The following is a 144,179-nucleotide window of genomic DNA, read 5'->3' on the forward strand; positions in this document are numbered from 1 at the left end:
GGAAAGAGAGAAAATTAGAAAAAAAAAAAAAAAAGACACAAATAAAACAGATGCAAAATAACTCCAAGAGTGCAGCAGCATAGTTATTACTGAGACAATCGGTAGCCTTAGTTATCATTGGAGTCAGCACGGGAGATCCTGAAATTAACTGGGATATAGGACTTTTTATGGAAAGCTAGCTGAGTTCTTGTTCCTGTCCACTTGAATTTGTGATCTGAGATTCAAACTCACAGTAAGTCCCAATCTGAATTGGGATTCCCATCTTCCACCTAATTTGTTTCTCTGCCTTGATTTCATAACTCAGAAAATGCCACCAGCATCAACATGGATGACCAGATTAGAAACTAGTGTTTTCTTGTCTTATCTTCACAAATATTTAAGCATAACATTTTCTGTATCCACTTTTGAATCTGTTCAAATGTTTCCCTGTTCATTCACCTACTCCACTCACTCAATTCCTCAAGAAATCTCGAGTCCACTGGGCCAGGTATATATCAAACGAATAACCATAAAAATAACTTTAATTTATAGTTACCATCAGTGCTATAAGGGTGAGTACAAGGGGAACAAGGAGCTCCGGGATGACTACCGAAGGAAGTGACATTTAAATTGAAACTTGAAAGCTTGTAAGAACTGGCAGAAAGTGGGAGATCACCTGTGTTCCAGGCAAAAGGAAGTTTGTATGATGACCATTTACACAGTTGTGATGTGTTAGAAGGATTGTGGAGGAGAATTACAGGGTGTAGGAGAACCTGAAAAATGGCTGCAATCTCAAGACATCATCGTCTTTCACCTGGATTACTGCCATAGCATTTTAGCTTTTCTCTTCGTGGACTTTCATTTTCCTAATCTCTTTTTCAGAGGATCACAAGGAAGCTCTTTGTAAAGCATGAATCCAACATGTTTCTTTCTTACTTAAAGGCTCTCCAAAGCCTTGGGGATAAACACCTAATCTCTCTAGCCCAGAGTCAAGGCCCTTGGGATTTGTTCTCCTGTGTTTTTCTCCACTCCTCCCATGGTTCCTAGCGGCCTATGTGGTGGCAGTTACTTCATTTGCATCTTTGGAAATGACTTGTGAGTGTGTGTGTGTGTGTGTGTGTGTGAGACTTAGTCGCTCAGTCTATCTGACTCTTTGTAACCCCATTGCTCTGGCTTATTTTCATCCATGTATCTCTGACTGTGCAACAGATTCTAACTGGAAGGCCCTTCCTTCCTGGAATTATATTCAACTCATCAGACTCAGTTTTTTAAAGGTTTCTTCTTGGAAAGCCACCTCACAGCACTCTGCATGCCTCTAACATAACACTTGGCACAAAGTCTTGAAATCCATTCATTTGACAAATATTGAGTGGTTACTATTGCTAGCACTGTTTTAGGCACTGGAGGATACAGTAGTGAACAAAATAAATATTAGGTCAGCTTTACCCCTCAGGTTGCGAGAATCTGGAGCACTGATCATGTCTTAATCATTTCTGTATCCTCAACAGATGTACAATAGTGCCAAATATAATTAAATCTGAATTGAATTGAGCTAGTATTCAAGCCCAGGTCTGCCTAATTTCAAAGTCCATGATCTTTCCACTACTATGTGGAATCCAGATGAATCTGAGTCTATTAAAGTAAAAATAGGAACACTATTAAAGAAAAATGGCAGCATGGATCATAAGTAACCAGGACCTGGTTCATTTTAAATGCTTAATAAATAATGTTATTTTGCCAAATCTTCCTCTTAAACTACCATCTTTGGCTCAATGAGTCACCCTATGGCATATTACCTTAATTTTCCAACACTTCTCTCTCCTTCCTCTCCAGACACACTCTCTAAATTCAGAAACATTTATCACTATACAGTTTAATAGAAGAAAAAATTAGATACAATCTAAATGTTCTTCTATAAGATACTGGTTAAATAAGGTAAATTCTTCCAAAGGATTATTATACAATTCTTAAGTGAGCACTAAGTGCAACTGACAAAGAAAGATGACCATTTATTACTAAGTTGGAAAAACAAGCTGCAGAATAATGTGTATAGACCAATTTTATTAAAATATATATAGACATGATACATACATGAATAAGAAAAACTCTACAAGGATCACAACAAACTGTTCATAAGAGCTTTATTCTGGAGATACAGTAGGATCTTCTAATTTATATATACTTTTTCAAAACAACTTTTTACTAAAGTATAACTGATTTACAATGTTGTGTTAGTTTTAGGTATACAGCAAAATGATTCAGTTATACGTACGTGTATACATGTTCTTTTTCAGATTCTTTTCCATTATAGGTTATTATAAGATATTGAATATAGTTCCTTGTACCATGCATTAGGTCCTATTGCTTATATGTTTTATATATTGTAGGGTGTATATGTTAATTCCAAACTCCTAACTTATCCCTCCCCTGTCCTTTCCCGTTTGGTAACTACAAGTTTGTTTTCTATGCCGATAAGTAGGACTGAGATTCTTAGAGACACCCCTGACTCTCCTAGAGCTTTGTCAGCTGGGCTACAGGGGACTGACTATGCACCCTCTGACAGAGCATATACATTTTGCATGTATGTAGAAATGTGCTTTTCCCCCCCCGGGGATGGTGTACATTATTATCATTAGATTCTAACAATGATCTTTGACCTAAGATACATTGAACCATCTATGCAGAAGACAGATGCTTAGGAAGTCCTCCATGAATGTCCTTTATCTCCAGTAGGTTTTTAAAAATTTTAAATGTTTTATTGCAGTATGGTTGATTTTCAGTTTTTTTTTTAAGTCTTTGGTACGTAGCAAAGTGATTCAGTTGGTATGTATATGTATTTTCAGATGTTTTTCCATTATAGTTTATTATGCAGGAGACTCAGCTTTGATCCCTGGGTGGAGAAGATCCCCTGGGGGAGGAAACGGCAACTGGCTCCATATTCTTGCCTGGAGAATCCCACGGACAGAGGAGCCTGATGGGCTACAACAAAGAGTCGGACACGACTGAGTGACTAAGCACAAAATAGTGAACATAGTTTTCTGTGTTATATAGTAGGACATGGTTGTTCAATTAAATACTTTTGTACTGCTTGATTTTAGAATAAACTTGTATCATTTTCATAATTAAAAAGGAAGATAAGGGTGAAAATATAAAAGATGCTCTGATAACATAAACTATTACCATATTAATTCATATGTGAATTAATTAATTCATATTAATTCCTATGATTTTGTTTTAAAAGCTGGTTAGCTTGAGCACAGTTTCTAGTCTTAGTAAAGTTGAAGTGATCTAGTATTACTTAATTCTGAAACTTACAGGCTTAATACTAGGTATCAAAATGAGAAATCTTTAGTTTTACTTCCAGATCTGTTTGACTGACTTGACCAGGCCATTCAGCCGCCAGTCTGTATCCCTATATGCTTCGGCAATTAGACTTAGTGTTACAAGTGGCATAAATGCATTTAAGTAGAATTATTTGCCGGGGTGGGGTGGGGTTGGGGGGCGGTGTTGCCACTCAGTTTTACTGGGAAGCTATTGATTCAGTAAACCTTCTAAAGTACCTGATGGATTTCCTTTCACTGAATGAATATTCAGAGCCAAAAGAGGATGGAGCTACCCCAAGATGAACTTGGAAACCTAAGAGGAAAAACACAAAGGAAATTCCATCATGGAGAATATTCCTAAGCAGTTTCCCACATGTTTATTGTACCTAGAGTCAGGGCCCAGCTCTTGACTCAGTTTCTCTCAAGTCACTCAGTAACAAGGTGCAGGGGATGGTGGCTATTGTGCCTCCAGGGCTCCTCATATTTCATTTTCAGAGATCATAGAGGAAACAACATGTTGAAATAGATTCCAAGACTTTTAAAAACTCTACAAAGTGTTTTCACTTTATCTTCAGTGATTTACATGCATTTACATGCTATAGCTTTAAAATTATAGATACCATGCAAGAAGAGTCTGTTTTGAAAGTCACATATTGGAGAGAACATTTAAAAATTTTGTTGACAATTGTGCTCATGCTAATAGTGTTCCTCCATATCTCCTAGAACAAAGAGAGGAACACAGACGTGTAAGTGCCAATTAGCAAAACTGGGCCACCCATAACTGGAGTCCAGAGAATATTTGTCAATTCACATATATGCTTTGAGTAAGGAGTAAGTGGTCAATTCTCCAGCAATTAGTTCTATGCTCAGACAGTAAAGAATCTGCCTGCAAAGCAGGAGACCTGGGTTTGATCCCTGGGTCAGGAAGATCCCCTGGAGAAGGAAATGTCTATCCACTCCAGTATTCTTGCCTGGAGAGTTCCATGGACAGAGGAGCCTGGAAGGCTACAGTCCATGCAATAGCAAAAGGTTGGACATGACTGAATGACTAACACTGTCACAACTAAAAAACTCATCAAAAGGAGAAAATACTTGGTAAATTTAAATTTATAATCATGAATTGGGGCTTCCCTGGTGGCTCAGATGGTAAAGCGTCTGCCTGCAGTGCGGGAGACCTGGGTTTGATCCTTGGGTAGGGAAGATCCCCTGGAGAAGGAAATGGTAACCCACTCCAGTACTCGTGCCTGGAAAATCCCATTGGCAATTGAGTGAAACTTAACAGGATCAGGAACCTTTTCTAAGGAAAGGTACATTAGAAAAGTGGCTCAAAAATAATGACCATCCTTATTGTTAAAATAAACAGATCATAAAGACTAGATATCAAATGTTATGCTAATCCTTAAAATGAACCATAGACAAAAGGAAGAATTTTTTAAATGTGGGAAGTTTTGAATATACGGAATAAAAAAGGGATATAAAGGTTAGCTTAACATATATGATGACACAAAGACATACTAAGAACAAATCCTTGAAAGGAATACATTAATAAAACTTAAGAACCGGGGTACTCTTTTGCCCCCTTCTGATGCCTATGTCAGAAGCTTTCTCTATCTCCTTTATACTTTAATAAAACTTTATTACACAAAAGCTCTGAGCGATCCAGCCTCGTCTCTGGCCCCGGATTGAATTCATCTCCTCCGGAGGCCAAGAATCCCGCGTCTCATCTTTCAGCAACAACTTTTCATCTTGGGGGCTCGTCCAGGATCCTTCAGGACAAGGTGGGAGCTAACAATTCCAGCCTCACTCTTTGAACTGTATCCTGAAAAACTGGGATAGATTTGATCCCCAGGGCTTAAAGAAGACACACCTGGTCTTCCTATGTGATACTGCATGGCCGCAGTACCCACTGGAGTACGGCGAACGGTGGCCAGTTGGAGGGCATTAACAGAACTCTGGGAGACGACTCCTGACCCAGCCTCTGAATCCAGCAAGCCTCTATTTGAGCCAGGAACCGAGGTCCTCATAAAAACATTGGGATCTGGGGGCCCATCCCTCGAGCCACTCTGGGAAGGCCCTTACCAGATGGGCCTGATAATCTATGTGAGCCTACTTCTGCTGACTCCAGAAATCCTGAGTCTGCCGTTTGATCCTCAAGACAATGCCTTCCTGTCCTGGGCTCACTCCTATGCTGCATTCCACAATTGGTCTAACTGCTGGGTCTGCGGAGCACTCCCCTCTTCATCAGTGGAAGGCTTCCCGTGGTGGACATCTCCACTTCAAGGAAAAGACTTTCTCCAAGTCTGCGAATACCTTCGGCAACAATCACATGTGATGCCTCTTCTTAAACTGATGACATCTAACAACCTTAAGATGGACTGATGTAACTATGGACATAGTGTGACTTTTCATTTTGATTTTAACTTGGTTTAATCACTATTTGCCTTACATCTGTAACTGTATAACGGGGTTTTCTAACTGTCTAAAAGCTTTTAATTTACAAATAGTTGTCCGAGCTCCTATGAGTGCCACAGCCTCCTCCAACTATTACTTGGAGCCCCTGGATCAGACATCCTCACTATGAGGATTAGGAGAATATGTTGCCTCACCAATTTAGGGACAACACCCCTTGTCAGCTCAGAAGCTGTTATGGAATGAGAACGATGCCCCCTTTCCCTAGGCAACATAATTCTCCTAAAAGAAAAGGCGGGAATGAGAGAGTCATTTCCTAGGCAGGTTGATAAGAAGTCTAGGGGTCCCCAAGGTAAGAGAGGTCTGGAATATTCAAGGAGGGAGAAAGGACAAACTTTTTTACTTTTTTTCCTCTACATTCCTTAGGATTGTATAACAATAATGTATCCTGCCTGAGGATAGTCTTTGGATTAAACCCTCCGGCTAATCCTGTTATCTTAAAATGTAAATTATGGGAGTGGGTCTGGTCTTTACAAGGATGTATCCTGCCTGAGGACAGTTTCTGGATTAAACCTTCTAGCCAACTCTGTTATCTTAAAATGTAAATTATGGGAGTGGGTCTGGTGAGGTCTTTGCAACCTCCAGACATTCTTTGGATTCATTGGAGAGTATATAACTCCATTGCTAACACTAGCAAGGGGGTACTCTTTTGCCCCCTTCTGATGCCTATGTCAGAAACTTTCTCTATCTCCTTTATACTTTAATAAAACTTTATTACACACACACACACACACACACACACACACACACACAATAAAACTTAAGAACCATTATTTCTGGGTGGTGGACTATAGGTAATTTTTATTTGTTTATACTCTTCTGTATCTGTCAAATGTTCTACATGTACAACTTTTGTACTTAAAAATTGTTATTGGTGGTGGTTTAGATGCTATGTCGTGTCCGACTCTATGACCCCATGGACTGTAGCCTACAAGGCTCCTCTGTCCATGGGATTCTCCAGGAAAGAATACTGGAGTGGGTTATCATTTCCTTCTCCAGAGGATATTCCCAATGCAGGGACTGAATCCAGGTCTCCTGCATTGCAGGCAGATTCTTTACCAACTTAGTTACAAGGAAAGCCCACAAGTATAATAGTATGTGGCAAAAACAAAGATTAAGGTGGGGAAGCCATGCATTTAACAAATATTTATGCCGTGGCCAAAACTATACTAGTTGCTATGAATAAATATGAAAAACATAATTGCTGCTTTCAGGGGCCTTTGAATTCCATGGTAGAGACAAGTAAGGAAATCAGCTACTGTAATTACATGTAGAGGGATGATAAGGAAGTTCCTAGACACTTTCCAGGATCAAGGTAGAGGTAAGAATGGGTAATCATAGATATGAACACAGGATTGCATAATGGGAACACAGAAAAGGAACACTGGATATAGTTTGGAAAGATTCAAGGTTTCCTACAGAAATATTTTGCTTCCCTACTGCTTTAGATTTTTGGCAATTAAGTTTTAAACATCAAATTATTATAAAATAGTATATTCAAATAGCACAGAAGTGAATTAAACAAAAAAATCTTGATCTGATGAATATTAAAGTTATTCTTTCATTATTGTTATATAAATATACATACTTTAAAAAACAGATTCTGATGCTCTCTCTCTCTCTCTCTATATATATATATATATATATATATATATAGTTTTGTCACATAATTTTACCTCTTAACATATTGAATATCTTTGCATATATTGGCCTACCTCATTCTTAACAGCTGTATAGTATTCTACTATATGGATACACATTAATTTTTTAACCAGTACTTGACTGGTAGGGGCTTCCCAGGTGGCACAGTAGTAAAGAATCCTTCTGCCAGTGCAGGAGATGCAAGAGGGGCAGGTTCATCCCTGAGTTGGGAAGATACCCTGAAGTAGGAAATGGCAACCCGCTCCAATATTCTTGCCTAGAAAATCCCATGAACAAAGGAGCCTGGTAGGCTCCAGTCCCTGGGGTCGCAGAGTTGGACTCCACTCAGCATGCATTCACACACACTTGGTTGGCAGACATTTAGGTTTTCTGGTTTTCACTATTATACATAAGTTGGAAATGAATACCTTCATTTACACATCATGTATACTCGAGCTAACATTATTTTGAAGCAAGTTACTTAATCTCTTTATGACTAATATTTATAAAATCACTGAAAGAGTTGTCAAATTTGTCAATATTTCTTATATAAAGTGAAGAGTGTGTGCATGCTCAGTTGTGTCCAACTCTTTGCGATGCCATGGACTATATCCTGGCAGGCTCCTCTGTCCATGGAATTTTTCAGGAAGAGTATTAGAATGGGTTAACATTTCCTACTCTAGGGTAACCTTCCCTACCCAAGGATTGAACCTGCATCACTTTCCTCTCCTGCATAGGCAGGCAGATTCTTTACCATTGAGTTACCTGGGAAGCCCTTATTTCTTATACAGGACTTGGTTAAAAAAGCATTTTTCAAACTATTATAATGTTATGCTAACTAATAAAATAAACTGTTATGTGATAAATCCTTTGTTTACATTTCACTAAATGAATAAAATAATAGAAACCATATTACTGGTTGAAGACAGATTCTTGTATTTTTTTTAGTTAGCTTGTTTTTTAATGATTAGGAAAATAACACAGGCCCTTAACAAGTATAAAGATTCTCTACCTGGAAATAAACATTGATAACATTTTGATATCTATTTAGTCAGACTTAATCTTTTGATATAAAGTTTTTCTAGATGACAGAAAATGGACAGTCCTGTAACTGACATTTTTCAGTAATGTCTGCTGTGATCATCTTTTCATGTTATCATTTTTTAGAAAAAAGTATATCATCATTTTAAATGACTTTTGTAATTATAAGCAACTTATCAATGGATATCTTTATAAAATTGTTGGACACCTTTCTTATTATTTTACTAATAAAAATTCTGATGTAGAATAGGTGTTGATACACAAATGCCTATTCCTTATACCTTCATCTAGTTTTTCTTTTTAAATCTTTGTCAGTCTGCTAGGTGAAATGAAGTACAGTATGCCACTATTAGTTTTATTTTCATTTTTTCTGATTTTTAGTGAGGTAGAACATCTTTTCATATAATTACTGACACATACATGACTGGGTTTCTTCATGTCCTTTGACCTTTTAAAAGAGTTAGTATGGTTGCCTGTTCCTTAATAATTTGTAAGAGCTCTTAATGTATTTATTATGTAAATTGAACATTATTAGATATTACGGATAGTAACCAACTGTATATAATTAAATATTAACATTTTTGTCATCCATGTTACAACTGTTTCTCCATTCACTATTGGGTTTTCAGCTTTATATCTTTTGCCATATGAAAGGTACAATTCGTGTTTTCAAAGCATCAATATTTTCCTTTGTTTGTTGAATTGACACCATGCTTAGAAATAGAAGCAGCAGCAGGTCTTGTCCCAATATGTACGTTATTTCTATGGAAGCAATGTGGTGTAGTGTAAAGAACGTGAATTAAGACCCAAACACACTTGAGTTAAAGTACGGTACAGCCAAGTGGTGGCACCCACATCCTATGTTGTGTAATCTGAACCAGTTTCCTCATCTGCAAAAGGAGGAAAACAATATCACTTCAGAGACTAGTGTAAGGATTAAGTACTTGGCACAGACAAGGAATCCAGCAAGTGTTAATTCTCATTTCTTTGCACTCAGCGAGGCATTATTAATTGCCAAGTGTCCATCTTCCCTACGAAAACGAAAAGATTGGGAGGTGTAATTTTTGGTGAGTTTATATTCAAACATTCTTTCAGGTAGCTTTTTTTTTTTTTTTTTCCAGGTAGCTTTTAGAAGCAGTTCATTAAACTACAAACCCCATAATGCACATAAAAGAACCATAAAATTTCCGTGTATGAAATCCTCAAGGCTTGGAGGAGGGCAAAGAGTCAAGAAATTTTTCTTCTCCGGTTTTTCCCTCGTTAAGACACCCTTCCCCTACATACTTGCTAAAGAAATACGGTTACTTTTCTTACTTTGCGATACCCCTTGACAGGCTGATTTCACAGGTTTCAACGTGAGCCTTCAGTTTCAAAGCAAAAAGGCATCGCAATTAGAAAACGGTGACGCCCACAAAATTTATTATACCGAACCTTACGAGCTGTGAGGGACCGAGACACTGTTGAAATAATCCTCCCCTGCTGTAGATTTCATAAAGAGAAAAACGATAATTTGCACGGTTATATCCAGTAGCTACTTTTATCCCTGACAATCTGGGCTTCGTTCCCAACCAGCGAGTCTCGTCTCCTTAGTCACCGGCCTCGCGATTATTATTTATGTTCGACACTCTCGTATTTGCATACGACAGTGGATCCACTGCTTCAAGGCGCCGGATTAGTCCTGCGCCAACTCCGTCGGCGCTCCGCTCGCGCAGGTCTGTGTAACGGCGAGCATGTGATCTCTCAGCCTCCCAGGCCTGAGCGAGGTATCCGGCGCATCGCGCGCGCCGCCGCTCCTCAGCGCATCCAGCCAGGGTAGACGCCGCGGCGCGAGCCACTCGAGCCGGCGCGGCCGCCTGCCGAATCGGCGTTCTCCTCTCGTCCTCCCGTAGCCCCACCATCCCAGGCTCCGGAGCGGGCGCGGACGGGGGGAAGGGCGGGAGGAGGGGCTCCTCAGGGAGCAATGGGGAATTCCCCCTTCCACCGAACATTCCCGATTGTTCACCATCCTCACGTCAGCAGCAGGGGGTAATCCCCGACTCCAGCTGCTCCTGACGTCACCGCGCGGAGCCACCGCCCCCCGCGCGCTCCGGCCTCCGGGACCTCCTCGAAGCCCCTCCCCTAGGCATAACCACGCCCTCTTCCCCTCCCCCAGCCGCTCGACGTAGTGGGCGGGGTTTCTTTGGCCGGGGCGTGAGCGGTTGCTTAGGCCAGAAGGTTCTCTGGTGGAGACGCTCCTCCTGCTGCCCCGCCCAGTAGGTTCGTTCGCACCGCTTCTTCCACACCCTATCTCCCTCCTCCTTTTCCTCGCCCCGCCTTTCCCCTCCCTTCTCCTCAGCCCCTTTAGTTTCTTCCCCGCCTCGCCACCTTCCACGATCTCGCGAGACTTGGCCCAGAACATTGCGGATCGGGTCGGCGCCATTTTGGGACTGAGACTGGTTGTGGGGGAGGGAAAAGCGGCAAAAGGGGATTATTCAAAGTACCGAAAACCTCCTCCCGGGATCGAGCGCAGCGGCACCCCTAGGCCAGGGGCACCTCTGGTGTGGCAGAAGGTAATAGCGTCCTCTGCCCTCGGCGCCAGGGTCTAGGGATGGGAGGGGGTACCCGTGTCGGCGTTGAGGTTTGAGGGGTCGGGAGCGGCGTTGGCGGCGCGAGGTGTGAGGCTGCCCGAGGACTGGGGGGTGAGTGGCGGGAGAGCGAGGACAGAGAGGGAAGGACGGCGCGGCGAGGCCCCTCTAGGTATTGACTTGGTCCGGGTGGAGCGGAGGTGGCGGTTGTGGGAGGGGGGTGGGTGGCTTAGCCCGGGCGACTTGGGCGGGGGGGTGTTGTTTGGCGGAGGCTGGGAATGGGTCCGACGCCTTTCGTGCTCGGTCTTCCTCCCTTCGGCCTCTCGCAGGCGCCCGCCTCCTTTTGCACCGCTGCCGCTGTCTGAGGGTTGAGAGAGTCGAGGCCGAGTTGTGGCCTTTGGTTGTTTCTCAGCGCACCCGCTCAGCCCGCCTCTCCAGGTCCGTGACTGTGGACCGAGGCGAGCGCAGCCTTGCCCTGAGTCCTGTAGGGTCTGAGGGAACTCGGTCTGGTTGGGGAGAAAAGCACTCTTAACGTGGTATACGAGAAGGACTCAGTACCTTCCACCCCCTCAGTGTTGAGAGAAACCTGTTTTCTTAATTCAAGGAAATGGGAACCCTCACATCTTGTGGCTGCCGGGTAAGTCTCACCCTCGGGCGGATTTAAGGAATGTTCTTGTCCCACTTCCCGGCCACTTACCTTCCTACTCTGAATGGGGAAAATGTGCCCCTTTCCTTTGGACATTCTGATTTGGAGGGAGCGTCTTTCTCTTTATATCCCTCATTCGCTAAGTTGCATTTAGTAATGCTGCGTGGCAGCACACCTGTCTTTGCGTTTTCTTTTGGTAGATTTGAATAGAAAATACGGAAGATCTCTTAGAAGATTGTTTGCTCGTTTGTAACATTTACTCAAAGTATAAGGAGGTTTGCTTATATAATTCCTCTACCTTATATCCGCACACCCTTCCCAGTTGGAATCAGCACTTGTCTACCATAATACCATCTCCCACCTTTTTTTCTCCCCCTCTACATATTTTGAAGTCCTTTTCATACAGTAGACCTTTTTTGGGTGCGGAAGTGCCTTTCTCTCCAGAGGTTGACTGTTGAGGATGGGGATTAATTTTTAGTTCAAAATTAAAATTGTGTGTAATTAAAAAAATTTTTTTATAACTTTTACAGGTGATTGAATTACTCAGATATGAAGATCATCTTCTAGGTTTTGTGTAAAAGGCCCCGGATATTTCAAGTGGCCATTTTGGAATTACAATGTTTTTGGATAATTTTACCCCAGAAGTTTATTAAAATTGGCAAGAATCATCTCTGAAGTGAATTGATAGTAGTGAACAATTCTACAAGTTACTTAAAAAGAGATCCAGGCATTTCTTCAGTATTTTGGTTCAAACGGATTATATAACTGGTTTAAAGTGTTTCAGCTGGTGGTATTTTTGCCTCCCCCCCCCCCTCCCCTCTTGTTGGTGTTCTTCAGCCAAAACTGTAAGATATGTTTGATTTGTGTACTGAGTAGTTTCGGCAGTTTTCAAATTACTGTTTAAATATTGCTGAAGTTTTTCATGGCAGTTTATTTTTACCTTTATTAAAAGTTTTAGGAATTTTTGACCTCAGCCCTTTTCATGTCACAATGGGACAGCTTTTCTAAATGAAGACATTGAATGAATACAGAGTTTTTTTGCTTTTATCTTTTATTTACGTGGAAATTTAAGATGTGGCAGTTTCCCAGCAGCATGGTAGTATTGAGATAGTCTCTGTTTATGCTGATGTTTAGGAATGCTCTTCAGATGTGAAATTTTCTTTTTGTTTTTTGACTCATAAATTGGATTATTTCATCTGGAGTGGATAAGTGCAACAGTGACAAGTACATGGAATAATAAAGAAGACTTTAAAATCTTAAAATTCAAGGAACTTGGCTAATTCTGGCGATAGCCATATGAAAACTTTAAAACAGAAGTATGGGTAGCTGACTGAAGTAACTCTATGTCAAATAGCCATAGGTTAAGTGTCTTCAAAGAACTTGGATATTATTTCAGAGGATACAAAATAAAAAAACAAACTGGAAAACATAAAGATTACAGAGACAAACCCAACACCTTCCTGTGCAGTCCTGTTGGAATTTGTAAGTACTATATGGTGAGCAAATCAAATGTTCATTTGTAAACTGTAATGAGTCAACTTTATCCTATGTTATTCTTTGGAAGCGTTTCAGTTTCTTGCAGTCAGATTCCTTGGCTTCAGTTTCCTGGGCAGTCTGTAAAGAACTGTTAAGTAAATTGAAATGCAGAAAGAATTGTTAAGAATATTTCAGATGAAACTGTTCACATTTGAAGTTTTTGTGCTTCTGAAGAGACAAATCCATATGGTCAGTATGGCTTTATGGATTAATAGAAAGGTAGGAAAAAACTCAACAAATAGCCAATTTACTTCCTAAATATGAGTTTAGATTACATTCTGAACGCAGTTTAGTGTTCCAGTGTAGAATTAGGTAGTTGTTTAAACAAATTACAGGGCTTGACTTTTAATATGGTCTTTCATGAAGTAAATTGTTTTAAGGGGTAACAATTCCTAACTTTTTAATCCATTACAGAAATTTTTTGAAACAAATTTTGAAGTAGCTTTGTATTTCAGATTGTTCATTAAGTTCCAAAAAGTTTCAAAAAGTCATTACTGAAACTGAGAGGAAGAGAAGGTACACTAAGAACCTTTAACTTAAAAAAAAAAAAAAATGAGTATATATTTTCTGCCTCCAGAAGGTAATGTTGCCTTAAGTTTATAAACAAATCTTGGTTAAAAAAAAAAGTTGTGAATATTAATTGCTGTAATAAAAATCCTTTGACAAAAGAGTATCATCTTTTAATTGTTTATTTGAGGATTGACTGGTATTATGATTTGTTACTGCATTTAGTTTATTTTAGTCATAGGCATTCAGTAGAAGTGTTTTTAAAAAATTGGCTGAAATTTATTTTTGAAGCGGTTTATGTTAACAGACGAATGTAGCTAAAGTTAAGAGGGTTATTTTTTTCACTTAATTATCTCTCTGAGATCAAAAAATACCGTAATAGTTGCACACTGCCAGGATAGCCTAATAACTGGTCATTTGACTCATTTATTGTTTTGTTGTTGTTATGCTGTTGAATTCTGTTAGCTCCCTTAGAGCAGGAGAGGTAGGAAGAGTCCAAAAGATTGTAGGTATTTAGACATACGTGGTATTTTATTTTCTGATGTAAAATTGAGATTAGAGTTAAATAAATCTGTCAGAAAAGAATAGGAGATTTGTTGTTTTCTCTGTCAGAGCTTTGTGTAGTACTTCTAACTTAGTTTCCACCTTTATTTATATAAACCTGTGATGAGAACAACCCCCCTTCTGCCCTTTTCTTTGCTTCAGAAGCCTGTATTTTACGTATTGCTCAAACTTAGTGGGTTTTCAAGTTACTTATCTAAGAACATGCATTTTGAATGTGATTAGGGATTTGAACTGGAAGTGAATGCTTCTTTTATAGAAAAGAACCACATAAGATTTACTGTTTGTGATTATTTTTCTTTAAATTTCTCCTGTTACTCCAAGCAGTAATATCAGGATAAAGATGACTCTAGTGACCAGGGTTTTTAACAATTAACTTTAATCCTTGAATTTGCTTACAGTAGTTGTTCAAGGGCAGCTTTATTCAACTTGAGTGTTTTGATAAATATTTCATTATTTTCTTGGCATTGAGATACACAGTACCAGAGTAATTGAAGTAATGGTTGGGTTCTTCCCCCCATAAATACCTCTATCTCCCTTTCTCCCATTTTTCCCCCCACTTTTGTGCCTGAACAATATATAGGTCTGAAATAACAACTACAATGATTAACATTTGTAGGTGATGATTGTGTAGTACATAGTAGTATATCGTAGAGAAAACTACTACTAGTTGTATAGGTGAGAAATTAAAATTTTTAGGGAGACTGAGACTGGTGTAGGAGTCTTGACCAAGTCTCCAAGTCGGAGTAAAGAGACCCAAACTGGCCATGTTTAATACTGTCTTCATGTGGATTTTACTTTTATTAATTCTGTTTGAACATTATCACTGATATTTTTGTTTTTCTTCTCATTTACTGCTTTTCTTTGGTTAATAATGATTACTAGTGGAGCTTGGAGACCAGTTAAAAGAAGAAAAACCACTGTTTTACAATTTGTTAGTAGCTATTTGAGTGCTAACTTTTGGTTAGCTAAAAGTTAAAGTATGGTTTCAGATTATGAAATGAACAGAGAGAAGAAAGTAAAATTCAACAAAGGAAGGGAATAAGGATGGGAATCTCTAATCTGAAAGTAAAATTACAAGTGAGGCTAGAACCTAAACAGGCCAGATTATCTAATTGTCTTTGACTCAACCACTTTTTAATAAAAGTGTTTAGATAACAATTTAGATCCAGTTAGGGGTAGTGAGGTAGGAAAAGGGTAGTTTTGGGGAGTTAGGACTAGTATTTGGAATATTATAAAAGGGTCTTTGTGAACTTGTATATTTACTTAAGGGCTTCCCAGGTGGTGCTAGTGGTAAAGAACCTGCCTGTCAGTGCAGGAGACCTAAGAGATGGGGTTCGATCCTTAGGCGGGAAAGATTCCCTAGAGGAGGGGATGACGATCCATCCACTCCAGTGTTCTTGCCTGGAGAATCCCATGGACAGAGGAGCCTGGCAGGCTATAGTCCTTTGGGTTGCAAAGAGTCAGACGCGACTGAAGCGACTTAACATGCATGCACGTATTTACTTAACCTCTTTTGGCTTTACTTTTTTCATAAAAATGATGGAAATAATGTATGTGAAGGCTTTTTTGTTAATTGTGAGGTGTAGTATATAGGTAAAGTTTTATTCTATGTGTAACATTTTAAAATTCTGTTTAATATGTTTTATATGTTAAGTTAATATTACAGTCTCTGAAATTATTTCTGTCTCTTGTTTCTGTTAACGGCATTACTTGCATCCTAGTCACGCTTTCCTTCTCATTTCCAGTTTAATCTATCGTCCTAGCTTGATCTTTGGCTAAGGAAATACCCTACTTTAGTTGAGTTTGTGTGTGTGTGCTTAGTCGCTCAGTTGTGTCCATCTATTTTCAACCTCATGGACTGTAGCCCGCAAGGCTCCTTTGTCCATGGGGATTATCCAAGCAAGAATACTGGAGTGGGTTGCCATGCCCTCCTCCAGAGAAACTTCCCAACCGAGTGGTTGAATCCAGGTCTCCCCCATTGCAGACAGATTCTTTACTGTCTGAGCCACCAAGGAGGTCCTTAGTTGAGTTTACGTCTCTACAAAGTCTTTTACTGTGGCCAGAGAAATCTGCCTAAATTACAGTTCTTGGTTTTGTTACTTTAGCAGCCTTTTGGGTCATGTCTGGAATATTTCGGAAAGAGCAAGTTGCAAAGAGATGTATCCTATGTCCTCCCCCCTTTTAATGTTTCATGTGAGGGGCTCCTAACATGAGTTCTTTTTGGCTGTGTGGATGGGAGACTGATTTGAGAAGTCTCTGAAATAGATGTATTTGAAGGTGCTTCCATGTATTTTTTTGGAGAGCAGGTTCAACAGCAGGATCACGAGACACAAAATGTTATAATTACTGATAAGACCTTTATGATTGGATCTCCTTTTCAGTTTTACCTGCCTGCTTTCCCCCTTTTTGTTAGCTGTCCCACCCAGCATAATGCTTACAAGCTTTTGTGCTGTATCTCTTCAAGTAATTGCTGTTTTCTGCATCTTTTTATATAAAAGATCATACTCAGTTTCTTTAAAAAAAAAGTTGTTATTTATTTATATTTGGCTGTGCTGGACTTAGTTGCTGTGTGCATTTTTTCTAGTTGTGTTGCTTGGACTCCAGAACACTGGTTCAGTAGCTGCGCTCTTGCTGTGAGGCATGTGGGATCGTCCCAGGCCAGGGATCAAACCCACGTCCCCTGCATTGGCAGGTGGACTCCCAACCACTGGACCACCAGGGAAGGCCCAGTTTTCTTTAGTCACCTTTGTGTTCACAATTTGGGGAGTGTATTGTTTTCATCTTCATTTCCTACCCGTTAATTCAGTTTCCAGGTTATGTATTTTTAAAACTGTATTTAGAAGTTGTTCCGTACTTGTGTTTTTTTTTTTTTTTTTGAAGCAAGGATCTTAAAAATTCTAGTTAAATGGATTGTTTAGGTTGCACCTCGCAGATACCTTTAAAAAATTATTTAGCTGAAAAATTGTCATTTTTTTGTCTTTACGTATGTGTGTATACTATTAAAAACAAGTTAGCTTTCAGTGAACATAAATAACACAGTTGACTCTTGAATGACATGGGGATTATGGGCACTCACCTTTGAATTGGATAATTTGCATATAGAAGGCCAGACGTCTATATCTGAGGATTCTCGGTATCTGCAGTTTTGCATCCACAAATTCAACCTGTTTTGGATAGTGTAGTAGTCTAGTATTTAATATTGATAAAAATCCACATGTAAGTGGGCCTGCACAGTTCTAATGACTATGTTGTTTAAGGGTCAACTGTATGTTCTTGTTTTTTTCTTTCTAATGGCAAACTTTCTTTTTTCTTTTTCTTTTTACTTAAAACTGTATATTCTTTAAACAGGGGCATTAAAAGAATACTACTGCACATGGATTTTCTGTGGGCCAGAAATTTGGTAGCAGTTTAGCTGAGTGGTTCTGGCTTCTTCTATGTCTTTCATAAAAATCTCAAAGGTTGCTGTCATTTGAAGGCTTGACTGGTGCCTAGAGGATCTCCTTCTAAGAAGGTGTCATCTTGGGTTAGCAGGTTGCTGCTGGCTGTTGTCTAGAGGACTCAATTTCCTTTGCATATGTAGATCTCCAGCTGTTTGCATGGCAGCTGCATTTCCAGAGAAAGTGATCTGAGAAAAAGGTAGAAGTGTGCAGTGCCTTTTATGACCTAGTCTCAGAAGTCACTTCTGCCACATTCTTTTCATTAGAAGCAAGCTGTTAAGTCTAGCCCACAGTCAAGGAGTAAGAAGTACGGCTCCACCTTTTGTCAAAAGATTTTGTGGACATAATTTAAAAAACTAGGGGGTAATTCTTTTACAACCTGTTGTTGTCAGTATGGGGGCTTCCCAGGAGGCTCAGTGGTAAAGAATCTGCCTGCCAGTGCAAGAGGCGGGGGTGGGTTGGTTGTCTCTGGGTTGGGAAGATTCCCCTGGAGTAGGAAATGGCATTCCACTCTAGCATTCTTGCCTGGAAAATTCCATGAACCCAGAAGTCTGCAGCCCATGGGGTTGCAAAGAGTTGGACACTACTGAGTGACCGAGGACACCCACACGTTGTCAATATAATTAGGTAAAGTCTTCATCCCCACAAATAGGTTGTTTTAAGTTTAGAGAAGAAAATAGATTCTGAGTTTGTATCAGTTTAGCAGATATAAGTCTTTTCTGCCTTTTGAGCCACTGTATGAGATAGAGAAGTAAAATCTTCAGCCCCATTTGCACTAGTCTCCCAATCTGTGTAATGAGAAACTTTTCTATTATGGTACAATAAATGTAAAATTTGCCATTTTAGTCTTTTTTGAGTGTACACTTCCGTGACCTTGAGTACCTTCACATCGTGCAGTTATCACCACTGTCCATCTCCATAACGTTTTTTTATCTTCTCAAATTGAATGCTACCCATTAACTCTCCATTTTCCCTTCTCCCAGGTCCCTGGCAGTCACTGTTGTATCTTCTATGAATTTAACTACTCTGGGTAGCTCTTACCTATTGATATTGTACTCTTTGAAACACTTATTAAATATTTTGAAGGATATCTTCAAGGAAATTAGATATGTTTATAATAAAGTAGACTTTTTGGTTCTAATTAATAATTTGTGGCAAAATTACCCATAACAAAAATAACTGAAATGCTGAATTTTAAGTGTATAGTTCTGTGGCATTTAGGTACATTCATGTTGTACACAGCCATTACCAGCACTTACCTCCAGAGCTCTTTTCATTTTGTAAAACTGAACCTCTGTACCTGTTAAACCATAACTATTCCTTGCTCCTCCCAGCCTTTGGAAATCACCACTCTCCTTATGTCTCTATGAACTTAACTACTTTAGTGGAATCATGCAAATTTGTCCTTTAGTGACTGGCTTATTTCCTTTGAGCGTCTTTGAGGTTCATCCATGTTGTACCATGGGTCAATCAGAATACCCTTTTTTTAAGACTCTAATCCATTATATGTGCATGTACCACATTTTGTTTATCCATTCATGCATTAATGGACACTTGGGCTTCCACCTTTTGACTATTGTAAATAATGCTGCTGTGAACATGGGAGTACAAATATTTGTTTGCATCTTTGCTTTCGATTCTTTTGGATAGATACCCGGAAATGGAGTTGCTGATCATATGGTAATTCTATTTTTAATTGAGGAACCACCATATTGTTTTCCATAGAGGCTGCACCGTTTCTTATTTCTACCAGCGATGCACAGGGGTCCCAGTTTCTTCAAATTTTTCTCAGCATTTGTTGTTTTCTGTGTGTTGTGTTCTAATGGTTGTGAAGTGGTATTGTTATGGTTTTGGTTTGGATTTCCCTAGTGATTAGTAATGTGATAAGTTTGCTTTTTAGTCATCTGTATGCTTTGGAGAAACACCTTTAGCCCATTTTTATACCAGATTGTTTATGTTGTTGAGTTATAGGAATTCTTTATTCTTGATATCAACATCTATCATAATGAGTGGGTTAATCCATATTAATGCTTACCATGTTTCAAGCAGTATTCAAACCTTTTTAACTGTATTAACTAATTTGATCCTCATAGGTGCAGCTTATGGGAAGGTTCTAGTCTCGTTTTATAGGTAAGAAAATGAAGTCAGAGGTTTTAAATTGCTTATTTAAGGTTACACAGCCAATAAGCGGGATTTCTGAGTCCATACATTCTGTATCCAGAACCTAGAACTTCCAACCATTATGGCTCATAGTTAGTTTTAGGATGATAGTAAGTAGGAAGAAAGTCAAATTCTATTCTGTTTCAGGAATTTAAAAACTTTATTCTTAGCCAGCAACTAAATTTTATTTTCCTTAATGTGATACAGTTGTAACTTGTTAATAAAATGCTCACATAAGTTCTTTTTCAGGAATATTTTCCTTTAGAATCACCTCATGACTAATGTTTATATAGCAATTTAATTTAGAAAGTGTTTCCCCCAATTATCATGTAAAATAAATGCTATTTCTGTTCAGTGGTTTAAGAAAGTCAGTCTGAAATTAAATAATTTATGCAAACTTCTCAGTAAGTGAGGGAACCCTAATTTGGATTATTTGCATTTTTCTGTTACAATTAGCTTCCTTAGCATTCCAAGGTTCTAAGTAGTAGGTCTTATTCTAAGAGCAGTGCTATCCAACAGAACTTTGTGAAAAGGTGTAAGATTATGTGTCTATTCTTTCAGTATAATAATCACTATCTATATGTCATTGGAGAAGGAAATGGCAACCCACTCCAGTAATCCTTGTCTGGAAAGGAACCTGGTGGGCTGCAGTCCATAGGATCACAAAGAGTGGGACATGACTGAGCGACTAATACTTCAAGACTTCATATGTCATTATGGATATTTGAAATGCATCTAGTGCAGATGTGGATTTGAATTTTAAGATTTGTTTAATTTTTGTTTAAATTTAATTTACAGCCTATGACCACTAGCTGCCATATTGGACAGCACAGCTCTAGAGCGGTGGTACAGAATTCTGTCATATTCCTAACCTTTTGTGACAAATACTTTTTAAAGTGCTCTATACTATCCTGAAATAAAATAGCCTATGCATATAGTAAGATCACAATGTTATACAGCCGTAATGAGAAAATAGACATTTATGATAATGTATTTCAATATATAATAGCAAAGTATGATCAGATACTCTCCTCTCTGCCCCCTAATTTCCAGACCATACTCTACAGGTTATTTGCCCTTCTTAAAAAGAAGCAGGTGATCTAATAAATAATTTTTCCTTTAATATTATTTACTGCTAGGGTAGTTGAGTGGGCAGTTAGCCACATTAAAGCTATCATACAATGTAGTGACATGATAAGCATCTTTTAATATGCTTTGGTGAAGTGTCTATTCAAGTCTTTGGTCCATTAAAAGATTAGCTTGTTTTATTGAATTGTAAGGATTCTTTATTTTGGCTATAAGTGTATTAGATAACGTATTTTGCAAATTTCTCCCATCTGTGGTTTTCATTTCTAACTGTGTTTTGGAGATCAGACATTTTAAAACTTGTAGTAAAATTGGTTGTTTTTCTTTCATGATTTGTGCTTTTTTTGTGTCATAAGAAATTTTTTACTTAACCCGAATTCATAGGATTTTCTCCTGCTTTTTAGCTTTCTTCTGGAAGTTTTGTAGTTTATATTTTTAGATCTGTGATCCATTTGGAGTGAATTCTTTTTTTTTGCATGTGAAAGGATTGAGGTTCATTTTTTTCTTTTTTTAAATATAGATGTCCTACTCTCCTGTTTGTTGAAAAGACTTTGTTTCCCATTGAATGATGTTGAAATACCTCTGTTGAATGTCAATTAACCATATATATGTGGAACTATTTGTGTCTTCTTTGATATATGTCAGTTCCACAAAGCAGTAGTCAATAAATACAAATGGTAGCTTTTGACTTTTTCTTTCTGCTTTATTTTAAAACCTGACTGACATCTTTTATAGGAAATTTGGGTTAAAGGGGGAAATTGTTTTTATGGGGATATGAAATACGACCTGTTGCAAAATAATGCCATCTTGAATTCATGGAGCAATTGTCTTTTGAATGGCTTGCGATGTTAGATATTATCTAATTTATACGTAAGCATACTTGGAAAATAAATGACAACATTTTTATGTCGCAAATGAGAAAGTAAGATACAAGCATATCTTATTTATGGTAAAATATTGACTCAACAGTGGATCTGGGATTTTTATTTCTTGAGTATTAGTCTGTGCTAGAGATGTTTATTGCCTGGTAGATGTTATGTGCCTATACTTTGATTGGTGCTGGGCATTTAGTAGCAAACAAGGTAATAATACAAGATTCCTAAACTCATGTAGTTTGTCTTCTCTGAAGTTCTGTGAACATAGAGTAAACACCCTTAAATTTGAATGCTGGTTTCATATCATCTAGTAAATAAAAGCTATTTAATGTTGGCCAGGCCAGCCTTTTTAAGATTTTATTTTCTGCTCTGGTAAAACTAGTTTTTTTCCTGCTTCACAAAGTTATCATTACAGAAATAATGAATGTTAAATGCTTTGAAATTGTAAAATGATGGCAACAGTAGTAGTAGTATTGTTACGGCTGGGCCATATAGATAGTGTTTGAGGAGCATGTGATCAGTCAGGAGGGAGACTGTAGATAAGGGAAGGTAGGGAACTGAGCAGAAACTAGGTGTATTTAGATTGCATTTATGACCTGTTTTAAAATTGTTGAACCATAGTCGTTACACTCTTCTGAGGTAATTGCTTAACCTGCAATATGGTACCAAATTTTAAATGGCATCTTTATGCAAAAGATCTCAAATTTAAATCTCTAGTCCAGGCCGCCTCCCCATATTCTAGGCTTGTAACTTAATCGACCTTGACTTCTTTATTTCATTTACAAATTTAACATATCCAAAACTGAATTTGTCTTTGAGTCTTTCCCAGCTGCTTTGTCCGTGCTTCCGTAACTCAATAAACGGATACGGTATCCGCCTATTCAGGCTAAATAATCAGGTCTCATCTTAGTAAATCTCTTTGCTCTCTCAAATATATCCATTTCTGTTCCACCATCACTGTGCTTTTACAAGCCTTGATCTTCTCTTACTTGAACTGCTTGTAGCCTCGTAACTTTGTAACTGTGCCATTCTTGGATTATTATAATTCATTATTCCCAGAGCATGGTCTTTCCATTGGACCTAAGAATAACATGCAGACTCTGTAGCCTACAAGCAACTTCATTGTCCCTTCTTTTTCTCTGCAGCCTTGGTTACTGTCATCCTAGACCATTGACTTGGCCTTTTCTTCCTTAAATACACCAGGCATTTTCCTTCCTGTCTTTGGGCCTTTATGCTCTGCCTCTTTTCTTCTTTAGCTCAGTTTTGGCTCATATGTTACATTCTGAATGACTTTCTCTAATCATTCTGTGTGAAGTAGGCAACCCCCTTTGTGTAACATTTGATTTCTCTTGTTACTGTATTACATTCAGATCAGTCTCTTAATTATCTTCTCTCACCTATCTTTATTGCATAAACTTCTGAGGACAGGTACCTTGTCTCATTTGTTTATTGTTATTTGCTCCGTGCGTTTAGGTAGAGCAAAGACATCTTAGATAATGTAATCCATCCCCCACCTACACCACCACCCTCAGTATTTTATTGTAGAACTTCTATTTAACTGCCTGGGGGCTAGGTAAGATTCGTTAGGGGATTATATATAGCTGAATTTCTTTGTTGTCTGATCATTTAGAAGCAGTTTTATCTGCCTGAGAGTAAGTGTTAGTTGCTTAATGGTGTCTGACTCTGCAACCCTATGGACTATATATAGCCTGCCAGGCTACTCTGTCCCTGGAATTCTCCAGGTAAGAATACTGGAGTGGGTTGCCATTTCCTTCTCCAGGGGATCTTCTGGACCCATGAGTCAAACTCAGGTCTCCTGCATTGTAGGCAGATTCTTTATGGTCTAAGCCACCAGGAAAGTTCTTTATCTGCCTAGACTTAAATAATTGTTACATGAACTTCTAGTCTGTTTGCTAGATTCAAGGCTAACTTTGGGTTTGCTGTAACCTTTCTGAATGGACTGCTTGATAAAGACTTCTGTTTATTACAACCCTGGCCTTTTAAAAAATTTCCATAGTTTTGAAATGTTCAGTCAGAGGGATTGAAATCTAGTGTAACTGGTCTCAGGCTTAAAAAGATAAAACACTTTACATTTCAAGGAGTGATCTTGAAATATGTGAGTGGCCAATTTTAGGCTCATTTTCGGAAATCAGGAAGGCCATGACAATTCATTTATATTAACTGATATCTTTATTTAAGGAGGAAACATGTTTCCTCCTCAGAGATGGCAAATGCAGATTTATGTCCATAGAGCTTTAATTATTTTTGGTATTGCAGATTTTCTCAGTTTGCTTTTGGCTTTGAATCTTTTAGATCCCTTCCAAGGGGGCTTATTTAATAAAACTCTGGTAGGATGGTAAACTTAAGGCTACTGTAGCAAGTATCATTAGGTGAGTGATGAAATCATTGCTTCATGAACACTAGCTAGGTTGAAAACTACTTGATTATCAAGATGTCTTAAGGACTTTTCCTATGCAAGCCTAGTTGCCTTAGGGTTTTTTTTTTTTTTTAATTCATAGTTTAGATCTTTCACATTATGTACTCTTTGATCTCCATTTAAAATGAGTTCTTTTTTTTTTTTTTTTTAAATGAGTTCCTTTTATAGGCACTTTGTGGAAATGGGAAAAAGTGAGTAAAAATGTTTTCACCTTAGTACTTTAAATTAGGGCCTTCCAAGGATTGAATTTGATGAGAGAACAAGTCTTATTTGGAGATAAAGTTGGCTAGGTTAGTGGAAGGCATGTTGTGACTGTTGTGGAAGTTCAGACTACTTGTCTTCTTTTTACCACCTAAAAGACTTTTTGTCTAGGAGATTGAGATTGAGGTCTGTATTTTCTATGGTTTGATACAAAGCTATAAACCCAAGATGGTGCCTGACAGGTAAGGCAGAAACTTAAAACTCAGAACATAGAGACTGACTTACATACTTATTAAACTTAAAGCTCATATTTTATATAACACACGGTCTCTACCTAATGTACCTTGGGTTATTTACAGTATGTGTAGGTGTATATAGAGGTTAAGAATTTGAGCTACCACTGATTAGTACTGTGACCCTGGGAACTTTAAAATGTACTTCACATCTAAAAACCTGTTATTCTTTTTTGAAGAAAAGATAATATCAACCTCCTGGGGATAGTGAGAACTAAATGAGATAATACTGTAAAATCCTAAGCAGATTGCCTAACAAATAGCATGTGTGCGTGTGAATACACATATTCATTGTATATTTTGTCTTCATAATCAGGTCCTTTAAAAAGTTCCCTGAATTATTTTCTAAAAAATTAATTTTTTTACTTTTAGCCATGTTGTGTGGCTTGAGGGATCTTGGTTCCCTGAGATTGTCCCCTGTAGTGGAAGCACAGAATCCTAACCACTAGACTGCCAGGGAATTCCCCAAATCTTTAAATTTCATATCAAGGATCCTGAATCTGTTAGCACTTTGTGAACTGACTTATTCATAGGGTTAGGTTTACTTATTCATTTGTTGAAACTTGGTTGATGTTCTTAGGATCCTACCCTTCAGTGTAATTTGACTTTAGAAAAAGATGGATTATATTAAAATGTTTGAGGATTCAAGAACTCGTAAAGCTGAGTCAGACTTAAGAGGATTTAAAATTATTTTGAATACATGCACCTAGTGCAAATTACAAATAGTACACTGGTTTGTTTTTTTTTTTAATAGAAAAGTCACCTCCTTTTGTCCAGCTATAGTTCTTGTCTGAATAAACTGTTTTCTATGAATTTTTCTAGAGATCTTATGGATATATAAGCACGTGATATTTTTCTTTCTAATACAAGTAGAAGCATGATGTCCACTTTGCCCTTTTTTTTTTTTTTTTTTTTTTTTGGTCTAAGTTGGGTTTCATTGTGGTGTGCATGTTTAGTTGTGCTGCAGCATGTGGGATCCTAGTTCCTAGACTAGGGATTGAACCTGTGTCCCCTGCATTGCAAGATGGATTCTTAACCATTGGATCACTAGGGAAACTCTCTCCATCTTGCTATCTAACCTTCTTTACTTAAGGAATTATCTTGGAAGATTATTCCATATTAATACCAGTAGACCATCAGGAAACACCTGAGAATGAAAATTTTATATATAAGATCTTTTTCTGTGAACTCTTTATATCCTTTTCTCATTTTTCTCTCTTTTCTGTGAGTTCTTTTTCTGTTGATTTATAGGAACATTTGTGTATGAAGGCAAAATACCTTTATATATGCTTTGTGTGACAAGTATACCCTGCCCTCCCCCAGTATAATGATGTTTTATTTGACATTGATTATGATTTTCATCAAATAGAATGTTTTTTGAGTTTATATGTAAATACATTTTTATTCTCTCTTCTTGTGTCATATGTAGAAAGGCCTTCCTTCTCACCTGTATTTTATGCTTTATGAAAGTGTATCAGTGTTATTGGGATCATAAATATTAGAATTACCTTGTTATTGTATATTTCAGTTATAAAGTCTGTCTTTGTCTACTTTAATGCTTTCTAGTTTGAATGCTATCCTGTTAGTACACTTACGGATCATTTTCTTGTGCATTGTCTAATCGACTGTTAATCCTGTCCAGTGTTTTTCACTTCAGATATTACATTTTTTATTTCTAGAAGTATTTTTCAGTGTTCTCTATTTTTCTTTATGTTCCTATTTTCCGTGTCCTTAAACATATTTTTAATAGTTGGTTTAATGTTCTTGTCTGCTAGTGCTGTCATATCCATCATATCTGGCTATCTCTTTAAGTAGATTCTTCCTCTTGTTATTTGTAGTATTTTCCTGTGGGGGAGCCCCCCCTCTTTTGCATGACAGATAATTATAATTATTTTTGTTTTGTTTATTTGGCTTCACTGGGTCTTCGTTGCTGCAAGCAGGCTTCTAGTTGTGGAGAGCTGAGGCTAGTCTAGTTGCAGTGCGTTGGCTTTTCATCACGGTGGCTTCTCTTGTTGCAGAACACAGGCTGTAGGTGTGCAGGTTTCAGTAGCTGCAGCATGTGGGCTCCAGAGTGCAGTCTCAGTAGTTGTGGCGCACAGGTTCAGTTGCCCCATGGCGTATGAAATCTCAGACCAGGGAGCAAACCTGTGTCCCGTGCTTTGGCAGGCAGATTCTTACTACTCGACCACCAGGGAAGTCTTGCGTGAGTGGAAATTTTTGACTGAATGCTAAAGATTATGAATTTCATATTGTTAAGTGTTAGGTTTTGTCATTGGACTTTGCTTTGGGAAACAAGCTGGAATTAGTTGGGTCCTTTCAAGAAAAGTTCTATGAGGAAATTTATACAAGTGAAACATTCAGTTTCATAAAAATCCTGTAATAGTAAAATTGAGTTGGCGTGCAGTTTTTAAATTCTGGCTATGACAGAGTAACAGGCAATCAGATAACCAGATTTACGTACTCATCTTAGAAATCTAAAAAGCCAGACAAAATGTATGATACAGGCTTTTAGACATTGGATAACAGGAGGTGGTGGGTCTTATGAAAGCCCTCATTGCTTGAAGAAAAGTTAATAGGTTACAGCACCGGGCGGAGAGTGGTGGGGTGAATTCAGACAGTCTGGTGGTCTTACTAAACGTTGAGGAGACAGCTGAAAATTTGGAAAGGTCAAAGTCGATAGAATTTGTGGGGCAAAGTAATAGGGAAACTATTGAGTGCAGAGAGGACTCAGAAGAATCTACTCAAGGCTTGTGACTTACAACTGGACTTGCATGTGCATGTTTGGAAGTGACTGAAGCCAGGGAATAGAACTACCAGAAAGGAGTAGGTGAAACAATTCCAGAGATTTACATAGGGTCAGGAAAAGTTTATGTTTACATCAGCTTCAGTGGAAAAACCCACCTAAGAGTTGAAGCATAGGCTGTAAGTAGAACATAGGCAAAATCTTCAAAAGGATTAGCTCCAGTTAGGGGGGCAAAATTAACTCTAGACTACAAGCTTTTTTGGACCCACCCTAACAAAGAGTTTTGTAAGTTTGGTAGCTGAGTTCCAGTATTTATTTAATTTATATTTTTTGAGTTCCAGGATTTTAATTTGTTATGAAAATAGCTGAACATCTTTTTCCTGTCTAATAGTTTTTTTCTTTTTTAATTTGTCTCGGGTTTTTAGTTGCAACATGCAGGATCTTTGTTGCATTGTATGCGATTTTTTTTTTTTTTTGTGGTGGTGGTGGTGGTGGTACCTGGATTTTCTAGTTGTACGTGGCTCAAGGCTTCCAGGATGCTCAGTCTTTAGAAGTTTTGGCACTTGGCCACTCTAGTTGTGGCACACGGGCTCCATAGTGGACTGGCTGAGTAGTAGTGGTGTCTGGGAGCTTAGTTGCTCCACAGTATGTGGGATCTTAGTTTCCTGACCAGGGATTGAACCTGCATCCCCTGCATTGCCAGACAAATTTCTTAACCACTGTACCACCAGAGAAGCCCCTAATGGTTAATTTTTTTTATAAACTGCCCATAAAGTGACTAGAAAATGTTGGTCACTGGTCATTTTTTCTTTTGACTGCACCACACTGCATGTGGGATCTCAGTTCCTCTATCAGGGATCAAACTTGAACCCCCTGCAGTTGGAACCCTGGAGTCTTAACCGCTGGATAGGCAGGGAAGTCCCTCTCTTCTTTCTCTTTCCTCCTGGTTGTTAGGAATTGCTTGTCTAAGAATGTATTTATCTGCTTCACTTTTGATACTTTGAGTATAGCTTTCATGATTCAAAATACTTTTTCCCTCAGCACCTTGACTGCTATTTTGTTGTCTTACAATAAGCATGAGATGTTTAAGAAGTTTGATGCAGTCTGATTTTTTTTCCCTTTCATGTGGAGATGTTTTGTTTTTATCTCAAGAAGTTCCATATTATTGGGGTTCTGAAAATTCCATTTTGCTAGTTATTTCTTGAATTAGGTATTTCCTTTGTGTTCATGGTTTTTAGTGGTCTCTTTACTGTTGCCACTTTCCTTAAAATGTTTGGTTATTACTTCACATTTAAAAATGATTAAAAAGCTCTTTGGGACTTTATGTGTGTGAGCGGTGCTTTTTGAATGTCTGTTAATGTTGAAGGACTCTGAAAAGTCAATATCTTTGTGGTGTTAGTGCTCATTTTAGCTCTTTATTTGGAGAATCTACCCCAACTCCGTTCTTTTCAAGTACTGCTAGATACTCTGTGTACTTTCATATACCAAGCAGCAAACAGTTCTCCAATTTTTTTGTGGATACTCAATTGGGTTTTCTACAATTAAATTCAGTTTGGATTTTCTGACACTTACTACCTGGAGTTAGTTTAGACTGTACAGGTTAAGGGCTCAGTCCCATAGGATTGCCCTTCTGGTCCCACTTCAGATATGAATATCAAGTAGTAGATTTTCAGGTTACCCACACTTCTGTGTAATTTGGCTTTAAATTAGAGATGCCTATGGACACCCCTCCCACCACCACCAGATCCCCCCTGCCACCCCCCAGGTTCCATATTTTTCTGTAACGGTTTACAGAATGCAAGAACACACTACTGTTACTGGTTTATTGTAAAGGATATTCTAGAAGACACAACTGAACAGCCAAATGAAGCAGTACATAGGGTGCTGTCTGGAATAGTCCCTTTGGAGTTTGGGGTATACCACTGCCTCAGCAAGTAGGCACATTCAGCAACCTGGAAGCCCTGCAAACCCGTTCTTTTAGGATTTTTACAGAGGTTCTAGTACCTAGGAGTAGTGATTAAATCACTGGCCCTTAGTGATTTGTTGCAAGTTGCCCAGTAGTTCTTGAAAATTTTGTTTCTGGTTTTCTGTCAGTAAAAAGTTTTCATTTGTAACACACATGCACTAATGGACACTGCACACAAATTTTAAGTTTGCAGTGTGAACACCCCATATTAGCACCATTTACTAGGAACCCCCAAATGTTTCTGTCCTTATTTTCTAACTTTGATATGTTTTTCATCTTCCGGTTCTCAAGTCTCCTTACCTCTTCACAACCAGTCCTTTGCAGTCGTCCTCTGTCTCCCTCCCTCCACATCATTTCCATTGTTACTACACCCTTATTTTCTTTTTTCTGTTTTGTTTTTTTCTTTAATTGAAGTATAGTTAGTTTACATCTTTATTGTTTATTTTATATATGGTGGTGTGCATCTTTTAATACCATAATCCCAGGTTATGCCTCTCATTCACCTTTGATCACTGTAATGTTTTTCTATGAGTCTATTTCGTAGTAAATTCATTTGTACTGCTGTTTTTTAGATTCTACATATAAATGATATATAATATTTGTCTTTCTCTGACTTATGTCACTTAGTTAGATAATCTCTGGGTCCATCCATATTGCTGCAAATGATATTTCATTCTTATGGTTGAGTAATATTCCTGTATGTGTGTGTACATGTTCTTTATCCTTTCATCTGTATGGATAAATGTCCATGGTTGCTTCCATGTCTTGGCTATTGTAAATAATCCTTCTATGAACATTAGAGTGCATGTATCTTTTCGAATTACAGTTTTTGTGTTTTCCAGATGCATGCCCAGGAGAGGGATTTGCTGGTCATACAGTAACTCTCTTTTAGTTTTTAAAGAAGCGTCCATTCTGTTTTCCACAGTGGCTGCACCAATTTGTATTCCCAGCAAGAGTGTAGGAAGGTTTAGTTTTCTCCACAACCTCTCCAGCATTTGTTATTTCTAGACTCTCCGATGATGGCCATTCTGACCAAGTGAGGTTGATAACTTGTTGTTTTGATTTGCAGTTCCCTAAGAATTATTGATATTGGGCATCTCTTGATGTGCTTTTTGGCCATTTGTATATCTTCTTTGGAGACGAATATCTCCAAATATGGAGGACAAATATCTATTTAGGTCTTCTGCCCATTTTTTGTTTGGGTTTGTTTTATGTTATTGAGTTGTATAAGATGTTTGTGTATTTTGGAAATTAAGCTCTTGTTGCTCACATTGTTTGCAGTTATTTTCTTCCAGTCTGTAGGTTGTCTTTATGGTTTCCTTTGCTGTGTAGAAGCTTATAGGTTTTATCAGGTCCCTTTTGTTTATTTTTGTTTTTATTTCTATTGTCTTGGGAGACTGGTCTAGGAAAACACTGGTACAACTTATGTCAGAATGTTTTGTTTATGATCTTTTCTAGGAGTTTTATGATGTCATGTATATTTGTCTATAAGCTATTTTGAGTTTGTTTTTGTGTGTGGTATGATAGTGTTCTGACTTCATTTATTTGCATGTACTGTCTCCTTATTCTTACTCTCTTTACTTCCATTCTTTATAAGAGACCTTTGAGTTTGGCTTTTATATTACAGTTTTTAGAAAATTGAAGGAAGCTACTAGCTCTTTTCCACTGAAATTGAACTCATGAACAGTTCTTTATAAAGTTTTTTAAGTAACACAACTTTTGAAAACTTCTGTTATGAGCGAGTTGGTAATGGGAACCAATACCTTTACTCGCAGGGTGATTGTCTGAATCCTCCCTGCCCCCTTTATTTTACAACAAACTATACCAGATTTATTTTTTTCTAAGCACGTTTCCAGACGTACAGTTGTAACTTTAAAACTTCTGAGTGCTTCCCTTGCCTGCTGAATTTAGTTCCGATTTCTCATTCCTGTGAGCTGTTCAAGGCAGTACTTAGTGTCCCCAGAGTACGTTCTCTACTTAGTTTTAGGTATACTGGCATGTTGAATGGTGTTGGTTGACATGTTCATTACTGGGTTGATGTGTTGAGAGTCTGTTGACTAGATTCATTAGTTCAAATAAGTTTGTAACAGAATGACTTAGTACCATTGAGAAAGGAAACCCCCAGTAGTAGTATTTGTTTTTTAAATTACTTATTTTTGGTTGTGCTGGTCTTCGTTGCTGCTCATGAGCTTTTGCTAGTTGTGGCGAGCAGGGGCAACTCTCTCTCTCGTACTGCTCAGGTGTCTCATGGTAGATTCTCCTGAGAAGCACAGACTCTGGCATGTGGGCTTCAGTAGTTTCAGCCCTCAGTCTCAGTGATTGTGGCCCACAGGGTTAAATGCCTGCATCACGTGGAATCTTCCTGGACTGGGGCTCAAACCCATGTCCCCTGCATTGGCAGGTAGATTCCTATCCACTGGATCACCAGGGAAGTCCCTCAGTGTTTTAAGAGACCTGTTCATAAATATTGTGTGCTTACTCTAAATTATTCACACAAAATGATTCATTCAGGTTTTTTATTTTTTTGGATTATGTTACTGGCCAAAGTGTGGGGACAGACATGGAGAAACAGTGATAAATTCCATTTCCTCTCTGTGTCCGTGCCAGAGAGTGTAATTTTGTTTTCTGCTTAATTGAAACAAGACATTAAACATTATGGTTTTGTGTCTTGGGCTAAATATTGAACATTTTAAATAACAAGATCTTTAAATCTTAAGGGATGGTAATTTAGAAGCTTCTTGGTAATTCTAATTTATAATACCGTTTTTTTTTTTAAAACATTCTACATTATATGAAACATTGTCAGTTGTATCTAAGAAATTATATATATATATTAAACCATAGTCATACATCATTCTGTTTTTTTTCTCATGTTGATATTCCAGTTGAACTAAGTCATTTCTGGGATTTTATGATGTTATAGCAGTGTTTTAAGAAACCTTAAGGGTAAAACCAATCACCTCTGATCCAAGGTTATTTTACTTGAATAAGTAACTTAAATTTTTTTATATTGAAACATATAGATACAGTGCAGAAATTTCATGAGTTTGTACAATAGGACTTGAGGACAAGTTGTTTTGGTTGCTTTCTGAAAATACATTTTGTAGGGGGCAGGTTTGTTAACTTTGTAAGTAATTTCTGTGGGAAAAAGTTTGAGAAATATACTGATAAGGAACAGTGAGCATGGTTTTGAGGCAGGAAGATTTGAGTTCATATTGTAATGTAACAGGCTCTATAGTTTTGTTGTTATTCAGTTGCTAAATTGTGTCTGACTCTGACCCCATGGACTGTAGCCTGCCAGATTCCTCTGTCCGTGGGATTTCCCAGGCAAGAATACTGGAGTGGGTTGCCATTTCTTTCTCCAGTGGTTCTTCCTGACCCCCAGGGATCAAACCTGCTTTCTCCTGCATTGGCAAACGGATTCTTTACCACTGAACCACCTGGGAAGGACCTAGTCTGGGGGTAAATTATTTATCTCTTCCTATTTTGCCCCCTCCCCCCCTTTCAGAGAACATATATAAGCTGATGCCACATATATTTTTAAAAAGTTTATCTGTTTACTTTATTTGAACTCTGATAATATTGGCATTTTTTTTTTAATGGCAGAACGTCAATTTTTTCCCTTAACTGCATTTTCTTTTGACAAGGGAGTTAAAATACTTTTGCACGTGGATTTTCTGTGGGCCAGAAATTTGGTAGCAGTTTAGCTGAGTGGTTCTGGCTTCTTCTATGTCTTTCATAAAAATCTCAAAGGTTGCTGTCATTTGAAGGCTTGACTGGTGCCTAGAGGATCTCCTTCTAAGAAGGTGTCATCTTGGGTTAGCAGGTTGCTGCTGGCTGTTGTCTAGAGGACTCAATTTCCTTTGCATATGTAGATCTCCAGCTGTTTGCATGGCAGCTGCATTTCCAGAGGAAGTGATCTGAGAAGAAAGGTAGGTAGAAGTGTGCAGTGCCTTTTATGACCTAGTCTCAGAAGTCACTTCTGCCACATTCTTTTCATTAGAAGCAAGCTGTTAAGTCTAGTCCACAGTCCAGGGATGACCTGAGTTGGGAAGATTCCCCTGGAGTAGAAAAGGGTAACCCATTCCAGTATTCTTGCCTGGAAAATTCCATGGACAGAGGATCCTGGCGGGGTACAGTCCATGGGGTTGCAAAGAGTTGGATGGGGCTGAGTGATGGAGTGCGTGTGCACATGTGCGTGCACACACACACACACACACGCGCGCACACACACACACACACAGTTTGCACTTTTATCTGGTTAAATACTTAAGATGGATAATTTGCTTATACCTTAACTTTTGAAGGATATGAGGCAGCAACTTTGTTTCCATTTGTTAGCTTGTTAGCTGTTAAAGAGGGAAGACTGCCCTTTTGAATCTAGTATCTTCAGCAGTGTTTAGTGCTTGTTTTTGCTTACATTGGCTGTTTAGTAAATGAGCTGATTTGAATTAAATTTTATTCTATGTAGACCATATTGTTTGCAGTATAGTTCTAAATTAAATTTATCAGCCCTTAAAAAAAAATCTCATTCAGGGATGGCTTAAACTGTTCAGTATTGTGAGTTTGAAAGAGAAGCTCAGTGAGTAAAATTTTGTTTATAGAGTGAGGATTTTTTTGTAGTGGTACATTTTGTATGAAAATTGTTAGCTCGTTATAAGTTTTGGAGTACTTCAGTTATGTTTTGTGTATTAAGCCTTTAGTAATCCAAAATCTGGAGAATTGAAAGCATGCTGTTGCCAGTAATTTTTTTTTTCCCTTAAATAGAATTCTTTTTGTAGGGGTGAAAGTAGCAATTTTCACACGTAGCAATTTAAGAAATAACAATTCTCATAAAATTCCTGTTCTGTTTTAATTTTTTTTAATTTTTATATGTAAGTAAAACAGGTTCTGAACAACTTAATAAGAGAGAAGCTGAGGGGGATAGGGGACTTAACAAAAAAAGGTTAAAGCAAGCCAATAATATGGAACTTTTTAAAGAATGGAAATTTCTAATACTCTAGATTTCTTGTGAAATTTGCTAATGTTGTTTTATATTTGAGAGTCTAATCTGTAATTGAGAGTTTGATAACTAAGAAAAGATATTAGACACTGTTTCATAACTGAAACTGCAAAAAACAGTAGAGCAGTAGATTATTTTCCTATGTGTAGAGGTCATGTTCCTTAGGCAAGAGTTCTTTTGTTACTAAATATTACAGTATTTACTATCTTTTCCTGATTATCATTACTTTTAAGTACTCATTTAAGAATAGTACTCAGCCTTAAGACCCGTTGAATCAGAATCTGTAGGGGAAGGACCTTATACTTTTTATTAGGGAAATCTGGAAATCACCTAGCGATTACTAAATATTAATCAGACTTCATTAGTGGTATTGCAGTAGTGAAGCAGACACAACAGTGGAATAAGATGTCAGAGTATACTTTTCAAAAGTTATAAATATGAAACTTCCCTGGTGGTCCAGTGGTTAAGACTTCACCTTCCAAAGAAGGGGGTTCAGGTTCCATTCCTGGTTGGGGAGCTAAGATCCCACATGCCTTAGGGCCAAAAAAGCCAAAACATAAAACAGAAACAATATTGTGACAGATTCAATAAAGATTTTAAGAATGGTTCACATCAAAAAAAAAAAAAAACTTTAAAAAATGTCAAAAACATGACTTAAAAATATAGAATAAACATCACAGCCTCATCATTTTTAAAAAATGATTTTTTAAAAAAATAACCTAATTCTTGAAGATTTTGAGCTAGTTGTTAGAGTACATATAATGTGTCTCATATAATGTCACCATCTCCAGGAGTTGGTGATGGACAGGGAAGCGTGGCACGCTGCAGTCCGTGGGGTCTCAAAGAGTCGGACATGACTGAGCAACTGAACTGAACTGAATGTCTCTCAAGTTAGTGTCGCTCCTATTGAAGACAGGCTGTGCTTTGCTTAGGATAATATAGAAGTGAAATGGTGCCCTGTCTTTCTTATTGGCACACAATTTCAGTTTGTTCTTTACTGATGATACTCACTTTGATCTGTTGATTAAGGATTTCCCAGGCTATGTGCCAGGCCATTTCATTGCAAAACTAGTGGTCCTTAGAAATTGTATAAATAACCTCTTCCTTCTAAAATTTTTCAGTTGTATATGTATTTATCTGGATTCATAGTGTTTCATTCAAGGGGTTATAATATAGCACATTTATTTATTTTTATGAGGTGAAAGCCACATTACATGAAATTAACCATTTTAAAATGTATGATTCAGTGTCATTTAGTACATTCACAATGATGTGAAACCAAGTTCCAAAACATTTTCATTACCCTCTAAGAAAAATCTGAATCCATTTAGCAGGCAGTCCCATTCCTCCTTCCCAGCAATCCCTGGTTAGGTCTCTGCTTTTCATCTCTGTGGATTTGTCTGTTCTGGATATTTCATAGAAATTGGGATTGTACAGCATGTGATCTGGCTTCTGGATGTGTTTGGCAGCTTAGCATATTTTCATGGTTAATCATAATAGAATATGTCTTCTATTGAATACATACACGATTTTTTATTCATTTATCTATAAGTGGACATTGAGATGTTTCCACCTCTTGGCTGTTGTGAATAGATCTTCTGTGGACATCAGCATTCAAGTATTTTAGTATCCATTTTCAATTCTTTTGAATGCAGTGGTATTGCTGAGTCATATGCTATGTGTTTTTAGCTTTCTGAGGAGATATCAAACTGTTTTCCCCAGCATTTGCATCAGTTTACCTTCCCATTAGCAATGCACCAGGGTACCAGTTTCTTCATATATTTGACAACACTTGTTATTTTTTATATACTTTTAAATTTCATTTTTATATTATTTATATATATATTTAAGTTTATTTATTTTAATTGGAGGCTAATTACAATATTATAGTGGTTTTTGCCATACATTGACATGAATCAGCCATGGGTGTACAGACACTTGTTATTTTTTAAAAACTAATTTTTGGCTGTGCTGGGTCTTTTCTGCTCTTGGGCTTTCCATAGTTGCTGCGAGGTGGGGCTGCTCTTGTTGCAGTGGGCAGGCTTCTCATTGCAGTGACTTCTCTTGTGCTGTGGGGCACAGGCTCTAGGCATGCAGGCTTCAGTATTTGTGGCGCGTAGCTTCGTTGTCCTGTGGCATGTGAATCCTGAACCAGGGAGCAAACCCATGTCTCCTGCATTGGCAAGAGGATTCTTAACCACTGGACCACCAGGGTTGTCTAACACTTACTCTTTTACTATTTCTTTTTCTTTCGCCTTTCTTGGAGGGAGGCTGAGAAACGTCTGTTCAAGTCCTTTGCCCATTTTTAAATTGTCTTCAAGAACTCTATATATTCTGAACACTGGACACCTGTTAGATAAAATTTGCAAATATTTTCTTCCATTCTGTTGTCTTTCCACTTTCTAGATGATAACCTTTGTATAGAAGTTTTAAATTTTAGTGAAATCCAAAGGTGCTGTATCTGAAATTCCATTGCCAGATCCAAATTAGTGAAACTTTACCTCTGTTTTCTTCTGCTAGTTTATAATTTTAGCTTTTGTAGGTCTTCGATCCATTTTGAGTTAGATAGATATCAATAGGAGTTTATTGGGTATCCACTTGTGGAAGTCCATTTGTTGTGGTCTTAGCAGTTTGGTTTAAAAAAAAAGTCAGTTGGCCATACATGTGTGACTCTTTCTGGATTCCCAGTTCTGTTCCATTGGTTTATTTATCTATCCCTTACTCTATACCAATAAAACATTGTTTTGATCATTACAGCTTTGTAGTAAGTTTCAAAATAGGGATATGTGAGTCCTGTAACTGTGTTCTCCTTTTCCAGTAGTGTTTTGGCTATTTGGGGCTCCTTGCAGTTCCAAATGAATTGAGAATGGCTTTTCTGTTCCCTCAAAAAGGGTTGTTGGAATTTTAATAGAGGTTATGTTGACTCTGTTATTGCTATCTTAACAATACTTAAGTTTCCCAATCCTTGAACAAAGCATGTCTTTATATTTAGATCTTAATTTTCCTGTAGCAGTGGTTTGTAGTTTTTAGTGAACAAATCTTAAAACTTCTTGGTTAAGTGTATTTCTGGTTATTTTTTGAATAGACTTGTTTGTTCATTTCCTTTTGGATTGTTATTGCTAATGTATAGAAATGCTACTGAATTTTCTGTGTTGATCTTGTATCCTGCAATATTGCTGAATTTATTAACTCTAATAGTTTTCCCCACAGATACAGAAATCAGGGTTGATTTCCTTTAGGATGGACTGGTTGGATCTCCCTGCAGATCTCCCTGCAGACTCTCAAGAGTTCTCCAACACCACAGTTCAAAAGCATCAATTCTTCCGCGCTCAGCTTGCTTTATAGTCCAGCTCTCACATCCATACATGACTACTGGAAAAACCATAGCTTTGACTAGGTGGTTATGTGTCTTGGTGTGAATCTTTTTGTGTTTATCTTTCTTGGAGTTCAGTTAACTTCTTGGTTATGTATATTTTGTATCTTTAGCTAATTTGCTAAGTGTTTAGCCATTATTTCTTGATTTCTTTTTCTGCCCCCCTTCTTTTCTCTCCTTCTGAAACTTTTGTTATGTGTATGTTGGTATGCTCTATGATGTCCCACAGGTCTTTATTCAGTTTTGTTTTGTTTTGTTTTCTTCTAGCTCCTTAATCTGGTAATTTTAATTGACCTCTTCACTCGTCAGGTTCTCTGATTCTTCTTTCTGTTGGCTCAAATCTGCTATTAAACTGACTAGTGAAATTTTCATTTCAGTTAACGTACTTTCTAGCTCCAGAATTTGTTTGGTTCTTTTCTGTAATTCTTATCTCTTTATAGATTCTCTGCTTGTTGAGACATTGTTCTGGTTTCCTTTAGCCCTTTGTATTTAAGACAATTGATGTCTGTTTCTCATCAGTGGCAGTTTCTGCTAATGTCACATCCTCCCCCCACCCCCCTCCATGGGCTGTACTGTATTGTTTCTTTGCATGTTTTGTAATGTTTGTTAGAAAATCAAGCATTTTGAATACTGAATCAATAAGTTGGAGACTCTAGGAGTCAAATATTTTTTTCTTCCCATCGTTGGAGTTGCTTACTCTTGGGTTGTGGTTGTGTGTACATTTAGTAACTTTTCTAAACTATTTCTGAAAGTCTGTATTCTTTGTTTTGGGTAGTTTCTGAAGTCTCTGTCCCTCAGATTGTAATCACCTAGTGTTTTGTTGTTGTTTGAGAGAAATAATATTTTAATAAAGTTTAATGTAAAAAAATCCATAGTGAATAAAAAGTTATCAGGCTCAGTATATTGTCTAAAGGTTGCAAATTTTTTACACATAGGCAAACAAGAAATCAACTTAGTGCTCGTAGCATAGCTGAGACAGGTTGAAGCCTTTAATAAGACTTTACTAAAGGTTTAGTGGTTATAGAAAGTAGTTTCAAGGCAATATAATAGTTTTGTTTCAGCTGTCCATGGATATGGCTATTCTCAGAGCTCTTCAAACAAGAGCCATCGTTACCTTGTCCATCTTGTGTTTTGTTGCAGATATGTGTCTGGAGCCTAAAGGGAATAAAAAGGAAAGAAAAGAAATAAGAACTCTCCCAGTCTTTGTTTGATTGGATCTGTGTTAGGGCATTCTGTCTTTCCTTTAAATATTTATTTTTGGCCGCATTGGGTCTTAGTGTGGCAGGCAGCATCTTTGTGGTGCCTGGGCTCTTGTGGTATGTGGACTCAGTAGTTGTGACTGTAGGCTTAGTTGCCCTGCAGCATGTGGCATCTTAGTTCCTCTGTTGTTCAGTTGCTAAGTCGTGTCTGACTCTTTGCGACCCTACAGACTGTAGCCTGCCAGACTCCTCTCTCCATGGGATTTTCTGGGAAAGAGTACTGGAGTGGGTTGCTGAGCCTGCCACCAAGGGATCTTCCCTGACCCAGAGATCAAACCCATGTCTCTTGCATCTTCTGCACTGCAGGCGGATTCTTTTACCTTTCAGCCACCAGGGGAAAATTTCTTTTCTCCGTTCCTGTGTTCTCTGGCTGGGGCTCTGTAAATTAAACTGAGGAAAGACATTAACAAGAGAAAATAAACAAGTTTATTAGCACCCGGTCACCTGGCAGTACCTCTCTCTGTCAGTAACTCAAAGAGGATGAGTAGAATCTGGGATCTGTATACCTAACTTCACGGGGGAAAAGAATATTTAGTAGAAAAAAGCAAATGATATTTGAGACAAAATGGATAACTCGGTCCTTAGGCGTTTGTGGCAGTGTTTGAGTGTGGTGCTGAATTTTTTTTTTCCTTTTTTGTTCTCCAAAAAAGAGAAGATGAGTTGCTCCAGGAGAGGGGATTAACAAATTCTTTCGGCAGGCTCTGCATTTAGGTTGATAAGGAATTTTAGGAACTCACATGCCTTCAGCTCAGTTTTTCTGAAATCAAAGTGACTTGGGGATGGCACATCCTGATCTTGTCACACACTTCTGTAAATGTTGTGATATTGACTAGTATTGCTCTTTACCTTTTTTCAGAACAGGAAAATTTATGCTATTAGCTGTCCATGCTTTATTCTCTATGAATTGATTTAAATTAGAATTCATAAAGACAGAAACAAAGAGATAATGGTGGTGGTTTGTCTCTTAGGAATAAGTTGTAGTGTGTAACTTACCATTTAGCCTTTGGTTTTCTATGATTCCTGGGGCTACTCTCTAGTTGCTGTGTGTAGGCTTGGTATTGTGGTGGCTTCTCTGTTGCATAACGCAGGCTGTAAGGTGTGCAGGCTCAGTAGTTGCAGCATACAGGCTTAGTTGCCTTGTGTCATATGGGATCTTTGAGGACCAGGGATCAAATCAGTGTCCCCTGCATTGACAGGCGAGTTCTTAACTACTGGACCACCAGTGAAGCCCTGATCATTTAATTGAGTATGTAAACATTTTCATTACCTTAGTGAGTTAACCAGTTGTTTCTGTTTCTTGTATCTGACGTTTGTTGGTCTGTTTCTTGTATCTGACGTTTGTTGACCTTCCTTCTGCCCCTTCCCCTTTCCAGTACACTGGATAGTAGAATTGGAGTTTTTGTGTAGTATCTTGAGAATTTTTATTTTAGGAAATACTTTGGTATGACTTAAATTCTGCCGTAGCACTTATATTTGAAAGAATTTTGAAAAAGGATGACTAGCAGCGGTATTGATAATTTTGCTTTTTAAAATTTCCCTTTTGAGGTTATTCTGCAGTTGTAAATATTAGATATTAGTAAATTTAGACGTTAATGTTCAGAAAATTTGATTTCTTCATTGACTAATTTCTGAGGTCTATATTGAAATGAGTACAGTTGCCCAGTTGGCTTCTTCCCCATTTAAAAAAAACCTGTGAATTTACTGTGTTTAGATTGGGCTGGTGACTTGAAATTTTTGATGCAATTGAGAGAGGCTTCCAGAAAGTTAAGTTTAGAATGTAGAAGAATAGTGGATGCCCATTGTGATGATTGTAATTTTAAAAATCCTTTTAATTGTGGAAATTTTCAAATATACATGTAAGTAGAGAGACTACTTAGGTACCTCCCGGTATTAACATTTATAAACACACGGACAGCCTTGTTTCAGTGACACTCATATTCCTTGTTTTTTCCCCCTAAAGCAAGTTCCAGATACATGGATTTAATTGCAAAGACTTCAGTATATGTCCTTTTATATACAGTTGACCCTTGAATAGCATAGAGGTTGGGGTACTGTCCATCCACGCAGTTCAAAAGTCTCACTTGAGAAGTCAAAAAATCTTTACAGTTGGCTCTCCCCACTTGCTGCTCCACATCTTTGGATCCAACCAGCCTCAGGTCATGTGGTGCTGTATTATATATTTAGTGAAAAAAAATCTGTATGTAAGTATCTCAGACCATCACAGTTTGAGACCTTACTGTGGAAGGGTCCACCATACCATCATTGCACTAACAGTTACATCTACAGTGACTAATAATTTCTTAAAGTCATTTAATATTCAGCTCATGTTCAAATTTTGGACTGTTTCATAATTTTCACTTTTTGAATTTGGTTGGAATAAGAATCTATTTAAGGTCCACATGTATTTGATTGATCTGTCTGTGAAGTCCATGTATTTGTTGAAGAAGCCAGATCATTTGACCTGTAGACTATCTTTTGATCTCCATTTGATGGGATTACTTCCCTCAGTTGTCCTTTAATTTATTATCTGTGTTGAATTTCCTGTAAATTGGTAATTAGATCAGAATTCAAATTCTGTATGGGGCAGGGGGGGAAGAATATGTGCTGTGTACATAGGTAATGCTGTGTGCATCATATTGTGTCACAGCAGGAGACACTTTATAACTAGTCTGTGATAAGACTATTGTAATTTCAAAACTAAGCTTCATTGAGGTAGTTTATAATAAAATTACCCAGTTTTAAGTGCATAATTTGGTGAGTTTTAACAAATGTCTACATTTGTATAATAACCTTCACCACAATTAAGATAAATACCCAGTTACCCTTGAAAATTTCTTTCTTCCCTTTGTAGTCATTTCCCTTCTCTCCAGGCCCTTTACCCTCCACTGTGCTGATCTGGTTTGTCACTGTATTTTTGCCTTTTCTAGAATTATAATTAATCTTATAGTAGTCAGAACACTGTAATTTAAAGGAGGTATAAGATAACTTTGGCCAGGAACTATATAGATCTAATGCTTTCCACTTTTGTATGACAGGGACTTGCCATGAGGTGTTGAAACCTTGTTTCGCTGAGTTGGAGAGACTGGACCTAAATGGCGCAGCATGACTTTGCTCCAGCCTGGCTTAATTTTCCTACCCCACCATCATCAACAAAGGTATTCTTTCTTCATCTCTCTTTTCTTTTTGTCTTTCTGTCTGCTTTTATTTAGTTCATGTACTACACAGATGTAGTTAAACTAAATGTTTAACTTAATGTAGTTAAACTTAATGTTTTGCAGAGAAACACCTAAACTTTCTTATTTCATATTTAATGTGTTGGTTTATCTATATATGTCAATTTTCAGTATACCATCAACATTCTAAACCATTTACTTCAAAAGTTGTCTGTGCTAAAGTTCTGCATTTTAAAATTCAAACCAGTTAAATACATCACACATTACTTTTGTGGTTTACCTCTCTCTGTACTATTCTTCTGATAACTAACTTTGCTTACTTTCCTATAGATAACGTTAAAAAATCAGAAGTTTTTTAAAGTTTTTCCTTACAATTGGAAGACTTCTTTTTCAAATAAATGAGACTATGGCATATTACTCAATTTTAGGAGTTATGAGAACTTTGCAGTGTTGCTACTTATCAGATGACTCACTGATTTTAAAATGTTCATTTTATATAACCAAAACAGAACTTAGTGTATAAGACATGCTTGACATTGAAATTGTCATCCGCTTATAAGCCTTCCTGAGAGGGATGTTGAAACTGATTAGAATCAATCTATCTGGCTCCATACTATCTTCCACTTTGTTTTTTCCAGAGTGCAAAGAAATCAAGAGGGAGGTCTTAATCATCTGGTTACCTGTTAGTCTCTACCATGCTAAGGCATTCATCTAAGACCTTTTGGGGGTCCAAGCAGTTCTTGTAGAACAGTTTGCTGAAACAGGTTTTAGGGGAACAGTTTTATACTTTGCAGAGTTGTTCCCCAGTAAGGACTTGTCAGATCATAATATATTGGAAAAGTTGCATTGGGGGAGACACAGCATGTGAACTGACTTTATTTTATGCAGATGGATTCTCTGGAAGGCTCATTGACTTGCCTGTTTTCATATAGTGTGAGCCTAGACCCACTCCGGTACTCTGGCCTGGAGAATCCCGTGGATGGATGAGCCTGGCAGGCTACAGTCCATGGGGTCATTAAGAGTCTGACACGACTGAGCGACTTCACTTTCACTTTTCACTTTCATGCATTGGAGAAGGAAATGGCAACCCACTCCAGTGTTCTTGCCTGGAGAATCCCAGGGACGGGAGCCTGGTGACCTGCCGTCTATGGGGTTGCACAGAGTTGGACACGAGTGAAGCGACTTAGCAGCAGCAGCAGCAGACTAGAATCTAGGATGCATTTTCTATTTTGTAGTATTTTCATTTGTGAATTTTGTAAAATAATCAAACATTTTATTTCGTAGATTATAAAATGGGATCCCAGTTGTTAGGAAATGGGAAAACCATTTCTTAGTTGCAGACTGTTCGCCCGCCTTTCCTCTTCTATTTAGGTCTCTGAAATTTGCTTTGCTCTTGTTGTTTTTGTGTATCCCACCCCACTAGTTGCTGTCAGCTATGCTTTTCCTGGATTCAGTTTTTTCCAAACCTACTTCAGAGCCTGGAAGCACATGAATTTCTTGCTCTTCCATTTCCTTTTTCTCTTTGAAATTAGTTAAGATTTGTTTTCATTTTTAAACATATCAGTAAAAATTATCAGCACCTGGAAAGTTAGTTACAAACATCATTGAGAATAATTTTTGTCTTCATTGAAGTGTTGATTAAGGTTGATTAAGATTGACTTTGTTATGTATGGTGGAATTCTTAAAGCTTTCTAGAACCAGACATTTGATCTGGATATAGGCCCTCATGAAACGAAGCCTTGATTTTGCCAATTCTAAATTTTCAATTAATTCTAATTTATTTTAGATTACCTACAGAAAATAATGTCAGTTTAAACTCTTAACTAGCAATATTTGAAATTATCTTCTTAGACCTTTCGCAAAGTGTTCTTAACAAACACAAATAAATACACACATCGTTTGGTATAACAACTTATACTGTGTCTGTATCACTCAAAATCACTATTCCTGGGTTTTCAGTTATCATTCTTGTTTTCTGACAGAGCCCTTTTAATCTTATCCTGAATAAATGGGATAGTCATAAATAAATGTTGGGTTCTCTTTTTCAACTTTGTGTTAAGTCTTTTCTTTATTATTTGAAGAGATGATAGGAGTACTTGAATTAAGGGTTAACAGTGTTTTCAACACTGCATCTGAGCAGTTTTCTAAGGTATGCAGAATTTTAGCCCCATCATGTGGTGAAGTTTTAAACTGCATGTGGTGGTTTCTGTCTATGAGACAGACAGACTGGCATTTGAACTGTTCACTAAGACCCAATGAGAAATTTTACATTGTGTTTTCATATGCACATAGCTGTAACTAAAAAGTCATTTATCTGTGTTCTTCTTTCTCTTGGGGTCTTTTTATTCCAGTCAAAAAAAAAAGCTAAAAAAAAATACAAATTGCTACTAATTATGTGTCTTTTATAATGAGACCTCACCTGCAGTTTGAAAAAATAGAATTGTAATTACTTTCCTTCAATAATATAAGTAGTATCAGTTTGCATTGAAACTGTGTGCTTTTAAAACTTTAGGCTAAGAGAGGATGAGAAAATTTAGTCAGACTGGTAGCTGAATTCATTGAAACTTTTTTTGTTTACTAAGTAGATTTGTTAACTGTTGATTCACATATTCTGGGAATCAGAAAATTATGCTATTATTTTTAAAAATTCAGAAAAATATTTAAAATGTGGTAACTAATACTTCCTCGAGTCATTACTACATACCAGTCACTGTGTAAAGCGCTTTATAAGAAGGCAAACAAAAGCATAAAAGGTAAAATACTGTTCCCCTCTTCCACCACCCCCCCCAACCCATGTAAACAGATGGGGAACTGAGGTTGACAGAGACAAGTAACTTGACCCGAAGTGCTTGAGTTAGCATAGGAACATATGTGTGCTTGACTTTAAATAATTATGTTTAATAGCTTTCTTTTTTTGATTATTAAGAAGTAGACTAATTTTCAGAAGTGAAATACTGGGATGTTTTAATGTATATATCAGAATATAATTTTATCCTGGTTTGGGTAAGCAAATGAAATTGCTTTTTTTTCCCTTCAAGGATAGCATCTCCAATGATCTATTTCTGTAGTTAGTACATGGGTGTCTTCACTCTGCAGTGACTGTGTACGGTTGACTCTTGGGCAATATGGGTTTAGGTTATTTGTGTCCACTTATGTGGATTTTTTCTCCCCAATAAATATGTACTGTAGAACTGTGTGATCTGTGGATACTGATTTTGACCATGCATAGAGTTGGCACCTCTAACTCCCTGCATTTTTCAACTGTCAACCTTAATCTTTTATTGAGTGAATCTGCATAGATTAATTGGACCTATTAATGGACTAAGCTGCTATTAATGGACTAAGTTGCAGGAATGCTTGGGCATCTCTTGAATGTATTTTTAGGGGAAATTCCTAGCAGCAGAATCTGTGAATTAGGAAGTTTATACCTTTTGATAGATAGTGCCTAATTGCTGTCTAGAAATGTTGTATCAGTTTATAATCCTATAAAAATTTCATGGAGGGGGGGGCAGTTTTTTCACTATTGGCAATGCTGGCTGTTGTCCCATTTTTTCATATTTGTGAAATTCAGTGAAAAATGACGCTTCATTGTTTTGATTTGCATTATGATGGCAGCATATTTTTGTCTTAGGAAGTGTTATTCATGTAACTTATTTCTTAGTGATTTATTTGTAATAGCTCTTTTCATATTGAGGAGTTTGTTGTGTATTCTGCATATATTTTCCTACAGTATATTTGTCTTAATAATTCTAAAAGAACCATGTGGATAGTTCTAAAGAAATATTTAAACATACAGAGAACCATGGAGAATAAGTCACATCATAACATTTTGCAATTTTATCTTTGTGTCTCTTCTGGAAATAAACAATTGAAGTCTGCTGTTGACTTCTTCACAGTCCTTTTTCTGTCTTCATTTTTTTCCCAGAGATATTCTCAGTACATGTTCTTACATTGTTGCTAGCTATGTGAATATCAAAAGGAGTTTTCTGTATATATAGAACATTAAATGATTAACATTTATATTCTGAACCTTGTTTTTATATTTGTTATTTATAACTTTTAGAATTCCCCCCATGTTGATATCTGCAGATTTGCTGTAATTACCTTAAAAACTCTGTTCCCGAGTCTCTTGCATTTCAGGTGGATTCTTCAGTCTGAACCACCAGGGGACCCCCAAAACTCTGTATTCTATTTTTTTGCCTCTGTATCACACTGTGTTTGTCTCATTAAGTTGAGATTGTTTATATTGCTGGGAAAGATTGAGGGCAGGAGGAGAAGGGGACGACAGAGGATAAGATGGTTGGATGGCATCACTGACTCAATGGACATGGGTTTGGGTGGACTCCAGGAGTTGGTGATGAGCAGGGAGGTCTGGTGTGCTGTGGTTCATGGGGTCGCAAAGAGTCGGACACGACTGAACTGAACTGAACTGAACTGTATAATGAATACTGTATTGACTGTTTTCTTAATGTCTCCTTGCATGCGTGGATAAGAATTCTTTAGACTCCTGCTTCTCAGACTTTAATGGCTATGAAAATAACCTGGGACTTTTGTTAAAATGCAAATTCTAATTTCAGTAAATCTAATGGGGTCCTAGTCCTGACAGTCTTCAAAGTACTGTTGATTGCTTGTCTCTGGACCACATTTTGCATAGCAAGGCTCTGACCTCTAGTTAAAAGAAAAATTGCTGGAATTCAGTTCCATACTGCCAAATTTCTTTTCCATCTGGTATACTGATTTATACTTCTGTATGTTGTACATAACTATTCTTTTTACTTTGTACTCTTGCCCTCTTGCCAAGACTTTGTCAGATTATCAGAGTTAACATTTTTGCCAGTCTTTATTATGAAATGTATTTTTACTGTTTCTTGGACATTGGGTTATATTTCTGTGAATTGCCTATTCACATTCTTTGTTTATTATTTCTTCTGGACTGCCTTTCTGGGGGGAGTACTGGTTTGGCAGGGGAGAGAAAAAAAGTGTGTGTGTGTGTGTGTGTGTATGTCTGTATGTGATCTTTAACTGTTTTACGTAAAGTTGCATAGTTCTTTTTCAGTCACCCAAGTTATTTCTCTCTCTCTCTCTCTACACACACATACACTCACCCACACCCACACATATTCAATTGCTTTATAGTAGTTCCTATCTTTTTTTTTCTTTCTGTAAAAGTCTTATTTATTTAGCTGTGCTGGCTCTAAGTTGTGGAATGCAGGATTTTTGATCTTAGTTGTGGCATGTGTGATCTAGTTCCCTGACCAAGAATGAAGCCTGGGTGCTCTGCTTTGGGAGCATGGAGTATTAGCCACTGGACCACCAGGGAGGTTCCTATTTGTTGCTACCTTAAATGCTATTTTAAAAAGCTTTCTTGGGACTTGGCTGGTGGTCCAGTGGCTAAGACTCCACGCTCCCAATGCACGGGGCCAGGGTTCGATCCCTGGTCAGGGAACTAGGTTCCACATGCCACAACTAAAGATCCTGCATGCACCAACTAAGACCTGGCTCAGCCAAATAAGTAAATATTAAAAAAAAAAAAAAAAAAGCTTTCTTATTAAGTCTTGCTAGCATATATATTGTTTCTTGTATTAGTGTTGTTTCTAGCAACATTGATTAATTTTTACTTTAATGTCTTGGAATTTTTAATGTGGAAAATCATTCATTCACAAATAATATCAGTTTTCTTTCTATATTTTCAATCCTGTTATTTGTGTTTCTTATTCATATTTTACTATGCTAGCTATATGTCAGAGTCTGAAAGGTCTGAAATTTTATCCTACTTTAAAGATAACTGTAACACGCTAGTTTGTTACAGAAGATGAGACTCCCGGGTCTCATGAGACAAAGTGCATTGTATTATTAGCACAGCAGGCGGCATAAGCATGATTTTGGCACTGGTTCTTCCTGTCCCTTAAAACCTCTGGGAGTTGACATGGAGCAGCCCAGGTATATGCCTCCCTTGTATATCTGCCACATTTATAAGAATACTGCTCTTTGTCCCAGAGTAGGACATTACCTGACCCTCGATATTCTCTGAGAACATAACCCTGAGAAAAGGGCCATAGAAAGAGCTGTCAAGGCCTTGTGTTCTTGGCATACAAATAAGAACAAGGAGGGATGCTCAGTGTCACATCTTTTTGCCTTTTCATACTGTTCATGGGGCTCTCAAGGGAAGAATACTGAAGTGGTTGGCCATTCCCTTTTCCAGTAGACCACGTTTTGTCAGAACTCTCCACCATGACCCATCCGTCTTGGGTGGCCCTACACAGCATGGCCCATAGTTTCATTGAGTTAGTCAAGGCTGTGGTCCCTGTGATCGGTTTGATTAGTTTTCTGTGATTGTGGTTTTTATGCTCTCTGCCTTCTGATAAGGATAAGAAACTTGCTGACTGACTGGGGGGGGGGGGAAACTGGGGCTTGTTCTGATGGGCGGGGCCATACTCGGTAAACCTTTAATCTAATTTTTTGTTGATGAGTGGGGCTGTGTTTCAAATCCTAAAAGATGATGCTGTTAAAGTGCTGCACTCAATATGCCAGCAAATGTGGAAGACTCAGCAGTGGCCATAGGACTGGAAAAGGCCAGTTTTCATTCCAGTCCTAAAGAAAGGCAATGCCAAAGAAGGTTCAAACTACTGCACAACTGCACTCATCTCACACACTAGCAAAGTAATGCTCAAAATTCTTCAAGCAAGGCTACAATAGTACATGAATTGAGAACTTCCAGATGTTCAAGCTGGTTTTAGAAAAGGCAGAGGAACCAGAAATCAAGCTGCCAACATCCATTGGATCATAGAAAAAGCAAGAGAGTTCCAGAGAAACATCTACTTCTGCTTTATTGACTATACCAAAGCCTTTGATTGTGTGGATCACAACAAACTGTGGAAATTCTTCAAGAGATGGGAATATCAGACCACCTTACCTGCCTCCTAAGAAATCTGTTTGCAGGTCAAGAAGCAACAGTTAGAACTGGACAGGGAACAACAGACTGGTTCCAAATTGGGAAAGGAGTACGTCAAAGCTGTATATTGTCACCCTGCTTATTTAACTTATATGCAGAGTACATCATGTGAAATGCCAGGCTGGATGAAGCACAAGCTGGAATCAAGATTGCCAGGAGAAACATCAATAACCTTAGATATGCAGATGACAACACCTTTATGGCAGAAAATGAAGAACTAAAGAGCCTCTTGATGAAAGTGAAAGAGGAGAGTGAAAAAATTGGCTTAAAACTCAACATTCAAAAAACGAAGATAGATCATGGCGTCTGGTGCCATCACTTCATGGCAGATAGATGGGGAAACAATGGAAACAGTGGCAAACTTTCCTTTGTAGCTCCAAAATCAGATGGTGACTGCAGCCATGAAATTAAAAGATGCTTGCTCCTTGAAGAAAAGCTATGAACTTAGATAGCATATTAAAAAGCAGAGACATTACTTTGCCGACAAAGGAAGTGTGGTGTTGGAGAAGACTCTTGAGAGTCCCTTGGACTGCAAGAAGATCAAACCAGTCAATCCTAAAGGAAATCAGTCCTGAATAGTCATTGGAAGGCCTGGTGCTGAAGCTGAAACTCCAATATTTTGGCCACTGGATGTGAAAAACTGACTTACTGGAAAAGACTCGGATGCTGGGAAAAGATTGAGGGCAGGAGGAGAAGGGGACAACAGAGGATAAGATGGTTGGATGGCATCACCAACTCAGTGGAATGAGTTTGAGCAAGCTCCAGGAGTTGGTGATGGACAAGGAAACTTGGTGTGCTGTAGTCCATGGGGTTGCAGAGTTGGACTGAGCAGCTAAACTGAACTGAGGGATGCTCAGGGTCCATGATGATTGCCTGTCCCAATAGTCCATACATGTTGCAACCAAACTTGAATTTCACGTGATTGTAGCACTCTCAGCTACTCTGATTAATTTGACAGAGACTAGAACCAAATCCATTTAATTGTCTTACACAGCAGTTAAGGCTACTACTACCAGTGTCCCAAGCAACAGTGAGTGAGACCAGGATTTAGCTAGTTGTGAATAACTTAAGGGGTACTTGTAAATGATTTTTTTCAGCCAACCAATATATGATCTAAAGCCACTCTGTTATCCTTTAAAATCCACTTAAGGGAGGGACTTCCCTGGTGGTTCAGAGGTTAAAACTGCACACTTCCACCACAGGGGGCATGGGTTTGATCCCTGGTCAGGGAACTAAGATCCCTTAGGACCGCCCCCCCCTCCCCCCGCAAAAAAAAAAAAACACTCAAGGGAAACTGACTTGAGATTTGGTATTATTATTACTTACAATTATAGAGACAATACAGTGGGTCAAAAAGCAACCCTGATCCTCAATAGAAAACATTCTGTGGCTTATTCCTGCCCGCCCCCCCCAACCCACCTACAAAATGATTGATTCAATTTTCGTGGTATGTAACTATTCAGAGATTTGAATAGTTCTGCACCTGTGGTGTTGGTTGGCAACTTCAGTGTACATAACATATCCTCATGCACATCCTCGTGAAAAACAGATCGCACAAAACCAAGCATTGTTGCCTTGTTCATGTCAGTAGACTCTCGTCAACCTGGATTGCTTACTGTGGTGACTCTCTAACCCTAACAACTGTGTCTCAGTATCTTCTGGTGTTCCATCAGTTCATCTAGTTATGGTGCTAGCTGAAAGAGGAACACATGCCACCTTTTGGGCTGCAGCCTTTCCTGAAAGTCCAAGACAGTTGTCCTTAGCAGCAGGCAGAGTCAACTCATCATTAATAACAAAGACCTTAACTTCAGCAATTTTTAGTGAATGATGCTCGGTGCAGACACGTTTGATGAAGTGGAGGCCTTCAATAATTGCTTCTGTTCTTCATTATGTCTTTTTGTTTTGAAAAACTCCAAAGGCTTGTCTTTTAACGCAGGGTGCTTGGGCTCCATGTGGTGAAGCGGTTTTGAAGGTTTCATGGCTTCTTTGGGTAGCCAGTCAGCACATATTATACAAGGTAGACTTGGAGAATGTGAATCACCTGTTGCAGTGTACTTGTAATTTAAGTAGGATTCTTAAGTGCAGCTTTCTTTTTTGTTGGCAGTCTTAAGAGTCTTCTGCTGTTTCACCTGGGTCTTTCCCCACTTTTCAAAGTGCTCCAGCAGTGTTTGTTTTCTTACTCATTTTGGCTAGGGTTATCTTTTGTGGGGCTTCCCTGGTAGCTCAGCTGGTAAAGAATCTGCCTGCAATGCCGGAGACCCTGATTCGATGCCTGAGTTGGGAAGATCCCCTGGAGGAGGGCATGGCCACCCACTGCAGTATTCTTGTGTGGAGAATCTCCAAGGACAGAGAAATCTGGCTGTCTGTAGTCCATAGGGTCACAAAGAGTCGGACACAATTGAGCAACTAAACAGCACAGCTTTTGTGGGCCTACCAAAAAAACTGTGACCCAGACAAATGTGCGGGGTGGGAAGGAGGGATGAATGGAAGTGGTAAATAAAATAATGGGCAGGCCACACACAGACTAAAATAAGTGTTGGATTCTAACTTAAAGGTTTTCACCAGATGCAGCTGTACAGTTGAAGGACATCAACTCATTTGCCACTATCAAGCCTGCCACCAGATGTGGCCCAGTTGTGACTTGACATTCACTGATAGGGTTTTGATGATAATCTGCAGTCAGGAGTCCATACCTTGTGGCTCAGCTGGCAAAGAATCTGCCTGCAATGCGAAGACCTGGGTTCAATCCCTGGGTTGGGAAGATTCCCTGGAGAAGGGAAAGGCTACTCACTCCAGTATTCTGGCCTGGAGAATTCCATGGACTGTATAGTCCATGGGGTCACAAAAGAGTTGGACAGGACTGAGCAACTTTGACTTTCACTGTGCAGTCAGACTTCTGCTAATGGTAATCTGTATTTGCAGCTGCTCCCCAGTGCTACTAGCATCACCATCTCAGTTCCACCTCAGATCATCAGGCATTAGATTCTCATAAGGAGTTGAAACTTAGGTCCATTCTGTGCATGGTTCATGGTAGAGTTTGCAATCCTATGAGAATTTAATGCTTTCACTGATCTGACAGGAGGTGAAGCTCAGGCGGTAATGTGAATGATGGGGAGCAGCTGTAAATACACTTGAAGCTTCTCTCACTCACCCACTGCTCACCTGCTTGCAGCTTGGTTCCTAACAGGCCACGGACCTGTATTGGTCCATGGCCTGGGGTGTTGGGGACCCATGTTCCAGGGGATAGGGAGATCATTAATTGTTCTCCTTTGTACATGTGCCTTCTGGTGTTAAAGATGTTTATTCTCCCAATTGCTAGGTTTTTTGCTCTCCCTCTGCATACAGCCATGAAATCTGTATGCAGTGTGTCCCATTCCCATAGCTCTAACTTCACTTAAAAACTCTTGTACTTAGATATTTTAATCTAGAGGAACTGGATGTGAGTGGAACAGGGCATTTTTAAATAATTTTCAGAGACCCCATTTTAAAGATACCTCACCCTCACCTTGGTCTACTTTGGTGGGGACTCTGTGAGAAGTGTACACAAGCAAATGGCTGTTGTCTACATGTCTAGGACCGTGCCAGTTCAACAGGAGAATCCAGGTGGCCAAACTAGATTTGTTTGAATTCCTTTTTGGTTAGCCATCACCCTGGGGGGTTGCCTGGCCTGTTGTTCTTAGGGAAAAGAAAGAAACATTATATCTGGGGATAATCAGAGCAGAATTTTTAGTGTAAGTCTGTTTACTGTCATAACTCTCCACTGTGTCATCCTGATTACTACACAATAAGTGGCCAAGAGGAGATGATTCCCTTTTGGTTATGCTGCATTCATTCATCTTACTAAGATGTGGGAAGAGATGAGGGGTATAGAGGTGTAGTATAAGTGGTTCTGAGTTGAATTTTGAGGAGACTGTTAAAATGCTTGTCTATACTTGTGAATAATAGTATGAAACGTCCATTGAGTATTTTGAATATTGCTTCATTGCAAGATGACTTTTTGACAAAAGATGTACTGTTAATGAACTGTTCCTCGTCTGGAATATACCCAACACATTTCATGAATTAATTTCAGGAGACACAATAGTGTGACCAGAGTTAGCCCATCAGACTGCAGCAATAATAATGTAACCTGAAAAAGTTTCAATAGTGGTACAACTCCGTTGAGGACTCCATGAAGAAGTCAAATCTTTGATGTAGTTCTGTGTGATGTGGTGTTCTTTACAGTGAGACAAATGGACCAACTTTTGGCAGGAGTCACAAGCTGGCATGCAGTAGAGGTTTCTGCATCAGAAAGATAAAGTCCTTTCTTTTGTAACCCGTCTGTGATAGTGGGTGTGTTCCATGTCTGGTGTGATGATGGGTCTAGGTGGTATGCTGAAGATTTGATCAGCATTCTGGTTTCAGTCACTCTCAATGCCATTTACTCTCATCAGATAGCAAGCCTTACTGAATCAACATGAGTGACTCTGATTGTCTCAGCAGCAGCTGCAATTTCCCATCATGTGTGACTCCAAGAGATGTTTTTAATTGGCCAGTCTATAGTTTTTCCGTGGTAGATGAGATGACGAGGCCATTGGCAACAATACAAGAATTAGAAAAATACAAAATGTCTTGTCTTTAAGAATGTCTAAGACAGGGATCATAGCTTTTATTCCATTGAGGTGATTGGCACTTACCCATTTGGTTTTCCAGAGTTTGTTGGGGCTGGGTGGCTACTGTGTGTACCATCATCTTTTAATTTGGCTGAACTATCAATGAACCAGGCTCAATCATTTAGAGGAACTTTTCTGATTTGAGAACCTTATTGAAACACTGGCTTGTCATGGTGGCAGGAGGGAGAATAAAGTATACTGCAAATTTATGTTTGGCACTTCAAGGGCGAGGCCAGCTGTGGTGTTGAACACATAATTTCCATTTGATCAAGAGCCCTCTTGGGTTCTTAATTGGTTAGTCCTTAGTTTAAGTTTGCTTTCAGTAAGAGCGCAGCATTATGGCAGGAGCCACATTCTTTTTTTGGCTGACTAGGGATTGAACAGTGAACCTTGGCCATGGCAGTGAACGCCTGGAATCCTAACCACTAGGCTACCAGGGGAACTCAGTTTTTAAAAGGAGTGTGTACTTGGTGTGTGTGTCAGGCAGATGGCATTGCAGTACTGGAAAATAGTCTTTCTGAATACTGCAGAGCCAAGTCTTCGGCCACATACGATTTTCTTTTTTTTCCTTCTGGAAGGTGTACTTTTTATTAGACCATTTTTGAAGGGGATGGGAATCATCTGTCAACCTGTGACATTTCCTGAATGGGAGAATCTAGAGCATTTTTAGTACAAGCATGTAACGTTAACATCAACTATGAAACTCACTGGTACATTGAATTGACCTAGTGGCCCCACCTGCAGGATTGCTTTAATTTCCTACTCTTACTGCTGAGATTTTTCCAAATTCTTATCAGCCATGTTCGGATACTAGGGTCCATTCCCACCATGGACACACAGACTGAGGAGTTTGTTTATTTTATTTATTTTTTAAAATTTATTTAATTGGAGGCTCATTACAATATTGTAGTGGCTTTGGCCATACATTGACATGAATCAGCCATGGGTGTACATGCGTTCCTCAAACTGAACCCACCTTCCTCCCATCCCATCACTCAACGTCATCCCAGTGCTCCGGCCCTGAGCACTGTGTCTCGTGCATCAAACTTGGACCTGCGATCTATTTCACATGTGGTAATATACATGTTTCAATGCTGTTCTTTCAAATCATCCCACCCTCGCCTTCTCCCACAGAATCGAAAAGTCTGTTCTTTACAGCTGTGTCCCTTTTGCTGTCTCGCATATAGGGTCATCGTTGCCATCTTTCTAAATTGCATGTATGCATTAATATACTGTATTGGTGATTTTCTTTCTGACTGACTTCATTCTGTATAATAGGCCCCAGTTTCACCCACCTCATTAGAACTGATTCAAATGCATTCTTTTTAATGACTGAGTAATATTCCATTGTGTATATGTACCACAGCTTTCTTATCCATTCATCTGCTGATGGGCATCTAGGTTGCTTCCGTGACCTGGATATTGTAAACAGTGCTGCAATGAACATTGGGGTGCACGTGTCTCTTTCAGATCTGGTTTCCTCGGTGTGTATGCCCAGCAGTAGGTCTGCTGGGTCATATGGCAGTTCTATTTCCAGTTTTTTAAGGAATCTCCACACTGTTCTCCATAGTGGCTGTACTAGTTTGCATTCCCACCAACAGTGTAAGAGGGTTCCTTTTTCTCCGCACCCTCTCCAGCATTTATTGCTTGTAGACTTTTGGATAGCGGCCATTCTGACCGGCGTGAGATGGTACCTCATTGAGGTTTTGATTTGCATTTCTCTGATAATGAGTGATGTTGAGCATCTTTTCATGTGTTTGTTAGCGATCCATAGGTCTTCTTTGGAGAAGTGTTTGTTTAGTTCTTTGGCCCATTTTTTTTATTGGGTTGTTTATTTTTCTGGAATTGAGAGCTGCAGGAGTTGCTTGTTTATTTTTGAGATTAATTGTTTGTCAGTTGCTTCATTTGCTGTTATTTTCTCCCATTCTGAAGGCTGTCTTTTCACTTTGCTTATGGTTTCCTTCATTGTGCAAAAGCTTTTACGTTTAATTAGGTCCCATTTGTTTATTTTTGCTTTTATTTCCATTACTCTGGGAGGTGGGTCGTAGAGGATCTTGCTGTGATTTATGTCAGAGAGTGTTTTGCCTATGTTTTCCTCTAGGCGTTTTATAGTTTCTGGTCTTACATTTAGATCTTTAATCCATTTTGAGCTTATTTTTGTGTATGGTGTTAGAAAGTGTTCTAGTTTTATTCTTTTACAAGTGGTTGACCAGTTTTCCCAGCACCACTTGTTAAAGAGATTGTCTTTTCTCTGTTGTATATTCTTGCCTAGACTAAGGGGTTTAGTATGTATGTGTATATCAGAGTTACAATCTAAGCTTTCAGGACCTCTCATGATTTCTTTAGCATGGAATGTGGGAAAGTTCAGGGAGGAGGGGAAGACTGTTCCTTTTGGGGGTTGCATGGGTGGCCTGGAGGCTTTTTCTCTTCTGGCTTCTCAAGCCAGGATTGGTGTTGATTTCTCTTTTATGTACCTCCTGGCCCCAGGAAACACTCCAGCCTGGGACATTTCATGCCTCCATGTACCACAGTGCCATGGCTTTGCCCTATACGGAAAAGGTTGAGTCACTCTTGTGCTTAATACTGTCTCCCCTCCATGGGGCTGGGAAGGATGGTAACTTGGGTACCTGTGTGCAACAGAACTATGAGAGTTTGTTTCTTGCCTTAAGTTCTGGCGCACGCTTTCTTGTTAAAAAGCAGCTGAGTTTGATGTGGGGAAGGAGTCAAAGTACAAAGAGCACAGAATAAATCCACTCCAGGAAACTAGGCTTTGCAGTTTTCTTTGTTTCCAGTGTCAGTAGCAGTTTGGCCTTAACAAATTTACTTCTAATGTTTTCAGTCTTTCCCAAACTCTATTCTCATTGCTGTTCAGCTTTGGTGACCTCTTGACTTCAGTAGCTACAGCCATACTGCTTTTCAGATGGGACCCCATCTTTCATGATAATACATCACTTCCTTCTACTCAGAGGAGAGTTTCAACATTAAAGCACTGTTTGGACATCTTGCTTCAGTCCTGCCCCTTGCCACTTACTTGGTCGCTAAATAGTGAGGAACCTTTACTTTCACCCATCATTTGGATGAGAACAATTGTTGCCAGGTCCTGAAGAATCTTATCCTGTGCCCCTGTCTGGCCTTGTTTTTCTAGAAAGTTTTAGCTTTGAGAGCATGGTATCTTCATCACCATAACTGGTAGGATTGTGAAGTGTTTGGGTTTTTACTCTACTTAAAAGGTTAGCAAGCCAGGCTGTCACTGTTGTTTCATGGATGCTAGTGGAAGACAGATGAAGGGCTTTGTCTTTCATGCATAGAAGCAGCATGAGGATGAAGCCAGGAGCAATAGGGGAACTTGCACCAGTAAGTCCCACCGTGGCCATGAGGAGGAGCCTACTTAAATAATGAGTGTGTGCAGTGTGTTTGTATTAAAACTGAGGAGCTTTTCTGTTTGTCCTGGAGAGAATTATAAAGCTTTTACAACATTCTTTCTTTGACAGATTTTTTAAAACGCTTGTTTTGGGGAAGAGGAGTTTAGAAGTAAATCTATAGAGAACTTAAAATAGAATTATAGCTTGATTCGCCATAATTTTCTGATCTTGAAGAAAACCTTGAGCTATTTAAATCAAAGAATGTGAAATACACGATACTATGTTTTATTTTAAAAGAAGTGTACTATATTTGCCTTGATGCCTTTACAGTGTCTTTACCTTTAAAGTTTTCGGGTGAATATAGTTGTTAAACTCTTTCAAAATGGTGCTCTGGTTTATCTTAGGTAGAAAAAATAGATGAACAGTGGAATCCCTCTTACAAGTTTTTGGTTACCAAACAATTGAAATAATTATAAAATATTCTATTTAAACATTTAAAATTCTTGGGAATAAATAAAGCCAGTGTATTACTAGTTTCTAAAGTTAGTCAGATTTTATATGTGTGTTTATCTTATAATTTGTTTCAGTCGTCACTGAATTTTGAAAAGCATTCTGAAAACTTTTCATGGACAGAAAATCGTTACGATGTGAACCGCCGACGACACAACTCTTCAGATGGCTTTGATTCTGGTATTGGACGTCCTAATGGAGGTAAAGTTGCCGAGGAATAGTAGAGTTTAAGAAGAATTTTCTTCACATTCTTGCAGGAATTGTTTTGATTGTGATTGAGTCTTTAAGCATAACCATCTTTGAATTTGTAATACTTTGCCATTATTTTAAAAAGGTAACTTTGGAAGAAAAGAAAAAAATGGATGGCGTACACATGGAAGAAATGGTACTGAAAACATAAATCATCGAGGGGGATACCATGGTGGAAGTTCCCGTTCTCGTAGCAGTATTTTCCATTCTGGAAAAAGCCAAGGACTACATGAAAACAACATACCTGACAGTGAAACAGGGAGGAAAGAAGACAAGAGAGAACGCAAGCAGTTTGAGGCTGAGGATTTTGTAAGTTGCTTGTAATTTTATTACGAATGAGGTTTCTACAAGTGCTCAGGAGATTTTATCAGTACAAATCATTTTCTCCAGAGATCACACTTGACAGGTTCAATTATTTTTTAATTTTTATTTATTTATTTTGGTTCAGTTATCTTTAGTCTTTACATTTCGTTAGGCTTTCTGTACGTAACCCTTTCCTTCCCCAATCTTCTTCGTTCCTTATGTTTACTTATTCCTGTGTCTCACCATGTGGTTTTTTAAAACTTTGGATAAATTTATGTCGTTTTATTCTTCATAGAAGTTAAAAAATTTTCCTTTTCTAAAGAACAAACATCTACTAAGCTAAGCTTTAGAGTACACATTCAGTGTTCAACTTAGTTTTCGTTTTAATAACCTGAGCATCACTATTTGAAGTAATAAACCTGTACTTTGCTTTGAGTGTGAGCTTGTTAACTAAAGCATTCAGGGATGCAAACGTAAGAAGAATTAAGGATTGGTCTGATTTCCTCTTGTCTACTCTTAACCTTATGCTAAGAGAGGATGATTTCTCATTTTGATGCAAAGACTGCATTCTCCTGCATTTGCTTTCTTCTTTTTTTTTTAAACACTTTTTCTTCATGTAGTTGAGGATGAGGAGAGTATTTAAAGACACTTGTTTTCTTCAACTTATCGTGAGTATAGATATTAACCATTTTAATTGTTACAATAAGCAGAAAGTAAGATTTATGAATAATTAGTGTTGTTAAGAGTTCATTATGTCAAATTTGTCAGTATATTCTTGAGATTACTTTTAAAAGGAATTTTTTTTCTTAAATATGAGCAGTTTAAACATTTGTTCTTTTTATTCCACCTTTTTTTCCCAGCCATCTCTAAATCCTGAATATGAGAGAGAACCAAATCAGAATAAATCTTTAGCTGCAGGTGTATGGGGTAAGTAATTTTTGATTTATCGTTGACGGGTATAAAATGTTATTTTTAGGTTTCACATTTGTGTTTTTTAAAATAGTAGGCTAGAATTAAACTTTATCTTTTAAATACCTGTTTTTGACGTGCTAAGCTATAAAGAAAAAGGTAGCATTTTAATAAAACAAGATATTGGGGACAGAAGAAAAGCTTGATTTGGATAATTATTTACACATATTAGTACCATTAAGTATATTCAGATATGAATTTTTTAAAAAGTAAGTTAAATGTAATGAATTGATATCATTTGGAGAGCAGCTCGATAATCTGTTGAAACAAAAAATTTAGTTTAACTCAACTTACAGTTTTTCAAAGTTGAAAACTTAACTGGAAAGATTTTAATCATAGTGTGCTATAAAAATAATTTTTTACTTAATGAAAATGGTTCTACACAGACAGTATTAAAAGTAATTGTATAAACTTTGCCTAGAACTAGTCTATGTTTGAGATTATTTGCCTTTTTGGTTGTCAAATCTTGACAATTTTTCTGGTAATGACTCCCTTTTTAAAACTGCTGAAAGTTTAATTTGATAGCATCTACAGAAGATTAAACTGCACTTAGAGTAACTTAATTAGCTTTTTAGAGATTTAAGTGAAGTTTAAAATAATGGAATAATTTAAAATATGAAGATTTGATATCTGAAAAATAAATTTAATTATTTGATACCAAATTCAGAGGCGATGCATCTGCTTTGGAACTTGTACACACGTTCTTGTGTTTTTCTATTGAAAATAAGCAATTTACCAAAACAAAAGGATCGTGGCTTATGACAGCATAATAGTCCTGATGATAAAGGCATTATTTTAAACTTTGCCACTTCCTGTGCTGTTCTTTATTGTATTTGGGGGTGATACGCTGGGGGAATTATTTTGTTACTTTTGATCTCCCAATTTATTTAAGGGCTTCTTGAGGGTGGGGGTGGGGGTTGTCAGACACTTTTGTTAGAACCATGTGAATGGCATTGTTTTTTCTGTATTGCAAATTAGTATTTCTACCACTCTCCCCAGGCCTACACGCCCAGACACACACATACCCAACCAAAAAAATCTCCCAAGCTCCTCTCTTAGGTATGTTTCCTTATTATTCAGTTTTTCTGGGAACAGCTGATTGCATAAGAATATAGAACCACCTGCAAGGTGTTAAATAAAATCTCTTAAGAAATTAGGAATAATTTGGATTTGATTAAAATGAAAGTAAATAAAATCAAGAATGTTAGTGAGCGTTTGTCATATAAAACTACCTATAGATACTACTGGTACTGATCCTTGGTTAATAATTTTAGAAATGATTTAGAAATACATTTTTGAAAATATTGAGAATAAAATGTATTAATATAAAGATTTTGGTTCTACTGTTTCAGGGTTGGTCTAAGGATTTTGAGCAGTAGTTGAAAAGATGTTTAAAAGGAAGATGTACTCTTTACTGTGTCTTAGGTAAACTAAAAAGTGTGTCTGCATTAGAAAAAAAAACTGTGACTTGATTAATTGTTAAATTCCCAGTACTTCCCATAGGAATACAATGAAACTTTCATTGTATTACACTTCACTATTCCTTTCTTAATTTATGCCCTGGGTTCCCAAATATTGTTTTCCCCATTGCAACATTTAAAATAGCTATGTTCCTGAGGAAGCCAGAGAATTTTCAGTAGAACTTATCTAGTGCTACTTCCTTCCAGGTAAGTCAAAATTTAATAATGGAAATGTAATATATATTAAAAAATACCACTGGTTTGTCCCTGTAACTGTCCTTTTGTAAATCAAAAATTGCAAGAGTCTAAACATAATATCCCAACTTTAAAAAATAGTTTGAATGAAGTATTAATAGCTAAGCTATTTAAACCTGTTGTTAAATATGTTTAACTCTACCTCGAACTTAGTTTTATTGGAAACTCCTTGTAGTTTGTAACTGACTTTTGTAGTGTTTTTATCTTAACCAGGATTACTGTTGAGCTTGATTCATACTAAATTTATCTCCTATATCTAGCAATTTAAATATAAAACAAAAAATCAAGGCACTTCAGTGTTCCTGTGAGAATTTTAAAATAATTTAGCTGGGTGATTGATTGATTCGAGTAGTTTGAGACATTAGTAACTATCAAATTGACTTGTGTTTTTAGAAGTCCTACTGGCTATTCTGTGTTGACATAATATGTCAGCAACATAGTATTAACAGAGCCTAACATTTTGTGCTAAGATACTAAATAATGAAAACTCTTTAGTCACTATTAATTAGTTTTGTTTCAACTCAGCATTTACATTTGTGTTTATCCTTTGATAATTTGATGAACTTCCTAATTTTTGCTCATATTTGATACAGTACTATGAATTTTATTTGTTTAGCCTTCTAAATTAAAGCAAATTGGTGACCAGTTCTTAAAGATGGATTGTCTTCTAGAGAATTCTAATGATACTAGCCACTAGCATACAGGTTGAGTGACATGATAACACTAAATGAGGTTTAGGTCATGAAAACAAGTGAAAGTGTTTAAGGTGACTTTGTAAAGGGATTAAGAGAAGGGAATAATCTTTATCAGATTGCTTTGTATAAAGTTCATATATTGGTATGATTCTACATTCTTCAATGTCTGTGAAAACAGTTGTTAACATAACAATAAGAAAAAGGTAATATAACACATGTTCACAGTTGAGAAGGGAAAATTAAGAGTTTTGATTAGATGACATAAGTAAGAGAGTTAGAGATAGTGTTCATCAGTTAAGTTGTTTTTGTTTTAGAAAGCCTGCTCTTTTTCATGAGTAATGTGGGTACCTTGTTAAAGGAAAGAATATCATGCCTCTTCTTTGACATATGTCAGTGAAACTCATGTGACTAAAAGTCTCATACTACTGTGAAACAAGATTTGTACATTACATAAAATATCAAAAATAGCAATATTCAAATAATACCAATCTATAGAAAAATAATCTTTAAAGTATTTTTGTCCTTTAAAATTAGTGTTCAGATGGCTTTATTGCTATGGTACCGATTCTTTGCTTCTGATACTCGTATGTTATTATGTCTTATGTGATTGAGTTTCCTCTTCAGATTAGTGTGAAAGCAATTAAAATACTATTTATCCTTCACTTGACTATTATTCACACAGTTAAATTGCCTCTTATATCACGATGAGGAAACTAAACTAGTAACTGTCATCACTGTGATGATGAGGGGAAGGGTGGACCCTGACTTGGTAGTGTACACTTACAAGACTCTTGTTTTGACCATTCGGTATAGGCTTACTAGTAGTATTTTAGTTGAAAATGGTATACATTTTGAACTGTCTGACCTAGCCAATACTCTAATCCATTTTCTCCAGTAATATAATACAGTGGTTAAGTGCATTATCAGATAGTTCTGGGTGCTAACATTAGGTCTTTTACCTGTTAGTTACTTAGACTTTGGGAAGGTTACTTAATCTCAGTGAATTTTCTTGTCTGTGAGATGAGGATGGAGCACTATGCTAATACTAATAAGAAAAGCATTGTTAATATTAAATTATCTGTTAAATTGGTATCCTTGATCATGTTGCAGCTGTTTAATATGAGTTAGCTAATTATGTTCAAATCCAGTAAGTCAGGAAGATTCTGATAGATTTACAAAAAGACAAAAAGTGATAGATTCAAAAATAAAAGTGAAAACTGATTGAATCAGAATATAAGGCAACTGTCTGGAGAGCATGAAAACAGAAGAGAATAAGGAATTGAGATGTCAGCTCGGACTTATGCGTGTGGCCAACTTACTTTGTATTATACGTGGCAGTGTTTTAATTCTAATTTTTCTTCAAAAGATTGAGCCTCTCCCCTCCACTATTGCCTTTGTATTTAAGGAACAAAACTTACTACAACATTCAAAGATATTGGGAGAGCATGAAATAACAAGATGATAAAACAATATTTAAAGCCAGGTATCATCAGATTACAGTTGTTTGTAAGGATAGAAGGAAATAATGATATGAAAATCCACAACTCATATTTGCCTTCAGGTATTTTGAAGGCAGTTTGAACATCTGCTTATATGAGCTTGATAATAAGCATATATGATTTATAGAAGGAAGTCACCGAAGTCACTAATTCTTCTTTATAAGTGTTAGCATCTTTCATCAATGCATAAATTTTCTCTTTAAAAAGATGAGCAATTTGAATCTTTTTCATGAAGTTTACCAGTTGATAAAGTGGAGAAAGTACAGGAGTCATTGGATACTGTTTGAATCTAACAGATTCAGCACCTAGCTCAGAAGGTTCATGTCAGGAGAATTTGCACAGATAATCTGTGCATAGATAAGCTAGTTTATAAGTAATAGAAATCATGCAGATTTAAGTTACTAGTGCTGCCATCACCTTTTCCATTGCTTAGATGTGATTATTACCATCAAGAATCAGTTTTCCCACCCTTCCTCTTTCCCTTCTCCCTCCCCTCCCCCCCTTCCTCAGACCTCTCCCCCACTTATCTTTTTGGCTTCTGTGTTCTTGTATTGATGTTTAACACATTAATTTGAGTGCTTAGCTAGAATGTCTCTTATCAAAAAGTAGGGGCTCTGAAGTCCAAGTTCTCAATTTTGGTCAGCCGGTCTCATGATACCAGCAGTTCAATAACCAGCATCTGCTGCTCTTGGAGAGTCTTCCAGAGCATCGGGGAAGGGTGGCGGGAATTGCCTGCAGTTCACCCTGAGGACACAGACACTAGTGGCACACACACCTGGGAACACGTCACCAGGTGCACACCTCTGCTGTCGGCTGCCGTGCCATCCAGGCCCATTAGACTAAGAACACATTTCTTGTTAAACAGGCAGGTTTATGTACTGTGTTCAGCATAGATGTATATGATATAGGTTAGTCTTTATTTTGTTTATTTCTGTTGTAATTTTTCTCATCTTCTATACTCTTGTGGTTGTTCAGTTTAAATTTTAGGTTTAAAATTCTTCAAAAAGACACCTTTAATTTGAAATACAGTTGCCTATTACAGTGAAGATTGTATATGACTTTTCTGGACATTTTTCTTTAAAGAGAACGTTTCACAGTAACTCTGAGACAAGAACTGGTTTTCATTTTATAGATGAGAGTAGTGATGTTGGAGCAAGTATCAAAATTCTGTAAATCTGGTACAAAAGCACATGGTCTTAATTTCTGTACTATTTGAATATGAATGCTTAGTAAGTAAATCAGCACTGTGTCCGACTTTCTTTTTCCTCCCAGTCCCTTTCATTATCTTTTAGGTACCTTTATTATCTTTTACTTTACTACCTCTTGTCTGTGACTGATTTCTTAGGCTTCATCTTTCTTTGTAGGATTTTCTTTCATTCTTTGCATCAAAGACCTCTTTGAGGAGACTGTGAGAGTATTTCTTAGGTATCTAGAAATCCAGTTTTAGGAAAGGTGAACTTTGTAGTCAGAAATTATATTGAGGCTTAATCATACCTTCATGCTTATCTGTTCTCCTCTTCTGTCTTCTAGTTTTGATGAGTGATGACTTAAGTACAAAACTATTCTTTTTCATCTTGTACCCTCAGCCTTCAGTGTGAAATCATTTACTTCTGCCTTAAGTACATTGTTTAGGATTTATTTTAGTAAAGATTTTACTTTAGTAGATTTATGTTACTTTTCTTGGCGATTGATTTTTGTCTGAAAAGATTTCATTTCTGTATTCTGCTTTATATGGCGTTTCCAAGTCCCACTCTGCAATCCAAGATTCTACAGCGGAAATTAGTCCCCTCCTCAGCTGTTGGGTTTCTTTGTGCACACACTCTAAGCTGAAGTTTCTTTACTTTATTTATTCTCTTGAAATATGGGTTGATATCATTCATTGCTGAGGAACCTCTTCCTGTTCTTTATTGCTGTATTTGTTTACCTCCCTCATTATAGTTTGGGGGGCTTCCTGGTAGCTCAGATGGTAAAGAACCTGCCTGCATGCAATGCAGGACACTTGGGTTAAATCTCTGGGTTGGGAACATTCCCTGGAGAAGGGAATGGCAACTCACTGCAGTATTCTTGCCTGGAGAATCCCATGGACAGACGAGCCTGGCGGGCTACAGTCCTTGGGGTTGCAAAGAGTCAGATGGGACTGAGCGAATAACACTCATTATGGTAATTTTAACATAAGGATCTAAAAGGGAAGGAAGATAAACTTGTGTGCTTAATTGACGATATTGGAATAGAAGTCTTTGCCAGTCATGTATGAACTTATTGTGATGCACAGATAAAACCGCCTCCTACTTCAGCACTTGGATTTTTCTGAGGTTAGACCTTACAGACTCTTAAGACTTTTTGCATTTCCCAGCATCAGTCAGTCATCCCTCAGATTCCTGATGTTCATTAACTTAGATTTTGAGTGCCAGACTGTTAAGATTTTCTCTTATATTGTAATTTAAACAATTGGTAATTTCAGGAGTCTTTTTACTATTTTATTTATGCTGTCACCTTCTGTTTACCAGAAGTAATTGTAAAACTTAAAATTGTTTAGCAGTATTTCTAATGTTCTTCATTGGCCTCTGTGTAAGATCATTATTCTTCATTTTCGTTTTGACTTCAGTGTGTTAGTTCTTCAGAAAAACTATATATTGGTAATGTAATTAGTGTCCTTGTGTGCCTGAAAATAATTTTCTTAGGTTTCATATCTTGGGCCTTTGTAGGTAGCTGAGAAGTTGGAATGTTTGCCCTAGTAAACTTTCAATGTTTAACTTTCAGAAAGATGAATCTTTTCTCAATTTGCTTTAGGTTCTTGGGTGGTGTGTTGTTCGTTTGTTTGCTTGTTTTTGCTACACCACAGGGCTTGTGCAGTGAATGCACTGAGTCCTAACCACTGGACCACCATGGAATTCTCAGGTTCTTGTTCTTTTATTTTTTTAGCATTGCAATAAATGAACTACTTTATCAGCTCTGTAGTTTGAAGAGTTGAGTTTCAGAGGGACTTTGAGAATGCCTCTGTATCACTAGTAGTCATTGTTTAGTTTTTGAGATAAACCAGTAGAAAATTTGGTTTGTTTGATGCAGGCCATCATTATATACATATGTACTACTCACTCTCTCATAGGATCATATCTTAAACTAATTTTAATTTACATTTTCTGCAGTTTTGTTTCCAGTTAATTCTTTTCTTCGAAACTCTTCAGTGGTGAAACTGATGGCTTTCAGAGTTTTTCTATAGGAAGAAAGACATGTCACTGCCATTATTGGGAACGTGCTCATTGTAACACCTGTTTAATTACACATTACCTGTTTGGTTACACATTAACTGATTAAACTCTACAAGTTATATTTCATATTTTAGCAAATTTAGTTGTCTTGAGAAAAGCTTTCTAGTACTGTCTTCAGAAGCATGGATTGAGTTGGATCCCCTACAGCTTGCACAATGTCTTCAGTGTAGTTTGGATGGCCAGTAAATATTTGAATGAACTGGTATATGAAAACATAGTTCCCCTTTTCATTAGTCATAAATTGAGCAGGAATTAAGAAATAGAGGGACTGTAGATCCTTTCTTATTGGTAATAACTATGAATGAAATAAAAAGAATTAGGAAGACTCTTTTCAGAATGGAAAAGAGGAAAATGTATCTTGTATTTCACGTCTAAAGAGCTGTTAGGATGAAATTTATAATTGAAAAATATACTCAAATGTAATTAATTTTGGCTTGGTCATAGTTACCATTCTAGGTCACTGTCTAACTGAATTCATCTCTGAATGTTAGTTGACATTGCTCAGTTCCTTGCTATGGTCTGGTGATTGTTGAAACTATTTCTCAAGCAAGAATATAATTCATAGTTACATAGCTTAGTTATTTTATCAAAGAAGCAGCTGTTATTTTTAAATACAGTAAAGTTTGGAATATACTATTCTTTGGTGATTTAATTTTATGCTAAAATTTAAACTGTATAACTGTTGCTCGTGCTTTATTTATACAGAATATCCCCCGAATCCTAAATCTAGAACTCAAAGGATGCTGGTCATTAAGAAAGGTAATACAAAAGACTTACAACTATCTGGATTCCCAGTAGTAGGAAATCTTCAGTCACAGCCAGTTAAGAATGGGACTGGTCCAAGTGTTTATAAAGGCTTAGTTCCTAAACCTGCTGCTCCACCTACAAAAGTAAGTTCTAAATTGTTAAATATGCAAGTTATAAGTTGATATCAACTGAGTTACTTTGTCCAAAAAAATGTTGAAAAATTCACATCAGGGTGGGGAGGGTATTGGTGGGCTGCTGATTTCTAAGTGGAAAGTGTTGGGCCATTGTGTATCCTTAATTACCCTTTAAGTGGTTTGTGTGTTTGTGTATGTTTTCTTGTTTTAGTAGTAAATGAAATCTGTAAGTATTTGTTTGCCAGATGCATCTGTGATATATTTGCTTAATAATGGTTTAAAATGCTGTCCTTCATCTTCAGTTTTAGGCTTTTGGAACTCTCACTTGTGTTTTCTTGGTATTAGGCAAGAGAAACCTAACTTAAGGTTTATAAAAAACTTGGGAAAAAAAGCAAGGTAGTTAAATGTTTCATCTGATATCAGATTTTGATTTTATTTGTTAAAAAAAAGAGAAGAACCATGTAGAAATGATTAAGATATAGTAAAAAAATAATTTTTTAAAGTCACATTTAGTCATCTTTATTTTATAGTATTCACTTTGTTCTCTCTCTCCTCTATGTAATCTGTTTAGATACACATTAATTAATGTTTGTGTGTTTTTTCTTTAGCCTACACAATGGAAAAGCCAAACTAAAGAAAATAAAGTTGGGACTTCTTTCCCTCATGAGTCTACATATGGTGTTGGCAACTTTAATGCTTTTAAATCAACTGCCAAGAATTTTAGTCCATCAACAACTTCAGTGAAAGAGGTATGGCATTTAATAAAAGTACTCCTGAGGAGCCAAATTATCTCAGTCATGATAATTTATTATCTCAGTCATGATAATTTAATTAACAGTGAACAAAAGGCATAGATTCAGTGAACAGATTCATTAAAGTAAGAGACTGTAGTTCTTCCAGAATTCAGATACTTCTTTCTGTTTGCTAACTAATTTTGCAATTTAAGGAGGGATAATTTTAAAATTTCTAACAAAATGTCCAAATAACCTAAAGTGTAGAAAATTCTGTGGCAAAATAAACATGTGTAACCCATGAACCAGAAAGAGTGGCTTAAAAAAAAATTATTTATTTTTGATTCTGCTGGGCCTTCATTGCTGTGCAGGCTTTTCTTGAGTTTTGGCAAGCGGGGGCTACTCTCTAGTTGCAGTGCCCGGGTTTCCCTTGTGGAGCACGGGCTCTAGGGTGCTTAGGCATCAGTGGTTGCTGCATGTGGGCTCAGTAGTTGGAACTCCTGGGCTCTTGAACACAGGCTCGGTAGTTGTGGTGCACAAGTTTAGTTGCTCCTTGGCATGTGGAATCTTGTGGATCAGGAGTGGAACCCGTGTCTCCTGCTAAGTCGTGTCCAACTCTTTGTGACCCCATAGATGTAGCCCACCAGACTCCTCTGTCCATGGGATTTCCCAGGCAAGGATACCGGAGTGGGTTGCCATTTCCTTTTCCAGGGGATCTACCCGACCCGGAGATCGAACCCACGTCTCCTGCTTGGCAGGCGGGTTCTTTACCACTGAGCCACCAGGGAAGTCCCAGAAAGAGTAATTTTTAAGAAAAGAATTATGAAATCAGATGTTTTTACTTTTGTCATAAAGTTATGTTATGATGTAGGATTAAACCTTGACTTAAAAATGAGGATTTATATACTCTTTTGGGGATGATGGACATTTTATTAGTATTAACACTTGGGGCAGAGAAGAGGGAGAGAAAGATGCATATTTACTGACTTTGAATACTTAGTAGCTTACACATTTCTTTCTCATTTGGCCAGCTTTCTGAAACTTCTAGATCAGGGACTTCCTGACCAGTTTAGGGACAAAAGACACTTGTGACTATATTGTAATAACTCAGATTGTTCTGGGTACTATATTGGAGTATTATAACCCCTCATTGACTAGTTCTCAGTCATAGAATTTTAGAGCTGTGCTAGAAGGACCAGCATTCCCAGCTGGTTAATTGTGGCTTCAATTCATTATAGTCTGCAGATGTTATTGCTAAGTTAAGCATTTTGATTTATTCCCAAGGCTTAAAATTCCTGTGACATAGAATTCCAGCATTCTCTTTCCTTCTGTGTTCCACTCTCAGTATATGAAAAATAAAAGGACTCTAGTACATGTGCCTTTCCCACCCTCCTCTGCTCTTCCCACAAAACTTCTCTTGTGAAATCCTATGTGATAAACTCTTAGTGTACCTGTGCATAAATAGTTATACTAGTTCGCTTTAGAAGCTTTTATTAGAACCTTCAAACTCTGTGGAACATAAATTTAAAAACTGCTTTTTAAAAAATATATATAAAAATATTTAAACAATTTCAGGATCCATTTTATAAAATAATATTTAAATCTCCTAATTTAGAATGACAGGTCTAGTATTATCATACTTTGTTTCTCGGATAAGAAAAATTTTATATTTAGTCATTCAGTGAGATAGATAAAAATAACAAGGATAGTGGAAAATAGAATTTAAAGTCAATCTTGTATATTGTGAAGAAAGTGAAATAGCCATTATAGTTGTGAACTTTATGTTGATATTAGTTGTGAACTTTATGTTGATATTAGTTCTCTATGTATTTATCAACATTCTAAATTTTTTTCTTTTTTTTCTTAGTGTAATCGCTCAAATTCTTCTTCACCTGTTGACAAACTTAATCAGCAGCCTCGTCTAACCAAACTGACACGAATGCGCACAGATAAGAAGAGTGAGTTTTTGAAAGCATTGAAAAGGGACAGAGTGGAAGAGGAGCACGAAGATGAAAGCCATGTGGGCTCAGAAAAGGTAATTGAAGGTGTATGTAATTCTTGGCTTGACGTTAGCATGTCATTGGAGTAGTTGGGCAGATATTTTCATATTTCTGAAAGCAAGGCTAGTTAGCTATTTGTATAAATAATGATTTCCTTTCTGAATAGATTTTTCTTATTCTAGTTGCTGTGCAAAAATGAAATTTAAAAACATTCCTGTTCATATTTGTACTTTTAGTTTTCCCCATCTTGCCTACCTTTATCCTTTTAATTTTGTTTTTGTCGAATAGATGTGAATACTTGGAAGTTAGGAAATTGCCTTCACAACTTAGTTTTACATCTTCTGAAACTGTTTTCTTCATGATTATATAAGCATTACAGTTATGTTTTATCCATGAAAATCTAACCAGGATCTATTAACGTTGCCTTTTTTAATAACTATCTCTAATTTTTTTTTAACTCTTCAAAAATCAGGATGACGACTCATTTAATTTGCATAACAGCAATAGTACTCACCAAGAAAGGGATATAAATCGAAACTTCGATGAAAATGAAATTCCACAAGAGAATGGCAATGCCTCGGTAATTTCCCAACAGATCATTCGGTCTTCAACCTTCCCACAGACTGATGTTCTTTCTAGTTCACTTGAAGCAGAACACAGGTCGGTGTTTTTACTTTTTTCTCTACCCAAAATTTTGATTTTATATGGAAAATTGATTTTTTTAACAACTTCATTGAGATATAATGTATATACTCTTTAATTTCTTTACTCAGTTTGTTAATTTGGGGTATATTTGAAGTTGTATAGCTGTCACCGCAGTCTAATTTCAGAACATTTCTTTACTTCATAAAGAAACCCCATGCTCATTTACAGTTACTCCTCATTGTTACTGTCTTTCCTGGGTAACCACCAGTCTATTTTCAGTAATACTTTCAAGGTTCATCCATATTGTAGCATGTGTTTCTCTGAAAATTGAGTGCTATTTATTTTCCATGGCTTTAGATTTTCTGTAAATCTCTTTTGGGAGGGGGCAGGGGCAGAGAGGAGGGAGAGGCTTGTGGGATCTCAGTTTCCAAACCAGGGATGGAACCCAACTCACAATAGTGAAAGCCTTAATCCTAACCACTAGACCACTAGGGACCTCCCTGTAAACTTTCTTAAGTTACATACATCTTTAAGTACTCATGTTGCTTGATTTAAAAAGGTATCAGTGATACAGTTCTCAGGATTACTTTTTTGGTTCAAATGTGTAAATTAAAATTTAAAATGAAATAATTTCACACATACATTACTAGTTATTATCAAGTTTCAGTATACCATCACAGTATTGAGGATAGTTTCAACATCAGAGAGGTAATTGTTACCTTGTTTAAGCACCAAATGAATTAATAGAAATGAGTGCCAGAAAAATGCAAAGGAATTTGGGGTTAGATAGCATTATGGCTTGAATACCAGTTTGAAGATTTTAGTTGGAACCTAAATTAAATCTTAAAGGGTGAGACAATACAGGCAAGGGTGCTGGGTAGTCATTCTGAAATGGGGGTGTGAAAGGATGTTTAGAGTAGAATATATTCATGGTTTGTTTTAGGGGTGATGTATAGCATATCTTGACAAGAGTGAGTCCTAAATGGAGTTAGAGATACATTGCAAAGGCAAGGCTTTAGAGATCTAGTCAAACTCTTTGAGTGCTTTAGATGAAGAAGGAGCTCTGTCTTATATGTGGTTTTTGATAGAGTAGGATTGGTGACCCAGGTCTTCCACTTCTAGTTCTATGCTTTTTCTAATGTAAGGAATTTGAATTTGTGGTCGTTGTGTGTTACGGAGTTTGTTCTTTTAGGCGTTGGGAAGCTGTTGAATTTGGCAGAGGGTGATAATTGTGAAAGTGATATTAGAGTGATTTGATAATAGTTTGAAAGAGAATGAAAAGAAATGCTAATGGAAAGGCAAAGTGCAGATCACTGTTATGATCTATTCCTAATTGTGGGGTTTAGTCCAGAGACTACAGAGTTTGGCGCAGTGTATATTAACTTGGGAGGCAGAAAACCAGAATTCTGCTTCTTTGCTATCAAGTAGGCAAAATTTTTTACTTATGTGATCATGGTTGTTCATCTGTAAAATGCGGGTATACTGTGTTGTTGTTCAGTTGCCAAGTCATGTCCGAGTTCACAACCCCATGGACTGCAGCACGCTAGGCTTCCTTGTCCTTCACTGTCTCCTGGAGTTTGCTCAAACTCATGTCCATTGAGTCAGTGATGCCATCCAACCATCTCATCGTCTGGCGCCCCCTTCTCCTGCCCTCAATCTTTCCCAGCATCAGGCAGGGTCTTTTCTAATGAGTTGGCTGTTCACATCAGGTAGCCAAAGTATTGGAGCTTTAGCAGTAGTCCTTCCAATGAGTATTCAGGGTTGATTTCCTTTAAGATTGACTGGCTTGATCTCCTTTCTGTCCAAGGGACTCTCAAGAGCTTTATCTAGCATCACAATTTGAAGGCATCAGTTCTTCACCACTCTGTCTTTATGGTCCAGCTCTCACATCCATGCATGACTACTGGAAAGACCATAATCTTGACTCTATGGACCTTTATCAGCAACGGGATGTCTTTGCTTTTTACTGTACTATCTAGGTTTGTCACAGCTTTCCTGCCAAGAAGCAATCGCCTTTTAACTTCATGGCTGCAGTCACCATCCACAGTGATTTTACAGCCCAAGAAGAGGAAATCTGTTATTGCTTCCACCTTTTTCCCTTCTATTTGTCATGAAGTGATGGGACCAGATGCCATGATCTTAATTCTTGTAATACCGAGTTTTAAGCTGGCTTTTTCACTCTCCTTTACCCTCATCAAGAGTTTCTTTAGTTCTTCTTCGCTTTCTGCCGTTAGACTGGTATCATTTGCATACCTGAGGTTGTTGCTATTTCTCCTGGCAATCTTGATTCCAGCTTGTAACTCATCCAGCCTGCCATTTCGCATGATGGTCTCTGTGTATAAGTTAAATAAACAGGATGACAGTAAATAGCCTTGTTGTACTCCTTTCTTAATCCTGAACCAGTCAGGTGTTCGATAAAAGGTTCTAACTGTTGCTTCTTGATCTGCATACAGGTTTCTCAAGAAACAGGTAAGATGGTTTGGTGTTCCCATCTCTTTAAGAGTTTTCTACAGTTTGTGATGCTCCATACAGTCAAAGGCTTTAGGTAAAATTATGGGTATATTTCAAGTCTCTGAGCACTGATTTTTTGATGAGATTGTTTGACAGTATATAAAAATCTACAGAGTAGTCAATTTGTGACAGGTTCAGTTTGAAAAATGAGTTAGGAATAAAAAGGAGTAACAAGTGCTTAAGGGATGTAGTTATTTAAAAAACAAAAACAGAAGTAGAAAACCTAATGAATAACTAAGAACATGATGAACTGTAGTGGCCCTAAAGAAATGGGGAGGTAGTATAAGAATTTAGCAAATTTTCTTCAGTTTTTAGCCTAAAAGGACCTTTTGCAGGTTTCCAGCCTTAGAGAACCCCTTACACCAAAGATAAAGTAATTAGGCATTTCATTCTGATCTTATTATTTAAAACAGTTTATTTGGCATAATCTTACCTATTCACTTTCAGACAGATATTTAAAGCATAAACCCTAACATCTTTTGTGCGGATTTTGTATAATGGATCATGTTTTCTTGCACATAATATAAAAGGACTTAATTTGGGTAAAATTCTAAATTAAATTTATTCATTTCCATTCCTTTCCAGATTGTTAAAGGAGATGGGTTGGCAAGAAGACAGTGAAAATGATGAAACTTGTGCACCCTTAACTGAGGATGAAATGAGAGAATTCCAAGTTATTAGTGAACAGGTAAGAACTGAATCATGTAAGCTCACTTTAAAAATAGCCCTTCCTTAATCAAAACAACATATAACTAAGCATTTTTAAGGGGTGAGACATTTTATTTAGGGATTTGTTGAGCATCACATTATAGGTCAGATTTGCCTTTGTTTTAAATAGGTCTGCAAGGCTGACTTCTTTAAATCCATGGATCTGCAGTGCTTAGTAATTAGTGTAAAGAGTGTATCTGATTTGTCATTTACCAGGCATTTAAAAAATGACTTGGTGATAAGAAGTAGAAAACAACAGTAGCTTTCTCAGATGTAGTTTCATTTTTTATCCTTTTCTTGGCACAGGAATTTTGATATCCTAAACGTCTTTCTTCTTTTTTTTTTTTTTTTAAATTTCTGCATAGTTGCTTTTTTGAAAGAGTTATTGTTTAGTCACTAAGTCGTGTCTGACTCTTTTGACCCAGTGAACTGTAGCCCTTCTGGCTCCTCTGTCCATGGGATTTCCCACGCAAGAATATAGGAGTGGGTTGCCATTTCCTTCTCCAGGTCATCTTCCTGACCCAGGGATCAAACCTGATCTCCTGTGTTGGCAGATGAATGCCACTGAGCAGCCAAGGAGTATTCCTTAGAAGATGTATGGTAGAGTTGAGGGAAATCTCAGGGAGTTTTTCAAATTTTCTTTCAAATCCATTGTACTTTTTGAAACTAGTTCTGGTCATATAAAAGCGATTTTCTATATAGAAGTATTACCAATGTTAATAATCTTCAAAACACTTTTCACATGCTTTGAATGAAATTTTTGAGGAAATTAGTTATATTTACTTAATAGATTCGTCATCCTAATTAAAAATTTGTGCCAAAATGCAAATAGCATAAAATTTACCATTTAAATCATTTTTAAGCATACAGTTCTGTGGCATTTAGGTACATTCATATTGTTATGCAGATGTTACCACCACTCACCTCCAGAGCTCTTTTCATTGTTAAAACTGAACCTCTGTACCTATTAAACTATGACTGTATTCCTTGTTCCTCCCAACTCTTGGAAACCACCGTTCTGCTTTCTGTCTCTATGAATTTGACTGCCTTAGCCCCTTATGTAAGTGAAATCATGCAGTATTTGTCCTTTTGTGACTGGTTTATTTCACTTAGCAGAATGTCTTCGAGTTTCATCCATGTTGTAGCACGGGTCAATCAGAATATCTTTTTTCAGAGACACAATAATCCATTATATGTGTATGTACCACATTTTGTTTATCCATTTGTCCATTGATGGACACTTGGGTTGCTTCCACCTTTTGACTGTTGTAAATAATGCTGTGTGAATATGGGTGTATAGATATCTATATCTATCTGTCTATATGGTTATAGATCAGTAAGTAGTGTCTCTTTCTCTCTCTCTCTCTCTGTGTATACACACACACACACACACACCACCCCCCCCCCCAAAATATTAGAATATATATGTGTATATATATAAATGGTTTGGTATGCTGTAAACGCAGCTCTCCCAAGAGTAGTGATTTATTACTAGGAAATATTTTGTTATATTGGTTTGATCTATAATTACCTATATAACTAGTTTTTCAGAAATGATACCATAATCTGTGGAGTTTTATTTACCTTTATTGTATTCTTGGTTACATTTAATTATTAGAGCATTCTTAGTTTGTAGTAACTCTTGGAAGATGATTTATTTATTCAGCTTATTTCTGTTGATATTTTAGTTACAGAAGAATGGTCTGAGGAAAAATGGTATTTTGAAAAATGGCCTGATCTGTGACTTCAAGTTTGGACCCTGGAAAAACAGCACTTTCAAACCCACTATTGAGAATGAGGACACAGAGACAAGTAGCAGTGACACATCGGATGACGACGATGTGTGAAGGATTTCCTAACAGCTTTAGAATTATAGTGTGATACATCTCTCATACAGTTTGGGGTGAATTGTAAAAATGAAGAACTATAATTTATGTAGTAAAATACCCCATTAGAAGATGATTTTTTTTGGGGACTTCAATATGAAGAAAACCAAGAATGTTGTGTTGGGCTGTGTTGAACATTATTTCTTTGTAAATGAATGTTGTAGAAATGAGGACTTTGGTTGATCCAACATTGACTTTCTTCATCACTGCAGCATTTCTCTGACTAGCAATGTGACGATGTAACAAATGAGAGTTTCTCATTTAATAATAAAAAAATTGTGTAATGTTTTGCAAAGCTTCTGTCTTAAAATGTCCAGGTCTTAAGAAAAAAGGCAGCTTACACTGTTCTGCTTGCAGAGTCATATCTTTTCGTACAATGGAATCCTCAAGTCCACGTTGAGTGGCGCTGTCCCCAGCCTCCCCCGCCCCAGAAAAGGACAATGTAGCATGTTGGCTAAACTGGAGCAAGTGCACTAAAACTAAACCTAATTCCCGAACTCGGCTGTTGTGCTAGTCACGTTTGGAAACATAAACTGCTCTTTAGCCATTTGTAGTTCAGTAAATATAGCAGGAGAGACTTGCCACACTTTCTTCCAAATTTAAGGAGGTGATTTTCAAGAGCTTTATTTGGGTATGTTGTAAGACCAGGATTTTCAGAGTTGATGGGAAAGAGTCTTGCGGGAAAACTTATTTTGATAAATTATTACACATGCAGAAAACTGATCACACTGACTGGATCTGTCCACATGGAAAATAAACTGGATTTTCAGAATATTGTCGTTCTTTGTAATGTTCAAGATATTGGTCTCTAAACACGTGGTTTATTCACTTTTTAAAACAAAGTTACACTTTATTTCTTTATGGTGATTACTTTTGAGTTTAGAAAAAGAAAACTAGTTAAAATAGCCCTTTTATTATCAACTACTTAAGTTTATTGAATGAATGGTAAAGAAACCACTTTATTTTTCATTTGCACGTTAATAATAGAGTTATTTCTCTTTACTGCTCACTGTAAATTTGCTCTCTCTTTAGTATTTTTGATTGTTCTGATTTTGTTTACCCACATTTGCTTTTAGCTTCTTCCATCCCACTTCCGTGTTTAAATATATTCTGATTGTAAAGAGCATAATCTTAAAGCAAAAATGTTTAAAGTTAACATCCTCAACATGTTTTCTCAGAAAGCTGCAGTGCTTTTGCTGTTTCCATTTCAGTAATCCTGTAGGTTCCCCAGCTTTCACCAGAAGTCAGATTTTTTGGTTCATACCGAGATTGCTGGTGATGGGGAAGTTTAAACAAAACACAGGTTTCACCCCCCACAAAACTTATGAGGATGGGTTCAAGTGGATATAGTATTAAATATATCTTAAAATTTATCTTTTATAATAGGCTTTTATTATATAATATGCCACAAATCAGTCTAATTACTTAAAGTGAAAGGTGGCATTAGCCACAAGTAAACTGAAACAAAGCTCTGTCAGTAGCATATTGAATGTTTTTGGAACTCTTAGATTGCACTGGTTGGTTTATGGCTTAATGAAATCTATCAGATGCAAATTGTACTTGCTAACACAAGGTCGAAGGGATCTGAAAAATGTGGTTTACGTTTGAAATTAATTTACTGTGTTTTCTAAATAGCTTTTAGATTCTATAATTTTCATTTTTGGTCATTTTCTGTTTTCTATTCAGATATTTTTGCCTTAAGTCTCATTTTCCAGCAGCTACTGTTTGTTGTGTGTTCACACATTGTGATATCGAGTGTTTCCATTGTGGTAAGATACAATGGTATGGTTATTCTATGTATTTAATGATAGCATTAACTAGTTTGGCTACTGAGTTGATGGAGCCATATGGATGTATTTTGATAGAATGTTTAAAGCGTAGCATGATTTTAACTTGTTCTTGAAATATGGGCAGCTGGTAGAGTTTAGACTGTATTGTTTGAAAGGGAGCCCATGAGTATTATGGAAACTAGTTAAATTGTACATCTAGTGTGAAATTGTCAAACCCAGGATGTGGAGACCTGGGGGAAAAGTTCCTGCTTTTAATTGCTTTAGACTGTTTCTCTGCAGCAAGTTCTTTTTTACAACCACTTTATTGTGGTATAAATTGGCATAAACTACATATTTAAAGCATATAGTTTGATTATCTTTGCCTTGTGAAACCATTGCTGGAGTCAGGGTAGTGAATATATATGTCACGCTGAGAAGTTTTATGTTTCCTCCTTTGTAATCTTCCCCTTTTACTACTACTAATACCCCCTCTCCCCAGCTGTTTTTAATGAGCAGAATTCTTATGGTAATGGGTTTAAAAGAGCATTTCCAAAATTATATCTTGTCTTATATTCAGGATTATGGTAACTTTTATTTCCATAAATATATTTTTATTAAAGTTGAAATAAACATAGAAATGTTAATCTAAAAAAATCAGATTTGATATCAGATCAGATTCAGGTTGACCTTATTAAAATTCAGTGTGTTGAAGAGCTTGGTATCTATAAACAATTTAAATTTCTTTGCTAGTGTTTGTACTGTTGTTAGAATATTATTACGTAAGCATTTTAAACTTACTTAGGGATAAGTTTAAATACTAATAATGTCCTAAATAACTTCTGTTCAGTCACTCAGTCGTGTCCGACTCTTTGCGACCCCATGAACCACAGCATGCCAGGCCTCCCTGTCCATCACTAACTCCCGGAGTTTACTCAAACTCATGTCTGTTGAGTCAGTGATGCCATCCAACCATCTCGTCCTCTCGTCCCCTTCCCCGCCTGCCCTCAATCTTTCCCAACATCAGGGTCTTTCCAAATGAGTCAGCTCTTCGCATCAGGTGGCCAAAGTGTTGGAGTTTCAGCTTCAGCATCAGTCCTTTCAGTGAACACCCAGGACTGGTTTTCTTAAGGATGGACTGGTTGGATCTCCTTGCAGTCCAAGGGACTCTCAAGAGTCTTCTCCAACACCACAGTTCAAAAGCATCAATTCTTTGGCACTCAGCTTTCTTTATAGTCCAACTCACATCCATACATGACTACTGGAAAAACCATAGCCTTGACTAGACGGACCTTTGTTAGTAAAGTAATGTCTCTGTTTTTTAATATACTGTCTAGGTTGGTCATAACTTTTCTTCCAAGGAGTAAGCGTCTTAATCTCATGGCTGTAATCACCATCTGCAGTGATTTTGGAGCCCAAAATAATAAAGTCAGCCACTGTTTGCACTGTTTCCCCATCTATTTGCCATGAAGTTATGGGACTGGATGTCATGATCTTAGTTTTCTGAATGTTGAGCTTTAAGCCAACTTTTTCACTCTCGTCTTTCACTTTCATCAAGAGGCTCTTTAGTTCTTCACTTTCTGCCATAAGGGTGGTGTCATCTGCATGTATGAGGTTATTGATATTTCTCCTGGCTATTTTGATTCCAGCTTGTGCTTCCTCCAGCCCAGCATTTCTCATGATGTACTCTGCATATAAGTTAAATAAGCAGGGTGACGATATACAGCATTGACGTACTCCTTTTCCTATTTGGAACCAGTGTGTTGTTCCATGTCCAGTTCTAACTGTTGCTTCCTGACCTGCATACAGGTTTCTCAAGAGGCAGGTCAGGTGTCTGGTATTCCCATCTTTGAAGAATTTTCCACAGTTTATTGTGATGCACACAGTCAAAGGCTTTGACATAGTCAATAAAGCAGAAATAGATGTTTTTCTGGAACTCTCTTGCTTTTTTGATGATCCAGCACATGTTGGCAATTTGATCTCTGGTTCTGCCTTTTCTAAAACCAGCTTGAACATCTGGAAGTTCATGATTCACGTATTGTTGAAGCCTGGCTTGGAGAATTTTGAGCATTACTTTACTAGCGTGTGAGATGAGTGCAATTGTGCGGTAGTTTGAGTATTCTTTGGCATTGCCTTTCTTTGGGATTGAAATGAAAACTGACCTTTTCCAGTCCTTTGGCCACTGCGGAGTTTTCCAAATTTGCTGACATATTAAGTGCAGCACTTTCACAGCATCATCTTTCAGGATTTGAAATAGCTCCACTGGAATTCCATCACCTCTACTAGCTTTGTTCATAGTGATGCTTCCTAAGGCCCACTTGACTTCACATTCCAGGATGTCTGGCTCTAGATGAGTGATCACAGCATCATGATTATCTGGGTTGTGAAGATCTTTTTTGTACAGTTCTGTGTATTCTTGCCACCTCTTAGTGTCTTCTGCTTCTGTTAGGTCCATACCAGTTCTGTTCTTTATTGAGCCCATCTTTGCATGAAATGTTCCCCTGGTGTGTATGATTGTCTTGAAGAGATCTCTAGTCTTTCCTATTCTATTGTTTTCCTCTATTTCTTTGCATCATCACTGAGGAAGGCTTTCTTATCTCTCCATGCTGTTCTTTGGAACTCTGCATTCAAATGGGTATATCTTTCCTTTTCTCATTTGCTTTTTGCTTCTCTTTTCACGGCTATTTGTAAGGCCTCTTCAGACAGCCATTTTGCTTTTTTGCATTTCTTTTTCCTGGGGATGGTCTTGCTCCCTGTTTCCTGTACAGTGTCACGAACCTCCGTCCATAGTTCACCAGGCACTCTGTCTATCAGATCTAGTCCCTTAAATTTATTTCTGACTTCCACTGTATAATCATAAGGGGTTTGATTTATCCCTTATGATTGTACAGTGGAAGTATATATTACTGACTCCCAAAACATAACTAACCGTGACCTGACTTCAGATTCTACCTGAATGATTCATAATCCCTTACTCTAAAACTGTAAAAGATGTTTTATCAAATGTGTTCTATTAGAATTCAGCTACCTGGATTAGAAAAGATACTTGTGAAATTTTTCTTTAAAGTGAGGTTTTTATTTTGCCATATAAATTTAGGAATATATTGCTTCTGCTGCTAAGTTGCCTCAGTCACGTCCAACTCTTTGCAGCCCTGTGGACTGTAGCCTGCCAGACTTCTTCGTCCATAGATCCTCCAGGCAAGAATACTGGAGTGGGTTGCCATGCCCTCCTCCAGGGGATCTTCCCAATTGGATTGAATCCGTGTCTCTTATGTCTCCTGCATTGGCAGGCAGGTTATGACCACTTGCGCCACCTGTCCATGGGATTCTCCAGGCAAGAATACTGGTTGCCATGCCCTCCTCTAGGGGATCTACCTGACCTGATTGAACCCACGTCTCTTATGTCTCCTGCATTGGCAGGCGGGTTCTTTACCGCTCTTACCGCCTGGGAAGGCCTAGGAATATATTGATAGGCTTTTAAATAAGAATATCACTAATTGCGAGAGGTGGATATTATGACTTTTGAAAACAGTTGCATTTCTGGAGGTTATAATCATTACTTTGCTCTTCAGAAGGGAGTGAGCAGGACATTTCAAGCAATAGCAAAATCCATAAAAATCTCCGAGGGCTGTAGAGACGTTTCCATTGTTCTATTTTGCTACTTAATGTAAATTTGCTTTAGGGCTGAATGCTAGAATTTAGAAAAATGATGGGTCTCCCAAGAGAACTGATTATTTTTGTAGATAATTTGTTTGCTGACACATGGACCCAAAGTGTTATTACTTAAGGAGTTGAGAATATGTGTAATTCAGTTATCTACTTTAAAAGATTTTCTAATTGAAATTCTCTCCTTGTGAGATATAACGTGCAGTTAATCACTACTTGTGCAGTTCATCACTTGCTGACATTTAATTTATCCTGTAGATTTCACTCTACCTGTCCATTTATAATCTTTGTTTTGTAGAAACCTAATCTGAAACTAATTGAAATTTATAATGTTAAATCATGTTAGAAGGATATTACTGTAGCATGTTTAATGGCAGCAGTGTCCCAACCCTTGGTATACATAAGACCCCATGTAGTAGTTCCCAAACTTGTCTACACATTAGTGTTACTAGAGAACTTAAAAGATTCTAACGTATTGACATGCAGTATGGTAGAGTAGCCACACTTGGATTTGAAACCTGGCTTTAACGCTTTATGTGAGCTTTGATCTTAATCTAGATAGTTAACTTCTTGAAATGTTAATATCTCTTGTAGAATTACTGTAAGGATGAAGATAATCATTAACACCTGGTGTAAATCCTGGGCACAGTAGGTGTTCATAAATTTTAGCTGTTAATCACTACTGTTAAAACCATGTAATTCAACAGGAACTCCCAGTAACATGTAGTTCGGTCACTCAGTCATGTCCAACTCTGCAACCCCATGGGCTGCAGCATGCAGGGCTTCCGTGTCCATCACCAAACCCCCAGAACTTGTTCAAACTCTTGTCCATCGAGTCGGTGATGCCATCCAACCATCTCATCCTCTGTCGTCCCGTTTTCCTCCTGCCTTCAATCTTTCCCAGCATCAGGGTCTTTTCAAATGAGTAAGTTCTTCACATCAGGTAGCCAAAGTATTCGAGTTTCAGGTTCAGCATCAGTTCTTCAATGAATATTCAGGACTGATCTCCGGATGGACTGGTTTGATCCCCTTGCAGTCCAAGGGACTCTGAAGAGTCTTCTCCAACACCACAGTTCAAAAGCATCAATTCTTCGGCGCTCAGCTTTCTTTATAGTCCAACTCTCACATCCATACATGACCACTGGAAAAACCATAGCTTTGACTAGACGGACCTTTGTTGACAAAGTAATGTCTCTGCTTTTTAATGTGCTGTCTAGGTTGGTCATAGCTTTGCTTCGAAGGAGCAAGGATCTTTTAATTTCATGGCTGCAGTCACCATCTGCAGTGATTTTGAAGCATGTATTACAGGTATTTTTATAAGTTACATGTTAAACAAACTATTCTAAATGGCTATATGTGGTGTAAAACAACTGGTTGAGTTCTCACTAAACTGACTTGTTTCTTTTCCACTTCATTTATTTGACATTATGCTCAGTTATGAACTAAACTTCATTGTTTTTTTTTTTTTTCACTCTAAGGAGTTTACCAGTTTTCTGAAATGTAATCATTAAACTTCAGTGGTAAATCATATTCTTGTCAACTAATTACAAAGGTGGGCTTCAGTGCTTTCAAATTTTTTAAAATAGAATTGCGTTTAATAGTGACATTTTTTTTGTAGAAATAATTCTAAGCTCGAGTTTATTTCTCTTTAAGGTTTAATCCTTTTTCTAGGATGCTAAAGATCAGAGATAATGAGGTGGAGGATTTTGATGAGAGGAATATGACTTTTTTAAAAGCTGTTTATCCTTAAATGGACACTAGATCATGGGACAAGCTTACTAGGTCTGGGTCACAAGAAAATTAGATTATAGGTATCAACTTTTGTTTTAAAAGGTTTATGATTTTGTTTATATTTAAAATTTTTTATTGGAGTGTAGTTGATTTACAATGTGTTTCTGCTGAATAGCAAAGTGAATCAGTTACACATATATTCACTTTTTTTTAGATTCTGTTCCCATATAAGTCATTACAGAGCATTGAGTAGAGTATCCTGTGCTACACAATAGGTTCTAATTATCTATTTTATTATAGCGTTGTGTATATATCAACCCCAACCTTACAATTTATCATTCCCAACTCTCCTGCCTTCCCCCTTGGTAACCATAAAATTTTTTTTCTACATCTGTGACTTTCTGTTTTGTAAATAGGTTTATTTGTACCATTTTCTTAGATTCCACATATAAGCGATATATTTCTTTTCTCTGCACTCGGTATGACAATCTGTAGGTCCATCCATGTCACTGCAAATGCCATTATTTCATTCTTTTTTTAATGACTGATTTTCCATTGTATGTGTATGTATATGTCTATATATATATCTATATATTTAGATCTAAATTTGTATGTAAATATATAGATATCTATCTAGACTGAGGGCAGGAAGAGAAGGGGCCGACAGGATGAGATAATTAGATGGCATCATTGACACAATGAACATGAATCAGAGCAAACTGTGGGAGTTCATGAAGGATAGGGAAGACTGGTGTGCTACAGTCCATGGGGTTGCAAAGAGTTGGACACGCACACGCGCACACACTCTGGTTCCAGTCTCACAGAGTGTCTTCCTGAATCTGGGTCTGCTGCAGGCAGATTCTTCATTGTCTCAGCTACAGGGAAGACCTATGTATATGTACATACCATATCTTTTTTAATCCATTCTTTTGCCAATGGGCATTTAGTTTGCTTCCTGGCTATTGTAAATAGTGCTGCAGTGAAGCTTGGGGTACATGTATCTTTTTGAGTTATGGTATTCTACAAATACCTGCCCACGAGTGGAATTGCTGGATCATATGGTAGCTCTTGTGTTTAGTTTCTTAAGGGACCTCCATACTGTTCTCCATAGTGGCTGTACCAATTGGCATTCCCACTAACAGTGTAGTAAGGTTCCCTTGTAATGACATTTTAGATATTAGAGTCTTTTTTCAGTAAGGAATTTACTTTTGTTGTTACAACTTTAATGGAGCTTTAACGTGGTTGTCTTTAAAGATAGGAGAAATTTGCAGACTGGCAATTAACTTGGTGTTTTTCCTGGTGGTTCATATGGTGAAGAGTCAGTCCACCTGCAATGCAGAAGACCCAGGTTTGATTCCTGGGTTGGGAAGATACCCTGGAGAAGGAAATAGCAACCCACTCCAGTTTTCTTTCATGGAGAATCCCATGGACAGTGGAGTCTGGTGGGCTATATAGTCCACAGGGTTGCAAAGAATTCAACACAAGTGAGCGGCTAAACACACTTTAAACGCCTCTGTCAGTTAGTCTAGGTACTGAAATAGTAGTTACTTTATAAGAAGTTGATTTGGTGAGGTGAAAAAGTGTTTTATTTGGAGTAAGTATTTTCTCCTTAAAATTGAGCTTAAATATCCTGACAATGGCAGAATAGATAAAACCTGGGTGCTGAGAAGTAAGGCATATAGGGCCCATCTTTATGCCCAAATAGAACCCATTAAGATGTCTATAATTTCCTTCTGGGGGATTTTTTTTTTAAGTTGGGTGTTGGCAGACTTTCTACAAAACAGCAGATGGTAAATATTTTAGGCCATATAATCTGTTGAAAAAGTGTCAAGTCGCTCAGTCATGTCCGACTTTTTGTGATCCCATGGACTGTAGCCTGCCAGCCTCCTCTGTCCATGGTATTCTCCAGGGAAGAATACTGGAGTGGGTAGCCATTCCCTTCTCCAGGGGTTCCTCTTGACCCAGGGATTCATTCTGTGTCTCCTACATTGTAAGTGGATTCTTTACCATCTGAGCCACCAGGGAAGCCCCATATAGTCTGTTGCAGCTACTCAAATTTGCCATTATAGCATGAAAGCAGTCAGAAAATAGCTGAATGAATGGATGTGTCCTGTGTTCCAATAAAACTAGATATCTAGGGGCAGTAGTTTGCTAGATTGAGGGCAGAAGGAGAAGGGGGTGACAGGATGGGATGGTTGGATGGCATTACTGACTGAATGGATACAAGTTTGAGCAAACTCCAGGAAACAGTGAAGGACAAGGAATCCATCTGGCGTGCTGCAGTCCTTGGGGCCGCAAAGAGTTGGATATTACTTAGTGACTGCACAACAACTTCCCAGTCTTAAGGACCAGACCTTTGGAAATGAGTAAAAGTTGGATTGTGGTATTTGATCTTTGCATCATTACCTGAATGATTTTTGGTCTTATTAAAAAAAACCTTTAAAATATTTTTCCTGTTTTTGTAAAGATGATTATAGTAATGTATCTACACAGGGTAAAATACATTGCATCCTGAATCACATCAAAAGAAATGCAGATTTATCAATACCATACAAGTAGACACTACTAAGAAAATGGAAAAACCTTAGTAACACATGGAGAGTTTTAGAAGTACAAACTTTTTTCTCCCCTAAAAGTGCAGTAATTTATTTCCTGACTTCTGTTACTCTGCCAGCATTCTGGACTTAATGTGTTTATAAACATAAAAAGAAATGTTTTTTTTTTTCCATTTTTTGTCAACAGTAATATGAACCATGTATTTTAAAGGAAAAGCCTTTAGGCAAAGCCTTTGGTAGAAATTAGAATTTTTCTCTGAAGCGACACAGTTTATGGTGAATAGTTTATCTGTTAAACATGAGAGAAGCAACTCTGGTACTGGAAGTTACTATTACAACACATCAGGTTCCCATCAGATTTTTGGTCCCTTCTCTTGAAGTATGGTGGCTACTTAGATGACTGCCCAGATAGTAACTCGGATAATCTCTCAGTAGTACATGTTCAGATCAGCAATTTGGCACAGAGAAGAGGACAAAATTACTCCTCAAGTTGGAGTGAGGGAAAGATCTCCGGTCTCTAACAGGGAAAAAGGTAAAACCAGTGTATTGAATCTGAACACAGAAACTCATGATAGGAAACAGCTTCCTCAGCTAGTAAAGCTGCAAAACAACACAGTTAAGCCGCTGCACAGATACCGCATGGGGTCTAAATCCATAGAAAAGAAAGTAAGTCCCTGCAGCAATGACTGAACCCAAACAGGACTGAACAGTCTTTACCTGACTCCAGGTTTAAACACTCTGTCATCCAACCTAGATAAGAAGGGATTTGATCTAAAATGGAGAATGAAAAAATGTGGAGATATAAACTCTTGTTAGCTTACATTTAAATTTGATCAGTGACTTATTCAGCAGTAAATACTTCTTATATCTGGAACTTTGCAAGTTAACACAAATAGAGAAGTCAGTAAAAGGAGGGCCTGCTAGGCCAGGCCCTGTGCTGAAAGTACAAAGAATAAAGATAACCCCTGTGCTGAAATTGATCACGGGCTTCGTAGGATAAATTAATGTAAGTGAGTTTTCAAAGCATTTGCACTGTGTAGAGTTAGGGGTAGGGTAAGAGGTCTCAGGGGAGGCATTCCAGAAGATGTCTTAGCTTGGTTTTAAGGAATAATAATTTATAAGGCACACAGAGGACAAAAGGGAATTTTAGGTGAATTATGGGAATTGGCTCGTACTGAGTTCAGGAAACCTTACGGGGTTCAGTGTAAGCTTGAGCTTTAAAAGTCTTTTTACGTCAAGGTCCATATGTATGATTTCTTAAAACTCAGTGACAGGTAGGAGGGAAAACTTGCCAATGTCTCATGCAGGTTTGAGTACATAAATTTAGTCTTCTAAGTTGAGGGGTACATGTTAACAATAGAAGGGGCAAACTAAAACTGGCACATTGGGGGAAAGGTTGAACAAGGGTTTCACCTGCACAAGAGAAGTTCCCCAAGGCAGCCCATCAACAATGTCTTGTTAGGTAATGACCCCACAAAATGAGGTTCTAATGAGTGATTTTTCTCTTTCAATAAGTAAACTTCTTCTCTCTCCCTTGGACAAAGTCAGTTCAGTTCAGTCACTGAGTCGTGTCCGACTCTTTGCGACCCCATGAACTGCAGCACACCAGGCCTCCCTGTCCATGACCAACTCCCGGAGTTTACTCAAACTCATGTCCATTGCGTCAGTGATGCCATCCAGCCATCTCATCCTCTGTCGTCCCCTTCTCCCTCCTTCAATCTTTCCCAGCATCAGAGTATGTTCAAATGAGTCAGTTCTTCTCATCAGGTGGCCAAAGTACTGGAGCTTCAGCTTCAACATCAGTCCTTCCAATGAACACCCAGGACCGATCTCCTTCAGGATGGACTGGTTGGATCTCCTTGCAGTCCAAGGGACTCTCAAGAGTCTTCTCCAATACTACAGTTCAAAAGCATCAATTCTTTGGCACTCAGCTTTCTTTATAGTCCAACTCTCACATCCATACATGACTACTGGAAAAACCATAGCCTTGACTAGACAGACCTTTGTTGGCAAAGTAGTGTCTCTGCTTTTTAATATGCTGTCTAGGTTGGTCATAAATTTCCTTCCAAGGAGTAATCGTCTTTTAATTTAATGGCTGCAGTCACCATCTGCAGTGATTTTGGATCCCCCCCCAAAAAGTCTGCCACTGTTTCCACTGTTTCCTCCATCTATTTGCCATGAAGTGATGGGACCAGATGCCATGATTTTTGTTTTCTGAATGTTGATCTTTAAGCCAACTTTTTCACTCTCCTCTTTCACTTTCATCAAGAGGCTCTTTGGTTCTTCTTCACTTTCTGCCATAAGGGTGGTGTCATCTGCATATATGAGGTTATTGATATTTCTCCTGGCAATCTTGATACCAGCTTGTGCTTCATCCAGCCCAGTGTTTCTCATGATATACTCTGCATATAAATTAAATAAGCACAGTGATAATATTCAGCCTTGATGCACTCCTTTTCCTATTTGGAACCAGTGTATTGTTCCATGTCCAGTACTAACTGTTGCTTCTTAACCTGCATCACATTTCTCAAGAGGCAGGTCAGGTGGTCTGGTATTCCCATCTTTGAAGAATTTTCCACAGTTTATTGTGATGCACACAGTCAAAGGCTTTGACATAGTTAATAAAGCAGAAATAGATGTTTTTCTGGAACTCTCTTGCTTTTTTGATGTTCCAGCACATGTTGGCAATTTGATCTCTGGTTCCTCTGCCTTTTCTAAAACCAGCTTGAACATCTGGAAGTTCATGGTTCACGTATTGTTGAAGCCTGACTTGGAGAATTTTGAGCATTACTTTACTAGCGTGTGAGATGAGTGCAATTGTACAGTAATTTGAACATTCTTTGGCATTGCCTTTCTTTGGGATTGAAATGAAAACTGACCTTTTCCAGTCCTTTGGCCACTGTGGAGTTTTCCAAATTTGCTGGCATATTGAGTGTAGCACTTTCACAGCATCATCTTTCAGGATTTGAAGTAGTTCAACTGGAATTCCATCACCTCCACTATCTTTGTAGTGATGCTTCCTAAGGCCCACTTGACTTCACATTCTAGGATGTCTGGCTTAGTGAGTGATCACAGCATCATGATTATCTGGGTCATGAAGATCTCTTTCATACAGTTCTTCTGTGTATTCTTGTCACCTCTTCTTAATATCTTCTGCTTCTGCTAGGCCCATACCACTTCTGTCCTTTATTGAGCCCATCTTTGCGTGAAATGTTCTCTTGGTATCTTTAATTTTCTTGAAGAGATCTCTAGTCTTTTCTATTCTTTTGTTTTCCTCTATTTCTTTGCATTGATCACTGAGGAAGGCTTTCTTATCTCTCCTTGTTATTCTTTGGAACTCTGCATTCTAATGGGTATATCTTTCCTTTTCTCCTTTGCTTCACTTCTTTTCACAGCTATTTTTAAGGGCTCCTCAGATAGCCATTTTCCTTTTTTACATTTCTTTTTCTTGCATTTCTTGATCTTGCTCCCTGTCTCCTGTACAATGTCACAAACTTCCGTCCATAGTTCATCAGGCACGCTGTCCTTCAAATCTAGTCCCTTAAATCTATTTCTCACTTTCACTGTATAATTGTTAGGGATTTGATTTAGGACATACCTGAATGGTCTAGTGGTTTTCCCTACTTTCTTCAGTTTAAGTCTGTATTTGGCATTAAGGAGTTCATGATCTGAGCCACAGTCAGCTCCCAGTAGTCCAAAGTAACTCATACTAAAAAGCAAATAATTGAAAATTATTTCACAATTACCATAAACAAAATGTAGTATTAGTGAATGAGGAGACTCAACATATAAAGACATGGTCCTTCCTCGAGAGACATGCTCTTTTTACCTAAATATCTGTATTTTTTTGACTAGGGAAGATAAGTCTGATTCTTTGTACAGCTTACCTAGATACATTCTTAGTATCTGAAAGTTTGTTCTAAAAAAATCTCTTTGAATAGGTATTTTTGTTATTTCCAAAAATAAATCGAATTTACACTTAAAGCTTGTTCAAATTCTTCACATGTTGTATGTAATTTTCTGTGGTTTATTTCACAATTGAGAGGAAGGAAGAACTTCACAATGTGTTAAGCAGTATCCTCTAAGGTCAAGAAGTGCTCCTATCAAAGATTATTTAAAATAAATACATGTCTTGACTTTGGAGGACAGAACCAAAAGAATTCCAAAAATGATCTAAGTAATGGCAATATCACCAAAATTATTTGCACATCTAAGCAACTTTGTGTGCCCAGCTCCTCTCCTGAGTCTTTGGAATTGTACAGCCTACCAATGTGATTACTCTGAAACAATAGTCATTTGGATGGTCCAGTTCCAGTGTGCTTGTTAAAAAAAAAAAAATCACATGTTTTATAAGATGTAACGTTAATGAAAAATTCCTAGAGTATTACTTGTCGTTTGCCTTGAATTTTAGCTACTGATTTGGTTGATAGGAGTTTTGCTGAAATTGCAGTTGCTAACTTTGGCAAATTTCCAAGCTGTCCTTTTTGACTTGGAGATAATTATGAAGAGAGGTTAGATTTTCCTAGCATCTCAATGTAGGTTGGGTGACTCTTCATGGGCATTCATTCATCTTGTTGAATCTAATTAGCACAGGCATTCTTGGGTCTCAGAAGTTCCATCTATCAATTGCTTAGACTTCAGACTATTTTGAGCAAAAGATAAATGTGTGTGCAAGGATCCCCCAAAGATGAGGCAAGTAGAGAGCAAGTAAGAAGACTGGCTTTAAGAGTTTGCAGGACTCTTAGAAAAAGAGGGATTAATTAGATAGTTTTTGTGTGACGTTGGTTCAGTTACCTAACTTGTGTGTACCTCAGTTTCCTTAGGTATAAAATTGGATACTATTTGGAGCTGTCTCATAAAATTTGGGGGAAGACTAACAAAACCTCTCAAACATGTAAAGCCCTTTTAAGAGCTTGGCAGGTAGTTGAACCAGCAATATTAGCTTTTGCTATTGTTTTTCTTCTATGTAGCTTATTGAAGAGAAATCTAGCAAATATTTTTCTAAATAAATGTGTCATATGAATAAACATTATTTTTATGTTTAACAAGTAGTTTTAAACATATTCTTCACTGGTCCTTACAGCAGTTGCTGGAGTGTAGTTGAAAAGACTAAGTACTCTTATTTTTACAAACTGAAATCCAAGGAGATTAGTAATTTGCCTAAAGTCACACTCTTAGCGCATGGGTGCACTGGAAATTATGAATGGGGCCTTCTAAGCACACTCCTAATTCAGTGCGCTTTCTACTATGTCAAGCTACCTTAAGGGCCAGTCTGAGAATGTTGGATGCGGGATGGAGGTTTCAGCTCATTGAACGAAAAATCTTCCTATTAGAGTTCTTACAAAGTAGTTTCCTTGAGAGGGTATGAGCAATGACAGTAGTCAAGCAGGAGCAGGGTGACCAATTTTGATAGATATTATTAAGGGCTTTTTGTATTTGGGAAAATCTTGACCTAGATAACTGAAATGGCCTTTTTGACTTTGTTTGGTCTCATGTAGGGGGAATTTGTTAACTCATGCTTTTCAAATTGTCATTTTTCATCCATCTCATTAGAACTGATTCAAATGAATTCTTTTTAACGGCTGAGTAATATTCCATGGTGTATATGTACCACAGCTTCCTTATCCATTCATCTGTTGATGGGCATCTGGGTTGCTTCCATGTCCTGGCTATTATAAACAGTACTGCGATGAACATTGGGGTGCACGTGTCTCTTTCAGATCTGGAGCCCATTATACAGAGTGAAGTAAGCCAGAAAGATAAAGAACATTACAGTATACTAACACATATATACGGAATTTAGATAGATGGTGGCGATAACCCTATATGCTAAACAGAAAAAGAGACACAGAAGTACAGAACAGACTTTTGAACTCTGGGGGAGAACGTGAGGGTGGGATGTTTTGAAAGAAAAGCATGTATACTATCTATGGTGAAACGGACCACCAGCCCAGGTGGGATGCATGAATCAGGTGCTCTTGCCTGGTGCACTGGGAGGACCCTGAGGAGTCGGGTGGGGAGGGAGGTGGGAGGGGGGATTGGGATGGGGAATACGTGTAACTATATGGCTGATTCATGTCAATGTATGATAAAACCCACTGAAATGTTGTAAAGTGATTGGCCTCCAACTAATAAAATAATATTTAAAAAAAAAAAAACAAAATTTATGCTGCTAAAAAAAAAAAAAAAAAACCAAATTGTCATTTTTCATTGTGACTCATTACAAGGTCATAAATAGCTTCAGCTGCTTCTCCCTTGGATGTTCTGTGTAATTCATCTGCCTCATGCTTTCTAATAGCACTATATGACTAATGTGACCTGGAATATTTAGCCTTAGGTATGTGTCCCTTTGTATCACACAGAATATGAAAAAGACATGTTTTCAAGAGTTGAAATCCAGTAAAAATAACTTATTGTTTTATGCAGAACATTTTTAAATGAAGCTGGTGTTTTGTTTTCCTTTACTGTTAGTACCTGGGAGTGAAAAGATACAATGATTACTAATATTGTTTGGTGCCTCCACCTCAATTCATGCTAAAGTATCACCAGTGTACACATTCAATACAATTGTTCCAGTATGAACTATGTATTTTAAAGAAATTATTCAGTGCTTTGACTGTTTAAGCACTGAATGACTTGTTTGTTGGCAAGCATTTACATAAAAGAAGAAGCTATTCTTTGGTAATTAATTGAATTGATACCAGGTGAATATAAGCAAAACAACAAATCCCAAATTCAGTCATTTATGTGTCAAGTACAATTTTAAAGATAAGCTATTAATTCAGCCTCCATGTTTGCAGCTAAAATTTTAATTCAACAAATTACCATATCATTGGAAAATGGCACTCTTGTGATTTCTTTACTGAATTTTCAGGCATTCCATAGTGTCAGTTCTATCAGGGCTTTGAATTAAATGCCTCTCAGCTAATGTGTGGGTTTCTGTAGTTAGTAGAATACAAAAACCTGTAAGATGCTTCAATGACCTTTTCATTTCCAGTTTGGAAATGCTAAAACCATTTTGGCTTTTAAAGAGTTCATCATGTCTGTTAAAAATAATAGGGCGGCTATAACAAAGTGCCACAAATTAGGTGGCTTTTTTTTTTTTTTTTTTAGGTGGCTTTTAACAACAGGAATTTATTGTCTCTCAGTTCTGGAGACTGCTGCTGCTACTGCTAAGTCACTTCAGTTGTGTCCGACTCTGTGCGACCCCCTCCCTGGGATTCTCCAGGCTAGAACACTGGAGTGGTTTGCCATTGCCTTCTCCAATGCATAAAAGTGAAAAGTGGAAGTGAAGTCGCTGAGTCCTGTCTGCCTCTTCGCGACCCCATGGACTGCAGCCCGCCAGGCTCCTCCGTTCACGGGATTTTCCAGGCAAGAATACTGGAGTAGGGTGCCATTGCCTTCTCCAGTTCTGGAGACTAGAAGCCTGAAATTAAGGTGTTGGCAGGGCCATCCCCTTCCTGACGTTTCTAGGGGAGGATTCCTCCTTGTCTCTAACTAGCTTCAGGTGTTTTCTGACAATGCTTGGCATTCCTTGCTTTGTGGCAGGGTAACACGAAATCTGTTTCCATCTTCACGTGGTTCTTTTCCCTCTGTGTATCTAGTACGTCTGTCTTCTTTTAGGACATCAGTGATTAGATTAGGGCTTAAGCTATTACGATTCATTTTAGTTGATTACATCTGAAAGACCCTGTCTCCATAAAATGACATTCTCAGTTTCAAGGTAGACATGGGGGGTGGTACACAACTCAGTGGGTACTCAATCCCTTTTTCTTTAAACTCTTTATATACTTTCTTTAAACTCTGGTCTCAAAATGATGTTGCAACTTAAGTAGCACTATAAAACTATTTGAAAAACTATATGAAAATATTCTCCTGTGTAAGGCACAATAAGGCAAGTTATAAACATCTCTAAAGCCAAGGGGAAGATAGTTTTAATCATACTTTTGTTTACTTATAGTTTTGCCCAGTTTCTTTGGAGTAGATGTCTCCCTTCCATGAGATAGGACCCTTCCATGGGTGTCTATTTCATCTCTTTCAGCATCTTTAAATGTAGATGGCACAAGTGTGCATTGAAAAAAAGTCTTTCAATCTCCCTATTTTAAGGCATCTATTCTAAAGCATAAGAAAAGTATATAGTTCATTTTCATATAAAGTATTAAGCTACCCTAATATTTTATGTAAAAAACTAAACAGTTTCAAGAATTTTAAAATATTGAATTTTATATTCAATATTAAAGAATATAAAAATATCAAATTGTACTCAGTAGTGTTGTTTCCACAGAGTTACAAGAAAATCTTGTGGGCTTTAGAATCATGATTTATTGGATAATGAATTAGCAGAAAACATAGCAAGTATAACTGAAGATAGCTAGCAAGAGCCCTGTAGGAGAACAGAGGACAAAATTAATCTTTGAAAAAGCAGGAATTCATACCCTAAACCAGTTATGCCTTAGAAATTTCTAAAAAAAAAATTACAATATACAAATACACATTCCATCAGTCAGCAGAACAATAACACTATCATGCATCACTTAGCCTCTGGAAAACGCCACTGTCTGTGCATGGGAAAATGAAAGTTACAGAAGCAAAAACTTGTTGGTATTATAGTGAAAGTAATTCTGACTTTTCCCAACCTGAAAAGGGACTCATAGCCTCAAGAGTCTGGTCCCTACTTAGAGAACCCCTGTCAAGGATAGATTAGATATGCTTATACCTAATGGTAGTAGTTAGTTCAACAAATTAACATTCTCCATTATCTTAATAGTGCTAAGGACACTCCCACCAGACTTTGAGCTCACTCACCAAAGAAGTGATCATATTTTGTTTATCTTTGGATCTTTATTATGGCTCCTTCTCCACAAAACATATTAATAGTGTTCAATAAATGTTCATTGAAAAAATTTGAGAATTTTTTATTTCATCAGAAAACATGGTGAAAGTATTTAAAAATCTTTGGTGCCCTCAAGAGGCATAGTACTGCAAAGCAGCTTATGGAAATTACTGCATGCATTATTTTTTACTTTTGAGCCTAATTTAGGTTTAGGTTGCTACTTCTCTGTATTGATAAGAGTTTTCTTCCACTCCAAATTATCTTACAAGTGTCAAACAAATTCTTGTATTCCACTTTTATGTCCCATTTCATGTTGATACAGGTTGAAATGATAATAGTCTTTACTGAATAGTTTCTTACTAGCCTTAAGATGCCGACTAATTTGCTCTACTCCACAGCTTCTTACTCTCCTGTTGCCAAGAAAAGTTGATTGTTGCAGTTAGCTTTCTCTGATATAAGAAGTGAGTTTTGTACTTGATATTCTGAAATTACCTCTTGCCTTTGATTCAAATCTTTATTATTTCACCCCGTGATGGGTCAATATTTCTTTTGAGAGCGGACATTATTTCATGTTATGAATGTCCGGCATATTTAATATTTTCCTTTAATTGAGTTTAATTTTTAAATCTTGTTATACCTGTTCCAAAATTAATGAGTTTTTTTACTCTGTGGTTTTGTAGGTGCGCATACTTGTAACCAAAAGAGCAAAGGTGACCACATTTGTTTTCAGGGAACTCTTACATAAATGGAAAATGTGGGTGCTCTTCCCAGTTATCATTAACAAATTTGGCAGTTCTGATAATATGTCTTAGGTGTATTGAGTTCCTTATAATACCCAAATTATTAAAAAGACTTTCGGGTCACTCAGTCACACTGATGGTCAGTGTAGTGGAAAGAACCAAGAATTTTATACTTGCTTTAAGGTTGAATGCCATGTGAGGAAGCTGGAGAGATGTTTTTTGTTTTTTGGTGGAGGTTCACCAAAGTGTTAAAAGTTTGGAAGAACTAAAATTTTTGTCTAGATAGGGAAAAGTCTAGGATAGACATATCCACAGAGTATATTTACAATATGACCACCCTTCCATTTTTAAAACATTTTATTTCATTTATTTGTTCAAATATTTATGGAGGATCTAATATGTATCAGCCATTATCCTGGGATCTGGGAACATGGATATTGAAAAGGGAGTCTCATCTTTCTTGAAGCTCTTCTCCTAGTGAGGAAACAGCAAAGTTAAAAATAAGGCAACTCATAAGTGCTGTGACAAGCATAAAGGTATGTCAGAAAATTCTCTGCAGAGGTAAAATTCTGATCCTTCTTTGCAAAATAATTAGGTGTTAGTTGGATGGTGGAGGAAAGGATGTTTCAACAACGGGGCTAGTGTGTGGATGGTATTGGAGGACTATATGGAGGAATAGCTAAAGAGGCAGGCAGAGATCTTGACTATTCAAAAAAACATCAGGCAGGTTTTCTTGGAGGCAACAAACTGCCAAAAAGTTTTAAACTGGGGAGTCGTATGAGCAGGTATACGTATTTCAGAAAGTTCACTTTGGCCACAGTGTAAAAAGAAGATGAGAAGGGGGTAAACTGAGGAGTAGGGAGTGAGTTTAAAATGTTGCATTTTGGCAAAAAATGGAAAAGAAGTGAACTCAGAGAATTCAATAGGAATGAAATTGAAATGTTAAGGAGAGGGAATCAATAGAATTTGGTAGGTAAGGGAGTGAAGAAGCCCAGGATGTCTGCCCTGTGTTTGGTTTAGATGGTTGTGTCATCCACTAAAATAAGAAATTCATAAGGTACAGTATATTCTGGGAATAAGAATGACTGGATTTGAGACATTCAAATGACAATGTCTCAAAGGCAGTTAGTCACACAGATTTGGAGGGCAGAAGACTAGGGCTTCCCTGGTGGCTTGGGTGGTAAAGAATGTCTGTAATTCAGGAGACCTGGGTACGATTCCTGGGTTGGGAAGATCCCCTGAAGAAGGGAATGGCGACCCACTCCAGCATTCTTGCTTGGAGAATCCCATGGACAGAGGAACTTGACGGGTTATGGTCCATAGGATCACAAAGAATTGGACATGATTGAGTGACTGATACACAGAGATGCACTGGTGAGAGACCATCCAGAAAAACCTGGGTGGATGTTGGCTCTGAAAAAATGAATAGCACTGTCTGAGTTTTCTGTTTTCATGGTATCTAGCCTGAGTCAGGCCCTAGTTATGAACAGCAAGGACTCCAATAGAAACCCTGTATTCTTTCTGGCTGAATGAACCACAGGACAGAATGTTAGGGGGGAAATTCCAGAAGGAAAAGACCCACAAAAGAGGAACTCCAAATCCCATCTATAAAGCCTGTTTAAATCTTTTGATAGACTTAGGTTTGAGCCTTGGTGGGTGACCTGGGGCAAGGTACTTCCCCTCATAGAGCCTTAGCTTATTCATTTTTAAAATGCAAAAACTAGTATTTTTTGCAGAATGGTTATGAGGATTTAAAAAAAATGCAAGTGCAGTGTTTCACAGTGCTTTCCATACAGTAGACTCAGTAAATGACTGTACTATTAATCAGGGTTCTGCTGGTGGCAAGTGACAGAAACTGAACTCAAACTTGCTCAAGCGGAAGGACAAGGAAGAACAGTGGGTGGAGTCAGGGACTTGATGTGACCAGGGCTTGTGAATGCTTCCTCTTTCTCTCCCTCTCTCCTTCTCCCTCTCTTCATTACGCACCTTGCTTGCCTCCTGGGGTTTATTCTTCTTTTCTTTTCTGTTGATAGCTTTGGCCTTTGGGGATGGTGTGGGGAAGTCTGGTGCACAGTAGTCCAGACTAACAACCCTCTGTGGAAGGCAGAAGAATGAGTCCCAAAGACGTCCACGTCCTGAGTCCAGGAACCTGTGAATATGTTACTTATGTAATAGCAACAGGGAATTAAGACGGCAGATGGAATTACAGTTGTTAGTCAACTGACCTTAAAATAGGGAGACATTCTGGATTATCCAGGTTGGCCCAATGGAGTCACAAAGTTCCTTAAATGTGGAAGAGTGAGGTGGGAGGGTAGCAGGGTGCTGTGACTACTGAAGACTGGGGTGATGCGCTGTGAGAGGACTTGACTGTCATTACTGGCTTTGAATATGGAGGAAGGACTCAGAGCCCTCAGAAGACAGAAATAGCAAGGAAGCATATTGGCCCCTGGAGCCTCCAGAAAGAATACAGCCCTGCTACTGATTTTAGCCCAGTGAGACCCATGTGAGAGTTCTGATCTACACAATTGTTAAGGTAAATCTGTGTCATTTAAGCCTAAGTGTCATTTACTCTAAGTGTGTGGTAATTTACCTGTACAAAATAAATATACCATCTCAGCTTAGTTGGGGTGATTCAGGTTTTGTGGTCTAAAACTTCTGCAATTTGGGGGACTTTAAGAAAAATTCAAAATTACAAAAGAGACTATTTAGAATGAGAACAAATCACAACAGATCATAAATTTTAAAAAGATGACAAATGCTACAGACTGAAAGTATCCAGAAAGATAATATTTTAAAATTATTAATAGTTCCCAGACATACCTCTATATAACACTTCTCCCAGTACAGTTTTTGGCTGCTTTTTCTCTGATCCCTTTTTCATATGACACCATTTTCTTATTTTTTTAGTGGAATAGAAAAGTAATCCCCTCTTCCCTCTAATGTCATTAACTGAAATTTGTCTTTGACTATTGATATTTTAGAAAAGTTTCCTTTAGTTTCACAACTCGTAAATTTTTAGAATTGCTAAATTGAGAAAACTTCTATCCAATGTACTTCACAAATGAGAGAACTGTTAAGCTTTAGGCATTGCAGCTTTTCTTATTCAGTGGCTAATCTTAAATCATCTTTAAAATGATTACACTTATAAACCAGGTTGTTGTCTCTTTTCTTGTCATGATGACATGTTGTAATTATCTATTTTCCTTAGGTTAGTATTTCATTTGACCTCAGCAAGAAATTCACAAGGATTTGTGTTGACAGGACTGGGCCAGAAGAGGAGCATGTGCAGAGGTGTGGCCAAGCAAAAGATCAGGTGCAGGGGATGTGAAGCCAGCGGCCAGGCAGGGCAGTGGCTGCAAGAAGACTAGAGAAGTGTGCTGGAGCCGGGGAGGAAGGTGGAGGATGGTGCCAAACACTGGCAAGTGGCTGAAGAGAGAAGGCTGTGTTTCGAGTTAAGTGTCAGAAGCCTGAGATGATTGCTAACCACTTGAAGAACATTATGGGAAATGGTAAGGTCATTAACACTAGAGTTGGGAAAGCTTTTGTTTGAACCCTAACTCTGCCCCCCACCCACCACTCTGTTCATCTCATGTCAGACAGTGCTGCTTCCCTGGCCAACATGTATGATCTGCACAATCAGATCAAATTTCCAATGCCACCAGCCTCCTTCTCCTCAAGGCCAGGTGGTCTCTTCTCCATTGGTTCCATCACTATGCTGCTCCACTGGCCTGGAGGACATGATAATGCACATAGAAGCTCTTACTAAATTCACCAAGTCTTTAATGATAGCTATCAAAATCTGTTCTTATGGAACACTGAAATGCCTCTAACGAGAAAAGCTGTCCTTTAAAATAGGATGGCCTTGGGACTTCCCTAGTGGTCCTGTGGCTAAGACTCCATGCTCCCAATGCTTGGGGCTTGGGTTTGATCCTTGGCTAGGGAATTAGATCATGCATGCTGCAACTAAAAAGATCCAATGTGCTGCAATGAGAACTGAAGATTCTGCATGCTGCAACTGAGACTTGGTGCAGTTGAATAAAAAATAACTATTTAAAAAAATAAATAGGATGGCCTTGGACACTATGACTGCCTCACTAGGAAATACCTGTGCCTTCATCCAGATGAAGTGCTATGCGTTCATATCTGATGAGTCTGCTAATACATCATTTTTATAAAATCACATGCAGACAAATGTAAACATCCTAGTTGATCTGACCCCCAGCCCAGTGGACTAAGTGATCAGTGGTTCAGATCATGGAGGTCTTGGTGAAAAAAAATTACTATTTGAAAATCATTATCTTGATCTGTGTTTTCTCTTGCATGTGCCTCTATTGCTGTAGGGTCTACCTCCAGTATAGTCAGAGATCCACTAGAGGAGGGGCCTCTATGCTAATGCTGAAGGATCTGTGTAAGGTTATAAGAGCCTGTCTGAGAGGTGGAGTGTTGGAGGAGGTCACAGAGAGGACGTGACTGCTGGTTGACCTTCGTGCTGCACCCGGGCAGTCGGAGGCCCCTTCCCCTTCCTCTGTCCTTGGCACAGGTGTCTGCTTGCCTTTCCTGCACCAAGAGCTGCACAAGGACAGGTTCTTGAGATGGTGATGCATGGCTTAGACCATCTGAACAGTCCTTATACAGGACTGAACCCCATTAAAGCCTTTATATACATTTTAAGATCCTGCTGACCAGTGTGGAGGTCTGCTTATCTTACAGCTGCCGGGACCAGCCTTGTACATAAGTTCCATGCTCATTATTAAACCTGCCACCTGCCCATCTGGAGTGAGTGACCAGTCTTTTCCTTTGGTCTCTCCTTACCTGCAGTGTATGGGGTCAGATTTTGAAGCAACACCTTCTTTGCTTTCTCCTAGGAAGACACCTGGGTTCCCCAGGTGGCACTAGTGGTAAAGAACCTGCCTGCCAATGCAGGAGACATATGGGATGTGGGTTCAATCCCCGGGTCAAGAAGATCCGCTGGAGAAGGGAATGGCAACCCACTCCAGTATTCTTGCCTGGAGAACCCCATGGACAGAGGAGCCTGGTGGGCTACAGTCCATGTGGTTGCCAAGAGCCAGACATGACTGAAGCAATTTAGCACAGCAGAGGAAGACACCTACTTCTCAAGGCCTGTGTTTTTGTCTCCTTTTCCTTCCCTTCTTTTCCCTTCCCTGTGCCTACAGGACTTTTCGTGTTTCTTTATCCTAAAACAAGCTCTTTCTTGAGCCTCTCTCTTTCTTCATCCTTTTGATCTTTGTATGTTAGCCACACAAGGAATCCTTCATGGTTGAGTCTCAGATGCTTTAAGAGAATCTTCCCTTCTGCAATTGCTAAGCCTAAGACTTTCAGATTATTCACTGCACTCTTGACAAAATAGGTATTTTTCACACTCACAGGCTAATTCTCCATGCCCGGAGTCATGCTGTTACTTCTTGTTCTGTTGCTTCAGAGACTAGCCTCGAGAAATCCCTCTGACATTTGTTAGGGTTAGGTAGCTCTCAGAGCATTTGGGGAGTTACAGTAAAAATTGTTAAAAGTTAAGAGCTACTGGTGATGGGAGCAACTGGCTGTGGGGAAAGCTGGGTCTTGCTTTTGTGGGCAGGGCTGTGTTTTCTGCTGATGGCAGAGTAGAAGGGTGTGTGCTCATCTTCTGTCTGTGAGTGTTTGAGGGTCTCCTGCAGAGGCGTGGGTCAGCAGTGGCCTGCTCTGGGGACAGGGGCCCTGGCAGCAGCAGTCCTGGGAGGTGTGGCATGTTGGCACAAGTCCTCCTGGAGGAGGTTGCCACTAGCCCTTACCACAGAGCCTGCAAAGTTCATTGGCATCACTGACTCAGTGGACATGAGTCTGAGCAAACTCCAGGAGATAGTGAAGGACAGGATAGCCTGCCATGCTGTAGTCCATGGGTTCACAAAGAGTCAGACACGACTTAGCAACTGAACAACAAAAAGAGCTACCATCTATTAATTGCTTATTATCTATTAGGCACTGGCCAAGCATTCTCTGCATATCGCTTTGTTTAAATGCATCTCTCAAATCCCATATCATGCTGTGTTACGTTTGTTTATGTATCTGTGTTTTCCTGGAGACAGAAGACTCCTCAGCTCCTAGGTGTCAGGGCCTGGATGCTCTTCATCCTTACACTGCCAGCCCCTAGCACAGCACCTGTGCGTAACAGGCACCCCAGCATTGGCGAGTGTTTGATTTGATGTGAGGTCTAACCCTTCTGGTAGACTGGTCTAATTCTTCTTCTTTCTATTTGGTTGTATTGATTAATTTGTTTCATTTTTTTAGGTTCAACATATAAGTGATAATATATGTATGTTTTTCTTTGTCTGACTTACTTTACTAAGCATAATACCCTCCAGGTTCATTCATGTTGTGGCAAATGGCAAAATTTCATTCTTTTTTATAGTGTTCCATTGTATATACATACCATAGCTTCTTCATTCATTCATCTCTTGATGGACAGTTAGTTTGCTTCCCTACCTTCAACCATACTTCTGATGAAGCCATTATTTCCCAGCCTGACCCAGAATAAGGTAACTCTCTAGTTCAAAGGTTGGCAGATGTTCTCTGAAGGTCCAGATAGTAAATATTTTTGGCTTTGTGGGCATCAACTCAACCCTACTTTTGTAGTGGGAAAGCAGCCATAGACAATATGAAAACAAGTGGGTGTGGATATTTTCCAATAAAACTTAATTTACAAAACTAAGTGGCTACCCCTGCTCTATCAGGTTTATATCTGTAACCAACAGGCTGGTTTAGAACATGAACTTTCCTTCCAAGGGTCAGAGAAAAGAGCCACAGGTACTTACTGCTCCCCCTGGTGTTTGTCCCTAAGGGGCTTGCAGACTCAAAGATTTCTGGAAAACATTGTAATTTTAGAACATGTTCGTATCTTACAACCATGAAGTCCGTAAGTTCTTTTTTTTTTTCCTGTGTCAAACTTAGATTCATTCTGCTTTTAACTGAAATGTGAGGCTCCTTATTTTACTTAAGGAAAGGAACTTACTACCCTGGCATCTTGGCTAATGCTTTATCACGTAATTATTAATCTTGTGCTTGTAGATAGTTCTATGGTTTTATATCATTTTGTAGTATGCCAGTTGCCTTAAAAAATAGCTTAAGATTCTCTTCAGAAAGAACCGTAATGACAAAAGCATATGACTGAGAATTTGGTGAACTAGGCAGAATGGTTTTAGGCTACAAACAATGAAAACAGACTGAAATTGTCTTCATACTCAGATTGATCGAGTGTGTAAACAGCCCTGGGGAGGGAGCTGTTGTGTCCATCTCTTGGTTCTGTCCATCGTCCATCTCTGTGCTGTTCTGTTCTTAGGCAGGCTTCCCCCTCATGGGAGCCCTGGGAAATTCCAAGCTTATATGCTTTCAGGTAAAATCCAGTGGAAAACAGAAATTCTGTTTAACAGTTTCAGTACAAACTTTGGGTCTGACTCCCATAGGCCTGTATTGTTGACCTGCTGATCCAAGTCACCTTGGCCTGAGGCATGGCATATGCTGGTTACCCAAATCTGGGTAATGTGCCCTTCGCTGACTTTTCCATATTCCCCATCTAAACTGAAGAGTCGGTGAAAAGGTATATAGCATCAAGCTTCTAAATGATTCATACTTTTGCAAAAAGAAAAATGAGGTATGGAGAAAAGTTTCACCTTTGTTATAAAAATTCAACTAAGGTCAGAGCAAACACTGTTAGATTTAAACTGCTTTCCTTAAAAAAACATTGATTACAATGTAAAATCACAGAAAACTCAGATTTAATAGCACTAAGCTTAAAGTACTCAATAGCAACAATGAAAGCCTTCTGTCATCCTAATAGCAATGGATTTGTAATATTTCTGCTAACTAGAATTAGCCATCCCTGGAAAGATTCTAGTCCAATATTGAATTGTTTATAAAATGATCTATTTATTGTAAAGTATTGTAAGTAGTCAAATTCTGTATATACTGCTATTTTCTGTGTCTCTTCTTTGTTGTGGACTTATGTATATTCGGTTCAGTTCAGTTCAGTCACTCAGTCATGTCTGACTCTCTGCGACCCCATGGACTGCAGCAGGCCAGGCTTCCCTGTCCATCACCAACTCCCGGAGCTTGCTCAAACTCATGTCCATCGAGTCGGTGATGCCATCCAACCATCTCATTCTCTGTCATCCCCTTCTCCTCCTGCCTTCAATCTTGCCCAGCATCAGGGTCTTCTTCAAGAAGTCAGTTCTTTGTATCAAGTTGCCAAAGTATTGGAGTTTCAGCTTCAGCATCAGTCCTTCCAATGAATATTCAGGACTGATTTCCTTGAGGATTGACTGGTTTGATCACCTTGCAGTTCAAGGGACTCTCAAGACTCTTCTCCAGCACCACAGTTCAAAAGCATCAATTCTTCGGTGCTCAGTTTTCTTTGTAGTCCAACTCTCACGTCCATACATGACTACTGGAAAAACCATCACTTTGACTAGACAGACCTTTGTCGGCAAAGTAGTGTCTCTGCTTTTTAATATGCTGTCTATGTTGGTCATAGCTTAGCTTCCAAGGAGCAAGAGTCTTTTAACTTCATGACTGCAGTCACCACCTGCAGTGGATTTGGAGCCCCCCCAAATAAAGTCGCTCACTATTTCTATTGTTTCCCCATCTATTTGCCATGAAGTGATGGGACCAGATGTCATGATCTTAGTTTTCTGAATGTTGAGCTTTTAGCCAACTTTTTCCACTCTCCTCTTTCACTTTCATCAAGAGGTTCTTTAGTTCTTCTTCACTTTCTGCCATAAGGGTGGTATCATCTGTGTATCTGAGGTTATTGATATTTCTCCCTGCAATCTTGATTCCAGCTTGTGTTTCATTCGGCCCAGCATTTCGCATGATGGACTCTGTATATAAGTTAAATAAGCAGGGTGACAATATGCAGCCTTGACTGCATATTTGACTGCAATTTGACTACTCCTTTCCTGATTTGGAATCAGTATGTATTTCCATGTCCAGTTCTAACTGTTGCTCCTTGACCTGCATACAGATTTCTCAGTAGGCAGGTAAGGTGGTCTGGTATTCCCATCTTTGAAGAATTTTCCACAGTTTGTTGTGATCCACACAGTCAAAGGCTTTGGCATAGTCAATAAAGCAGAAGTGGATGTTTTTCTGGAACTCCCTTGCTTTTCCGATGATCCAGCCAATGTTGGCAGCTTGATTTCTGGTTCCTCTGCCTTTTCTAAATCCAGCTTGAACAACTGGAAGTTCTCTGTTTACATACTGTTGAAGCCTGGCTTGGAGAATTTTGATCATTACTTTACTAGTGCGTGAGATGAGTGCAATTGTGCAGTAATTTGAGCATTCTTTGGCATTGCCTTTCTATGGGATTGGAATGAAAACTGACCTTTTCCAGTCCTGTGGCCACTGCTGAGTTTTCCAAATTTGCTGGCAAATTGAGTGCAGCACTTTCACAGCATCATCTTTTAGAATTTGGAATAGCTTAACTGGAATTCCATCACCTCCACTAGCTTTGTTTGTAGTGATGCTTCCTAAGGCCCATTTGACTTCTCATTCCAGGATGTCTGGCTCTAGGTGAGTGATCACACCATTGTGATTATCTGGGTCATGAAGATCTTTTTGTACAGTTCTTCTGTGTATTCTTGCCACCTCTTCTTAATATCTTCTGCTTCTGTTAGGTCCATACCATTTCTGTCCTTATTGTGCCCATTTTTGCATGAAATGTTCCCTTGGTATCTCTAATTTTCTTGAAGAGATCTCTAGTCTTTCCCGTTCTATTGTTTTTCTCTATTTCTTTGCATTGATCACTGAGGAAGGCTTTCTTATCTCTTCTTGGTATTTTTTGGAACTTTGCATTCAAATGGGTATATTTGAGTGACTGAACTGAACTGAACTGATGTTGCCTTCCTGATATTTTCTGTGTATTTACACGGTTATATACATACATGGAGAGAACTTATAGTATTAAAAATACATGATACCGTGTTGTATGGATCTTTCTACAATACACTTTTAAATTCCATAGTATTTTAAAGAAATGTATCCATGTTAGTACATGTAAACTACCTTATTCTTCTAAATTGCATAGTAGGATGCTATAGCATGGATAATAGGTGATTTGTTTAGCTATTCTCCTGCCAATGGGCAGTTAAATTGTCCCCATTTTTTAGCCATTACAAGATGCCCCATTGGCCACTCTTGTGGCCTTATACATGTGTTCCTATTTCTATAGGAGAGTCACCAAATAGTGAAATGGATCAATCATGGAGTATAAAATTTTTAAAAAGTTTTAAAATAGATCCTGTGGGATTTTCTTTAAAAGAGTTGTGCCATTAAAAAATTTTTTTTAATTAAAAAATTGTCTAACTTTTAAGACAAGCATATATTACTTAGGCATTCAAAAATAAAGAAAATCTGTAAAGGTGTGCTGCAACTCTGTACATCCTCCAGGTACTGTGGGTGAGACTAGGTAGATTTCTACCTGTCTGGACTCTCTCCAGGGAGCCCTCCTACCTGAGGCAGGAGATGGAGAAAGTTTCCTCAAACAGCAAAGACTAACAAACCTTCAGAGAGCTTGTTTCTGTCCACTTGGCGCCTGGAACTTACGTGACAGGGGTGAAAATTTCCTAACTTTACAATTTGATGTTCTCCATACTCTTCTAGCGCAAGAGGAAAGCCTCTCTGAGTATCAGAAGACAAGGTTTTATTTAAGTAAATGAAAATATTGATTGAGGGTAAGAAAGATTTTGGAATTCAAAGAAAAGTATGAAATTTTTCCTTCTATGACATCACCAGTGAATGTGGAACATACTCAGACAGCTTAATAGGGTTTTTAACAGAAATGAAACTATTCAACTAATGAATTTGTTAGCCTGCCCAAGGTAGGCTTAACTAAGAATTTAATACACTTTTACAAGAGTATCTCTTACCAGCAGAGGGGGCCAGCGAGCTTTCCACTGTTCAGAAACTTCCTGACTACAGGAAGAGTCTCAGAATTACCTTTGTCTGCCTAAAGGTACAGAATATACGTGTTTAATCTTTGTGTTCAAGAAGCTATTCCATAGCTTCCATTTAAAAATTTAAAAAAAGTTTACATATAGAATAACATGTACACTGTTTAAAATGTAGTACCAGAAATTAATACAGAAAGCTTTTTGTATATAAAAGCACAAAATGATATAAAAGATCCTTACCCTTTTTACCCATTCACTCTCTCCAGTCCTACTCCCAAGAGGCCATCATTTTCAACTCTTGTTTCTGTTGCTTTGGGGAAAAATTTGTATCCTTTTATACACTAACAAAGTACAGATTTAGAAAATACAACTCCCTTCACTAGTGGCAACCACTATAATTAGCTCATTGAATATCCTGCCAGAGAGATTCTATGTGATGAGTCCTTTTAAAAACGTAATAATTCTAGAAAAGCAATACAGTCACATGCTTCAAAAGCTTCCAATAGGAATTCAGAGAAAAGTCTCCTTTCCATCTATGTGTCTCAGAGTTTACGTATTAAGTCCTGTTTCTCCACTTAACCTGAGAATTTAGCTACTGACTCTATAACATGTTAGATGAAGGTTTGGTCTTATACTCTCCATGCCATCCCCTTCCCCTACCACCTGATATAAACATAATAATCACATTATTATTATTATTTGACTGTAGAATCTTAGTTCCTTGAGCAGGGATCAAACCCACGACACCTACTTGGAAGTGTGGAGTCTTAATTGACTGGACTGCCAGGGAAGGCCCAATAATCATGTTATTTTGATAGACAATATTTTCCATTGCTGTGCTAAATACTACAGTAATTCCCCCCACTCTTTTTAAAAAAATAAAACATCTGGTTTTCTTCTAGTCATTGCTTCACTTTTTCATTGGTTTAGCTTTTTTCATGAGCTTATCACTGATTTTTTCCATGCACACCATCATGTTTGTCAAACACCAATGATATTTCCCAAATTACCAAATGTATTGCATATCTTGACCCATTTTCTGTCTTCTTGCTCTAAAAATAACTGTTTGTGCCCATAGACTGCAGAGCTCTGACCTACCCACTTGCCTTTGACCCTTACCCTGTAGAATAGCCTCATGTCTGGGTCCCATGTGTTAAGTTTCAAGGAGGCCACCGGATAGAGGGGCCTCTAATGCTTTGGCACCTACAAAGATGAGCAAACCAACATCTAAGCCTATAAATGCCTCAAGGTTAGGAAATCAAAACCAAGCACAACCCATCACAAATAGCTGACCAGGCTTTCAGCTATAGCCAATCAATAATCTTTTTAAAATTTTTTAAAAATTTATTTTATTGAAGGATAGTTGATTGACAATATTGTGTTAAATTCCACTGTACAGCAAAGTGACTCAGTTATACATACATATACATTATTTTTCGTTTTCTTTTTCCTTATGGTTTATCACAAAATATTGAATACAATTCCCTGTGCTATACAGTAGGGCCTTGTTTATCCATTTTATATATAATTGTTTGCATCTGTTAATCCCCGAACCCTGAATCCATCCCTCTGCCGGCCCACCTCCTCCTTGATAGCCACCCACAAGTCTGTTCTCTATGTCTGTGAGTCTGTTTCTTAGAATAAGTTCATTTGCATGATAAGATTCCACATGTAAGTGATATCATATGATATTCTGCCTTCTCTGTCTGACTCTCTTTTCTTAGGATGACAATCTCTAGGTCTATGCATGTTGCTGCAAATGGCATTATTTCACTCTTTTTGTGTGTGTGTGTGTACGTATATGTGTGCAGTTGTGTCCTACTCCTTGCAACCCCATGGACTGTGGCCCACCAGGTCTCTCTGTGTGTGGAATTTCCCAGGCAAGAATACTGGAGAGAGGGTAGCCATTTCCTCCTCCAGTAATCAATAATCTTGCTTTGCTTCTGCACCTTCTCTGTATAAGTCTTTTTTCCCTGGCTCCTATAGGCAAAGTGCTCCTAATCACTTCGGGTCAGGTTTGGCTCTGCCCAATTTGAATAGGTTGTAGCTCCAGTCAACACTTAAAATTGTTAATAGGCCTCAGTTTCTCCTCTACCGCATGTTTCCCTTTTCTTAACTGAGAAGTTTATGGTATTCTGATTTCTGATCTTCAGTATGTGACCTGCTTTAATTCTTTTTGCTTCCCTGGTGGCTCAGATGGTAAAGAATCTGTCTGCAATGCAGTAGACTGGAGTTCAATCCCTGGGTTGGGAAGATCCCCTGGAGAAGGGAATGACTATCCCCTCCAGTATTCTTGCCTGGAGAATTTTATGGACAGAGGAGCCTGGCGGGGTCTCAAAGAGTCAGACATGACTCAGCAACTAACACTTTCATTTTAATTCTTTCCAAAAAGTTTGCTTATCTAGGCCCGTGAAATTTTGTGAAGATATTACTTTGTATGAGTCTCTTTCATTTATTCTGCTAGGCAACGAGGAATTCTTTACAGTTCTTGGAAATTTTCTTGTGTGGTTTTTCTTTTCTTCTCTCCAACAGGACGTCTGCTATCATCTCCTCCCCTGGAACATTGTCCCTGCCAATTTATACCTCTCATATGCCTTTCCTGTTTTTTTTTTTTTTTTTGCCAGTTTGCAAAAGAATTGAAGAGATAATATGCATGTTCGGTTGGCCACAAAAACGAGGTGCCTTTATGTCATCACTTTTTGAAGGTTTATTAAAAGAGGAGTCTAGTGTGAATCTGTGGAAGTTATCCTTTAAAACACACAATATGGAACCAGAGGAATATCTTTAAGTGGAAGGTTTTGTAAAGAAAATATTTTAGAATAGGTCCTGTCTCTTGGTTCCTGCCTTGATACCAGAATTAAAGTGGCAGCTGTAGACTCAGAAGGGTCACATTTCAGAGAGATCAATGAATGGTATCATATGATATCATTGCTTTTCTCTGTCAGACGTACTTCACTTAATATGATCTAGGTGCATCCATGTTACTGCAAATGGCATCATTTCATTCTTTTTTATGGCTGAGTAGTATTCCACTGTATGTTCTCCATAGTAGCTGTGCTAATACACATTCCCACCAACAAGGGAGGAGAGTTCCCTTTTTCCCACACCCTCTCCATCATTTATTATTTCTAGATATTTTGATGATGGCCATTCAGACCAGTGTGAGGTGATACCTAATGGTAGTTTTATTTGCATTTCTCTAATAATTAGTGATGTTTAGCTTCTTTTCATGTGATTTTTTAGCCATCTGTTTGTCTTCTTTGGAGAAATGTCTACTTAGATCTCCTGCTCATTTTTTGATTTTTTTTTTTTTTTTTTTATATAGAGCTGCGTGAGCTGTTTGTATATTTTGGAGGTTAATCCCTTACAGCAGCGGTCTCAAACCATTTTGGCACCAGGGACTGGTTTCATGGAAGACAATTTTTCCATGGGCGGGGGTGGGGGGAGATGGTTTTGATATTTAACACTGTTCACTTCCTGCTGTGTTCTTAACAGGCCACAGACGGTACGGGCCTGTGGCCTGGGGGTCAAACCCCTGCCTTGCAGGACTCGGGATTTTATTTCATTTTAAATAGTTACTTATGGGCTGTGCTGGGTCTCAGCTGTGGCGCGTGAGGTCTTCCTTGCGGTACGCAGAACCGTTTGTGGCTGCCTACTGGCTCTAGAACTTGGGCTCAGTAGTCCCCTGCGCGGTAAGGCAGATTCTTAACCGCTAGGACCAGCAGGGAAGTCCCAGGACTAGGTGTTTTAAACGCGGCCCCCTAGATGCCCCGCTTGATATGAGAACCCCTGGGGTCGCTGATGGCTTTCCTCAGGGAGAGTTACACTCTCCTTAAACAGACCCAGTTGGAGTAACACAAGGGTGACTTTGTAGTTCTGGCTTTGTCGCGTGGGCCCTTGGGTTCCTTCCCCCCAGTGAGGGCTCAGGTTCGTGAGTGGTGACGGGAGGAGAGGCAGAGCATCTGTCATGGCTGTGATGTGAAGCCTATTGTCTGTAAGTCAACTTTGTCATCATTTAATTTGGCTACTGCAGTGACAGTCAAGGGATGATTGTTTTTGAAGAGACGGGGAGGGAAAGGAAAATAAACTAATAATTTGTGAATTTTAGTAAAAGAAGATGGACACTAGGGGGCAGCAAATCACCGCTCCCAGGACAGGCCACACAAAATTCAGTAGGGCGAAGAAAGATGGTTTCCTTGAAAAATATGATGTGTGTGATAACTGTCTTCTATAAAGGGCAGTCCTGAGGTCAGAGCTGCTCTAACCTGAGTGGCAGTTTCAATCTTTTCAATATTTCCCTCCATGTTATCCCAGTATCCACTTGTCTTCTCATGGAGCACAGTCACTTACCAAGCTCAATGCTTCCTTACCTGAGTGTTTCTTTATGCTCCCCTGGTGGCTCAGACGGCAAAGACTCAACCTGCAATGTAAGAGACCTGGGTTCGATCCCTGGGATGGGAAGATCCCCTGGTGAAGGAAATAGCTATCCAGTCCAGTATTCTTGCCTGGAGAATCCCATGGACCGAGGAGCTTGGCTGGTTACTGTTCATGAGGTCGCAGAGTTGGACACAGCTCAGCAACTACCGCTAGCCCAGTAACTCCTTACCTTCTCATGAGGCACATTCATCCACTTTGCTCAGTGTTTTCCTACAGGGCACCCCCCTAGCTCCTCTCTCACAGACTCCTAGAGTTGATCCTCAAGGATACACCACCTCCTCTGGAAACAGTCAGCTTGACAAGTACGTTTCCTGCATCTTGAGGGATGAAGAGCTGGTCTCCAGCCATTGGCCTCTCAGTTAGTACATTATCTCCTAGAGCCTCCTCACAGGTGATGAAACTCTAGGAGCAAGTCCACTGTCCGTTCACTGGGGTGACCAGGAGATGCTGCACTGTCCTGAGGGATCTTCTGTGTAGTCAAAGGCTAACTTGGTTTGATATTTTTGGCTATAAATTTTGCTCTGAATCACCTAAGTCTGTTTCCTCTGCTAAGTCTAGGAATTATTCACATTTACCCAAGATGTCTTCTTAACGAGAACTTTGCATAGTTCATCCAAACTGAAGTGAAAAAGATGTGCTGCATTTGGATTATTCAAGTGGTCAAATATAGTTGTTTTTAGCAAGAGAGAGGAGGTCTTCATCTGGACTCACAGAGAATCTGGTACCATGTGATATTTTCTGGTCAGTTCTTCCAAAGGCAGTTCCAGCATAACCTGGAGTGGTGGGCTAAGGTGGTGTGCGCCCATGAGCTGTGTGAGGTTGGGTAGCTCATTGGACCTTCATTTCCTCATTTCTTCAATGAAATGACCTTTATTTCCTCCTTTTAGAAACTATCTACTGTTGGCCTAGATAGTGGCTCTTAATTAGAAGCACACCTCTGAGTCTGATTTGAAACCAGTAGATCCCCAGGCCCTGTCCTCTCCCACAGAATCACGGCCTCTGGGGCTGGGCCCCTGGCGTGTGTATTTGGGTGGTGGGGGTGAGGAAGAAGGGGAACTCAGCCCATTCTGGGTGATTCTGGTCAGGTCACCAGGATATGAACATCATAGCAAGTATTTTAACTTTCATTCATTCATTCACTCATTTGTTAATTCACCAAAAATTTAGTAAAAAAATATGTGCTGGTGTAAAGGTCTACATGAGTCCATTTGGAATTCAGATCCAGTAAAAAAAAAATTGAAGGAAGATAATATTAACTATTGCAGACAGACACACACACAGTTAAAATTTGTATAGTAACAGGCACTTGGTTAGGTTACATTAGTATCATTACTTATTTATTTTCTAAGTCTCCTGACCTGATAATAGCTGACAAAATGAACCCCCCTTAGGACACATGAACCAAGAAATGAGTGACTTAGAATCAAGTAGCTGATGCATGAAGAGCTCTGGAGAGAGAAGCTGATGTTCTAGTGCTGGGAAATTCCCTGCCACTGACTCTCCCTGCAATCTTGGCAAAATGTCTTGAGTTTCTTCATCTTTACTCATGATTACTTTCCAAAGGTGATTATAAATCTCTACTGGTTATTGCTCAGGATGAAGATTAGGATCAAATGAGATAATGTGACTTTGTAAATTATAAAAAGCCATAAAACCTTAATAGTAATATTGCCATTATTGCTATCATGAATTCTATTGAGCAGAAGTGTTGGAATTTTGCCTCAGGCCAAATGTCTTAAAGGTAGCAACAGACTAGGTTGGGCTTTAGTTTATCCATGGTGAGTGACCTCTCTGGGTTTTCTCTTTCACTTTCCATGAACCATAACAGCCCACGTCTTCATATGCTTGGCCTCGGCCGACTCCTCTCCAAAGCTCCCTTCACACACATGCATCTCATCTACCAAAAAATGTTCCTTGTGGTCCAGAGTGCCTCAGCTGAAGCTTTCCCCATTACAGTTGTTTACTTTCTCTGTAAACGTTAGGTTTTATGGTGAACTGTGGCTTTGGAGATACAAAAGCTCCATCTTGGTTTATTTGGGATAGGCTTTCCAAGAAAACAAAGCCTGTGAGTCTGAGGAACACTGACCCAAGTGTGTCCTGTGCAGTCCTTTTTATCCCTCCTGCTGTGGGCCAGGAAGGCTTTCATTTATCCATCTGGGTGCTGTTGCTGTTCAGTTGCTCAATTGTGTCCGACTGTTTGCGACCCCATGGACTGCAGCACGCCAGGCTTCCCTGTCCTTCACCATCTCCCAGAACTTGCTCAAACTCATGCCCATTGAGTCGGTGATGCCATCAATCATCTCGGACTTTGTCGTCCCCTTCTCCTCCTGCCTTCAATCTTTCCCTGCTTCAGGGTCTTTTCCAGTGAGTCTGCTCTTCGCACTGGGTAGCCAAAGGATTGGAGCTTCAGGATCAGTCCCTCCAGTGAATATTCAGGATTGAATTCTTTAGGACTGACTGGTTTGAACTCCTCGCAGTCCAAAGGACTATCCATCTGGGGCTTTCAGTTAATCCTTTACTTGCTTCAGATATTCAGGGTCCTTTTCTTTGCTCCTTTCTTTCTAGACTAAGGAGAGGGGTTGGTGCATTGGTGTCCTTTTTTACAAGGAGAAAGGAGCACAAACACCCTGTTTATTGGGAGAGGCCCTTTGGGATCAGATAGACCAGTGAAATGGGCTTGCAGGTGCCACAGCGACTGCTGCTGTTCCCGAGGGACGTGGTGCCCTGTAGTTTCATTCCTCAGGGGAAAGGAGAGGCATTAGATGACCTTATTCAGGGTCACTTGTAGTGGGAATTCTTATGGATCGCTGCAGAACTCTGAAACTCAATTTCTTCCTAAAATTACATACCTACTGTAGCAGGAGAGTTCGGGGATCACCAAAGAGAATTTAAGATGACCGGCCTCGGACCCCTGTTCCCCCAACATCCCCAGGTCCCATGTCTTCTCAGTGGTCATTCTTGGGGGGCAGGTGGCTCTTTCACAGGACATGAGCTCTGCCTCTATGAGCAGTTCCTGCTGGAGACAGAGGGAAGCCAGGGTCCTGCTCATTAGCCCTGACCCTGAGGGCTCCCTGAGCTCTGGGACCAGTCTTCCTCCCACTCTGTGTGATGAAGGACCTGCTTTTATGTTTTAAAGCAGGTAGATATTTATCTTTATTTATAAAAAAATTTTTTATTGGGGGTGTATTTGGTTTACAATGCTGTGTTAGTGTCAGGTATACACAAAAGTGAATACCCATGTTATAGATACTCTTTTTTAGACCTTTTCCCACGGAGGCCATCATACAGTATCGAGTAGAGTTCCCTGTGATATATAGTGTGCTCTTATTAGTTATCTATCTTACGTGCAGTAGTGTGTATATGTCAACCCAGATCTTGCAATTTATCCCTTCCCCTTCTTCCCCCTGATAACAATAAGTTTATTTTCTCCACCTGTAACTCTGTTCCTGTTTTGTAGATAAGTTCATTTGTAGTCTTTTTTTAGATTCCAGGTATACATGATATCATATGATGTTTGTCTTTCCCAATCCATCACAGATCAATACTTGTTTAACAAGAAAATTTTACCTTTGTGAAACATTACATTAAAAATCCAGTACAAGCCCCACTTAAAAATGATTTGATTTTAAGAAAGATAAGATTACTCTGGAGTATGTTTCTATAGTAGTTTCAGAGGACTTACTTGCAGTTGATATCAGAAACAAAGAGTCCTCCACCTGGGACAGGTGTCTGGCCCATGTTCTGGGAAGCATTGTTGAAGGTCTTGACCGGCAGCCTGCAGCCCCGGGCTGACCATGTGACCGTGGCTGGGCGCCCACCCTCTGCCTCAGTGCCCTCACCTGTAGATAGTTAGGGGTAATGATGGTGGTGCCTCATGGAGTTGCTGCGAAGGTGAAGGGGGCTTAGGCAGGACCATCGCTATGACTCTTGAAGTGTAAACCCAGTGTGATCAGTCCCAACTAGCAGCTCGCTCCTTACGTTGGAGGCCATTAGAGTCCCTGGGAAAGAGTCAAGCTGGGAGTAAGGGCAGACCCACCTGCCTCATGATGTCCTCTCTGGACAGCAAGATGTTCCTTTTCTCACACATTCTCATTTAGGTAAGTTGGAACTGCAACATTTAAGGCCTTTGCTTTTTCTGCATCTTTTACAGTTTGCCTGTAGTTTTCCTTGAAAATGAGAATCTATTGAGCCAATGTGTTTATCTCCTTTATTTCTGGCTAGTTTCTCTTTCCAGTTAAAATATACAACAATTTTTAGGCTCAAAGTACAGCAGGGGGATGTTTATATCTAAAATAAACTATTTCGTCAAAACTAAAAAACAGCAAGAACCCATTTAATCCTTGTACCTTTTCTGTAGTGATCCCAAATTTTCTCTTAGACTAAGAGCACTGTTTCTTTTAGTATAGATGGTCTTCCGGTGACATTTGAGGTTTTGATGTGTTCTAAAGAAGGAATGTATTAATGAGATATTTTAAATAATGGAGTCATTCTTATCAAGTCATCAGCCTAAAGCTGAAATCTATAGCACAAGCCCTCTAAACATGACCACTTTACCATACTCCATCAGAACTTAGCCTCATGTTTACATTGGATTTTCCCTAAAATATAACCAAAAAAAAAAAAAGGGGGGGGGTGTTGAGAAATTTCTGTTTACATTGTGGATCCGCTTTCTCTACTGGCTTCTGTTTTGTTTCCCAGTTGCCTTTTCACGGGAAGTGTTTTGACGTGAGCACAAAATAGAGGCTGTGCAGTATTTCTATATTAAAGTGTCCCATTCAGTCCTTGGGAGGAAAGTTGGTCAGATGAACAGTTGATCTCTGGCTCTCTGTACACCGAACAGAGTAAATACACCAGAGTAAATAAGTCACAGCAGCGAATTCTAGGGGATCTCCTTTTGCCAGGGTGGTTCCTCAGCACCTCACTGGGGCGTTGCTCGCCTCACCTGCTCTCACTATAAGGGAGCCACGTGAATGGGTACTTGTTCACACTTCCCAGGGTTGTTGTTCCCTGCGAATGCGGAGGGCACTTGTTTCAGCATGCCCACTGCCCCTGCTGCAGGCTTGCCTCTGGAAGGCTGTGCCCCCAGCTCTTCGTTTGCTGTTCCCAAGTTGCCAGCTGACGGCCCCATTCCTTGAAGTCCTGCCTGAGGAAATGCCAAGCCCAGTTCCTTGATGAGCTGGGGACTGACTGCCCCACCACCAGTTCTGAGCTCCCTGTCAGCCGTATATACAGAGCAGTCCGCTGTGTCCTTCCGAAAGCAGTTCCCTCAGCTTCTGCCCAAACGCCTTCTCGGACTGGCTCCAGCCTGAGTCCTGGTGTCAGACCGTGCTGACGCCCCCTCCTCTATCTTTTCCCTCAGACACCGCCTTCGATGTACTACTCATTCAGCTGCTAACCCCCTTAAAATCAACCCCTTCAGAACCTTTCTTCCAAACTGGAATGCTTTTCTTTTTGGATAATGTGATAATCTACCACTGGTGTTGGATTTGTTATTTAAAGCCAGCATTTAAATAATGTAAACATTTAAATTGCATTGGTTGAAAAAGTATTTATTTGAAATGGATAAATGTGAGTGGCTCCTCTATACCCTACCCCACGCCCTTCCCAGACACAGCATCTGTAACTTAGTGGTTGATTGTTGATTGTAGGGTCAGTTCCAAGAGCCCATGGGAGAGATTCACTTCACCTGACAGAATAGGATGTCACAGCAGCAGATCTTCTTCTGGCCCCTTCTGGTCTCCAGTTAAACACACGCTTGATCTTCTCACTCTGATTTTTTTTTTTTTTTGGTCTCTTATCCATGCCTCCTGTATTTCATTCATTTTACTGTTTTTTGTTTCTACTTGTTTATATTATTATCATCATTATACTATTCTGCTTTTTCTGACATATCTTCCAGTCCACGCATTCTTTATTCAGCTTTCTCTAATCTGCTGGTTGCTGGTAAACCAGTACATTGTTTTTAACTTCGGTCATCATATTTTTACGTTCCTCAATTTCAACCTGTGTCCTTTTAAAGATGGCAGTGTCACTTTTTCTTTTTCCAGTTCCTTGCTGAAACTGTTTAGTTTTGTTTTTCTCTCTTTGAGCACGTGAATCACAGTAGTTTTAGAGTCTGTGTCTGGTAATTTCATCATCTGGACCACCTGTGTGTTCATTTCTGTTGTTTGTGCTAGTTGTTGTTCATAGTATCCTGCTTTCTTGAGAGACCTGGTTATATTTGATTGTGTGCTGGACATTGTACTTGAAAACATTATTTGTAAACATAATTTGAGGCCTAGAATGTTACCTGTCTCCAGAGAGAATTTTCTTTGCCTCTGCTGGGTGCCTGTGGTGCAACCCAGGGTCCCGTGGATTTAATTTTAGGACCTGACACCCTGTGGGCACCCAAATGACTTGCAGTCCAGCTACAAATGAAAGCAGGTTTATTTGCAGCTTGCACTTATTTCTAGAGTTCAGTTTGCAGGATACTAACCCCAGGCACTGGGTGGTTCAGTAGAGCCAACTCTTGGCAGAGTCCAGATTCTTCTTTTTGCCAAGCTATCCTCCTGAACTGTCAGAAGCACTAACAGGAAGAGTTTGTTATGAGGCAACCCTGACCCACCTCCCCCAAAGACTTTGGTTTCATAGGTCTGGGATGTAGCTTGAGAATCTGCATTTCTAAGTTTCCATCTGATGCTGTTGGTTTGGGGATCACATGTTGAGAATCCCTAGCTGACTTCACTCTTGAACTAGATTATATATCTCTTAAAGGTGGAGATGATGACTTATGCTCCTTAGTTTCTCCCACCAACTAGCTTAGTGCTATGACCCACATGGAACCTGTGTATGTAATTCTCACAATGGAATAAATTCAGGTGTTGCTGTTGTTATTGTTTTTGTGTGTTGGAGGTTCTTAAAGTGCCAGGTACCTCTAGCCACTGGCAGTAAACAAGAAAATACAACACAGTCTCTATCTTTTCATTCTAATGGGAGATGTGGGGCACCGTCGCAAGGCAGGCTGGGGACAAGAATGAATAAGTTGACTGTGTACTTCTTCATCCAAATTGTGGCAATAAAAGGGGACACTCAAAAATCCCAGTGGAATCACTATGTTACCAGAAGCTATGGGAACAAGGAGAAGGGGCTATTTAGCCCAACCTAACCAGTGGGTTGAGGGATAAAAGTTCAGAGGGGAATTCTAAAAAGTTACTTCAGGGAGACTATGCTTGCGTTGTGCCTTAAAGCCCGAACTTTTGCATTTTAAAGCAGGAAAAGGTGCAGCTCTTTTTCTCAGATGCTAATTAGGGTGGAATTTAGGGTGATAAGACCCCTGCAAGTGCAGAAGGTAAAAGCATCCAAATTATGCTACTTTGGGTGACCACCTTTGGGTGACTAGGCCTTCTTTGCTTAATAAGCATTTATCATTTGTCAGGGCAGCAGAAGTCACTTGATAGTTCACTGTTCTCATTTCAGAAAAATAAAAGGTTGACTGATTGACTTCAAGCTCTTACAAACAGGCAGAAGCAACTTGTTCTCCCCTGCTTTCCTCAGTCTTCTCATGCTTCTCTCTCTTGGTAAAAAGTAAGAAAAGCTGACCTTTGAGCCAAGGCTATAACAAGGGCAGTCCCAAGCTACTAGACAACTGATCTCATGACATTGAGCTCAGTATTTCAGTTCAGTTGCTCAGTCATGTCCGACTCTTTGTGACCCCATGAACCACAGCACGCCAGGCCTCCCTGTCCATCACCAACTCCCAGAGCCCACCCAAACTCATGTCCATCAAGTTGGTGATGCCATCCAACCATCTCATCCTCTGTCGTCCCCTTCTCCTCCTGCCCTCAATCTTTCCCAGCATCAGGGTCTTTTCAAATGAGTCAGCTCTTCACATCAGGTGGCCCAAGTATTGGAGTTTCAGCTTCAACATCAGTCCTTCCAATGAACACCCAGGACTGATCTCCTTTAGGATGGACTGGTTGGATCTCCTTCAAGTCCAAGGGACTCTCAAGAGTCTTCTCCAACACCCCAGCTCAAAAGCACCAATTCCTCTGCTCAGTATTTAGAGAAAGCTAGTTCTCTGCATCAGCGGTAGGTGATGACTACTCAGAGGCTGCATTCCCTCACCTAGTCTCTCCAGAGTGCTACCTTCATTACTAGGTTTTTCCCTAATCGCCTTGCCTGGGCTCACCTTCTCACCTGCAAAGAGCACATTCTCATAGCAGCATAATTACATAGCTGTGGCTTCTACTTTGCTTCTACTTTGGGTGCAGTTTGCTGCAAATAAGGACATTTACAGTCCCTGGGAGGTGTTGAAATAGTCCCAAAATAGCAGACATGCAAACACGATGCCTGATGAGCTGCTGCTTATTAAAACATATGGTTTAAGGACTGAGTTGCCAATTTTATGTTTCCATAAAGTACCGTATGGTCTTGTATAATGAGGAAAATTGCAGAATGCTGATGTTTATGGGGCAGTCAAAACTGTAGGCTCTGCAGGCACAGATCATGAATTCTAGCTTGGAACTTCATGTTAATATAAGATTTTTGCCTTATTATTTTTTAACACTTTCAAGCCTTCCTCAGTGATCAATGCAAAGAAATAGAGGAAAACAATAGAATGGGAAAGACTAGAGATCTCTTCAAGAAAATTAGAGATACCAAGGAAACATTTCATGCAAAGATGGGCACAATAAAGGACGGAAATGATATGGACCTAAGAGAAGCAGAAGATATCAAGAAGAGGTGGCAAGAATACACAGAAGAACTATACAAAAAAGATCTTCATGGCCCAGATAATCATGATGGTGTGATCACTCACCTAGAGCCAGACATCCTGGAATGCAAAGTCAAGTAGTCCTTAGGAAACATCACTACAAACAAAGCTAGTGGAGGTGATGGAATTCCAGTTGAGCTATTTCAAATACTGAAAGATGATGCTGTGAAAGTGCTGCACTCAGTATGCCAGCAAATTTGGAAAACTTCGCAGTGGCCACAAGACTGGAAAAGGTCAGTTTTCATTCTGATCTCAATGAAAGGCAATGCCAAAGAAAATTCAAACTATTGCACAATTGCACTCATCTCACATGCTTGCAAAGTAATGCTCAAAATTCTCCAAGCCAGGCTTTAACAGTACATAAATAGAGAACTTCCAGTTGTTCAAGCTGGATTTAGAAAAGACAGAGGAACCAGAAATCAAGCTGCCAACATTGGTTGGATCATCAAAAAAGCAAGAGAGTTCCAGAATCTACTTCTGCTTTATTGACTATGCCAAAGCTTTTGACTGTGTGGATCAGAACAAACTATGGAAAATTCTTCAAAGATGGGAATACCAGACCACCTTACCTGCCTACTGAGATATTAGTATGCAGGTCAGGAAGGAACAGTTAGAACTGGACATGGAACAACAGACTGGTTCCAGATTGGGAAAGGAGTGCATCAAGTCTGTATATTGTCACCCTCTTTCTTTAATTTATATGCAGAGTACATCATAAGAAATGCTGGGCTGCATGAAGCACAAGCTGGAATCAAAATTGCCGGGAGAAATATCAATAACCTCAGATATTCAGATGATACCACCCTTATGGCAGAAAGCAAAGAAGAACTAAAGAGCCTCTTGATGAACGTGAAAGAGGAGAGTGAAAAGATTGGTTTAAAACTCAACGTTAAAAAAACTAAGATCATGGCATCTGGTCCCATCACTTCATGGCAAATAGATGGGGAAACAATGGAAACAGTGAGAGACTTTATTTTTTTGGGGGCTCTGAAATCACTGCAGGTGGTGACTGCAGTCATGAAATTAAGATGCTTACTCCTTAGAAGAAAAGTTATGACTAACCTAGACAGCATATTAAAAAGCAGATACATTGCTTTGCCATAAAGGTTCGTCCAGTCAAAGCTATGGTTTTTCTAGTGGTCATGTATGGATATGAGAGTTGGACTATAAAGCAAGCTGAGCACTGAAGAATTGATGCTTTTGAACTGCGGTGTTGGAAAAGACTCCTGAGAGTCCCTTGGACTGCAAGGAGATCCAACCAGTCCATCCTAAAGGAAATCAGTCCTAAATATTCATTGGAACGACTAATGCTGAAGCTGGAACTCCAATACTTTGGTCACCTGATGCAAAGAACTGACTCATTTGAAAAAAACCATGATACTAGGAAAGATTGAAGGTGGGAGGAGAAGGGGACATGAATTTGAGTAAACTCTGGGAGCTGTTGATGGACAGGGAGGCCTGGCATACTGCAGTCCATGGGGTTGCAAAGAACAACATGACTGAGCAACTGAACTGAACTGAACTCTTTCACTTCTGTAAGGAGTGTGAACTCTGTTTCTCTGGTTAGATTATACCTCATCTACTGTCTTTGAACTTGTGGCAAGTGATGTTTTTCAGGTGCACCCAAAGTAGGAAAGGCTTAAGATTTTCCTTTCAGAGTTTTTGCCCTAAAGTTCGGTGTCTGGTTAGGCAGATGGCTGTTATGATTTGAATTGTGTCCCCCTGCAAAAGATATATTGAAGTCTTAACCCCCAGTAACTAGGGTTGTGACCTTATTTGATAATAGCATCCTTGCAGATGGAATTAGTTAAGGTGATGTCACACTGGAGTGGACTGGGCTCAGTGCAATATGACTGATGTCCTGAAAAGATGCTCAACGTCACTCATTATCAGAGAAATGCAAATCAAAACCACAATGAGGTACCATTACACGCCAGTCAGGATGGCTGCTATCCAAAAGTCTACAAGCAATAAATGCTGGAGAGGGTGTGGAGAAAAGGGAACCCTCTTACACTGTTGGTGGGAATGCAAAGTAGCACAGCCACTATGGAGAACAGTGTGGAGATTCCTTAAAAAACTGGAAATAGAACTGCCATATGACCCAGCAATACCACTTCTGGGCATACACACTGAGGAATCCAGATCTGAAAGAGACACGTGCACCCCAATGTTCATCGCAGCACTGTTTATAATAGCCAGGACATGGAAGCAACCTAGATGCCCATCAGCAGATGAATGGATAAGGAAGCTGTGGTACATATACACAATGGAATATTACTCAGCCATTAAAAAGAATTCATTTGAATCAGTTCTAATGAGATGGATGAAACTGGAGCCCATTATACAGAGTGAAGTAAGCCAGAAAGATAAAGAACATTACAGTATACTAACACATATATACGGAATTTAGAAAGATGGTAACGATGGCCCTATATGCAGGGCAGAAGAAGAGACGCAGAAGTACAGAACAGACTTTTGAACTCTGTGGGAGAAGGTGAGGGTGGGATGTTTCGAAAGAACAACATGTATATTATCTATGGTGAAACAGATCACCAGCCCAGGTGGGATGCATGAGTCAAGTGCTCGGGCCTGGTGCACTGGGAAGACCCAGAGGAATCGGGTGGAGAGAGAGGTGGGAGGGGGGATTGGGATGGGGAATACGTGTAACTCTATGGCTGATTCATATCAATGTATGACAAAACCCACTGAAAAATAAAAAAAATAAAAAATTAATAAAAAAAAATATATGACTGATGTCCTTGTGAAGACACAGACACCCAGGCAGGATGCCCTGGGAAGATGGAGTGTTGGAGCAATGCATCTACAAGCCAAGGCATGCTAAAGACTGCTGGCAAACCTCCAGAAGCTCAGATTCTCTAGAGGTTTCAGAGGGGGCATGACCCTGCTAACACCGTGATCTTGAACTTCTGGTCTCCAGAACTGTGAGAGGACAAATTTCCATTGTTTAAAGCCATCCAGTTTGTGATGCTTTGTTATGGTAGCCTTAGAAGATGAATGGCTAATGACGTCTGGGCCTCCAGTTCCCTCCTTTGGAAGTATTACTCACAGAAATTGCTCTAGGTGATCTGGGTGGTATAATGCAGTGTGACAGAAAGAAGGCAGGTGGGAGGGTGGGACAGTCATTCTTCACACAGGTGAGTTCCTCTGCCTGGATTGTTTTAATTCTCCTGCAGTGCTGACTGTTCTACTCAGAGGCTTTGCCATCGCTCTTTGTCTTGGTTTTAACTCCTTTGATGATGGGTGGGGGGATGGGCAAGGTACACGGGCCCCTGAAGTGGCCAGTCATTATGCTGCATTCCCTGGCACAGTGGCACAGAACTTAGAGGCAAAACAGGTCCTTCCTTGAATTGATAGAGAAGCACTGAGTGAAGCAGGGTGGTGCTTTCTCCATTCTGGCCACTAAGCTGGGCCTTGGGCACCATGTGCAGTAGGTCCTTTGCATCCAGGGTTCTGCAAGATACAGAGGGAGGTCTGACTGTCAGGAACTGGAGCATCTGAGCGTGTTGGTACCCATGGTAGTCCTGGAATCATTCCCCTATGAGTAACAGGGGGGTGATTGTATATTTTTCTCTGGAGTACAGACGGCCTCCTTTCAGTGAGTGAGCCCTGAAAGCTGTGTTTCTGAGCCCATAAATCCCCACTTCCTGCAGTTCTGATCTGCATCTTGTGAGCTACTCTTCAACTCTTTCTAGCTACAGGTTTCGCTAAATCCCATTTCTGCTTGAGCTAGGTAGAGTTCCTTCTTCTTGTTTATAACAGTCAAGCCCCACTTGCAAATCTTTTCTGAATCTCCTCGTCTCCCTCCTCCTAGGGAAAGACTTCCTTTTGCTCCCTTTTCAACTTTTAAATCCTTTATTAGAATGCTGGACAGAAATTGTTTTTTGGCTTATATGTTGTTGAATCCCTTTAGGTCTTGAATTTCTTGGTAGCAGAAACTGTGTCTTACTCATTTTTATTTCATAGTGCTGTGTGCCTGGATTATATCTGGGAGCCCAATTTAAGGATATTAGCCAGCTAAATAAACCAATGAATGATGAACCACCCTAATGGGATTGCAGGCTGTTAAAGTAGGAAAGGTATCTAGAGTTAGTCTGTGTGCGTGTGTGCTAAGTCGCTTCAGTCATGTCTGACTCTTTGCGACCCTTTGGACTATAGCCCTTCAGGCTCTTCTGTCCATGGATTCTCAAGGCAAGAATACTAGAATGGGCTGCCATTTCCTTCTCCAGAGAGTTAGTCTAGTGGTTGAGTTAATCTAGTGGTTTTCAATTTCTAGAAGCTGAATTCTTTTTTCAAAGTGGAATTTTAGGTGGAGGCCTATATGTAAAGAATGTTCGTGTGGAGTTGCTCTGGTAGAGGTAGGGGTGGCCTCCTCCCAGGAATGCCCTCCTCCTGTCCTCTGAACCCTTCACCCCACCCGGTGGCCTCTGCAGAACTTCTGGGATTCAGTGCATCACTGTTTGGTAAGTATCTTTCTTAGACTCATGGAGCTTCATTTTCCCATCTGGCTTCCCTTCCTTTTAAAATAGATGTCACAGATCATAAGTTGCTGCTCAGTTCAGTTCAGTTCAGTCCAGTCACTCAGTTGTGTCCGACTCTTTGCGACCTACTGTACTACAATTACTTCCCTCACACGTGAGCATCACATACACAAAACGCACATATATCCCTCTCTAAAATTACTGAAGAGGGTGATTTGTAGAGCTCAAAATCCCATAGGGTGACCTGTGGGGTTCACAATAGCTATTGGCCTTCTGAGAGTAGGGTCAGCTCAAAGGATTCAAATTTGACAAAAGTTTATTTGGGGGAATCTCCTTTCCAAATTATAGTACATTTCCAAACCCTTCTCAAGTATACTCTCCAACTGACCACCCTACATCATCGGGACCCTTCATATCTTATTGTTGACCCCTGACCTGTCATGAAATATTGATAAACAGCATGATAACATGATCTTCTTTCTCCATTAAAAAAAAGTTTTTCTTAGGGTTTCAACTTACCTTCCATTTTCAGGATTCTTGATTTCTGGTGTCACATAGTGACTAGTTGTTTGTAACGGGAAAATCCTCAAAGAGACATGGTACTCCCAAATATCTTGCCACTAGGATGACCCTTTGCTATGCTTGATGTTAACAAATAACTGTAAATACAGAGGCTGCTTATTCTATCAACCAGTTCCAGTTCAGTTGCTCAGTTGTGTCTGACTCTTTGCAACCTCATGGACTGCAGCACACCAGGCTTCCCTGTCTATCACCAACTCCCGGAACTTGCTCAAACACATGTCCATCGAGTCGATGATGCCATCCAACCATTTCATCCTCTGTTATCCCCTTCTCCTCCTGCCTTCAGTCTTGCCCAGTATCAGGGTCTTTTCCAAGGAGTCAGCTCTTCACATCATGTGGCCAAAGTATTGGAGGTTCAGCTTTAACACCAGTCCTTCCAATGAATGTTCAGGACTGATTTCCTTGAGGATTGACTGGTTTGATCTCCTTGTAGTTCAAGGAACTCTCAGGAGTCTTCTCCAACACTGCAGTTCAAAAGCATCAATTCTTCAGTGTTCAGCTTTCTTTATAGTACAACTCTCACATCCATACATGATTACTGGAAAAGGACATGACTAGATGGACCTCTGTCGGCAAAGTAACGTCTCTGCTTTTTAATATGCTGTCTAGTTTAGTCGTAACTTTTCTTCCAAGGAGTGTCTTTTAATTTCATGGCTGCAGTCACCATCTGCAGTGATTTTGGAGCCCCCCAAAATAGTCTCTCACTGTTTCCATTGCTTCCCCATCTATTTGCCATGAAGTGATGGGACTGGATGTCATGATCTTTGTTTTTGAATGTGGAGTTTTAAGCCAGCTTTTTCACTCTCCTCTTTTACTTTCATCAAGAGGCTCTTTAGTTCTTCTTTTCTTTCTGCCATAAGGATGGTGTCATCTGTGTATTCCATCAACAAGAGACTGTATAGTTCATATTAAGGCAGGGTTTCTGATCTCATTTGGCTAAAGGATACTTTTCAAGTTATAGTGAATTGAAAAAGCACCAAAAGAGCTTATTAAATAAAATTTGTGTGGGAATTATAGTAGAGAGTAAATATTGAATCAATATGAATAAATTGTTCCAAGAAATAACCAAATTTTATTTAAAAATTTTCTTGTAATAGGACAAAATTATATAAATGAATTTTTTGTTTAGAATTAAAAAAAAACTATTTAAATTAAGCAAAATTTTATTTTAAGTTTTTTACTGAGAGAAGTCATGAAGTATTTTTTGAAGTATAAGTGACATAACATTATACTACTTTCAGATGTACAATGTAATGATTCAATATTTGTATATATTGCAAATAATCCCCACAAAAATCCAGTTAACATCCATCACCATACATAGTTACAATTTTTTTTCATGTTATGTGAACATTCAAATATCTCTTAGATACTTTCAAATGTGTAACGTAGCATTATTAATTGTAGTCACCTTGCTGTACATTACCTCCTTGTGACTTATATTCACTTTATAACTGGCAATTGTACCTTTTGACTTCCTTCACCCATTTTACTCACCCACACTTCTCACCTCAGGCAACGACCAATCTATTCCCTATTTACATGAACTCCATTTTCTTAATCTTACGTATAAAAGAGGCTATATTGTCTTTTTCTGACACTTCACTTAGTGTAATGCCTTCCAGGTCCATTCATATTGTCACAAGTGCCAAGATTTCACTCTTTTTTGTGACTGAATAATCTTCCATTGTATACACACACACACATAGACACAGTGTCTTCTTTATCCATTCATCCATTGAGGGACACAGGTTGTTTCCATGTCTTGGCCACTGCCAATAATGCTGTTATGAACTTGGGGGTGCATAGATCTTTTTGAATTAGTGTTTTCAGATAACTACTCAAAAGTGGAATTGCTGGATGGTATGGGTTTGCCAGGTGGCTCATTAGTAAAGAATCTGCCTGCTAATGCAGGAGACTTGGGAGACGTGGGTTTGATCCCTGAGTTGGGAAGGCCCCTGGAGGAGGAAATGGCAACCCACTCCAGTATTCTGCCTGAGCAATCCCATGGACAGAGGATGGGCCACAGCCCATGGGGTCACAAATAATTGGACATGACTGAACACACACACATGGTAGTTGTATTTTTAGTTTTTTGAGAAAACTGCATACTGTTTTCCATAGTGGCTGTATCAGTTTACATTACCACTGACAGTGCACAAGGGTTTTCTTGCCAACACTTGTTAATTCTTATCTTTTTAATGATAGCCAGTCTAATAGGTATGAGGTGATATTTCATGATTTTGATTTGCATTTCCCTGATAATTAGTAATATTGAACATGTTTTCATGTACTTGTTGGCCATCTGTATGTCCTTTTTGGAAAAATTCATATCTTGTCCATGTAAAAAATTTTAACTCAATAGCATTTTTTTGCTATTGAATTCTATGAATTCTTTGTATATTTATTAAATATATAATTTGCAAGTATTTTCTCCCATTAAATAGGTTGCTAGTTCTTTTGTTGATTTATTTCATTGTGCAGAAGGTTTCTAGTTTGATGTAGTACCGCTTGTTTATTTTTGCTTTTGTTGTCAATCCAGAAACCATTGCCAACATTCATGTCAAGGAGCTTATGCTTATGCTCTCTTCTTGAAGTTTTGTGGTTTCAGGTATTACATGTAAGTCTTTAATCTAGTTTGAGTTAATTTTTGGATGTGGTGTAAGACAGTGGTCCAGTTTTATATTTTGCATGTGGCCGTCCAGTTTTCTCAGCACCATTTGTTGAAGAGATTCTTTTCTCCATTGTATATTCTTGGATTCTTTCTTGTATATTTATTGACCATATGTACATAGGTTTGTTTCTGGGCTCTTTATCCTGTTCCATTGATCCATGTGTCTGTTTTTATGCCAATACCATAATTATGATTATTATATCTTTGTAATATAGTTGAGACCAGAAAGCATGATGCTTCTTGCTTTTCTTTTCCTTCATAAGATTACTTTGAGTATTTGAATCTTTTGTGGTTCCACTCAAATGTTAGGCTTGTTTGTTCTATCTCTGTAAATGCATTGAAATTTTAAGTCTTTATGAGAGCCATGTTTATGACCATTTTTCCATGTCTGCTAAATTTTATGATATTGTTGAGTCAGATTCTTATATCAAATGCAGTGTAGAGTCCATTCTTACATATTTTAAAATTAGTCTAATTTGGAAATTCCATTTGCATTAGGAATGTTATAGCAAAAGGAAGATGAACTTCATCTGAATGTTTTATAATATTCAGGTCAATATGAACTAGATTACTTTAAAATTCATGACTTATTTTGCCTTAGACAACCTATTTCTCAGTTTCTTGGAAATCAAAGACAGAACATTTTCATTTTTACTTTGGAGAATTTCAAACTTTTTCATGTTTGATTTAGACACAGTTTGGGAGTCATCAGCTTCTATATTTTATGCAAAATATCTTTCTTTTAGAAATAGCAACCATGGGAAAAGAGTTTACAAGGTATACATGTTAGTATTCAATAAAATAAAAATTATCTATTGATATTTTAAGATCAAATCCATACTCCAGATGAGCCATCATGTAGAAGACAACTGTTGGTAGGAGAGCCTGCCTTGGAGATATGAATTACCCTGCCCAGGATCACCAAGAAGTGCCCTGTGGGCTCACAGTTTTCATGAAAGCCTGGTGCCTGGCATCCTAGCTGCCTGTGAGTCAGGTCATGTGATCTCTCTCATGGTGACAGGATATAGTACTTCATTGCTTTGACTCCTGGGGTCACACCATTGATTTAATCGTAGCTTTTTAGGAAGAAAATGAGGTGCCACACATCAATTACCAAGCATACATTGATTTCAGAACCATTAAATGTGAAAAATATTCATTTTAGAATCAGAGAACTAAGATAAAGCTATACACATGTGTATAGGAATTTCTAATTTTGTATATTTAAAAGAAAAATATTGCCTTTATATTATCTACCTATTTATCTATACTTATATATTTGGAAGATAATTCAGAAACTACAAGTTAGAAGGGAATATAGAATGTGATTTAACAGTAAAATAACCCTTATAAAAATGGTACTGGCTAAAGAACCCAAGTTGGTGAGGAAGGCAGGTTTGGAATATTCTGGGCCCTGTCAACAGGAAGCAAGCATAGCATTCTCTGCTCCTGTGGAATGTTCCCACACCAGGAAGTCAGTGTAAAATTTGAGTGACTGTTTTGACTACCACAAAAGAGCATCTGAATCTTGTGTTGTTTTCCATGTTTGTTTCTGCTTATTTGAGAACAGGAAGCTATAGATGGCCACTGGTCACATGAGTTTGGAGGTTTGGGAGACCTTTCCCGGCCATTGGGGAACTCTGGGGAAGGACCAGACTCTCATGGCATTCAACCAGTGGCCTCTCTCCCATTCTTTCTGGTCCCATCCCTCTCAACCCAAGCTGCCCCTGCTGCTCTGTTCAGTGCTGGAATCAGCCTTGCAGGAGGATTTCTCCACATAGCTCCACACTTCTTCAACCCTGGCTTCCTTGGGCCTGATTAGCAATTTGGAAGAGTATCAATTCCCATTCCTTAACTCCCAGGCGTTCAGTTGTTCCAAGTTTCATTAGAGCTGCCTACAGAAATTTGGCCCAGAAAGGGAAAGGACATGGTTTTAAATGTACATATTTTAAAGTACCATAAAAAGATTTACTGGAGAAGCAAGTTACAGTTGATGAAGAGCAGTTCTCGTCAATTGTATGTTAGGATGTTCGCTGACTTCAGGTGATTGTTCAGGATCAGATTGGGGCTTCCAAGTGTGCGAGGGATGAGGCACCTGAGTATCACAGAATATTGGTGCATCTGTTCTGACCTTATTAGCAGATAAGGATAGTTAGTGACAGGTATTTCCCTGCTGTATTGCTACTTTACATTATTATTATTGTTGTATTTATTTATTGTTGTAAAATGGGGGCTTCCCTGGTGGCTCAAATGGCAAAGAATCTGTCTGCAATGCAGGAGACCTGGGTTCATTCACTGGGTTGGGAAGATCCCCTGGAGAAGGAAATGGCCACCCACTCCAGTATTCTTTCCTAGAGAATTCTGGGGACAAAGAAGCCTGGCGGGCTATAGTCCATGGGGTCACATGGGGTCGGACATGACTGAGTGACTAACACACACACGTGTTATTGTTATTTATTTATTGTTGTAAAAATTACAGAAGATTTTCCATCTTAACTATTTCTAAATGTATGGTTCAGTAGGGTTAAGTGCCTTCACATCATTGTGCAACCAATCTTCAGAACTCTTTCCATTTTATGAAACTGAAATTCTGTATCCATCAAACAACTCCCCATTTCTCTTGCCTTGGTGACTCCCATTGTGTTTTCTGGCTTTGACTACCTAGATACATCATATGCGTGGGAAGCATACAGTATTTATTCTCTTGTGTCTGGCTTACTTTAGTTAGCGTAGTGTTCTCAAGGGTCATCCATGTTGTAACATGGGTCAGAATTTTCTTCCTTTGTTCTGCTTGATGGGAGAGTTTTAAAAGATTCTAGAGAGCAGACCACATTGGCTGGACACATAAAGTGCATGGAATACTCATTTGAAGGATTTCTATTTTTATGGTAACATTTTTGAAAAATACTTTCTATTTCATGTTGGACTATAGTCAATTAAAGAATCTGCCTACATTACAGAAGATCAAGGTTCAATCCCAGGGCTGGGAGAAGGGTATGGCTACCCACTCCAGTATTCTTGCCTGGAGAACCACATAGACAGAGAGGCTGGTGGGCTACAGTCCATGGGGCTGCAGAAGAGTCGGACATGACTGAGTGTGTCCAATTTCTTAGCTGATTAACAATGTCGTGATAGTTTCAGATGCACAGCAAAGTGACTCTGCTATATGTACACATGTATCCATTATCCCCCAGACTCCTCTTGCATTTTCTGGTAACTTTTCTTAAAGTCTCTTAAGTAGTTGTGTTTCCAAGTTCCAGCAGCAAGATCAGTTAGAATTCCCTGTGGACATGGATGATGCATGAAGAGTGAGATCAGGCTGAGGATGCTCCGAGGATTACTGAGTCATCTCCAAATGGTGTCTTTCCTTCTGGCCTTTATGAGAAAAAACTTTCTTTTCAGCTTCCAGTGGTGGTCTCAGCTCAGGTGGGGTGTGATTCTGCCCTCCTCCAGGGATTTGGCTTTATCTGTAGGCATTTTTGGACATCACGATTCAGGGGAGGTGTGCCATTGGCATATGGCAGGTGGAGGCCAGGGTTGCTGCCAGACTTCTATGATGCACAGCAGATGATATTTGGTCCAAATGTTAACAGTGCCCATGGTGGGAAACCCTGACCCAGAGGCAGAAGCTAAAGAAGATCAAACCGTGTATGAAGGTTTAATCAACAGAGAGCTTCCAATCATTACCTACCCTGATGGCCCTCCTCTTGGAGAAGGTCTGACATGTAATGAAACAGAACAGCGTCCATCTACGTCAGATGCCTCAAGTGGATACAAAAGATCACATCAACAGCGGCTTTCTTACCTAAACACCGTTTGTCTAAACACAAAGCCTTCAAACAGCTGACGTTCAGGGAGCTCAGTGTCGGCCCTGCTCTGGAAGCCCCAACACGGGCTATTTCATGCTAACGTAAACAGGATAAGCCTTTTCAGCTGCAGTGCTGTTTACCAGGAACCTGCTGGAATAAACTGGGCTGTTAAGTTTAATTTAGTCAGCAGCAGGAATCGTCGGTTTCTTCCATTGTCAAGAAGCAGCAAATGTGTGGGCACATCTGACAGATGCTATGATCTGGATTTGCTGGGGAGCACTTTGGAGGGCCTTTCTCCAAGCAAACAATGAGAACCATGAACTTGGGGATGATGGACTCCCTAAAGAGTCAACTTGCAAGCAAAAGAAGCAAGCCTAAAGGCGGGAATGGAGATGGCTGCTGGAGGGCCCTGTTACAGCTGGGAATCAGCAAGTTGGTGACTGAGTTGAAAATGAATGATTTGAAAGTTCTTTTTCTTCTTTTAGGTGGAGAAGATACCATTTAATAGGAATTGTACTAGACTTTTTTTTTTTTTTCCTGTTTGCACATTAGAATTCCCATCCAGAGAAGAGCAGGGAAAAGCTGTCAGCAGTGAGCAGAGGTACAGTGGAGCCCAGCACCCTTCAGGGTCCTGGACTATCCTACCTAGGAGCCAGGGCATTGCGTTGATAGTTGCAGCCATACTGCAGTGCTAAAATGGACTGGTTTTGTACAGTCTCTGGCCAGCCTGGTTGAGCTAGAGGCTCCTCTGTCTATAGGATTCTTCTAGAAAGAATACTGGAGTGAGCTGCCATGCCCTCCTCCAGGGGATCTTCCCAACCCAGGGATTGAATCTGCATCTCTCTCAAGTCTGCTGCATTGGCAGGCAGGCTTTTTACCACTAGCGCCACCTGGGAAACCCAAGCTAGAGAAATGTTGTGCTGAGGTGCAGGGAACACCTCACAGGGAAACATTAGTGAGTTCACATCCCCGGACCCCCATTTTAGCTATACCATTTCAATTATTCCCTCCTGTCTTTTGCTCCATCAGACATATTAAAGCCATAGTTGGTCCCCCATGCAGTGCTCAGGAGTGTGTACTCTATATATGAGATTGCACAGGTGTGAGTCCTGGCTCTGTTACTTACTAGCTGAATACCCTTTTCCTCATCTGTAAATAAGGATGAAATCACTCTCAGTGACCTCATGTAGTTATGCTGATTTACACGGCTTAATATTTGTAAAGCACATAAGACAGCTTCAGATGAGTGGTGAATATCATGTTTGCTAAATAAATGACATCTTGTTACCAAACCAAACTTGGGTCCACCAGCCCGTGTGCAGTAAAGCCAAACTATTGGCACCAGTTTGTAGTGAAGGAAGGTGCAGTGTTGACTGCAAGGCCAAGCAAGGAGTATGGGTAGTAATGCTCAAAAGACCCGAACTCCTTTGTGCCTTCAGGGAGAGGGCCTTGGGTGCCTCATGAGCTCGTGAGCACTCTTCTAGGTGATGGGTGTGAGGTGACTGCAGTCAACATCATCAGCCTTACTGATTTCAGCTGGTCTGGGTCCATGTGCTTCTGGTCGGCAATGTAGTTAACTTCTCACACCTAATGGGGGTTTTAGTCTCTGCAAAAAAATTCAAGGCTATGGCTCAGGATGTTATTTATAGGCCTTATGGAGGAACTAAAGTTCCTTGACTTTGTTTCGGGGCTAAACTATTTTTATTTGGTATTGCCTGATGGTTTTCTTTTGTTTCTGCATTTTCTCACTTCTCTGATTGTATTGATACTTGCTCTTTGGAACTCAGGGAAGGCCCCAGAGGCTAAAGATTTTCTACAAACAAGAGGCTAGAGACAAGGAGGTTTATTCTCAGGGGCCCCCACAGGGTCCTGTGCGGTTGCAGTTTGACAAACTGGAAACTCTAAATTCATGGATTAGACTGTAATTTAACAGATTTTTGGAGTCTGGTGCTAACTTATTTCAGAGAACATATATACTAAAAGTCAACCTGTATTGGCCAAACAGTCCCCAACTTCCCCAGGGTTGATTTTAATTGATTACTCAGGTCTCTACCTTCTCAGGCCTACCTTGCCCATGCTGTAGCTATCAGATGTTTTCATCAGGTGAGACTGATTGTCTACCTTTCCATCCACTGGGTGGGTCATGATGCAAATGGGGTGAAACAAGATTTGTTGGAGCAGGGAACTGGGAGGACAGAAGACAAAGCCTGCAGTACATTCTGACTTTGAGGTGTTTACAGCACTTCAGCCTGGAGGTAACAGGACCTGGGTCAATAGTGGTTAAGATCCACAGGTGGGACAGGATCTGGAGCTGGCTCAAGCCACAGGGCAGGGCTGTCTCCAGGGTCTGCTCTCGTGGGAGAGACCAGACAACTGACCTATATCCTGTGAAAAGGAGAATCATGACAGGGGACATTTGCTGCCCCTGTGGAGAGTTTTAACTCCCACTTCTCCTATCACAACTGGATGGCGTGGGCTTCTCCCTCTTCCTCCTCTGGGCCTTTGGAGTCTTCCATCCTGGGCTTACATCCGCCAGGAAGGCAGGTGGCATTCTCTCTGAGGAAACTGGCATTTGGGAGTCCCGAAGTGACACAGTAAGGTGCAGCCTGATTACCTAACAGCAAAGCCCACTGGTTGACCAGCTGTGCTGGTGTCCCAGAGCTTCCATCCTGTTCTAGTTCCTTCTCCTTAAGTGTGAAGGCAGGTCAGGGACCACTTCAGCCAGGCCTCATCCAGCCTGGGCATGGCCATGCATTTCCTGCCCCTAGCTTCCTGCACCTTATTTCTCTAGAGTCCTCCACTTGCACTGGGTAACAGAGGGAGGCACAGATGCTTAGAAGGAAACAAATAAATGACTTGGAAAATGATTCTCCACAAATAGCTTGCCTGCTGCTCTGAGTCTTGAGGAAGTTCAATCAAAACACAGAAGGAAAAAAATCCACGGGTCCCCAGTGCCTAGGTACCGTCCAGCATGTATGGGGCTCCGAGGCTGTAGAATCCCAAAGGGGATGGGACTCAGAGACATCAAACACGTTTCTGACTGCAACCTTTTTGCTTTCTCACTTTTCCACTTTCCTCTGAATTTCTTGTGGTCAGCATTCTTGGTATTCAGGGTTGAAGAGAGTAGGGGAGAAGGAAGCAGGGAGGACTGATTAGAGGGAAATGAATCAGAGTGGAATGCAATGAGTCCCAAGGCTGAGGATTATTCCCCACCTTTGCCTTCTCTCCTGCCCTGCATGTCCAAGGAGAAACATTGGGAAAGACTTGTTCTGAGTAGGGGAAGCCCAGCAGACCCATGGCTCTCTCAGATTCAGCCTCATTTTTGCCCACCTGCTTGGAGAGAGATGAGACTGGTGCTCTGAGAACCACAGGGCATGGGCAGAGCCGCTCATCTTGAGCTGTCTTCTTTCTTATTCTTGAAGAGCACATTTCAGCAGTTAGCTTTTCCCAGAGGATCCCTGCAGCTCAGAAACCTGCTCTCCATAGCCCAGAGGGGCCATGGTGTTTTGAGAAGTCTAACACCTGATCATCCCACTGGCTATTCTCTGGGCAGAGTTTTCAGCTCTGCGGTTAGGTGCTTTACACCGGGCACCACTAACGATTGAATTGTGCTGCCTTCCAAATTCATGTTGGGAGTCCTAACCCCCAGTGCCTGTGAATGTGACCTTACTTGGAAATAAGGTCTTTGCAGATGTTAAGCACTTAGGTGAGGTCATTAGGTGGGGGGGTCCTGATTCAATATGACTTGATGCCCTTACCTAAGGGGAAATGTGGGAGATGGAGATAGACACAGAAAATGTTCATCATGAGAACAGGAAAGCAGGCATCAGGGTGATGCTTCTACAAGCCAAGAGATACCAAAGATTGTAGCAAACCACCAGGAACTGGGTGAGAGGCAGAGAGCATATTTTCCAGCCTTAGGGGGAGCCAAGCCTGCTAAGACCTCCGACTCAGACTTCCAGCCTCTGGAACTCTGAGGCAAGAAATTTCAGCTGTGTGAGCCATGCAGTCTATGGTAGTTTGCTACAGCAGCCTTACAAAACGAACCAGGCACCTCTTCAAAGGTGGACTTTGATGGACTTGGACTTTCTGGAAGAAAGCGAGTTCATCACGCAGGGTTAATCAGCCCTGCGCGGTTCATACACAACCTTCGATTTGGCTTTTGCCCAGAAGGTTTTGTGCAGTGACCACTGGTTTTGTGCTGCTCCGGATCTCCCCATATCTCTCTGGTGGAAAATTTTCTTGCTGCTCAAGGGTGTGTGGAGGGGGACCAAGAATGGAACTCTTTGTTTAGAATTTGCGTGGTATACATAAATAACAAGCATATGGGGGATTTTCGAGCCAGAGGCATTTCAGAATTAGGCAAGGGAAGAGAGACTTCATTTGTTAAAGACATTTCCTGTTCAAATTCATCAAGAGCTTTCCTACATCCTCCCTTCCCCGTGTCCTGCTCCCCTCACAAACCCCAAATGTGTAAGAGGCTTTCTTAGCAGAGTAAGCCCAACAGGATGTTGAGAGAAAGGGATAAGAAAAAATAGTGCATAAACCAGATGAATGGAAAAAGCTCTGTTTCTTTTTATGCGTATATCTTCAGAATTGTAAAAAAGAAATGAGTAAGAAAGTTTCGTTCTCAGTAAACATGCCATTAAGTGTGTCTAAATTGTTTACACAAAGCCCAGGATTTAGAAGTTAACCCCAGTTGCCTCCTTTTAGATAGAGGGATCTGCACTGAAATGTTGCCTTCAGTCTTCTTACACTACTGGCTTATGTGCCCATCTGCCTCAGACTGTTACATAGGGTGAGTGGGTCAAGTTTAAGGTGCAAAAGTTGGCGTACTCCAGTTCAGCTACTCCAAAAAAGGGAGTTGGGTTATACCCTTGGGGGATGCAGAGGTGGGGAGGGGCAATTTTGGACTCCTTATTTCCTGAATGCAGGATGCTCCATTTAGTTAATGCTTTTTCCTATCATCATGTGAATGCTCTATAGCAGCTTCATCTTTTGCTCTGGAAAACCCTTTCGAAGTAAAATATTTCATTAGCTGTCAAGGATTTAGTGAAGCAAGCTGTGAAGAAGGCAGTCCCATTTGCTTGTGTCCGGAAAGGAGGTTGCCTCCTGGTTAGCATAAGCATCCTAGTTTCACACCCCATTAACAGGGTGTTTGTCTGATTTCTTCCTTTCAACCCAAACCACAGTCCTGGGGAAGCCAGCCAGCCTTCCAGTTGCTTCCGGTACAGATCTTCATGGCTTCGTGACTCGACTTAGTGAAAGAGATTTCTTGTAACAGTTTTAGAAGAGACATTTCCACATTCAAATGTGACCACAGAAACACATTTCAATGACAGATAGACATTATATATGATTTCTTTGTACCCTAAAGGAGAGAGCCTTCTGGGTGAATCTCCTGAAGACAAGTGTATGTAATTGATAACTTGCAGTAATATTAGAAACAGAAGAAAAAAATAGTCATGATATATACTAATATAAGTATTTATTACATGGTATGTTGCAAGAGATAAAATATAGAACATAAAACCGAGGAAATCACATTTGGGGAAAAGTTATTGAGCACTTTGAACATGCCAGAAACTACACTCAGTTCTTCATGAGTTCTTAGGGTGTGTGTGTGTCTGTGTGTATGAGAGAGAGCAAGAGAGTGTGAGAGGGCGATTAGATCCCTGTGAAGAACATCTCCTGTGTCATTGAAAGCAGGGTAATTTACATGAGTGTCATGAAAAGTCATTTAAGAGTTTGAGAAGAAGCATAAGGAAGATAATTATGTATCAGGAAAAAAAAGGGCATTTTCCCCCCCTCTGATTTGCAGAAGGGTCTAATCCTTGCATAACATTTTCAAGGGCAAGGCTCAAACTTGGCTTTGAGATAATTAATTGGCCTGTTGCCTGGAGTGAGGAGTTGGCTTTTAGAGACAAATACACTAATCAAAAACAGCTTTCAGGAAGACTTTATTCTGTCCCATGCCTACCACAGTGATTTGCACATAATATGCCCTCAAAAACGAGTTTATCTAATGGATGAAGGGAGGATTTTATATTGAAAGGTTGTTTGTAGCAGGCAGTCTCTGTACTTTTTCCTCTAAAGGTGAAGAGGGACTTGTGTAAATTGCAGTAAGAGAAATATAGGTTAGAGTTGCCAGCTGCAAGCAGAAAGAAATATTGGCAAGAGCTCCAAGAGGGTTAATGTTCTTTCTGGAGGTATCTATGGCAACAGAAAGGTTAAGCATAACTCTTGTAGAAGAAAGGGGTAGGTCCTTAATGCTCTGCTCCCGACTCCCCGTTTCCCCCTCCATTTGCTGCTGACTGGGAGATACAGTCAAACCCAGAATGGTACTAAATCCCCCTGAATAATGGGATTTTTTTCTTATAGTCAAGATACTCTGCCTTTCTGAGAACAAAGGGGTCACTCAGCTAATGTCACCTGAACCAGGCTATAGTGTAAAGGGGACAGAAATAAAAATTGGTTCACCTGAGAGTAAAAGAAAACCTCAATTAAAATGGCACAAACAAAATAGTAAGTTAAGAAGTCAAGAGGTAGATATCTAGTTCATGATATTGCCAGGCACCACATTCTCATCATGTCGCTTCCACGTCATGGTCCAAGACGGCTGCTTAAGCTCCAGCCATCATGTCTACATACTAGCCAGGGGCAAAGAAAGGATGAAGAAGGGCATGCCCTATTCCTATAAGGACACACCCTATTCCTATAAGGACACATCCCAGAACTGTCAAAGGATGCATTCACTTACATCTCACTGGCCAGAACTTCTATGAACACACTCTCAGCTTAGGGTGGCTGAGTAATGTGGTTTCTGTCTTGGGCAGACAAATACCAGCTAAACACCAGGCATGCTAGTAAAGAAAGCCGAGAAGAATGGTTAGTAGGGGACACCTTGTAGTCTCTGCAACAGGTGTAAAATGGATGTGTGGGACCTTTAATGGCAAGGTTTGTCACTCACTTCAAGAAAACATTATTTTCCTCTCTGTCTATTCAACACTCCCCTTGGTTCTTGTCTGAGTAGCTTAATTTGATTTTGAAATCTTGACAGTAGGAACTCCTAGGCAGATCCTGAAGGCATTCACAGGACCTGGGTCAGTCTGGATTCACTGGAGCAGAGCATGGTTTCCAAACTCAAATGGACAGATGCACTCTGAGGTACTAGGTCTGGCTGGGGCCGAAGATTCTGCATTTCTAAGAGTCTCTCAAGTGATGTGATGCTGTTGGAGTGCAGACCACATTCTTAGTGTAAGAGTTTAGAAAAGGTTTTCAACGTCCCGGTCTATAGTATTCAGTAGAGATGGGCTGGTAGTGGTGAAAGTGTGTGTCAGTGGTTCTCATACTGTTCATGAGACAGCCTTGGGGAGCTTGTAAAATATAGACTTCTAGGATCCCAACTACTGCATTCTAGGTTGCAGACATTTGATTTTTTAAAATTGAAGAATAGTTGATTAAAAATATTGTGCTAGTTTCTGGTGTATAGCGAAGTGATTCTGATTATCTATCTGCTTTTTCAGATTCTTCTCCATGATAGGTTATTATAAGATATTGAATATATTTCCCTGTGCTATACAGTAAATCTTTGTTGTTTATCTATTTTATATACAGCAGTGTGTCTCTTGATCATGGTATCTCCCTTGCCAGCCAAGTATGCAGCAGTGTATCTCTTAATCCTATACTTCTAATTGTGTGCTCTCCCACTCCCTGCCTTTCCCGCTTGCTAAGTGTGAGTTAGTTTTCTATGTCTGTGGGTCTGTTTTCTGTTTTGTAAATAAGTTGATTTGTATTGCCTTTTAGATCCCACATGTAAATGCTATTATATAATACATAATACCAGCTTAGTCCTTTTTCCCCAGACTTACTTTGGCAATTCTAGATCTTTTGTGGTTCCATATACATTTTAGAATTACTTGCTCTAGATCTGTGAGAAATGTCATGGGTAATTTGATAGGGATTACCTTAAATCTGTATATTGCTTTGAGTAGTACAGTCATTTTCACAGTATTGGTTCTTCTAATCCAGGAACGTGGAGTATCTTTCCATTTCTTTGAATCATGTTTAGTTTCTTTTCTTTTTTTGTGTGTGACTGCAAAATGCTTTTATTTTTTATTTATTTTTTTTATTAGTTGGAGGCTAATTACTTCACAACATTTCAGTGGGTTTTGTCATACATTGATATGAATCAGTCATACAGTCACACGTATTCCCCATCCCGATCCCCCCTCCCACCTCCTTCTCCACCCGATTCCTCTGGGTCTTCCTAGTGTTTCCTTTATCAATATTTTATAGCTCTCAATGTATAAGTCTTCTACCTCTTTGGTTAGGTTTATTTCTATGTATTTTATTTTATTTTTTTGACACAAGACATCTGATTTTCATGACAGACACTCTGGGTAATTTCTGATAAAGGTGGTCTGTGTGTGTTCTTAGTTGCTCAATTGTGTCCAACTCTTTGCGACCCCAGGGACTGTAGCCTGCCAGGCTCCTCTGTCCATGGAGATTCTCCAGGCAAGAATACTGGAGTGGGCTGCAATACCCTCCTCCAGGGGATGTAGGAGCTACATTTTGAGAAATATTGGCATCTGGTTCCCCAGCAGTCTGTGCCAGTGTGGGTCTTAACCTCTCAGATCATTAGCCTATGAGATATTGGCATTCTGGGATTTCTGGTTTTAAATTGTCTAGTTTAATTCATTAAAGGAAAGACATTTTACTAATCTTTATGGCCCAGAAGTATTTCATCAAAGGCACATTCATCTTCCTTTCCTGTTTTGGAACTAAGGGTTTTATTCTTCCAGGAGGTTTAGGATGTCTTTATCAGTGAGGATTGCCATAAAAAATACCATAGGCTGTGACTTAAACAACAGACTTTTATTTCTCACAGTGAAGGTTAGATTTCTGAGATGGGGTGCCTGCCTGGTTGGGTTCTGGGGAGACCTCTCTTCCAGGCTTGCAGACAGCCACCTGCTATTGCCTCTTTATGGCTGTGTCCTCACGTGGTTGAGAGAGACGGAGGTCAAGTCTTGTCCTTGTCTTAAACATGCCTCCCTCATTACCTCATCTAAACCAAAATACTTCCCAGAAGCCCCACCCAAATGCCATCACCCTGGAAGTTAGGCTTCAGCATGAGTTTGGGGGGAAACACAACTATGCAGTTCAGGACAGGGGGGTTCTGCATCTCTGAGAACGGGGCTGGCATAGTATCCAGAGTTTGGGCTGGGTAAAGGCAGATGTGGGGGAAAGATTGAGGGAGAAAAAAAGGAGGGAGGAAGGAGTGGGTGACAAGAAGCTGACGTTCCCTGGCACCTCCTCTGTGCAAGCGCTGTGCTAGCCATTGTCTAAGTATTGCTTCATGTAATCCTCACTACCACCTGTGAGGTAGTGGGCTGTCTCCATTGACCCCAGACAGATGTTTTAATATTCTTTTGCATATATTCAATACTTACTTTAAACAAGGGTCAGAGAAAAGGAATGGCTTTTGTGATCACAGGCGACCAGAGGGTCTTTTTACCTCTTCACTTTCACATCATTTTCACTACTTGGTAGTTGTTCTTCCCTTCTCTTCCCTCCATTGCCTCCTTCTTATCTCAGCATCTCTTTGCCACTTTCGTTTCTTGATCAACTCTACTTATAAAGGCCTAGTTCAAGTTCTAGGTAGATTTCCCCATCACCCTTTCCAGGAGTCCTAGATTGCAGCCCCATCCTTGGATTCAGGCCTTCATTCACATGGAGAAGTCTTCCCCAGGTTTCTACAATCAGCCTGGGGACACATTATATCAAGCACATCTTTTAATTTTCTGTATATTTCTTATTACCTGACTTTATTTACTTATTTGATTTGAAAAAGCTTTTTATTTTATGTTGAAGTGTAGTTGATACATGCATATGTTTAACTGAATCATTTTGTTGTACACCTGGAACTAATTTTTTGTACTTTTGATATTTGATATCTAAGGTCTTGCTGACACTGGGGGGCCTGCCTTTTTCAGGGTTGGCCTGTTCCTAGAGATAGTAATTGACAGGTGGGCTAGGGTGCCTTTCATATGCAAACCATCCAGCCTAGAGCCCACCCCGGTCACCTCTTTAGGTCACCTCTTTACTGAACTTTTTTATCCCAGGCCACTATCTGCCTGTCCTAGTCAACTCAGCGTCAGGTAACCAGACAAGTAAGGGCAGCCACTATGTTCCACTGAAAGCCTACTGAAATCTTTCAAACTAGCCAGCCTGAAGCCTGCTTACCCTGCCTCTCATTCTTTCCTGTATAAATCACAATAAAAGCTCTTGTCTACTTTTCCCCGCCTCCATCTACCTCCTAACTGACCCCAGTTCTTCCCTGAGTGGCCCCCAGAACCAGACATGCCATCCTTTCGGAATCTGAGTATACCAAACTATCTTTCCAATGGCAGTCCTCTCCTCATCTGTTGGTTTCAACTTACCTGAAAAATAATGCAACCTACATTTTATTTATTTATTTTTAAATTGAGATGATAACTGACATAGCATTAGGTTAGTTTCAGGTGTGCAACATATTGATTTGATACTTGTATTTACTGTGAAATGATCACCATAATATCTCTCACCATACATAGTTATAGATTGTGTTTTCTTGTTATGAGAACTTTTAATATCCACTTTCTTAGCAACTTTCAGCTATGCAATACACCATTATTAACGATAGGCACCATGCTGTATATCACAACCCCATGATTTATTTTTTACTGGAAGTTTGTACCTTTTGACTCCCTCCCCCTCTTTGGCCCCCCACCCCCACTCCCTGCCCCTGGCAACCACCAGTGTATTCACTGTATCTGTGTGCTTGATGAAGCTTATGTCATCATGTCAATGAATCCTATGAATCCCAAACTGGCTGCTGTGCACCCCTGAGACTGAAGAGCTCATGAAGGACTCAGCCCTCACTGGTTGCTTCTCAAGTGGACTCAGTATCTCCAGGCTCTGCTCACTGGGAAACGAACTCATTTAGCTTCCAAGGAGAGGAAAGTCCCATGGTCCTAGAGTCTCATTTTTTTTTCCTCTTCACCTTTTAGAAGCTTAGCAGAGACCTAGCTCAACCGGTCTGGGTTACCTGGATTAAGAAAACAGACTGATTCTGGTCCCTGAGCTCCACAGCTTCCATTTCTAAAGGGGCCACTTCCTTGACATGAGAGCATCCTGGTGATGCCTGCATAGATAGTCCCTGTCCTCTGTCCCTGCAGATGTATGGAGCTTGATGGTGCTGGGTTCTGTTCTACTAAAAGGCTAGTGCAGTGAATATATTTAAACATTTTCTGTGTATTATGATTTTTGACATCTTAGAAAACCTTTCTGGTAGGGGAGAGACTGCTGATTTTTAGAGATAGTAAAGGCTCAGCTTGGGTGCATGTCTTTGATTTCCAGAGCCACACTTCTTCTGTCTGGTCCAAACATCTTTGGAGGCAATATTCCTCTGTTTTAATCTTCCCAGGGCTAGGTACCAGGCAACAAAGGACCACCGCGATAGCCCAAAGCCTGCAGTAGGTTTTCAAACCAGCCCACCCTGAGCTGCTTCCCCGTGTCTTACCTTGCATTTCCCAAGGACACCCCAGTAGCCCCCATGGCCGAAGTGCTTCTTCCTTCTATCTCCAGACCATGTTGGTGAATTCCTTTGTGGTCCTGCATGATATGGCATGCCTCCTGTCTTTAGGGCCTGTGAGTATAATGCATGTTATTTTCCTGTGCCTCCTCCCATGCTACACCTGAGTGTCTCATAAAAGCATATAAAACAACTGACCCTGGGGCTGCCTGGTTGAAGTTTTTGGGATAAGGAGAGCTCAGGGGACTGTGTACCCTCTCTTACTTCTCTGCTTGCATCTTCCACGGCTCCCAACCCTATTTTCTGTTTGTACTGTGTGGCATAAGTGATGTGTGTCATGACCCCTCTGTAAAACAGTTTCCAATCTTTGGTCATTAGCCACTTCTGCGTTTGAGGATGCGGAGACTTCTTTGGTGACAGGACATTAATTTCCTCCTCTTGATAGATTTGTGGGCTAATAACAAGTGGTGGAACCATTGCTTTCTTCCCACCTAATAAATATTCCATGAATAATTGAAGCTTATTGAATTAGTTGGGCCACAAAGCTGCTTCCTCCCTTGCTGGGAATGCAGCCAGTGTTGTGCTTTAAAAGACACGTGCGCACGTGCTCAAGCTGAATAAATTCTCTGGCAGAAAGAAAATCGAGGAGGAGTTCGAAAGGCCAGGAGAAGCAGAAAACAGCACCAGAGGAAGGAAATGTATAAAAGCTTCAGGAGATTATACAAAAGAAGTGGTGCTATATTCCCTAGGAGAAAGAGATGATGCTGCTTGCGGCTTTGTACATTCTGTTTCTTTTTGTGATTCAGCTGAAAGATGAATAATGTGGGGAGGGAGGGGAAGCTGGTACAAGTCCAGAGCCTGACACCTCCAGGTAATGATGCTGTCTTTGTCCTTGTCTTCTGAATGCCAACAGCAGTGGCTTCTCCTGCTTCATTGGGAAGCAGAACTAAGTTTCTACACAGCTTAGAATGGCTGGGACTGGAGATAAGGTGCAGAATTTTCCTTTTTTGGCTCAGTGACATGCACCTTTTCTTTCAGTTCAGCCAACTTGGGTGGGGACACTGGGGATACAAGTGTAAATAAATGCTGCTCTGTTCCCCATCCACAGAGTGGGGAGACCATCTTAGAGGCAGTCCTGTGTGCTGGGAGTTGGGGGGGAGGAGGGGGAAGAGGGAGGACTCTAGACAGACTATTTGGGAGCAAATCCTGTCCATTCAGTGAGCCCAGGTCCTTGGACAAATCCCACCATTTATTTATTGCCTAGTAGAGTGTTGGGTGCTGAGGACAGAGTGCTGACCAGAGGTACTTTGATTCTAGTGGAGAAGACAGTTTGGTGGTGGTGGTGGTGTAGTGACTAAGTTGTGTCTGTTTCTTGTGACCCCATGGACTGGAGTCTGCCAGGCTCCTCCATGGAGGTTCTCTAGGCAATAATACTGGAGTGAGTTGCCTTTCCATTCTCTAGGCGATCTTCCCAACCCAGGGATTGAACTCAGGTCTCCCACATTGTAGGCAGATTCTTTACTGTCTGAGCCCCCAGGGAAACCCAATACAATTGAACTTATGGACAAAACAGTAGGAAACTCACAGACATCAATAAGAAATTTATGGTTACCAAACGTTAAAGGGGGGGAGGGGTAAATTAAGAATTTGAGATTAACAGACACATACTACTATGTAAAAGTAGATAAATCTAAAAAGAAAGGATACAAATTAAACTATTTTGCAAAACTGACTTATAGACTTAGAGAATAGCTGCCAAGGGGAAAGGATGGGGGGAAGGGATAGTTAAGGAGTTTGGGATCAACATGTACACA

General features: G+C 39.2%; 1 protein-coding gene across 3 annotated transcripts; it reads left to right on the forward strand.

Annotated features, from left to right (window-relative positions):
- The first annotated feature begins 10,832 nt into the window (after nt 1-10,832).
- On the forward strand, nt 10,833-76,584 carry GPBP1 (GC-rich promoter binding protein 1). 3 transcript variants are annotated; one of them, XM_065905125.1, is made up of 13 exons: nt 10,833-11,002; nt 12,194-13,159; nt 42,138-42,257; nt 57,829-57,952; nt 58,086-58,309; nt 59,164-59,230; nt 60,272-60,331; nt 67,156-67,340; nt 67,940-68,080; nt 69,930-70,097; nt 70,535-70,722; nt 73,804-73,906; nt 75,615-76,584. In XM_065905125.1, exons 3-13 carry the CDS (start codon nt 42,195-42,197, stop codon nt 75,771-75,773), a joined length of 1,482 nt encoding a protein of 493 aa, XP_065761197.1. In that variant the 5' UTR covers nt 10,833-11,002; nt 12,194-13,159; nt 42,138-42,194; the 3' UTR covers nt 75,774-76,584. The 3 variants fall into 3 exon arrangements, with proteins under 3 accessions (XP_065761197.1, XP_065761196.1, XP_065761198.1); XM_065905124.1 differs by having other exon boundaries at nt 12,194-13,145; XM_065905126.1 differs by lacking the exon at nt 60,272-60,331 and having other exon boundaries at nt 10,835-11,002; nt 12,194-13,145.
- Nucleotides 76,585-144,179: the final 67,595 nt, after the last annotated feature.

The sequence above is a fragment of the Muntiacus reevesi genome, chromosome 14 (genome assembly GCF_963930625.1).
Source record: "Muntiacus reevesi chromosome 14, mMunRee1.1, whole genome shotgun sequence".
NCBI lineage: Eukaryota > Metazoa > Chordata > Mammalia > Artiodactyla > Cervidae > Muntiacus > Muntiacus reevesi.

Coding starts and splice junctions, on each gene's coding strand:
- GPBP1 (XM_065905125.1), top strand. CDS start 42,195: ATGGCGCAGCATGACTTTGCTCCAGCCTGGCTTAATTTTCCTACCCCA. Junction 42,258..57,828: donor CCCCACCATCATCAACAAAG/GTATTCTTTCTT, acceptor AATTTGTTTCAG/TCGTCACTGAATTTTGAAAA. Junction 70,723..73,803: donor TCACTTGAAGCAGAACACAG/GTCGGTGTTTTT, acceptor ATTCCTTTCCAG/ATTGTTAAAGGAGATGGGTT.